Source organism: Podarcis raffonei, chromosome 9 (assembly GCF_027172205.1).
Source record: "Podarcis raffonei isolate rPodRaf1 chromosome 9, rPodRaf1.pri, whole genome shotgun sequence".
In the NCBI taxonomy this organism is placed as follows: Eukaryota; Metazoa; Chordata; class Lepidosauria; order Squamata; family Lacertidae; genus Podarcis; species Podarcis raffonei.
In genome coordinates, this window is record NC_070610.1 from 5,640,946 (window position 1) to 5,783,404 (window position 142,459).

General features: G+C 44.5%; 4 protein-coding genes, 2 long non-coding RNA genes and 1 other non-coding gene across 15 annotated transcripts in view; 3 read left to right on the forward strand and 4 right to left on the reverse strand.

Moving 5' to 3' along the window:
- Nucleotides 1–1,811: 1,811 nt before the first annotated feature.
- CPZ (carboxypeptidase Z) lies at nucleotides 1,812–32,473 on the reverse strand. The gene is made up of 11 exons (XM_053402707.1): nucleotides 32,151–32,473; nucleotides 21,671–21,700; nucleotides 20,823–21,197; nucleotides 19,435–19,644; nucleotides 18,031–18,227; nucleotides 16,851–17,012; nucleotides 16,042–16,200; nucleotides 11,290–11,425; nucleotides 6,925–7,064; nucleotides 3,409–3,508; nucleotides 1,812–2,365 (listed from the first exon to the last, which is right to left on the reverse strand). Exons 1-11 carry the CDS (start codon nucleotides 32,233–32,235, stop codon nucleotides 2,001–2,003), a joined length of 1,959 nt encoding a protein of 652 aa, XP_053258682.1. The 5' UTR covers nucleotides 32,236–32,473; the 3' UTR covers nucleotides 1,812–2,000.
- A 1,937-nt stretch (nucleotides 32,474–34,410) lies between these two features.
- Nucleotides 34,411–56,610, reverse strand: TRMT44 (tRNA methyltransferase 44 homolog). Of its 4 annotated transcripts, XM_053402334.1 has the most exons (11): nucleotides 56,205–56,610; nucleotides 54,269–54,386; nucleotides 51,607–51,826; nucleotides 50,877–50,945; nucleotides 50,104–50,211; nucleotides 48,981–49,052; nucleotides 47,420–47,520; nucleotides 45,443–45,626; nucleotides 43,733–44,117; nucleotides 37,768–37,884; nucleotides 34,411–34,806 (listed from the first exon to the last, which is right to left on the reverse strand). In XM_053402334.1, exons 1-11 carry the CDS (start codon nucleotides 56,548–56,550, stop codon nucleotides 34,553–34,555), a joined length of 1,974 nt encoding a protein of 657 aa, XP_053258309.1. In that variant the 5' UTR covers nucleotides 56,551–56,610; the 3' UTR covers nucleotides 34,411–34,552. The 4 variants fall into 4 exon arrangements, with proteins under 4 accessions (XP_053258309.1, XP_053258310.1, XP_053258311.1 ...); XM_053402335.1 differs by lacking the exon at nucleotides 50,877–50,945; XM_053402336.1 differs by lacking the exon at nucleotides 54,269–54,386 and having other exon boundaries at nucleotides 56,205–56,281.
- LOC128420650 (uncharacterized) lies at nucleotides 54,394–55,997 on the reverse strand. The gene is made up of 2 exons (XR_008332072.1): nucleotides 55,504–55,997; nucleotides 54,394–55,254 (listed from the first exon to the last, which is right to left on the reverse strand). It is a non-coding gene; the product is annotated as an uncharacterized LOC128420650 (long non-coding RNA).
- Nucleotides 56,611–56,718: 108 nt separating the features above from the next.
- On the forward strand, nucleotides 56,719–81,842 carry ACOX3 (acyl-CoA oxidase 3, pristanoyl). Of its 6 annotated transcripts, none has more exons than XM_053402328.1 (18): nucleotides 56,719–57,028; nucleotides 58,328–58,502; nucleotides 59,483–59,716; nucleotides 62,863–62,937; nucleotides 64,892–64,981; nucleotides 65,667–65,810; nucleotides 66,737–66,825; nucleotides 68,792–68,888; nucleotides 69,147–69,329; nucleotides 70,037–70,159; nucleotides 71,982–72,102; nucleotides 72,225–72,347; nucleotides 73,693–73,806; nucleotides 74,667–74,782; nucleotides 76,660–76,834; nucleotides 77,648–77,715; nucleotides 79,025–79,111; nucleotides 81,667–81,842. In XM_053402328.1, exons 1-18 carry the CDS (start codon nucleotides 56,820–56,822, stop codon nucleotides 81,784–81,786), a joined length of 2,343 nt encoding a protein of 780 aa, XP_053258303.1. In that variant the 5' UTR covers nucleotides 56,719–56,819; the 3' UTR covers nucleotides 81,787–81,842. The 6 variants fall into 6 exon arrangements, with proteins under 6 accessions (XP_053258303.1, XP_053258308.1, XP_053258305.1 ...); XM_053402330.1 differs by having other exon boundaries at nucleotides 56,837–56,946; XM_053402332.1 differs by lacking the exon at nucleotides 56,719–57,028 and adding an exon at nucleotides 57,229–57,320.
- Nucleotides 81,843–89,654: 7,812 nt separating this feature from the next.
- LOC128421557 (U6 spliceosomal RNA) lies at nucleotides 89,655–89,761 on the forward strand. Its single transcript, XR_008332342.1, has one exon. It is a non-coding gene; the product is annotated as a U6 spliceosomal RNA (small nuclear RNA).
- Nucleotides 89,762–99,537: 9,776 nt separating this feature from the next.
- HTRA3 (HtrA serine peptidase 3) lies at nucleotides 99,538–126,577 on the reverse strand. The gene is made up of 9 exons (XM_053403278.1): nucleotides 126,169–126,577; nucleotides 118,522–118,621; nucleotides 116,037–116,259; nucleotides 114,114–114,308; nucleotides 112,125–112,157; nucleotides 111,049–111,163; nucleotides 105,327–105,375; nucleotides 100,996–101,091; nucleotides 99,538–100,137 (listed from the first exon to the last, which is right to left on the reverse strand). The coding sequence occupies exons 1-9, from the start codon at nucleotides 126,575–126,577 to the stop codon at nucleotides 99,972–99,974; spliced, it is 1,386 nt and encodes a 461-aa protein (XP_053259253.1). The 3' UTR covers nucleotides 99,538–99,971.
- A 15,580-nt stretch (nucleotides 126,578–142,157) lies between these two features.
- Nucleotides 142,158–142,459, forward strand: part of LOC128421055 (uncharacterized) — a 2,764-nt gene continuing 2,462 nt past the window's right edge. Inside the window, exon 1 of the long non-coding RNA XR_008332214.1 lies at nucleotides 142,158–142,459. This exon is cut by the window's right edge and continues 274 nt beyond it. This is a non-coding gene — a long non-coding RNA (uncharacterized LOC128421055).

The window sequence follows — 142,459 nt, forward strand, 5'->3', positions numbered from 1 at the left end:
TATATGCTGCAATTCGGGAACCTAAACTTATTTTTATTTTAGAAATGGTTAATAGAACTGAACAGAAATGCAAAGAAAATCCCTTTCTTGTTGGGAGGTGGCAGCGGGGGTGGAAGAGAGAGGCTTTTGAGCTTACAGCTAGAGCCGTTACAAGCATGCAAGTCAGTCATTCCCAGAACCTTCCAGGTAAGTGCATACAGAATCTCTGCCTTTATGCTAATTTCATCCAACATTATATAGTAAAAAAAACCTCCCTTGGTAATAACATCTGCATTTGGCAACACCATTATACCATTATTTGCACGTGAAACCCTATTATGATTTTCCTGTTGCTGCTCTCCCTGTTTGCCTCCCAGAAAAATCCCAACTTAATCTATTCAAGATGGGCAGCTTGCTTTGCCTGGGAGTGTTGGAGCAGGAGGGGGCAACCCCCATCTTCTCATGGCCTTTGGCTTTCCTGGAGTGCCTCCTTCTGGCCCCTTCAGGCCACATGTTGGGGCCACATGGACCTGCTCCCTTCCTTCTAGCTGACCTGTCTGCTTCAATGCCTGAGAAAACCCCGTCCATATGTGCTCACATCAGCTTTCTTGCAACCTGAAGAGGCTCAAATGTTTCTGCGCATTTTCTCACTCGGCCAGAGAGAGGTGTGCGCAAGTTTGCATTGCATTTATCTATTATATGGTTTTATTTTCAGGAAGCTGGCTTGTATGTCATCCAGATGTCCTTTCTCAAGCTAGCACTCTTTCATCAGGGGATTTGCATTTCCTGAGCATTCAAAACAGCAATGTTTAGTGAGAGGGAAATCCCCCTCCATATACCCCCCCCCCATATTTGCATCTTAATTGCTTCCCTCAGGACGCATGATGACAAGGTCAGGAGCGAACACAAATACACCTTGTCCTATCCAGAACACAAATAGTTAAACGATACTGAGCTGAAATCATGGTCTGGCCTGGCTCCTTCCTGTATCTATCTGGGATCCTTATTCCCAATATTTGCTTCCCTGTCCTTGTGGGATGTGCTCTGACACAAACTGCTGGGCGGCTGGTGGGTCTCAAAAACTACCAGAAACACTTTCCTCAGTAGTTCCATCTGAATTAAATAACAAGAGGAGGAGACAATGGCATCAAAATTGAAGCTTCAGAAAACCCAGGATGGAGAAACCATTCATAAGCGCTCTTTGGGCTCGGTCAGTCAACCAGCTACAAACACACCTAACAGTTGCCTCATCCATCCCACATTTTACCAGCTTCTTCACAAGAATATCACTGGGGACTTCTCTGAAATCAAGATACACTACATCCACAGCATTCCCCTGATCCACCAAGCTTGTAACTCTATCAAAAAAGAAATGAGATTCATCTAGCATGACTTGGTTTTGAGAAACGCCTGCTGGATCTTCGTTTCAGCAAGAGCATGATGTCCTTTTCAGTCTGAAAGAATCCGGCTACCCCATTTAAGTCATTGCCGGCTTAAATGAGGATCTCTTCTTTCATACTTTTCAAAAGCCTACATGAAAACCAATGTAGACGTTAAGTGATATTTTTTAAGAAACCATTTCAGATGGGGAAATTAATGTACCAAGTTGAGTAGAAGTAATGTGTATAGAAGAAAAGGCTTTTCCAATTTTTCCTAAAGGGTGTTTGCACTCGCAGTAATGAATGTGTTAAGACATGTATGAAAATGCATTAAAGGATCAGAAAGATTTCTCTTCAGGTACTTTAGGGTCCTAATAAATAATAAATCTGATGATTAACAACAATGGCACAAGGGAAGCACAGTACTAGGGAATATTAACCGCTACATCCAGCTTTAAGAGCATACTAATTTTAATATTTTCTTTGTATTTTGAAGTAAAGAAAATGCAGGGATGGGGAAAGCAAGGCAATGTTATATTCACAATGGAATCAGATTCAAATACTTCTGTTATCATCAAAAGTAGAGCTGGAAATGCAATTTACTGCTAGTGTGCTCAGATGAAGAGTGCAACATAGAACAGTTTAGTGATGTTTAAGCAGCCACAAAGGTTTGTGTTGATCAAGAGAGCTGAAGTAAGACCACCACCAGGGTTTTTCTCTCGGCTGGACAGACTGCCCTCCATCATCTCTTGGTTCTGGTTGGGCATGTTGAGCATGAGGGTCAAAGTGTTCCAGTGGGTCATAATGCTCATATGCTGTGCCCATGGCCCCATGGCCAATTCGAGGGGGCTTACTAAGGAGGGGTCGCAAGACAAAGTCCACCCGTCCAGCCTTGGTCATCTTGGCAGGCAAAGTCACTTTCTTCAGGACTTTACTGTAGCCACGAGCTTGAGCACTGACAACGTATGTACCAGGAGGCAGCAGTCTCCAGTAGTCTCCGCCGGCAGCTAAAGGAAACAAATATCTTGTTTTAAATTTTCAAACATTATAGAATGATACTTCCACACATGCATATTCATTGGTCTATTTCAGTAGTATAGGATTTACTGAAAGTGAGATGCTCTGGAGATGGTATAAAGTAGTCGTAGACTAGGACGGAGGGGACTAAGCTTTAAGCCCCCACTCTGGTTCTTCCTGCCTAAGTGCAGAATCTTATATTTGTCCCTGTTGAAATTCCTATCTCAGTTCTAGTTTGAAACCATGCTCATTTAACTTTCCTGTCACTATTAAACCTTTATAGTAGTTTGAGACCAAGACTGGAGAACCACAGGCATGGATGCTTCTTTCCATGTTATTCTCACACAGCCCTGGGGAACATGTGGCCCCAAAATGTTGTTGCCCTACAATCAGGGGCAGCCCATCCTACTTTGCCACCCCAAAGTTTCACCCCCCACACAGATTCCACTGCCTGAAGTGACTACAATTTCCATCGGCCCTAGTCAGCATGGCCAATGGTCAGAGCTGATGGGAACTGCAATCCTGCATCTGGAGAGCATCACATTGCCTTTTCCCTTGTTTTGATCTTTCCTTTGATACAGTGGCACCTCAGTTTAAGAACAGCCCTGTTTACGAACTATATGGTTTGTGAACTCCACAAAACCAGAAGTAGTGTCCCGGTTTGCGAACTTTACCTCGGTCTAAGAATGGAAGCTGAACGGTGGAAGAGCACCGGTGGTGGGAGGCTTCATTAGGGAAAGCACGCCTCAGTTTAAGAACGGTTTTGGTTTAAGAACGGACTTCCAGAACGGATTAAGTTCGTAAACCGAGGAACCACTGTTTTTGATAGTTTAATTTATTAGTTACAATTAATGTCCAAGTTGTTTTATTACTTTTGGATTTTGTAAATTGACTTGAAGGTAAAGAAGTTGTTGCATAAGTGAATCAATAAAATATTACTGTATTCGAAGTGAAAAAAGAATATTGTGATATTCAGAGGAACCCCACCTCCCACTTTCAGGCCTTAATTTGCTTCTCCATCCAACTCTGTTACCTGCAAGTGTATCATGACGGATGCCTTTGACCGAAATTCGGGCATTCTTTATTGGGTTTCCAAATTTGTCAGATACAATTCCTTTTATTCCACGATGAGCCTACAAAGAAAGAGACAGCAATTTTAACAGGTGGTAATAAAGTCGCTTATTGTATCTATTCCTCACTAGCACCATTAAAATCTGAATGTGTAGTGAGAGTTTAATGGCATTTTACCTCTGTGGTTGTTTGTGGTTTTTATTTTATGATTTTAATTGTATGGTGTGAAACAGGGTTGTGTTCTCATCCCAACTCTCTTAGCATATTCTTCTCCCTGCTGCTCTCTTTCACCTTCAGCTCAACTGAAGACAGTGTGGACTTTCATTTGAGGAGCGATGGGGGTCTGTTCAAACAGTCATGACCCACACCAAGACAAAAGTCCTTATCCAAGAGGTCTTGTTTGCAAATGACACAGCCTTGACAGCGCTCTCTGAGGAAGCTCTACAGAGACTCATCAATCATTTCCCCAAGTCTTTGGGGAGTTCAGCCTTACCACCAGCTTGGCAATGACCAACATCCTGGGTCAGGACATCGCCAGCACCCCACACATCAGCACTGTTGACCGCACACGGTAGACAATTTTGTCTACATAGGCTCCATCATAACCAACAGCTGGACAAGCATATTGGCAAGGCAGCTACGGTAATGGCTCACCTCTCCAAAAGGGTATGGGAGAATGTGATGCCTATATCCAATAACAAGATGAAGGTCAACCAGGCTTGTGTGTTGAGCATGCTGCTTTATGTAGGCAACTTTCAACTGTTAGGAGTGACATCTCAGCACCTTCCACATGCACAGTGTCTAGAAGATTTTGGGCATTACATGGCAGGACAGTCTTAAAGATGTGCTCTCTTGAGGCCACATTCCCCGTATGTTCACCCTTCTGTCTCAGCGACGTCTACACTGGCCTGGTCATATCCACAGAATAGAAGATGATAGGATCCCCAAGGATGTGATCTGCAGGGAGCTAGCTTCAGGCACCAGGCCCATTGGCAAACCAACTCTGTGTTACTCCTGCCCAGAAGCCTATGTCCCCACTTGTGGAAGGATGCGTGGATCCAGAATTGGCCTCTACAGTCACTTACGGACTCATTGTTAAAACCATGTTTATGGAACACAATCTTACTTGGCTACGGGGATCGCCAAAGAAGAAGGCAGAGATGTCTGCAAACGTGACATGAAGGTTGGCAACATCACCCCCACCATGTGGGAATCCCTTGCAGACAACCACAGTGCCTAGAGACAGACACTCATGTTGTACAGTGACCAGAGGAGGAATGACCTCTGGGAGGCGTGAAGAAATGCCATCATGCACCTGTAGCAACACTTCTGGATGTTTCATCTGCTCCAGCTGCAACAAAACATGTCTCTCCCACACTGGTGTCTGCAGCCACAGCAGGCACTCTAGAGTGACTTTGTCAGGCCTGCAGAGGAATGTATATTCAACCCAGGACTGAGTAAAACCAACTGATCAGCCCCATCAACCTTGTTTGAAACTACAAATAAAGTTGCTGCTTGGGCCTGGGCTGTTGTGTATTCCAATCATGCCCATGTTTCCCCATCTTCTTGACATGAAGTACCGTAGATGTGAAGACAGAAAAGTGCAGGACAGAATTAACTGACTTTTCATCAGGTTTTGATGATGGGTGCAACTTCTTCAATGTTACAAATTCATTAGTTATTCATCCTCCCCCAATCTTCCATGGTTTTATGAAAAATTGTGTACTTAAAAAAAATAGTAACTGTGTTTGGATGTTATCTTCAAAATATTTTGAGTATGAAACATTTGTGTAAATAGCCTGTAAATAGCTCATGTTTCTAATTTTTACTTAGCTATAAAGTTAATTGCTGCTTATTGAACAAAGAAGAGATGTTGGTGAGTAAGGCTTTTCCCTGAGGGGTTGCCACAGAGCAGAGAGTCGATTTCCATCTATTGCTGTGAGATCCATCGATCTACATTTCTGTTTTGGGTGAAACTTTATGAGATGGCACAATACCATCCATTGAACTTGAAAAAGGTGGTTGAGCCCAGGAATGTTTAGGATTGATTATCATGTGAAGATTTATCTACCATGCACAGAGTGGCCCTTTTTGCGATGATTGGGGAGCGGGGGCAGAATGAGGCAAAAGTTTTGACTGAGAGGACCCGCGGTTGTTCAGGAAATTTCCTTGGTTTAATACTTCCCTGCATGCTATATTCAGGGCTCATCACAGCAGTGGCGAAGCTGCATGCTCCGCAACTGGGGGTGGAGAGCAGATGGGGGCATGGCTAGCGCCCCCGGGGGCATGACGCACATCCCAGGGGCGAGGCACGCTGCCCACGAGGGCGTGACGCATGTTCTGGGGGCATGGTGCCAGGCGCATGGGTGTGTGTGGTGTGTGTCCGGGGGCCCCGCTGCAACGGCACCCTACCGGAATAGTGGTGCCGGGGTCGGTCCGCTCCCTCCGCACTCCCGTTCCTCCGCCAGTGCTTCCCAGACTTTGCTGGGTGAGGTCAGTGTTTTGTTACAATGCCTATGGCTAAACACAATCAAAGTGACTTGACTCAGTCATCTCTGTTAGGGGCTCATTTATTCGCAGGCCCTTTTGTCTCGAGTGAGTCCCATTTGGATTCTCTAAAGCAGATCAGCTGTAAAATAAAAATAAATTTATGGGTCTGGACTGGACTTTGTATTGAAAGATGATACTGCAAATAAAACAGGGAGGCTTAATGAGGAGTAACTTAATGCCCGTGAAGGGAAACGGGCATATTCCTAACTACTTTAAATCCCTATTATGACCAGGCTCCTCAGAACAATACACAACAGATACCTGCTAATGACCTGGAAAGGGATGTCTTGTTGCTCCTAATTTTGCAGCCACTTATTGTTCTGGTAGATTTGCCAGGCCACTGATCTAAGAGAGCATTTACTTGAAAAATATAAGCTGCAGCCTCCCCAATAAGGGTTTCAAGAAGGTCTGTTCTGAAGTGCCCTGCAGAAAAATGACTGTAAAAATGATATTTGAATTCAGTGCTTTTCTTCTAGAAAAAAGAGGCCTGTACTGCATACCCTTTTCAGCACACCCAGAAAAAAACACTGTCTGCACTACACATTAGAATCATAGAACTGTAGAGCTGAGCTGCTTCTCCACACTTCTCTGATGGGGGCTCATGGCGCTGCCCCTTGGATTCCATTACCTGAGGCAGCTGCCTCAGTCTGCCTCATGGACAGGCCGGCCCTGCCCAGGATGAACAGAATGAAAAATGAGCACACGTAACTGGCTTGACAGCAGGAATTTGGACACTGCTTGCCCTCGGTCTTCAGCTATAATCTCAAATAAGGGAGGAAGTTACATCAGAGTTATCTGTGGGCTGCTACTTGCAGCCCATTTGTGGAAAAGGCAGCTGGGTCCCTTGAGTCAAATCGAGTCACAAACCGTCCTTGGTGAGTAGCTCAGTAAAAGGAAGGAGAAAGAAAGAAGTCACAAGAAACTCTACCATTTCTATGAACTTCAGAAGAGCTTCTTTGTTTTGCTGCCAGAGTGAATACAGTTCTTCTTCCAGGGGAAACTTCTCACAGCCAAGCTCCACCGTAACTTCGAAGCAGTTTGTGTGAAGGTAATTAAAATCTGCCATTCCTTGAAAAGAGGAAGATTGGAAGGTTCATCAGTGACGGTATTTGATGGGGGCATTTTGATACGACACTAAAGCAACTTGGAGCCTCCCAGGGTTTAGTTCTATAATAATAATAATAATAATAATTTATTATTTATACCCCGCCCATCTGGCTGGGTTTCCCCTGCCACTCTGGGCGGCTTCCAACTGAATATTAAAAACAATACAGCATTAGACATTAAAAACTTGCCTAAACAGGGCCGCCTCTTTTAAAAGTAAAATAGTTGTTTATTGCCTTGACATCTGCTGGGAGGGCGTTCCACAGGGCAGGCGCCACCACCGAGAAGGCCCTCTGCCTGGTTCCCTGTAACCTCACTTCTCGCAGTGTTGGGCCTCAGTGTCTGGGCAGAACGATGGGGGTGGAGACGCTCCTTCAGATATACTGGACCGAGACTGTTTAGGGCTTTAAAGGTCAGCACCAACACTTTGAATTGTGCTCGGAAACATACTGGGAGCCAATGAAGATCTTTCAGGACCAGTGTTATATGGTCTTGGTGGCCGGTCCCAGTCACCAGTCTAGCTGCCGCATTGTGTGAATGTGGAACAGAAAACGGGAGATTATTTTTGGAACAGAATCACATTCTAATCAATGTAGATTCACATAGTCATGTGAAAAATGAATATGACTTAAGTAGGGATTTAGAGTTCCACTCTGGAAAATTTGGGAGGAATTATGGCCATCTGCCATGGACGCTTTAGTTGAGATTCCTCCATTGCATGGGGTTGGACTAGATGATCCTTGGGGTCCCTTCCAACTCTAACATTCTATACCTCTGTGAGTTCATACTGTTCTGCCAAAACTCTGGAATGGATTTGTATCATCTGGAATGGATCCCACAATCCACTGTGGTTATCTGGAATGGATCCCACAATCCACTGTGGTTATCTGGAATGGATCCCACAATCCACTGTGGTTATCTGGAATGGATCCCACAATCCACTGTGGTTATCTCTGTGCCAAGTGGGTAGCAGTCTCCCCGCTTCCTGGTACACAGGAGGTCTCACTGAGGGTGGGGGGGACACCACTTCCAGGCTCCACTAGGACTTCTTCAGTCCATTCCAAATGCCCAGTTCCCTATTCAGATAGTCATGGCTCAACATGGGAGGTGGGTCCAGTGTAGCTTGAAATCGCCTGGTTCACTCACACTTTTCTCTTGTCTCATTAGCCGTTCTGGAAACAGATGCCTGAAGAACAACGATTCCTCAGAAACCTTCCCATTCACCCACAGTATCAGCCAGAGAAAGAGCCTATTGTCTGGCTCCTGTCCCTGGCAAAGCATTTCCCCTACGTTCTCCCCTTAGGGATGCCATGCTACGTTTTTGTTAGGGTGAAATGCTGGAGTAGTCAGTCTTCAGTGTTCGGCTCCCTCATCAAGATTAGAGCTCTTAGGAGGTGCACTTTGTCTCTAGTGCACATGCAGATAAATATCTGTGCGTGAAAAATACAGCACAGCCTGCCATTTCTGCCTGACTGTTTTTAAGGAAAGGGCTGGTGTTGTGATGTTCTTGTTGTTATTATCTGTATGTTTTACTATATCTTTTATATGTGTGTGTGTGTTTATATGTCTGTGTGTTTAATCAGTGCTTTGTTTTCTAGAAAAATAGGTGCCAGTACTCACTATGAAGCTGTTACAGTAAGCGTCACTTTTTAACAACAACAACAAGGTGCCAGTACTGTGTACCCTCAAGTACCCCCTGAAAAAAGCACTGTTTTAAATACTAATCAGTGTTTAATTGCTTTTAATTTTATTTTTTTCTATGCTTTTAGCTGTTTCTGTTTTATCCATAAGCCACCTTGGATCTTTTTATAGAAAAGAGGCAGGATATAAACATTGTTGTTGTTGTTGTTGTTTCACACTGTACAGTTGCTAAGATATTTTGAACTATCTATAACAGATTGTGGGGCAATTATGTGTCCACAGCATTTCCCTGCTTCCAGTGAATCACACTTTTGGCTCTAAATTCAGCAGAGGACAGATTACTGCAAAACAAGCGAACAAAGCAGGTAGTGATTGTCTTGTCAACTGTGTGAAGTACGTAATTCTTGGTAAGATAAAAACACATCACCGTTTCCATCTGTGAAATGCTGGCAGATATATCATTCTCTCCCTTTTAATACATTTGGTTTGATGGATCAAAAATAAGGCAAGCCTACATTAGAGCCAGGGACACGGGTGGTGCTGTGGGTTAAACCACTGAGCCTCTTGGGCTTGCCGATCAGAAGGTCGGCAGTTCGAATCCCCATGACGGGGTGAGCTCCCGTTGCTCAGTCCCTGCTCCTGCCAACCTAGCAGTTCGAAAGCACGACAAAGTGCAAGTAGATAAATAGGTACCGCTCCGGCAGGAAGGTAAACGGCATTTCTGTGCGCTGCTCTGGTTCGCCAGACAAACGCCGGCTGCGGACAAACGCCGGCTCCCTCAGCCTATAGAGCGAGATGAGTGCGCAACCCCAGAGCCAGTCACGACTGGACCTAATAGTCAGGGTTCCCTTTACCCTTTACATTAGAGCCAATGTGGTGTAGAAGTTAGAGTATTAGACTAGGACTTGGGAGACTAGTCCTTAGGACTAATCTATACTGCTGAGCTATAACATTATAAATGCAGTATAAAATGCGACACCAGGGGGCGCTGTACAGCAGCCAATGGAAAATTCCATTGACAGGTGTAGCTTTTTTTCTTAGCGTGTTTTTTTTTAATCAGTGTTGATCCAGCCTTAGATTCAAATCCCCACATGAGGCTCGCTGGGTAACCTGGGCCAGTCGCTTCCTCTCAGCCTAACCTACCTCACAGGGTTCTTGTTGTGGGGATTAAATGAGGAGCAGGAGAGCCACTTTGAGCTCCTTGGATGGGAAAGTGGGATAGAAATGTAATAAATAACAAACCAGCACACTTAGCCAAAGTTTCTCTTTCTCAACTCGCAATAGCTTCATTGACATACTACGATGACAGTGACCCATGGAGTTCTAAGAATTGCCATAATATGTGAAAATATTGTGTGGTTTGTCCATCTTAAGAGTCTATTTCATAGAATATTAGAATTGGAAAGGATCCAAGCGTGATCTAGTCCAACCCCTTGCAATGCAGGAATATCAGCTAAAGCCTTCCAACCTATAAAAACCTCCGAGGGTGGAGAGTCCAGCGCCTTTTGTGAGAGTCTGTTTCACTGCTGAACAGTTCTTACTGTCAGAAAGTTCTTCCTGATGTTTAGACGGAATCTCCTTTCTTGTAACCATTGATTCAGATCCTACCCTCTGGAACAGGAGAAAGCAAGCATGCTCCCTTTTCCATGTGACAGCCCTTTAGATATCTGAAGGTGGCTATCGTATCTCCTCTCAGTCTCCCCTTCTCCAGGCTAAACATACCCAGCTCCTTCAAGCGCTCCTTGTAAGGCTTAGTTGCCAGAGTCTTGATCATCTTGGTTGCCCTCCTCTGTACACATTCCAGCTTGTCAATATCCTTCTTAAATTGTGGTGCCCAGAACTGGACACAGTATTCCCAGGTGTGGTCTGACCAAAGCAGAATAGAGTGGGACCATGACTTCCCTTGATTTGGACACTATGCTTCTGTTGATGCAGCCTAGAATAGCATTAGCTTTTCTTGCTGCTGCATCACACTGTTAAGCTTGTGGTCCACTAAGACCCCCTAGGTCCTTTTCACATGTACAACTAGTAAGCCAGGTGTCCCCCATCTTAGATTTGTGCACCTGGTTCTTCCTGCCTAAGCGCAGACCCTTACATTTGTCCCTATTGAAATCCACTTTGTTAGCTTGTACCCAATTCTCCAATCTATCAAAGTCATTTTGAATTATGATTCTGTCTTCTGTGGCATTAGCTACCCCTCCCAGTTTGGTGTCACCTACAAATTTGATAAGCATCCCCTCAATTCCTTCTTCCAATCATTTATAAAGATGTTGAACAACAACAGGCCCAGGACAGAACCCTGTGGCACCCCACTTGTCACTTTCTTCCAGGATTACGCAGAACCATTAATGAACACTCTTTGGGTTCAGTCAGTCAACCAGCTACAAATCCACATAACAGCTTCCTCGTTCAACCCATATTTTACCAGCTTCCTCCTGAGACTATTATGGAGGACCTTGTCAAAAGCCTTACTGAAATTTCCTTCGAGAATTTAAGATTAGAAACTTCAGACTTCTTGCAGAGTTATCAAATTGCTAAAGAGATGTACCTCCTGCAAAGCTGTACCACTCAGCACCATTTATGATGCCTCCTCGCTTCACAAAATTTCCACCACAACGCATTTCTGACTTGTCCGAGATGCCAGGGTGTGCATCTGCGTAGGCTTTAGACAGCAATTTGAACATCTAAAAAAACAAGAGAGAGTTAAATTATTTTTATTTACTCCAAATGCTGTTTGCCTTCCAGTTGTTGAAACACACACGTTGCAAGCCCATGTCCATTAAATTCCTGATGTTACCACTTGCATTTGGATATTTCAAACAGGTTGTGACCTGCGCAGCAGCCCACCAGTACTGGGATATTATGGGAAACACCCCCAGCCTATTCTAGTTAAATGGGCTGAAAATGTTTGGCATAACATTTTGGCTGGCTTGCTTGTTTCTTTATTTAAATTAAGACAGAGTTTGATTGTTGGTGGGGAAACCCTCAAAGCCATTTACAAAAAGATAAAAAAAGAAAAACAAGAAAATTTTACAGTTTCTGATCCTGTATAATTTCCTATTATGTTACTTTCTGTTGCTCTTCTTCTTCTTCTTTTAATGAATGAAAAAAAGAGAGGAAGCAGTCTAGTTTTGAACCCGATGAGATTCGTTTGTAGGTGCAACAAAGGAACCTTGATTGTCAGTCTCTCTCCTGGATCCTTGTCTGTTCTGTGTGAAGTTTTTGTTGCTATTTTAATTTTACATCAGCAGAGTGAGGATTCTTGGTCATTAATTTTTTTTATTACCGTATTGTCATTAATAAGGATTCCACATCTGTGTCCAACCACCACTTAGAATTTGTGTGTTTTAAACTGCAGCACAATTTCTAACTGCAAATGCTTCGGGTTGTTATGCTTATTTTCATTAGTCGCCTAATAAAAATATATTCTCTAGGCAACGAGCAGTGATGGTATAAAACAAAGTTTAAAAATCTCTCTTATATGTTTCCAAAGGTGTTAAATGCTCAGCATTTCTTTGAATAGATCTGGCAAGCGAAGTCACAAATGTCCATTCCAGGGCACCTCTGTTCTCTTGGCATAAATTAAAAGGGCTTATTTCAGCCCTGGTTTGATGTCAGTTGTACTAGACTGCAGATATTCTGCTAACAGCCTTTGAAAAACCTTAAGAGAAAGGCACTCAGCTGTGCATTTGCCTAGCTAAAATATTCTGGTGGTGAAGTGTCTGGAGGAGAGAAACCAGCAAATGCTATGGAGGCACAAAGAAGCACATGTGCCGTGGAGATTAAGAGGGGGAGACAGCAAGGCCCAAGGACTTGTGACCGGGCAGCGGCAGAGGGGCTGCAGCTGAGGCGCAGCTTCTGGATGGAGGGCAGACAGGCTGCAGCAGCAAGAAGAGGCAAGTCTCCCTTGGTGAAGCACATTTCACTCCGAGTTCTAGGTTAACTAATAGCAGGAACCACAGACAAAACAGGCTGCGGGCCGTTGACTAAGACGCATTAAGCTTCTCCTTGTTTATATTTTGAGGTCCACGTCACATAGAACCCAGAAGTGGCAGCAGTAAAGATGGTGTCGGGTGCTTTGCCTGGAGCCAAACTAAAACCTTGTCAACAGTTTTTGCCTTTGCACAACAACCTGAAGCAGGTGGCTCACACTCTCTTTGTTGTTGCTTCTGGGCAGTGTGTGAAGCAGCTGTGGATAAGGAACAAGGGTAGATTTTTGTGGGCTCCAAAAGCCAAGGCTGACAATGGGCAAGAAGCGGATCCTGAGGGTTCCCATCTTACTTCTTTGTGGGTCACAAATGCCTTCAGAGCTCCAGTACATCTCTAACATTCAGAGCTATCTGGTGAGACTCTCACCCTTTTTGGGTTGGGGGTTTTGCTTTCTTAGTGACTGGGGCCCCCACCCAATGTATCTCCCGTCGCACCTTTATCCCCTGTTGGGCTGAGGGACACTGTGTCCTTAGCTCTCCCCTCAATACCCCTTCTTGCCTGACTAGCTCCCCTTTCAGTTGGATACCCAACACTGCAGGGTATCAGAGAATGCCTACCAGACTGCTCCATGCACTGAATGAGGCTATCAGGTCTTCATCTATGCCAGGACTCGCTAGAACTGGCAAAGCTGCCTCTGAGAAAGACAGCGTGCATTTTCCACCTGACTGAATGACTACAGCACAATCCAACACATCTGGGGTTAGGCAGCAGGACATTCAGGTTAGGTGAATCCAGTCTTGCATTGGCTCCAGCACTTGATCAAACTGTGGGAGCCCTTGACTCTACCATCAGGTGCACCAGCAGAGCCTGGTCCAAACTGACTAAATTGCAGATCATGCTTCAGAATATTTATGGGAAATTATTTTTCCTGTATCTATTGAAATATTGAAATACTTTATTGCCACTTGTATACAGTGAGATTACACGAGCACCCCCCACTCAGCTCTCTTAGTCTTAATTCCCCTCATTTACTGACGCACACCCACCAAACCCGAAAGTCAGTTGCCCTGTTGTTATCTTTTCATTCAGCAGCCTAAGAGCCCATGGATAGAAGCTGTTCTTTACCCTGTTGGTGTGACAAATCATGCTTTTATATCTTCTGCCCGAGGGCAGGAGATCAAGAAAGTGCCGGCCAGGGTGTGAATCATCCATGAGAATTTTCCTCACTCTCCTGAGGCAACGTTCTTCCGCTATTTCATCCAGCGGATTCACGGGACAGCCCATAATATCTTGTGCTGTATTCACCACCCTCTGTAGGCACTTCCTATCCGCTGATGTCAAACCAGCGTACCACACCTACATCTACATACCTATTGTGAGATCTGCTGGAGTCAATCAATCAGATTCTGTGTTAGGAAAGAAGAACTAACTTTCCAAACAATGAGTTGTGCATCTGGACCCTTGTCTAGGACAGGGAAAATGTGTTTCTGCAGAAAAGCTAGCATTTGTAGCTTTAGAGACAGAAAGATTTGTGCTTGTGTTCTCAAGAACTGCAAGTCCCTGGGTTCCTTGTGCACAGCAGGAGAGGGTTGCAGCCGCTGGAAGGGACAAAGCACCCATAATAACCAGGGACAGTGATAGCCTGTGATGCTGGTAGGAATCACAGGCTCAAAATCTATGTGAGTAAATGTGTCGTTCACACGGCATACCACTGTTTCTGGGACTGGCTATACATATCAGTCAAGGAGTCAGAAATGCAAGGAAGTTAAATAAGGGGAGCTAAACGACACCAACAATCCTCTAGCCTTTCCCCAGAAAAACAAGCCATTTTGCAGTCTGACTCGGGCAATACACTAACTAGGGAAGTTGATGAATAAGATGATTTCAGTGTCGAGACTGTCTTTGGCAAATGATGAAGACAATGGGCTGCAAGCATCACGTGACTCCAGTCTAATGCTTTCAAAAGACAGGTAATAGCACCATTAGCATCACCACATTGAAAAGGCTCACAAGAAACAAGAGAGAATAGAGCTGTACTGTCTGTCTGTCTGTCTGTCTGTCTGTTTGTTTGTTTGTTTGTTTGTTTTGGCAAAGATCCAGCCTTGCGAATAGTGTAAAGGGCCACTCATTAAAAACTGCACGTGCTCGACCAGAACCCCAGAGTGCATAAGGCTGCAATGCCATGCTGACTTAGGGGGAAGTAAGCACCACTGAACAAAGTCAGCCTAATCTCTAATGCATAGGATTGCTCTGTGAGTCACTTAGCTATTTTGTCTATCAAGTATATATTTGCCAGAAGAAATTGACCTTTGGGAGATAATTCATGATTTTGCAATGAAAAAAGACCATAAAAATAAAACTTTGAAGGGAATGGCATGCTTTATAAAATGTTTGCAGCCTTGTGAATCCATTAAGGGAGGTATTCAAAACATTGGTGGTATAATTCCTTTACTGAGACCAACACAAAAGTTACAAAAATAACCCAAAAAAAGCAAAATAATAGTAAAGAAAAAAGGTGTGTGTTTTGGGGATTAGTAGACAAACACTAGCATTGCCCATGGTGCAATTTCAGAAATGTTAGAAATGTCATTTCAGAATTTGGAGAAACACTTTTCTTCCATGACTCATGAGATTGAATGTATAGGATAAGATTATGATATATGTGTGGGAAGAGACCCATATTCCAAGTCTATACTGGCCTTCCCAAAATGATGCCTGGGCCCCTGAGAATCCACACAAAATATCTTGGGCTCCATCTTATAGACATCTTACCTGCTTGGTGTGGTGAATCCAGATATATAATACTACATGTACGATTGCCTTAAAAGGGGTGGGGAGCATTTTATGAGATAAAAGTGAATTATTTCTCTTGTAATTCAGCGATTTAAGGCAATAAAATGCACAAGAGGAAAATGAGAAGTGTGCATTTTAAAGTTCTTCAGAGGGTAATAGCTCACTCTAATCTTAGATGGAAGGAGATCCCATAGGCTTCTAAATAAAGATGCTTAACCCCAAAGAAAGTGAGTAAAAGGGCTTCTTCTGACAGACTAAATAAAAATGACATTACTGCCCCCTTCTGTTGCCTTTTAATTTTACTCAGAGCTGCTCTTTCAATGTTTCCTGCTGATCCTGGGGACTAAGACTTTGCGTTCCTGGGACAATGGATTCAGCCATTTTCTTCTTAAATACAATGACTCTTGTTCTAAACTGCAATGGATGTGCGTGGTGAGCCATTTAAATGCAAGCAATTGCTGTTTGTAGAACTATCACACTTTTCTTGTCAGGCAATTCTTAGCAAATTTTTGGTCAGCCATTTTGCAAATTCACACAGGTTCGCATTACTCCGAATGGGTCTGTCATGCAATATTACCTTTTCATCGGGGGTGGGGGAAAACATTTTCTCTTCCAGGGGGTGTACAGAGTAATCGTAAGGGTAGGAAACAACCAGATCCCCTCCATGGAGACTGGCAGACAGGACAAATGGGATAGATTTGATCCACTTCATCACAGCTTTCGTCTCAGGGGCGACCTGAAGAACATTTTAAAGTGATCACATTAAGATGCATTTAATATGGCCTCATTGAGATCTTATGAATGGAAAACACAGCCTGAAGATTACCGCTGTAACATTTTAATGAAAATGCTCTGTGTAAAGAAGGATATCACCGTAGCTCATGAAATTAAGAACTGAGGTCATTTTGACACGCATTACTGAAATAAGGCAGACTATGCACCAAAGGGTATTTTAGCCCCGACAATCTAAGGATATTTTAAATGTGCAATTAGATACTATGTTAGGGGACACGGGTGGTGCTGTGGTCTAAACCACTGAGCCTAGGGCTTGCTGATCAGAAGGTCGGGGGTTTGAATCCCTGCGACGGGGTGAGCTCCTCTTCCTGGGTCCCTGCTCCTGCCCACCTAGCAGTTCAAAAGCACGTCAAAGTGCAAGTAAACAGCGTTTCCGTGCGCTGCTCTGGTTCGCCAGAAGGGGCTTAGTCCTGCTGGCCACATGACCCGGAAGCTGTACGCCGGCTCCCTCAACCAATAAAGCGAGATGAGTGCCACTACCGTAGAGTCCTCCGCAACTGGACCTAACAGTTGGGGTACCTTTACCTTTTTAGATACTATGTTAATGGCCTATAAAACAGAGCACGTTTCATAAACTTTTGCAATCCATACCTTACCCCACCAGTAAGACAGTGGAACTGGGAGGTGGTCAGTACGAGCACCTCGGATCCTTGATAGCCTGTAAGCTTCAGACGTCAAATCTGGGAAGTTCCTGTTAAGATCCAGATTCTGCGCTGTTTGTCTCCCATTTGTCCATCCATTGTAGCCAGCCCCCTGGTCAAGCAGTGAACAAAAGGATAAGCTCCACAACTCTGGTGCTACTTTGAGATGGTGCACTGAAGCACCAGAGAAAATCCAGAAGAGCCACAACAGCAACTAACATGTAATCTAAACAAATTAGTCACAGCTAGAAGTGGGCATGCTTGGCCTGAAAATGAAGTAGGAAACTCAAGTGGTCAGTTCAGATATTGGGGTGTCTGAGGGGGCCTCCTGCCTGCTCTACTTTGCCCTGGTCACTAAGGGGAGGAATTTTACCTTAGGGGGAAGCAGAGGGGAGGAGATGGGTGATGGCAATTCCAAAAGTATCTCCTTTGATTCATCTTCCTGCACATTATTATTATTATTATTATTATTATTATTATTATTATTATTATTTATTTGTACCCTGCCCATCTGGCTGGGTTTCCCCAGCCACTCTGGGCGGCTTCCATAGAAACCAAAAAACACTAAAATGTCACACATTAAAAACTTCCCTGAACAGGGCTGCCTTAAGATGTCTTCTGAATGTCAGGTAGTTGTTTATCGTTTTGACATCTGATGGGAGGGCGTTCCACAGGGCGGGCGCCAATACCGAGAAGGCCCTCTGCCTGGTTCCCTGTAGCTTTGCTTCTCGCAATGAGGGAACCGCCAGAAGGTCTTTGAAAACTGGAGAAGACACAACATATTAACGTTGCAGGATCTCCTTCTCTGGGATTATGGGGGGGGGGAGAACTGTAGCTTGGGTGCTACAGCCTTACAGAGCTGAAGAAACTGCTGACCACAAACTCCTGACCAAGAGGCAGAAGGATCTACACATCAGCCCCACCCCACCCCGAAATAAATTGTTCTGGATGACTTAGGTAAAAAATGCAAATCACACACTATTGCCAAAGAAAAGCAAAAGAGGTTTTTTAGTTTTTTAAATATTGTTTTGTGAATTCATTGTTAAGACGCCTTGGGCACTATTTTTTTAGCACTATATTTTTTTCAAAACAAAACAAAAGTTCTGCCCGATCCCCTGCTAGGTATTGACCTCTTCTGCTGCGAGTTCATATCCATCTGGATTCATGGAAGGAAGGAGATGAATTCGAGTGTTGTTGATCAGCGTCTGGATTCTGGAATTCCCAGTAAGGTATTCAGAGCACAAATACTGGGCAAGGTAGATCAGTAATTCTTTGCCCACAACTTCATTTCCATGCATGTTGCCGATGTATTTAAACTCTGGCTTAACTGTGAAGAGATGAACCAGGATATGTTTTATCTGGCTTTCAAGATGACTTTCAAGAAACAGACCATGAGACTTGGCTCAGTGGTCACTGTGGTTTGTGTTGCCCTCATCAAGGTGTCTGTCACAAACTGCCAAAGTAAGAACCACTGGGAGACATTTGATCTCTCCCTGCCCCAGACTGGCCTTTTCTGTGGGAATCTTCAGGGATGCAGGAGAGGATATATTGTCTGATTATATCCTTTTCCAACTTGTGTTAACAAGTTCACAATTTAGCAGAGTAACATTCCCCTTTTTAAACTTGCAGCGGATACGTTTGCTCAGTCTCGCTAAAGCCTCTATAATAACTGTTCTGGTATTTTCCCCTTATTCCCTCATAAAGGATAAGACATGACAGTCTTCTATAAAAGAATAAAAAGGTTTACTCACACATTCTGTTCACAATCGGATCCCAGAAGGCAAACTTAACTTCGAAAAGTAACATATACTTGGAAACTATTCCATAAGGAGACAGTCCCTTTGTCCTCTCTTGGCTGGAAGCCAAGAGGGCATCTTCGGCTAAGCAGATGTTGCTTCTTCAATGCATGTAGTGAAAGAGAGAGAGATGGCTGCCCTGCCCTGTGCTTTTCTCATTACCTGCACAGGTGAGGCCACACCCACCTCTAGTCCCATGCAGAGGAAGTCTGTCCCAGCCCAGAAGGAAACAGGAAGTTTACCTGCTGGCTGGACAAACATCCCTCCCCATGTGTAAACATGTTCACTCTAGGAAGGTTGTACTTGACTGCTCTTGTCTTTCACATCCCACATTTTCATTCCTCGAGGTGAGAGGCACAGGCGTGCCACCACCAAAGAGTTCTTTCCTGGGGTGGGCAGGCTCTGTTTCAGACAGAGAAGGGGAAGCCCCGGTGCTCGCAACCCACACTAAGCCACTGCTGGAGGGTGGAAACAGGATCTGGTATAAACATGCAATAAGTCAATAGTTCAATTATGGTTATTTGACATGCTCATTCTATAAATATTACAGTAATTGCACACTGCTATTACCAAACAGCAAAATAAATACATTTAATTTAGTCATTATTCACTGGTGCAGGTCTCAATCCCTAGTGTAGTTAACAGTAAGGAACAGGAGTATTCTTTCCAGTTTGCCATGGTTCAAGCAACGCCAATACTCTGAACAAATTTCATATACCTCTAGTGTCCATTACTCACGCAATTCATGGTGTCCAGGACTTGTAGAAAACTCAATCACAAAGAGGTCTTTCCCTTCAAAGCTGCGGCCGATACTGTACAACTTAGCAATGTGGGAACATCTGGATGCTACCTTTTTCAACTCTCTCACCATTTGTGAGTACGAGTGGTGGGTGAACTGAATGAAAGTAGGAACCTCACTGGGAGCATCTTCCACAAATTCAGTTTCCCCTGCAATGCAAGAAAATTGATGTAGCTGCGTTTGCTCACTAATTTTTATGCCCATGTAGAAGATTATCCCAACTTCTGAGGACATAACACAATTGGGACAAATGTAATTCAAAGAAATGAAAAGATATGTGTAAATCAAACATGATACCCAATTGTAAGTAGGTAGTTAATATTCTATTTTAGGATCACACTTACCCCATGTTAAGTCATCCTGTTCCCTGGGTTGCAGGCAGACTGGTCCCTAAGGAAAATATGTCTCTGAGAACTATGTCCAGGAGACCTTATTCTCCATCATGCTCTGTTTGTGAACGTCTCAGAGGCATTTGGAATATTATAAAACAAGTCTTGTAGCATCTTAAAGACTAACAAGTTTGTTGTGGCATAAGATTTTGTGGACTACAAAAAAGTGATCTGAGCCTGCAGAGTTTCACAAATTTTAACAAAACACCAAAGCAAAAAACAATTTGTCAAGCCTAATAACCAAAATGAAAATAATCTGAGCATATACAGTTTTACATTTTAAGCTCACTTCCACTTAATTCATCATAGTTTTTGCTCACTTCCTGCCTTGGATCAATCACCAGCTCTCAGGCTAGCCTACCCCACATGGCTGTTGTGAAGTATGAAGGAAGAATAAAATGGTTGCAAAAGAGATCTTCATGCCTGAAGACATAAAATATTGGTTCCTTTAGCTAGAGTGATACCTCTTTGTATCACATGTTTTTCTGCTCCCTCCTGATCAAATGATTGTAACTCCAAGACATCAACTAATCTTAATCTGACCCTTTTGGCATTAAAATCACATTGAGATTTAACCAATCTGTGTGCAGGATATGTTAAATCATCAGTTTATTGATCACTTTCTACGCAATTGCCTCAAAGTGATGTACAATAAAAACCTTTGTCCCAACTGGACACCAAATACTTTATTTCATTCAGCAACCAATATTCAATTGTAACAAAATGAGTAACTCAGTTGACCTCTAGTCCAAGTCCCTAATACGTTGGAATTATATTGGTAGGAATTATTCTGTAGGCTACAGACATAAATACTTCGGATTGTGGCCAGGGCCTTTAGTCCTTTTATTTACAAGGACATGCCAAATTTCTAGGCCTGCTGACTGGATCTGATCGTCGCAGCCTAATATACAACATGCAGACATGGCTTTGGTTCTTACCTCGCAGCTTTGCTAATGGATCAAAGCATCCTTCTACTTCATCGACAAAAAAGCGATCGCAGTCTAAGAAATATGGCCATGCCATGTCAATCGCATCAAAGGCAGGAAGGCAATTTTTCCTCAGAGCTTCACAAACTTTACGACAAGGCTTAACAATTTTCCCCTCTTCACATTTTGGGGCCATAATGGAGCAGCCTAGAATCCTTAGATCAGGATTGCATTCTCCCTGCAGCAAGTTATGGAGCACACTCATCAAGATATATTCGGAGCTGTATTCAATCACTCCTCTGGACTTCTGATCCAGCAAATTAGGGAAAATTGTTTTTGAATAGGACACATCATTGCAGGATCCCAAGCTGATGTCCACGCATGTTGCTGTAAGAAATCAGGAAATAAGTAAACAAATGTTTCTTGTTAAGTATTCTACCTAAAACAATCTAATATTAAACAGCACTGTCCTTGAATTTATTAATTAGTGGCTTGTCTGGAAACTCTTCACAGGACTGTTTAGGGCTTTATACATGTTGGCACATGGAATTGGGCCCAGAAGCAAACTGGCATCCAGGACAGCTGTTTTAAAACAAGGGTTCCATGAGCACTATTATTATTATTATTATTATTATTCAGGAAGGCAAATAGAGATATGGCAAAGTACCCCCTATGTTAAATATGAAGAGGTTCATAGATATGTTGGCCAAGTTCCTACATGGGGTGAAGTAGTAGCATTAATTACTCTGAGTGAAATATGGACATTTTTGTCTCTCTTTGTGTGAGAAAATCTGGGAAGATTTTTCAGTATTTGCACATTAGATTTAAATTCAAAAAAGGAACAAAAACAGATATCTTACCTTTATTTTCTGATGGGGTTTGACACTGAGCTGGAAAACAAAGGTGGAGGGTGGGGGGGACAGGTTGTAATGAAATAAATAAAAACGTGACTGCTTCAAATTGCAGCATATTAGATATATTACACATTGAAACCATTTTTACACAATGAAACCATCTACCTACCCAAAAATATTAAATGTATAACTTCTGCTTTGAGAGTGAGTCCAGTGATTGGATGCCAAATCTGAATGTTCATGAAAATGCAGAAACAACTTATGGTCTGTAACTAGCTCAGGAAGAACCCTCATCATCACTTTGTGTAACTTTACATACCGTATTAAAGATTCAATATTGTAGGTTAAATCTGCACTTTAGTCACTAGGTGGCAATACAGACAGCAGCAGTGAGAGTTAAAACATTTCCAAAACTCATTCTCGGATCTCATCATTAGGACTTGAGGCATAGAAAGTCCAGGGAAGGGGAGGGAATGTAGGTTGATGAACCAAAAAACACATACAGTGGTACCTTGGGTTAAGTACTTAATTCGTTCCGGAGGTCCGTTCTTAACCTGAAACTGTTCTTAACCTGAAGCATCACTTTAGCTAATGGGGCCTCCTGCTGCCGCTGCGCCGCCGGAGCACAATTTCTGTTCTCATCCTGAAGCAAAGTTCTTAACCCGAGGTACTATTTCTGGGTTAGCGGAGTCTGTAACCTGAAGCGTATGTAACCCGAGGTACCATTGTAATAGACATAGATCTTTAAAGGAGCCTTTGCAACCTGCAGTTTACAAAACTGCTAGAGGCTGTGCTCACATTGCTTACCAGCACCACAAAAAAACCCCTCCCTGGCCAACCCCTTCCCTTTACACCTCCCCCAATCTATGGAGGTTGCCAGAATTTTTGTTAGGGGCAGGCAGGACTTGGGGGGGGGGGGACTTTGGTTAGAGGGGACAGAACCAATGTGATTGGTCAGTTACTTAAGTATTTCTATTGTTTTACTTGATCTAGGGGGGCAGCTGCTCCCCCCCCCCGCTACCCATGCCCCAATTCCTTCTCCTTACAGATCACCCAAACCCTGACCCATCCTTCACAGATGCCAAAGCCATGCCCAGATAATTCGAAGCGCAATAAGACCTGGACCAGCAGTTGGTAGCTCCAGTAGGGTTGCCAAGTAAAAACCAGTACACCCTGAAAGTTGTTGAGGTTTCAGGAAGACCTCAACATTGTTGAGCTTCATTTTAAGAAACCACCGAAATTGTTGTTGAGCTTTTCTTTACAAAAACGATAAAAACACGATTTTCCGATGGACTTGCCTAAGATCCAGGATAAAGCACCACCTTTGGGAAATGCTCCCCCCCCCAACCCATTCTTTGTAAGCCAGGCTCCTTGGAGTACAGAAAGTACATTACAGAGAATTTATTGGCATATAACTCTCATTTTGCTTTGTATTTATGTACTTAAGCCCAGATTGTGGCCTTATAAATATATATTGAATTTATTCCTTGTTGGCCAAGTTGTTGATATTTGTCATGTTTTAATTTACAGTGGTACCTCGGGTTAAGAACTTAATTTGTTCCGGAGGTCCATTCTTAACCTGAAACTATTCTTAACCTGAAGACCACATTAGCTAATGGGGCCTCCCACTGCCGCTGGAGCACGATTTCTGTTCTTATCCTGAAGAAAAAGTCCTTGAGCCGAGGTACTATTTCTGGGTTAGTGGAGTCTGTAGACTGAAGCGTCTGTAACATGAGGTACCACTGTACTGACATGGTGTGCATTTTGTACATTTGTATTTCCTATGTTCTGTATTTTGATGCTTTTAATGTTAGCTGTTAAGTCGCTTCGGGCACAGTTCATTATGGAAAAGTGGCATTAAAGTAAACTCAATCAATTAAGAGTTGGCGGCTACAGCAGTAGCCTTTCTCCTGCAGCTAGCAGAGCCACAGGAAGGCTTGCAAAGGCCACTCTCCACTGATAGGGCCTCCCCTTTTCTACCCCACCTGCTTCTGTTTGCCCCTCCCCCTCCCCTTACAGCCCTGCCCATAACAGGTGGGGCAGACCAGGAGAAGAAGAAGAGTTTGGATTTGATATCCCGCTTTATCACTACCTGAAGGAGTCTCAAAGCGGCTAACATTCTCCTTTCCCTTCCTCCCCCACAACAAACACTCTGTGAGGTGAGTGAGGCTGAGAGACTTCAGAGAAGTGTGACTGGCCCAGGGTCACCCAGCAGCTGCAGGTGGAGGAGCGGAGACGCGAACCTGGTTCACCAGATTACGAGTCTATCGCTCTTAACCACTACACCACACCAGGGCTCTGCTGCCTTCCCTCAGCCTCCAGCACTGCTGTGGCCTTAGTGGCAGGGTAGGTGAGAGAGTGTCAGTGGAGCAGGATGGTCCTGGCCATTCCTCTGCAGCTCGCCTGGGCTGCTTGCTCGCCTCCCTGCCTGCTGTTCTGCAAATCATGTTGCACTTTGCATGGCCACCAGCTTTTGCCCTGCTGAGTATGTTATCTTGATATTGGGGTTTTAGTGTGAAATTGTGGCCTTACTTGTTGCAGGCCTCTGTGAGTGATGCATACTAGGGATAAGGGATGCGGGTGTTGCTGTGGTCTAAGCCTCTTGGGCTTGCCGATCAGAAGGTCGGCGGTTCGAATCCCTGCGACGGGGTGAGCTCCTGTTGTTCTTTTCCCAGCTTCTGCCAACCTAGCAGTTTGAAAGCACACCAGTGCAAGTAGATAAATAGGTACCACTGCGGCGGGAAGGTAAACAGTGTTTCCATGCACTCTGGTTTCCATCACGGTGTTCCGTTGTGCCAGAAGTGGTTTAATCATGTTAACCACATGACCAAGAAAGCTGTCTGTGGAAAAACATCAGCTCCCTCAGCCTGAAAAGTGAGATGAATGCTGCACCCCATAGTTGCCTTTGACTGGACTTAACCGTCCAGGAGTCCTTTGCCTTGCCTTACCTTAGTAGAGATATGTTCTGAGTGTGCCCCAAATAACACGGCAAATTGGAGTGATTCTGGCAGGTTTTCATGTGCCCAAATGGAATTAACAAGGCTTTTCAAGGCCCCTCTGTGGCCTTGTTTCCCCTCAAAGAAGTTAGATGTGCAGCCTTCCCCCTGCCCCCGCTTTGCTTTTTCTTTTCTTAGAAATGAAACCAGACTGATTGGGGAAACGCCCAGCACTCTAGAGGGGGTGGAGAGGTAGAAGGGATCAACAGACGTTTAATTATTTCCCCAGTGCACTGCAATCACAGTGTTTGCGGGGAAAGATGTTGAAGTAAATAAACAGTTGTTCTTCAGTTGGGTTGTCATTCTTGTACACAATCCATTTGGCTATGAAAAACAAGCAGCTAGAGTTGACTTCCTTCCCAATCATTCTTCCTCCTACCAAACAATTAAACATCATTTCTTTCTTTTTCTCTTCTTCACAAAGGGTACTTTCAGAAAGGACTGAAAAGCATGATTTCCCTATTTTTTATTTCCATAGAGATAGATAGATAGATAGATAGATAGATAGATAGATAGATATAGATAGATGATAGATGATAGATGATAGATAGATAGATAGATAGATAGAGATAGAGATAGATAGGTAGATAGATGATAGATGATAGATAGATAGATAGATGATAGATAGATAGATAGATGATAGATAGATAGAGATAGAGATAGATAGGTAGATAGATGATAGATAGATAGATAGATAGATAGAGATAGAGATAGATAGGTAGATAGATGATAGATGATAGATAGATAGATGATAGATAGATAGATGATAGATAGATAGATAGATGATAGATAGATAGATAGATGATAGATATAGATAGATAGATGATAGATGATAGATAGATGATAGATAGATGATAGATAGATGATAGATATAGATAGATAGATGATAGATAGATAGATAGATAGATAGATAGATAGATGATGATAGATAGATGATAGATAGATAGATAGATAGATAGATAGATAGATGATAGATAGATGATAGATAGATAGATAGATGATGATAGATAGATGATAGATGATAGATAGATAGATAGATATAGATAGATAGATAGATAGATAGATAGATAGATAGATAGATGATAGATAGATGATAGATAGATGATAGATAGATAGATAGATAGATGATAGATAGATAGATAGATAGATATAGATAGATAGATAGATAGATAGATAGATGATAGATAGATGATAGATAGATAGATAGATAGATAGATAGATGATAGATAGATGATAGATAGATAGATAGATAGATAGATAGATAGATAGATAGATAGATGATAGATAGATAGATAGATGATAGATAGATAGATGATAGATAGATATAAAATCACCTAGCAAAAAAAGTCCCTGGACCTTTTGTAGGAACTTCGTTGAGTTTCCTACCCAGGACTGCCACCTCCATCTCCCCAGTTTTCAAACTGATTTTGCCCATAACAAACTGAGGGAGAGAACTTGATTGCCAATTTAGGGTGGGAAAACAAAAGTGTGAGCTTGTAGGAGAACTGCTGTGTCTATTTTCTTTCTGAAATCTGGCAGTCTTCATCCCCTCAGAAGAGGGGGCCTTGTCTTCAGTTTTAAATTGTTTTTGGTTTGCAACTAATTCAGAAAAAAGTAGAGACTTTGGGCAGTACCCAACTAAGCAGTTATGCTGGTGCAACAACATTTAGCTGCACAATGTATTTTCCCTGTCCTCTTCTTGTGCCAAATTTTGTCCAGGGGTTCTCCCAACCTTCTGGAGCAGATTTTTTTGTGGGGGGAGTGCAGGGAGTGGGGAAGTTACATTGCACAGCTAAACGTTATTGCACAAGCATAACTATTCACTTGGATACAGCCCTAAAGATTCCCTAAGCAAAAAACCCCCTGAATGGATCTGTCTGAAATCAAGCAGGTTTAAACCACTGCTTTGACTGCAAATTTCATCCACTTATGTGAAATGGGGGGATTAATAGCAAGTTTTATATCTCCCATTATAGTCAATGGGAGTGAAACAGCTTCAAATTTAACATATCAGAGTTGGACCCAAATACTGAATCAAAATGATACAGCATAGATTCAAAACGGGTGGAGCTGTTTCAAAACACAGCAGATACAAGGCAGATATTGTGGTCGCTGCACACATTTAAAAAATGGGATGTACATTCCAATGCTGCATAGCTAAATAGTTTCTCCAGCTTTGTATTTCTGGAATTTACCCTGTAAGGAATGATGGATGGATGACAAATAAACCAACAGAAATTATCTCTGCACATGGAAGGAAACTTTCTCTAAAACATAACCCTAGGTTAAACTTAACCAATCTAACGTTCCAATATGATTTGTAGCGTATCCCAGATTGCTAAAGAGATTGCAGGATATGTGGTACATACCTCCACCTTTGGTGGGAGTGCCCCCTGGTTTAATTATTTTGGTTGGCAGTTTTCAAAGAAATTGAATTTACTGTACAGTGGTACCTCAGGTTAAGAACTTAATTCATTCTGGAGGTCCGTTCTTAACCTGAAACTGTTCTTTTTTAAAAAAAATAATATTTATTGACAGTTTAAAGACTATAAAAGAAAGAAAAAGAATTCAACGAAACAATACAATACAAAAACAAAAACACTACATTACACTAACACTAAAACATTAAATTAACAACACAAAACAAACACAATTTAAAACACATCCAAAAATTTCAGTATCTTATCTTTCATTCACTTGTTTCCACGACCTCCTCAAACCTCCCTTTTTGTATTCCACTTCAATTAACTGTTTCAGCAATTCCTTTCCATCTTCCTCTGTTTTCTGTCCTGTAATTTATCTTAACTTATTCTAACCTTATTTTTTCCCTTTAATACATTAAAGATCTATTTGTGCTTAATTCCTTATAACATTTCTGCTAAAGCTTAACCTGAAACTGTTCTTAAACTGAGGTACCATTTTAGCTAATGGGGCCTCCCACTGCCGCCGTGCCGCCACCGCGCAATTTCTGTTCTCATCCTGAAGCAAAGTTCTTAACCCGAGGTACTATTTCTGGGTTAGCGGAGTCTGTAACTTGAAGTGTCTGTAACCTGAAGCATCTGTAACCCGAGGTACCACTGTATTCAGTTTGCCCCACAGCTTTCCCTTTTGCCTTTGTTTGAAGGTAGTAATAATGACATGAAATCTAACAAACTTTAAATTCTGCAAGCCTTTCTATAGCCCAAAAATAGAAAACGTTATATGGCCTCTGTATTTCCTCATGACTAAATAATGTTTGGAACTTTGCTTTTCTAGAAAAGATAACTTAGCATTGAGGGCTATTAATGGCACTGCAAAACTGGTCTCTTTTCATTCTGTATGGGAGTAATTCATCTTTTATGCAAATACCTATCAGTTGCATCAAATGTTACCTGCTGCTTCCCTGGACTTATGGAGCATGTGGTCCTTAAAAAAGGACTGACATTATTATTATATTATTGTTATTGTTATTACTATTACTATTATTATTTGTAACTTTCATGTACCCTTTACATATGCACTATTGACCTGAATCCAATATCCTGTGTTTGTGATCCAGAGTTCTCTTTTGTTTTGTTTTTTATCAGCTTGCTTATACAAAAATCCAATAAAAATATTAAAAAATAAAATAAAATAGAAATGATGAATGGACATAATGCACAATGGTAAGTGCTACTGCTGGATAGAAAGGAAAAATAAACAAAGAAAAGGAGGCAGGTTTTCCAACTTCCTCTCCTTTTCCCCTGACGGGGCCTCACCATGCCTGGCAACATGACTGGAGCCTGTGTCTGCCACTGAGCTGACCCAGCGCTTAGAAGTAGAGATGGGGCTCTTCTAACTGCTCCTGCAAGCTACAGCTGGGGCCTTGGCTACCCCAAGTTAGTTGTGGAGAGCTCTGGCCATGGCTGCCACCCTCCTCTTCTCTCTGACAGTAGCAGCCCCAGGTAGCCAGATGACCCACATGTAATGGGGGGAAGCAGGGCTGGCCAGGGCCATCCTGCCCCTTGGCATTTTGCTTGGGATGCCCTGCCTCCTCCTCTTCCTCCTCTGCAAGCATGCCATAGCACCACCACTGTCTCCTCCACAGCTGTGCTATGCCACCACCAGCAGCAGCAGTGGCAGGTCATACCGGTGCCAGAGGAGCCAGCGTGGGTGGGGTGCACTCACAGCAGAAGAAGAGGCAGCACACCACAGTCCTCAGACCCACATTTGCTGTCTGAAGAGCCCACCTCATGTTGCCTCATGAGTGGTTGGGCCAACTCTGGGTAGGTTGCTCCTGGGCCTTAAAATAGCAACTCAGTTTACAGAGATATATGGAGACAGCTACGAATAAACTGGGGATGCTATGGATATGTGTGTAGGTCTTTTGTCTTAAGGGATGGAGGTACCACCAAAATTTAAATTCCAGTTTTTAATTTTGAAATTTGCACCCATATATACATTAGCATTAGGGACGCGGGTGGCGCTGTGGGTAAAAGCCTCAGCGCCTAGGGCTTGCCGATCGAAAAGTCGGCGGTTCGAATCCCCGCTGCGGGGTGCGCTCCCGCTGCTCGGTCCCAGCGCCTGCCAACCTAGCAGTTCGAAAGCACCCCCGGGTGCAAGTAGATAAATAGGGACCGCTTACTGGCGGGAAGGTAAACGCCGTTTCCGTGTGCTGCGCTGGCTCACCAGATACAGCTTTGTCATGCTGGCCACGTGACCCGGAAGTGTCTCCGGACAGCGCTGGCCCCCGGCCTCTTGAGTGAGATGGGCGCACAACCCCAGAGTCTGTCAAGACTGGCCCGTACGGGCAGGGGTACCTTTACCTTTACCTTATACATTAGCATGTATGTTTTATGCAAATTTGTTTCCTCTTTTTGGTGATGTTTATCCTCCTTGTGGGACACAGGTGGTACTGTGGGTTAAACCACAGAGCCTTGGGCTTGCCGATCGGAAGGTTGGCGGTTCGAATCCCCACGCCGGGGTGAGTTCCCATTACTCGGTCCCTGCTCCTGCCAACCTAGCAGTTTGAAAGCATGTCAAAGTGCAAGTAGATAAATAGGTATTGCTCCAGCGGGAAGGGAAACGGCATTTCCGTGCGCTGCTCTGGTTCACCAGAAGCGGCTTAGTCATGCTGGCTACATGAACCGGAAAAACTGTCTGTGGACAAACGTCAGCTCCCTCAGCCAGTAAAGCAAGATGAGTGCCACAATCCCAGAGTCGTTCACGACTGGACTTAACTGTCGGGGTTCTTTACCTTTACCTTTATCCTCCTTGCGGCAGTGCATAAGTGGCCACTCTAGGTCATTGGCTGGCTGGATGAATGAGAGAGAGAAAATCCATCTAGACAAATGCCCTTGCTTAGTAGGACCTCTAGATCTGTCAGTGCAGATGCAATTTGCTTTGGCTTGCTCCACTGCTGTAGAGTTGCACTCCTCTTGAAGAATCAGGTGTGCAGCTAGGTAGTGTTCCTGGACCCAGGTTTACTCCTGAATGCTCAGGGAGCTGCTATGGCAAGGACTGCCTTTGCCCAGCCCAGCTGAGACTGGTACACCAGCTTCAGCAATTTGTCCATGGTCACACATAACTGAGTCATATCAAAGAGTACTATAATGCTCTTCATTTGGAGCTACCTTTGAAGAGTGTCCAGAAACTTCAGCTGGTTGCAAAATGCTGCAGTCAGACTTTTGACTGATTCCAGATACTAGGAACATGTGACTTCTTTGCTAGATCTTCATGACCTGCTAGTCAGTTTGTAGGTCCACTTCAAAGTGCTGGTGACTTAGGACTAGGATACTTGAAGGACCATCTCCTACCTTAGGAACCTGCTCATTCCCCAACGTCACCAGGACAGGCCCTGTTTCATGTCAAGCTGACCTTGCAGAAACAAGGCTGGCCTGAGACTTTTTGGCGCCTGAGGTGAACCACAAGGGAAGAAGGGGTGAGTGAAGATTTACATCAGGAACATGGGGGAGGAGTAAAGATCTACATCGGGAACAGGATGGGGGATCAAATCAACCTTATCCAACAGTTGTGGGAATCAAAGGCCATGGGGGGGGTAGGGGTGGGCAGAGAAGAGGCCTGCACTGAATCCTGCTGGATGGACGCAGAGCCCAGGAGAACCCAGCAGGCAGCCCCCCATCATTTTCTCCCTAGGGGTAGGAGACCAGCAGCACCTCCTATTTCCCCAAGAGGCCGCTGTAGAGGCAGCATTGGGGGGGGGGGCTGCCGAGGAGGGAGGTATCTGACCTCCAATGAATGTGCTGTAGCCATTGCTACCACTGTGACGGCAGTAGTGGGCGATGCATTCCTTGGACGTCTGATCTTTGCCCCTGTGGGTCCTGCCGCCTGAGGCAGTCACCTCACCTTGCCTTATGGATGGACCACCCCGGCCCTAGAGAGACAAGTGGCCACTGTGAGCAGGAGCACCTTTTTCCAGGTTAGACTGCCATGCCAACCACAGCCCTACCAGGATACGGTAGGCATAGAGCTGCCTTTGAAAACAGTGAAGAAACTCCACTGAGTTTATATGATGGCTGAAAGACTGCTAGCTGAATCTGAGCTGTCTGAGCACATCATATTGTTTTGCCATCTTCACCAGCTCCCAGTCAATTTTTGGCTCCAAGTCAAGGTGCTGGTTTACAGAGCTTGATGCTTGATAAGATGCCCATCCTTGCACCAAGCTCCTCTCCTGACTCTTGCTAGGAAGCCAACCCTCCCCACTGGCTCAGATTGCCCAAGGAGGCCAGTTCGGGGTTGGAGCAGGTTCCTTGGCTCTGAAAGACCCATGGGATGCCACGAAAATATGCCACGAGGGACCCTGCTGCCTGCGCTGCTGGCCCAAGCCTATCAGCATTAAATGTCAAGGCTGGGATCAGTTCCCTGGCTGTGTTCTAGGGGCAGGTTGTGGAACTGGGTACAATGAAGGAAATCAGTTCCCTCCCCCAAAACCTTTTGAGCAGCCACAAATGCTTCCGAATATTTATAATAATAAACAGAAAGAATGGAGGTGAGTATCATACAGTAGGAAAAAGAAGGATCTTACAGAGGTCGCCAACCTGGTTCTGAAAACCTGGTTCTTGGAGGCAGCGAGGAGGAGATGAGAAGATGAGCAGAGCCCCCCCCCCTTTTAGCCCCCTCTTTCTGCTTCCTCCAACCGGGAGCTAAAGCCCCCTTATGGCTTCCCAGGGCCCGATGGAGCGCGCAGCAGACGGAGGCACCGGGGAATGAAACTTACTGGTTTTAAGGAGCCCTTTCCTCCTTATCTCTTTTGAAGGGGGCCAAGCTCAAAGTTAAATGCACAGGAGACCAAAAGCGCGCGCACAAAATTACTGGCGAGGGACCGTCCCCTTTGATTAGGGAGTCTGGCCAAGACTCTGTTCCTGGAAAGAGGAAATCTCACGTCTCTCCGCATCCTGCAGGGACGGTGCGATCCTGCTCTGCTCTGCAGGAGGAAGCCCTTGAGCCGGCGCTTCAATGGCAAAAGCGGCTCCCCCTCTCCCGAAGCGCCGCTTTGTGGCTGATCGCCTTACCTTGAGCCCCCTGGCCGGGCTGGCAGGCGGGGGCGGCGGGGTGCAGGGCCCCCACGAGGGCGCCCACGAGCAGAGGGAGCCACATGCCGGGGCCCTTCGCGCGTGGCCGACGCCGTGATGTGGCAGCACCGGCCAGCGGCTCCTCCACGTCGATGGAGCCACACGCGCGCGCTGCTCTCTGGCCAGCCGCGAAGGGACCGAGCGCGCTGCAAATGCGCGCTCGCGTATTATGGGATATACGGCGCGGGGATCGGGTTACAGCGGCTGGTATTCCTGGGTGGAAAAACAGATTTATAGGAGCCTCGGGCTGGGAAGGGAAATAGGGAGGAAGCGGGGGGTGGGGGGCTCCTTTTTCTCCGCCAGGCGCGCACATCCTGCCAGATCTGGCCGCTCCAGGGACGGCCCCCCCCTCCTCCTCCCTGAGCGAGCAAGACCCCAGCAGCACGTTTGCTGCTGCAGCTGCTAGTGCACCGATGCTTCAAAGCCAGCCCCCACCCCCACCCCCGACTCGCACGTGGGTCAAGACCCGGGGTCAAGGCATCTTTCGGCCAGCCTCCCCCAACTCTTCGCTTAGCGCTCAAGTCGTGGAAAGGTAGAAGGCAAGGCGGCAACAGCGCACCTGTTCAGGGATCCAGCCAAGCCAACCTGGAACAGAAGCTCTGTTCCGGCGACCTTGTTTAAGGATACCAGCCCCAAACTAGAGGGCTTCATTGCTATTTAGCAGGGTGGGGGCGGAAGGGGTCCTGGAATGTAGAAGGGAACAAAGGTGGCTTTTCCCTCTCCTGGAATATCCTCAAATGGCATGGCTTTATTGGGGAGGGGGGTACATTGGTGCACATTTCTCTCATGCCCATTCTGAGGTTCTTTTTACTAAGTTTTGACACATTCAGTTTCTGCAGCATCCAACTGTTCTGCGTGGACAGGCGGTCCAGGTGACAGACCATTGAGCCTCAGGAGCTCTTTAGGGGAAATGGCACAGGCAGGCTTGCCCCTTTTTCTCTCTTAAAAGCTCTAGCCTCCAACCAGCCTCTTTCCTTTCTCCACACAAGAAGTCAGTCAGTCACAGAGCTGTGGGGGAGCTGCTTTTCTGGGACCAGATGATCTCCATGAGTCACAGGAAGTTAAATATTGCCCCACTCAGCATTCTTTGCTCATGCCCCTTCCTGGGAAGTTAGAACTGCCAAAAGGAAAACTGGTCAAGTTCTGAATGTGATATTTTCAGGAAGAGTAACGCCAAACAGAACAGGCTAGAGCAGGCATAGGCAAACTCAGCCCTCCAGATGTTTTGGAACTACAACTCCCATCATCCCTGACCACTGGTCCTGTTAGCTAGGGATGATGGGAGTTGTGTCCCAAAACATCTGGAGGGCCGAGTTTGCCTATGCCTGGGCTAGAGTCTACCCCCCCAAGACCTGAATGAAGCTTCAGTTTATCAGCATTTGTTTGTTGTAGAAACACACCCTACTTTTATGTTAGGGACTTCAAGGTTCTGTAACATGGCTCCCCACAAGCAGTGTAAAACAACAGACACAAACAGTAAAAGTTTTATTTATTTGTTAAGGAAGTAGACTAAGATTCAGGTCTCCTGAAATCTTATTAGTGTGAGGTTTAAAATTGCCAAAGTATAGTGCTGACCCCAAGCCCCCTTCCCCATTTTGTCAGTTTATTAAAAAGGTTCCCCACCCCCCAGCTACTTTAATGTGCAAACCCACAGCGGGTAGGTGTGTCATGGGTGAATATGGTCCTCTGCCCAAAACAGCTTAGCTCACCGTGTTTAAATGGAAATCAGGGCAGGATAACAAAGGGGCGCATATGTATATGTCCAAAAGGAAATTACAGGACGGAGCTCAGGAAAGCTCAGACCTGCGCCTCCCTAGCACTGACACGTCTTCAGAGCTTATATATCAAAACTCTTCTCCCCTTCCTCTTTCACAGAAACAAAAATGATTAATTCTGTGTTCTTTGCATTACACCAAACATGTAAAAGAATATGTGCCTGGATGTGTTTGAGACAGCACAAAAACAACTGACAGCGCAAAGTCATACAGTGACACTTGCCCATCAGATATGTAATTTCAGAGGCAGATTTGGCTCAAGGTTGTTCTGAGATATGACTGAAACAAAATGAACACTATAAACTATAACCTGTGAGTTATTCAGAGAATTCAGAAGACTATCAAGGTTGAAATTCAACAGACCAATGGGCTTTCGTATTGTTAGGAAAGCACATCGACCACCCAACCACGGATCCCGCCAAGAAGAGATTTAGAAACCTTTATTCTCTTACCACAGAGAGGAGTCTCAGAGAAGAGCAGGCATAAAGTGGAACAAAACATAAATGTCACCACTGTACAATCAATGTACATGAAATTCAATCAGAAATCCATCCAAATAGCATAAGTTTAACTCCCAAATCCTCCAAATCCTTTATCGTTTGTCACTGTTTTCAGAGATGGCTTCAACTCCTCGCTACCGTGAGCATAACAACAGAGTTCAGAAGACAACGGACAGCCCTGAGGATGGTGGATGTGAAACCAACACAGGCGCGTTTTGATTGCTTTAGAAGGAAGTCTTTGCTTAAGCTGCTTGACAGGCTTGTTTTTCCTTGGTGGTTTCCATTCTCTCCAATCACGAATATGAACTTTCCCATTTAGAACTGAAATTAAAGGGTGGGAAGGAAAAGGAGAAACACACAGACCCAAATATTAACAAAGGGTTACAAGAATTAGTGCCAGAATAAGAACCACAAGAAATTTGGGTGAGTAAATTTAAACACGACAAATATGCATGTGAGATTTGCGAGTCTCTGAGGTGCCACAACCCTTAGCTTAGCTGGGGGAGAAGCAAAAAGGGCATCATTTGGCTTGGCAATACACGGGAATGAGGCCGGCGTGTAAAATCTAAATATATATTTGGATGGAAAAAAACATCTGCAAGCATATGAATGGTAATATAGAAGAACTCAAATGGGTTACAGGTACCAACAATCTGCTAATAAAAGATCAGGGGAAAGAAAAATCCAAAAAAAATTAAAATCAAAGAATTTGTGCCTTCAACATGAACTCAATTCTGTAATGCATCTCAAGCTGAATTCAAATGCTCAGCTTTTGTTTTTTTTAAAAATGAGCTAGGTAAAACTTCCCTTGTGCATGATCATACTTAACATAAACTGCTCGGTGGTACAGAATGTTTTGCATGCCAAAAGGCCACAAGTTCAATCCCTTTTATCTCCAGGTAGGGCTGGAAAATATGCCTGTTTGAAATCCTGGAGAGTCTATCCTTGTGTCCATGTGGTGCTTGCAGTGCTCTTAATTCACCATTACCCAGTTTCAGCCCGCACATAAGAAAGTATAAGCTATATACAGTGGTACCTCGGGTTAAGTACTTAATTTGTTCCGGGGGTCCGTTCTTAACCTGAAACTGTTCTTAACCTGAAGCACCACTTTAGCTAATGGGGCCTCCTGCTGCCACCGCGCCGCCAGAGCACGATTTCTATTCTCATCCTGAAGCAAAGTTCTTAACCTATTTCTGGGTTAGCAGAGTCTGTAACCTGAAGCGACTGTAACCTGAAGCGTATGTAAACCAAGGTACCACTGTAAAGGGAATGTTCCAGTGAGCTGGTAATTCTGTTATTCCACATTAAGAGGAAGGAGGCAGGGGGAAATCCTGGAACACTCTGCCTTTCCAATCAGAAAACAGAACTAAACTGGGAGTTGCTATCTCTCAGGATGAGTGACAGACAGGCCCCTCTAATCTATCGAGAAATTATTGTAAATAGAATACTCTCCTGCATTATCAGGAGATGTTAATTGCTACTAAAAATACTTTACTTTTCTAAACTTTTTTTAAAAAAAAATAAAAGAGAGAAAGAGAATACAATGCATCCTAAAATATTTTTACTATATATTTTCTAGCTAATTTGTGAGATGCCTTGGAGGGGAAGTAAACAAGTACTTAATGAAGTACAGTATTACAATTTAAAAAGGCAAATTTGATATTACTTACATACTGATGCATCAAATTAGAAAAATATTTTCTGCTAGGCATCAGCACTGAAAAAGCATATTATCTCCACAAAGAACACCCATCCTGTACCATAAAGACTTATCTTCTCAAGTTGTATCTTGACTAAATTACTGCGGCCTGCCTGGATCTGTTGAGCTAAGTTTCCAAGGTAGATTTACTTCATTCCTGCCATGATCCACAATCCTCTCCCATGAGCTTGTGAAGGTATAATTATCAACAACAAAGTGTTGGTGCTAACCTTTAAAGCCCAAAACGGCCTCCGCCCAGTATACCTGAAGGAGCGTCTCCACCCCCATCGTTCTGCCAGGACAATGAGGTCCAGCTCCGAGGGCCTTCTGGCAGTTCCCTCACTGCGAGAAGCCAAGTTACAGGAACCTGGCAGAGGGCCTTCTCAGTGGTGGCACCTGCCCTGTGGAACACCCTCACATCACATGCCAAGGAAATAAACATCTGACTTTTAGAAGACATCTGAAGGCAGCCCTGTTTAGGGACATTTTTAATGTTTGATGGTTTATCATGTTTTTAATATTCTGTTGAGAGCCGCCCAGAGTGGCTGGGGAAACCCAGCCAGATGGGCAGGGTATAAATAATAAAATTATTATTAAGTCATGGCTAGAGAGGAGCAGATATGATGTGGAACCAAGACCAAGCTTACAGCTTCAGGACTCCTAGGAAGCTTACACTCCTGTTCAGCGGCATAGCTAGCCACTTGGGCACCTGAGGCAAGGCGCCCGCAGGGCAGGGCATGCCAGAATCCCGGTGCCTGAGCCCCGTTCCACTCTGGCGCCCTGCAGGCCCACGTTGCTTTTTTGAGTAGCGTGGAGCTACAGGCGCCCGAGCCACCGCGTCACTCCCAGAAGGCACGCATGGCTCGGGGGCAGTAAGTGCCACCCGCCGTGGTGTGGCACCCAGTCCCCCCCAGCTACGCCTCTGCTCTTGTTTGAATCCAATACCCAACATGCTTGTGACAGAGGTGAAGCAGTCCTTAGACTAAGATCATTCATCTGCTCTGGTCAGACCTCACCTGGAGTACTGTGTCCAGTTCTGGGCACCACAGTTCAAGAAGGACACTGAGAAACTGGAACGTGTCCAGAGGAGGGCAACCAAAATGGTCAAAGGCCTGGAAATGATGCCTTATGAGGAACGGCTAAGGGAGCTGGGCATGTTTAGCCTGGAGAAGAGGAGGTGAAGGGGTGATATGATAGCCATGTTCAAATATATAAAAGGATGTCACATAGAGGAGGGAGAAAGGTTGTTTTCTGCTGCTCCAGAGAAGCGGACACGGAGCAATGGATCCAAACTGCAGGAAAGAAGATTCCACCTAAACATTAGGAAGAACTTCCTGACAGTAAGAGCTGTTCGACAGTGGAATTTGCTGCCAAGGAGTGTGGTGGAGTCTCCTTCTTTGGAGGTCTTTAAGCAGAGGCTTGACAACCATATGTCAGGAGTGCTCTGATGGTGTTTCCTGCTTGGCAGGGGGTTGGACTCGATGGCCCTTGTGGTCTCTTCCAAATCTATGATTCTATGATCTTCCACATACTTAAACCAACATATAAGAGACTACCAGTCACTGAACAAACCTTGTCCTTACCTTCAAACACTTGATGATTGTTTCTAAGTAAGGTCTGGAGGCCTCCATATTCATTCTTCAGTCTTTTTAAAGTGTCCTTGTCCAAATGTTCTGCAATTTCACTCAGGGGGAGACTCTCTGCAGAAAACAATATATTGATGTAAAGTAATTGCTAACCCTCAGCACTATTTTCAGTTCTGAGCTTCTGAGAACAGCAGGCCACTACGCTTAAGAGTGCTATGGAAAATACCCTTGTCTATGTAGGCAAATAGAACAAATTACACCCTGTGCCTCCAGTCTGCATGCTTCATTTTGCTGTAACAGGCACTAAAGGAAGATGCTCTCACTGGCCATGTGTGCACCAGCATATTTAGCTATTACTTGTAAGCAATAAGTTGCTCTTTTAAGAGGTCAGTTGTTCCTCAGACAGAAGGTTTGTGCACTCAGAATTGGAGGTTGTACATCCAGGAACTACCGTAAGTTATCATCCTGTATAAGACAAGAGCTCTGACCAACACAGAGCAATGTAGCTACTATTGCCATTTGAAGGAATCTACTTTCTGTAATTTTCATACGTGCATATTATAATTTTGATGGTTACAGAACTTCCAAATTCATGTGCCTAAGCTGCTACAATGTATATCAACATTAAACAACCCACTTCTTTCTATACAACTGTTTGTGGACCACTGTGCTTATTGTGCAAGTGATGACGGGATGCTGAGCTTTGACAAAAAAAAAGGGTATTCAAAACTCCCTGTGCAGTATAATAACACTGTCTGTGGCCTCATCTTGCATACAGAAAGTGGTATATGGAGAAAAGAGATATAGCTGGTGGTGAAGCATCAAACATATCCCTGTGAATGCATCCTGTCTAAGGTTTCAATGAAAATGCTTCACTTCAGGATGGAATGTGTGTTGCATTGGTAAAGTTGATGTGCACAGCGAGAACGGTTGCAACATGTTGCCCAGTTATATAATGTCAATACAGTGATGGTGATTAAGAGGTTTTACTACAGTGGTGCCCCGCAAGACGAAATTAATTCGTTCCACGAGTTTTTTCTTCTTGCGAGTTTTTTGTCTTGCGAAGCACGGTTTCCCATAGGAATGCATTGAAAATCAATTAATGCGTTCCTATGGAGACCGCCTTCAGACCAGGTCCGGGGACAGTCTGTCCCCGGACCTCTTCTGAAGGCAGGCCGGGGGAGAACGGCAAGCTCCGGGGACAGAGGTGAAGGGGCAGCGCTCCTTCGCCTCTTTCCTCGAACCTCTTCTGTAGGCAGGCGGGGGGAGAACGGCTTTTCTTCCCGCCAGCCTTCAGAAGGCTGTTCTGAAGGCGGGCGGCTGGGAGGGAATCCCTTGGACCCCCGCCGGACTTCAAAAGAGCTTCGAGAAGTCCGGCGGGGGTCCAAGGGATTCCCTCCCAGCCCGCTCCGCTCCGCTGAAGTTTAGAGGGAGCCTGTGGGGGAAAACTCAAAAAAAAATTCGTTTTGCGAGAAAGGCCCATAGGAAAATTTGTCTTGCGAAGCGGCTAAAAAATCAGAAAACCCTTTCGTCTTGCGCGTTTTTCATTTAGCGAGGCATTTGTCTTGCGGGGTACCACTGTATTTTGTCACCTGGAAGTGTTATTCAGCACAACTTTTGAAAGTGACAAAGCATCTTCTGAGTACCACCTAAAGCCTTTAAAGAGTTGCTGTGAACATTTTGCTAAGCATTTCCCAGATAAATTCGCTCACACCCATGATGACCTTGACACTATGGTTATGATAAGAGTCACAGGCAGACAGGACCAACATTCTATCTAGCAGTGTTCTTGAAGCCCTGTCACCTGTTTGCTGGATCCCTGCCCACCTTGTCTGGTTAAATCAGTAAAATCAAGAGTGGAAGTTTGGACTTTGGTTTTGGGGCTTTAAGATGGTGCTTGTGAAGCCACTCCTAAAAAAAGGCTAAATTCAGATCTTGTGGCATTGGTCACTAACTTGCCATTCTTCAGCAAGGTATTGGTGTAGGTTTTGACTTTGTAACACCATAAACTTTTCATGCTGCTGATTATTTTGATCAGCTTGAGGCCCACGTCTGACAGAGAAATGGCCTTGACTGCTGTGGTGGATGACTTATGTCATAGAATGGATGCAAGGAGAGGGCAAAGAAAAGAAGAGTTAGTTCTTCTAGACCCTTTGGAGACTTTCAAGACCATCAGTCATGGTATCCTTCTGGATTGTCTATTATCGTTGGGCTTAGAGGGCTTACAGTGGTTCTGGTCATTTCTGGATGGGTGCTGCCAGATGGTAATAGTGCTGAGGGAATCTTGGCTCTGCCCTGTGACCTTTGGCTTACAAGGCAATGGAGGACTTCCTTGAAATTTGTTCTACAGGGTATGTAGTATTATGTATGCAAGTATTATGAGAAACATGTCAAGAACAAAGAGGTAAAACTAACAAATTGGTTTTATATTAATCTACCATTAAACTTACCATGTGACCAATTTGGTATTATAGGAAACCTACGACCATCAACTGAATGCCAAGTGAGCTGGCAGAGGCATTAGCAGCCAGCAGCTATTCTGTTTAGCTTATTGCAGTCTCTGGAAGCAGAGCCTGGAGTGCTGTCTCATGGTGAACGTAGGACCAAGAGACATGGATGGCGAAGGAGCTGCTGAAGTGATGGGCAACACCTGTGCCATGTTTGTCTTCCTGCCTAGGAATGTGCAAAGGTACACCTGCAGCAAGTGCAAGTTGGTTGCAACTTGAGGCCCAACTATCCACATGAGGAATTTCTCACTAGACCAGAGTGGAACAGAGACGTAGGCGGGGTGCCCCTAGGGGAGGAAGAAGATCACTCAATGGGGGAGTCAACTCTCTGGAGGAGCCTGACACACAGAAGCAGAACTGTCAGGAGCCATGCTGTGTCACTGGAGCTGCAAAATTGATTGCATGCCCTTACCTCGGTCACTGATTCTGGGCCAGAGGAGCAAGAACAGAAGTTGCAGACCACCGAAAACAGGTGGCTGTGGAAGGTACAGTGCACAGAACAATTCTTGCCACACCCCAGAGGAGGAAGAGACGTGGGGTTTTGGTAAGTGACTCACTACTGAGAGGGACAGAGGCAGCAGTGTAAGGAGTCAACAGGATGTCCTGGGAGGCGTGCTGTCTTCCAGGTGCAAAGATTCACAATGGGACAGAAAAGTTGCCAAGTTTTATAAAGCCTTCTGACTGCAACGCCTTCCTTCTGATTCACGTGGGTACAAGTGCCAGACAAGTGCCAGACAGAGCCTTTGACACATGGCAAGGGACTATGAAACTCTGGGCAGGAAGCTGAAGGGCCTTGGGACACAGGTGGTTTTTTCATCCTTCCTGTTGAAGATCATGGCCCAGGGAGAGAGAGGAAAATACTACTTCAAATATCTCAAGGGCTGTCACGTGGAAGATGGAAGGAGCTTATTTTCTCCTGCTTTGAAGCCTAGGACCCAACCAATGGATTCAAGTTACAAGAAAAATGGTTCTGAATAACATGCAGAAGAGCTTTCTGAAAGTAAGAGCTGCTCAGCTCGGGAAATTGGCCTCCCTTGGGAAATTGTGGACTCTCCTTCCTTGGAGGTTTTTAAGCAGAGGTTGGATGGTCATCTGTCATGGATACTTTAGTTGAGATTCCTGCATGGCAGGGAGTGGACTAGATGGCCCTCGACGTCCCTTTCAACTCTACAGTTCTCTGATTCTACAAATGTGGTAAAGCAGCAATAGTCAACATAAAAAGGCTTTTGGGTAGAACAGACAGAAACTTAATGAAAAACTCATGTCTCCTAGCTGTCATGAATGTATTAAAGGATGTCGTGGTAAATTTACAACATCTCTTAACAATTTACACAATAAATCTGAAAAGGGAGAATCTACAAGTATTGGTGTTCTTGGGAGGTTATGGTCTTCTATAGGAGACAAGGGAACAAGTTAGAGGATTCTCTGGCCAAGGGGCGAAGCTGAGCAGATGGGAAACAGACTTAAGGGCAAATGAGAAACACATTTCCATTTGGAACATGGTAACATTTGTTTTCAACTGAAATAAATGGGGCCTATTGGATTAATTTCTCTATTGGTTTTAAAAAGAATGCACCCTCGACTCTGTTGTTTGCTCATACTGAATTACAACCCAGTGTTCAGAATCCCTTCTTCTCCTGCTTACTCAGGAGAAGAAGGGAGACCCAGAGGTGCCATCTTCCTCCTTTTTTGTTGATACTTGATCCGCCAGCCCTCAGGGCTGCTGTCTGGCTCTTGCTACACTTCCCCTTTAGAAGCTGAGGACTGAAGGAAGAGATGTTGCTAAAGAGAGGAGAAACTGAGATCTACCATCCTTTCCCATCACTGCAGGGAAAGTGGGGATCTCACTGCTGGTAACCATGTTGGTGTTTATAAAGCAGAGAAAGCAGGAGAATACACATCAAACTTCTTGGGGGATATCACTCGTAACACTTCTCACTGCTTTTTTGGCATCCGTGTTCTCTAGTTGTTGAGGAGAGCAATGGTGCCTCCAAGACAAACTGATGGCCGCTTGTGTGAAGAACAGCATGGGATCTGGCCAAGTGTCAGACTGTGGTTTCTGCAACCAAGCAGTCCTTTTACCTCTCTTCTGCTGGAAGCCGAGAGAAAAGAATAGTAACACTTTAGTTCAGCACCAGTTGCTTTCCTGCTCTGAGGGAGAAAGGGCAAAACTGAGTGTGGGGAGCCAAGAACTTCAGGGCTGCGGTGCAATAAAATGATCGTCTGAGTCCCTATAAATGTGTCTTTCTCTCAGAAAAGCAAAAGCTCAGTATAATTCAAACGATGTGATATGAATGATGCTAGAGCCCTGCTGCTCCTAACCAAGCAGGGCTGCTCCTGAAGGTGATGGACACCCCTCCATGGTGATGTTCTTGCTAGAGGATACAGCCTGCCAACCAAGGAGTGGTATATGCCGGGACTAAAGGCTTCTTTATCTTGGAACCACTAGGTAACTATAGTTAAAGTTGCATCCTAAGTGGGTAATCTATAGTGTGAACAGACCATTGAATCTGAACTGGACTAACAGAAAATTAGGTCAGGTGTAAGAGGGGAAGTCAGAGCACAGGAGCACAAGGCTTGTCCACACAGCATCAAACCATTATTTTTTGGTTACATCTCAACCAACTGAGGCAAGGTCTCCAAAAACTTTCTCTCTGCTGTATGCTCACATTTATTCAGTACAAAAGCAAGAAGTTGAAAACAGACAAAACAAAGCCTTGGACGGAGTACTATTTATTGCTGAGCTTCCCAGGGATGAATCCTAAAATCTGTTTATGATACTTGGCTAAGTCCTAGAATATAAGAGGAAGAACTGCTTATGAGCATGTGAATAATGCATTTCACACACTGCAAAGAATTACAACTTATCCACCCACATACATTTAAAATCAAGAATCCAGGTTCACCACCAGACATATTACTCAGGCACGGCCCCCAGCCCCTCCTTCTGGAAATGAAGCATGACCCCATCTCCTCTACTAGAATTATACACATTTATCATCTACAAAAATCCACTCTTGGTTTTTCCCCTATCTCCAAGAAATACCCTCTCCCCAAAACATTAGCAATTCTACCATTATTTGGGTGCCCCCAAGGAAGGCTATGGCCCAAGAGAAGCCTAGAAATCTCTTGTTAATAAAGGGCTGTATCTAAAGAATAATTTCCTTCCAGGCATGCTGTCTGTGTCAAGCCTTTACTGTGCCATTATAATACAATGTATTTTTATGACTTGCTGGATGTCAACTTTTTCCATTCCAGAAACTCCATAATATTTGAGTTGTTAGAAAACAATGGGTGCCTGCAATTTACAGTTCTGTCTGATGATGAATTCAGCATGATTTCCCAGAATGCTTTCTAACATCCTTCCGATGAGGTTTGTGAATTCAAATATAATAGACAATTTCAATTTATAGGAAACTTCCATTTTAAAATAATATATGAAGCAAAAATCTCACCTCCTCGATTCCACGTGTTGGACATTTCAAGCGGACTCCCTTTGGTTTCCTTTAACAGTAATTTTGCTACCTTCAAAACCACTTTGTCTACCAAATCATGGGGGAGAGTAGTACAGTTTCTCACTTGTTCTTTTCCCCTGGGCAGAAATCCAGATATTAGGACTTTCCCCACATCTGTCTTTTGGGATACTTTTGTATCTGCTGCTGGGCAGATGGTGACGTCGCTTGCAGCTGGGAGGCTGTCATGTTGATGAAATCCATCTGTTTGATGATCTGGTGCTACCATGAAGTTTGACTGGCGCCGACTGATATACTGTGCTCGCTGTTCATCAAGTACAGCACCCTGCGTTGCTAGATATGTTCTAGACGTCCCAATTAGGCATACCTAAGAGCAGCAGAATTAATGCTATTTAGACACAAAACACAAAATTATATGCTCTGAACAAAGAGACCCTCCCACTCAAGCAGCTTGCCTCAATTTTATTGTATTATAGGGCCATAAGGCAACACTCTCCTCCAAACAACAACCAATGTATTATCCTCCCACATTAAATCTGGATCAGACAGGGTTCAGCACATCAGATATGAATGCAAAGCAGAGCATGATCCTCTTGTTTAAAGTGACTATAGCTTCGGGGATGGGGAAAACTCAGCAGAATCACCAGCCAAACTTGGCTAGACAGTTGCTTCAGCCTCCACTCCCGCAATCCCAGAATAAGGAACTATGCAATCAGAACTTCACCACTCCTCGGGATACTAGCCCAACCTGTCTTAATATTCAGTCTTTGGTTGTGGAAGACCCAGAGGGGAAAAGGACCACCAAGAGTGAACAGCCTCCCTCCTAACCTTGTAATAACTTGTAATAACTTGATCGTTTTAAGTTGCATTTCTGATGTGCCTGCAGTGTGGTGCATTGTTCAGTGGGGAATTAGATGACATGAAAGCCCCATCTGTGATGTCTGTTTTACAATAGTTGATTTGAGCTTACAAGGTTCAAGACAACATACTGTGCTATGGGCTGGCATTTTGATGCCAACTTCATGTGGATGCAATAGAAAACGTTTATAGATAAGCAATACCTATATCACTAAGAAAACTTGTCTACAGACAGGTGTTTATGGTGGGACTGGTGCTCCTCACGCATGCAAGTGTTATGCAGGGTCCACATGGTTGATTCTTATTAATAATTACTGCATTTATATCCTGCCCTACCTCTCAAAGGAGTGCAGGGCAGCAAACAAGAAGTGATTAAAAACACACAACATAATAACATACTTTAAATGTCCAATTAGTCTGGATAATTTCAGTGTCCTGTATTTAACTTAAGTTCATCTTGAAACCAGTGAGATTCTGTGCTCTCAACTGTTCTGTATGAGAGAGTTGCTAAAATGCATTGCACTGATAGGACTGCTACAGCTCTACAATCTAGGTTTATTAAGATGATGCCAGTTTTTAGCTCTTTGGCCATGCAGCCTTCCTTAACCAAACACTTTCCTGCCTTACTTTGTTATTTCAAGGGAAATCCAACCCATCGGGATTATTAGACCTTTACTGGGAGAAGTGCAAATACGGGGGGGGGGGGGAGGAAGAGCTTTCCATCACTACTTTCAAGACCACCGATCCAGCCAGGCTACAGCAAGATATTCTCTTAAAACCCAAGGCTATATGAAGCAATTAAAATGGATTAAGAACAATGCATGTGGAAGTTACCCTTTTCGTTGAAGGAATTCTAAGGCAATCTTCTTCCACACGAAAGCCACATACAAATCCCACTTCCATAACAAAATCAAGATACTCTCTATACTGGGTCTTCTTACTTTGCCTTCGGTTGTACTTTCCATAGAAATCAAAGAAGCAGCAAGGCAACAGAAAATAGCGGCAAGAATAGGAAGACCTGCAATAAGGGAAATCTATTGAAAATACATCTGCAAATACTTATGCAAAATCTACAAACTGTTGCACCTCCTGGATTTGACAGAAGTGTCACAGTTTAGGGTTTATGAAGATCAGACTGATCTCCTATTTCCCCTTTCACTCTGCCATGCAGTCTAAGGTCAGAGCAGGCTTCCTCAACCTCGGCCCTCCAGATGTTTCGGGACTACAATCCCCATCATCCCTGACCACTGGTCCTGCTAGCTAGGGATCATGGGAGTTGTAGGCCAAAAACATCTGGAGGGCCGAGGTTGAGGAAGCCTGGGTCAGAGCATTTCCCTGGCAAGCTGGACTATAGAAGAGCCAAGGCTGCCTTGACTTCCTGGAATCTGGCTTCCAGCTAAAAGAACACCAGATTCCCGAAAGCTTTTTATTCTATTCCATCTCGAGCTCCAATTTCCCTTGCAGTTGTAGACTGCTAATGGGATCGTTTAAATATTTTTTTCTTGACTCATTTTTTATAATAATCAGTAAGATATAGATATTCTTTTAAGTAGAATGTTGTATTCTTTCATGGCCCACAGCCAATACAGAAATAAAACTGAATTGAGTTGATATACCTCATCTAAATGGATTACTGCCCCCTGGTGGCTGTTCACACTACTATCCGTCACCAAAATTCTGCTCCCCATCACCACCAACCTCAACCTATTATTCTTCTGTTTTCAGATGGTTTTAGCTCATCTAAATATTGCATTTTACACTGGTTTAACCTGCCCTGGGAACTTATGGTGAAGAGGAAGTAAGAATTTAAATATATTTTTTTAAAAAATTATCCTGTCTTTTTCTCTGGCAGGGACTAACGGCAGCTTACAGATAAAACAGAAATAGCTAAAAACGTCATTTAAAACAATTAAACATTAATAGAACATACAGAGATCATTACCATTAACAACCCACCCACTGGCAGTTCCACATCAATCCCTTAGCAACCGCTTCAGTTTGCTTCTCTGCCCTTCCAAGGCTGTCCCATTCCACCAATAGCCACATTCTCACGGCGTTTGGTGTGCAGCAAATGTGGAGGAACCTTTCAGGCATCCAGGGCCCTTGAAGCAAACTCAGACCTCTGTTGCTCTTTTCTCTGGATTATGTTCTAAATTAGGCTTCCTCAACCTCGGCCTGCCAGATGTTTTTGGCCTACAACTCCCATGATCCCTAGCTAGCAGGACCAGTGGTCAAGAATGATGGGAATTGTGGTCTCAAAACATCTGGAGGGCAGAGGTTGAAGAAGCCTGTTCTAAAGAAACCCAACTTTCCTAGGCTTCAGAGGAGTTTCTTTCACCCAAAGTTCATTTCTGCAACTTTTGCGTTTACTGAAGCTTTTGTTGCCATTCTCACTGGCGTCATTACTTCAGCTCAGATCCTCTCCCCAAAAACCGTATTTTGTGGTGTCTGTTGTTGTTTTTGACATACATTGGTACCTCGGGTTAGGTACTTAATTCGTTCCGGAGGTCCGTTCTTAACCTGAAACTGTTCTTAAACTGAAGCACCACTTTAGCTAATGGGGCCTCCTGCTGCCACCGGAGCACGATTTCTGTTCTCATCCTGATATTTCTGGGTTAGCGGAGTCTGTAACCAGAAGCATATGTAACCCGAGGTACCGCTGTAGTTGATTTTTATACTATCCTTATTCTGTTTTTATTTGTTCCATGTACCATGGCAGAAAGGCGATTAGTAGATATATCATTCCATACTGGTTCTTCATCCTAAGATAAGAGCGTCCACTTTGTTTTTAAAAGCACTGAGGTTTGGTACCTGGCTGCAATTACAGGTATCCATGGTGTCAGCTCATCAGAATGATTTCCAATCAGCCAGTCAACATCTGGATACAGATTGTCTGGACTAACTGTATTTTCCTAAAAGGAAACAAAACAATGTCTTTTACACAGTATGTCACATAAAGTAAACAAAACTGGTAGAAGTGTTTTACTACTGAAATCCATTATCATTCACATCAGATTTACAGTTTGATTACATTTCCAAAATAGCTTGAGTTAGTGATGTTGTGCAGTTTGAGAATGATTCACCATTTGATTTACTCATCTCTCTGGGCTTCCCATCGGCTTCTCAGAGGCCATGGTGAGAACACAATAGTGGACTGGGTAGGAGCCTCTGTTCTGACCCAGGAGATCTCCTTGCATTCTTATGTTTCTTATATGTTTCAAAGCCTACATTTATACTACTCTTATTTTCACATTTAAAAAAACAATTCAAATGTATTTAAGCTTATTCTTTTAAAACAAGAGGGAAGTTGAAAACGGAAGGTTATTTTACCTTCTGAGAAATTCTAACAGAAGTTTTGGTAGTAAACCTTTAAGACTCAAAATCTCTTTTGAGAACTCTAGGTTGTAGCCCATAGGGTTTTTCATATCATCCATTCCTACTAAATAGAAAATCTGGATTTCTTCCTGATCACTTCGGCAAAGGGTCTTCACTTCAGTGCCACCTCACACCTGAGGCGAAAAGATTGTTTAATACACCCCCTTTCTCTGTATCCATTGCAGCTTATACTATGAGCAAGATGCTTTTATGCAATGGGTCATAGCGAATTCCAAAGGCTATTAAAAATGAAATAAAATGCAACCTTTCCCCTAAACCACCTTAATATGTTATGTATTATCTCATAATGTATAGGTCACTTACTGTGTGGTATTCTCTCTCACATTGATGGGGAAAGTTGAGACAGTGAGAGAGAGAAGGAATCAACAATCCAAATTAAAGTGAATGCGGGATTAATTTGTTTTTTTACTTCTTCATTGTACAAAGTTTCTACCTCACTCTTCTTTAAAAAGAAACTAGGACAGCTTACAACATAAAACACTGCAACAACAAAAGCTCAGTTGCAAATGATACAGGTAATACGAAGAGTCCTTATGACGTATATGAACATCAGGTCTCTGTGGAAACCCTACAAATAATCAGCCTAAGACTTCTCTGCCTCCTCTTAACTACTCTTATTCCGTTTGAGAGATCAAAATATAAGTATCCAGTGTTAACAACAGAACCAACTGGGGGGGGGGTGGAGAAGGGAAGCTGATATAATGTTTTCTCTGCACAATCTTGTGCACAAATACAGACTTACAAAATGGGCTAGGCTACATTTTGATATGCTTTACATAAAGTTGTGGGTCTTTTGCTCTTCTGCTGCAATCCTACATCCATTTTCCTGGAATAAACCTCACTGAACTCAATGAAACTTACTTCCTCGTAATCATGCACAGGACTGTACTGGAAGTGAGCTTGTTTACAAAAGGCAGTTCTGAGTAAGATGCAGTTTATAAAGATGCAATCCAGAAAGCCCATGTTTCAACAATACCTCCAAGTGTGTCTGTGGGCCGTACATGTCCCATATTTTTCTTCTTCTGACATCAATTCCTTTGCCTGGATGCTGAAAGATTCCATGTATGAATTATCAGTTAAACTGTACCTTACTTTTTAGATACTCCTTCCAAAAACGATACAAACAGTGAACAGAATGCCACCATACATCCTGAAATCAGCATAAATTCTACTAGTATTTGTTCAATTTATATCCCATGCTTCCTCCTAAAGGAGTCCAGGGCAGCACATTACAAATTGTAATGAAAATAGGGGACTCTCACAGGACTGATGCCTGATTGTAAAACCATATTTTTACCTTACCCCTCATCCCAATGTATTGCCTGATTCTACTTCATCAGAGCTAAGACAAGTTTTTATACAGTATTTATGTGAGTCCTACAACAAAATGTTGCAGTTCATTGTCTCCTGTTAACAGGAATGCCCCTATTAAAGCCCCTTCGAGAATACTATTCACTGTTAGAGGCTGAAGCAGTGATTATACATATCTGGGAGCTGGTTTTCTGCCAGAAGGTTTCCAAAACCTTAAAATAAATCATAACACAAAAATAGACACATCCATTTAAAAATAAACAGATCCACATCCCCTATGGCCTTAGCCAGCAGCCAAAGGCCCATTTAAAGGCTGCGAGCCTTCAATCCCAAATAGAATACCATTCAAGCCACAACCATCAGCAGGCAAGGAGCAGCTGCAGAGAACCTGCTTTTCCCCACCTTACCAGGAAAACCGTTCTGCTCCAACTGCCCATTGTCCTGAGATTGCAGAAGTGAGAGAAAATATACTCTGGGCAGGCAGGCATAGGACTAAGGGACATAGAAACCCAGTAGTATTTCAGTTTATATAGCAGAATGCATGAGTAACAGCAGACACCTTCTGTTTCAACCTTTAAATGCCTACTGAAAACTTGTCTATGCTGCTGGGTTGTTGCAGACATTGAGGCAAAATCTTTCTATAATAGTTAGTTGTAGTCTTGAGTTTTAAATTTTTGTGTGCTTTTATTGTATTATAAAAAATATTGAAGTTATTCACAATAACGAGGTAGCAGCATATAAATGTTTTATAAAGAAATAAAATAAGTTGACAACTTCAAATTATTTACCCCCTCGTTGTTTAAAATGTGAACCAGGAGACCATTTCCGCAGCCAAGATCCACAAAAGACTGTTTCTTGGACAATCCTCTCTCAGCTCTCTCATCTTCCCAAAGGATCTAAGAAAAAGACAAAACCCGATTTTTAAAAAACCACTGGTGGCAAAAACAGCATTAAAGAAAACTATAAAAAGGTTTGTTGGTTTACAGAAATCATGATGATTTACTAATGGTGTTTGCAATAGGAATACGTGGCTACATTCTATTTTGACAAGAAAGATAAAGAAATGTCCATCTACATTCTTTAAGAATGTAGTTCTTAAATGGAGTTAATCAGAAACTCCATTAACCGCCACATAAGTGGGGAGTTGCCTGTACGAAGAATACCTCTTAAAGGAAAAGTACACAACTCAGTGTGCAAAAAAGAAAAAAAAGCAAACACACAAGAAGACAAATGTTTAGCTCTTACTGCTTTGTCTTCTTGTGTGTCAATGCATTTTCTTCTCTTTGTGCACTGAGTTTTGTACTTTTCCTTTTCATAGATATAACATACACATGATAAATCAAATATTTTAAAACCCAAAGCCATCATCTCTCATTATCAGTCATCCCTTGGAAATGCATTTCCAAGCTGAGACTTTTATATCAGCTGTGCATTTTAAAGTCAAATTCACATTTCCATTTGTTAAAATTCCATCCTGTCTTTTACAAGCACTATGTGAAATCTTTTTCTTTAAAAAAAAGATAAATCTCCATTTTTAGAGATATTTCGTACCACCACGCACCAGCAGGTATGATGCTATAGCAACATCTTCATATACAAATTTTTCTGGATCTGTTACTTCAGGCCATACCTGCAGGTAAACAAGCAAAAATGACAATTCATTTAACTGTGAATATTCAGAATTGTACACACACATACAAAAAAACCACACATATCTACACATAGTAGATAGTAGTATCCCTCTATGGTGATCACTCGTAGCCGAGAAAGATTGTCTTCCATGAATATGGTCTTAACGGTGTGTCCCTAAGTGACTGTGGAGGCCAATTCTGGATCCACAGATCCTTCCACAGTGGGGACATAGGTTTCTGGGCAGGGAATATACACACATACACAGTCCACAGAAAACTCACCAGAATGGTGGGCCTTTCTAGAAAGTGCCCCATTTTTTTTAGATTCCACTGTAGGTCCACAGAGCCAGTTGTACGAATAAGAAGACTGGAATTGAGCAACGGCAGTTTGCCTCTTTGGCAAGGTTGGAGCATTTTGAGGGAGGGATGTTTTGGAGGAAAGCTGTCTTGAAAATCCCTAAAGGCAAGGCTTTTTGCTCATCACTGTGCCATATTACAAATACTAACATTCCCCACCATACAAATATCTAGATATGGAGTGAAAGATTCCAATGAAGTTTCTTTAGCATGGATTCAGATTTGAAATACAAACACTGTCACATACATTTTAATTAAAAAAATTGAATAGCAGAAAGTTTATCTGGTCGTTCTGCTCTTTACCTTTACAATGTCTTTGTACTTTTCCTTTAGATCTTGATAAATTTTGCTGTATCTAGCAACAGAAATGAGAGAGAGTGTGTTCTTAAATTCACGTTTTGTGGTCTCTGTGGACCATTTAGCAAGTTTTGGCAGCAGTTCACTTCCAAGCCATGTTGTTTTAGGGCACAGAATTCCATCTGAAATGTAGTTTTCTGGAGGTGATGTAAACATTGAAATAGACCTTCAACGTTAAAAAAAGAAAAAAAGAAATCAGAGCTGCTCAGTAATAAAATGCTTTAAATCATCTGTGGTTCAGTGTGTCTGACTATGAATTTATCAGGTATCAAAAATAGGAAGCTACCTCTGAGGAATGGCTCTTGCATGTTTATGGTATGGATGCATGATTTTAACTCTGTCAGCTAAACCTTTCTTTCCAGGAAATGGGGAAAGAAATGACGGATAAAATAGGTTTTGAGATGACTTGAGGGCCTAGCACACTACCTAATTAGCCTTGTCTTACTCAATTTTGTATGTGCCCATTCCTATCAGAAGACAAGGCAGAAAAATGACAGACAAGCCAAGCTGGACTTATGCCACCTATTTTTCTTAGTTTATATACAAATATATATACCCTGCTCTCGCACTGCAGACACAATGCTTTTAGAAACACCCACAAAATCCATTAAACAAATCAATACAATCATAAAACCTTGAAGATCAAAGGCAAGAAAAGTAGATAAACCTCAAAACCTACAGGGGACTGGTCTCTTAAAAACTACTCGGTCTGACATGGCCAAAACACCTGCTGGAAAAATGTTTGACCACAAGTCTGGAAGAAGGGAGGTCAACCAAATTTCCTGGAAAAGGGAATTCCAGTTTGGGAATAGCCATAGAGAATACGATCTCTGGCATCCCAAGCAATCAAGCCTTTACTTTCCTGGGAATGTGAAGAACAGCCTCCCCTTTAGACCCTGAAGGGTCAGACTCGTATCGGAAAGAAATGGTCCTTTAGGTACCATGGGCCCAAACCACTTAGGGATTTAAAAGGTGGCCAGAGGTTATGTTTCCATGGACTTCCCCATGCAAAACACATTGCAACAAAACCAATCTGCAATCCTGGAAATTCCCCAGGTGCCAGGCACATTTTGCAACTGCCGAGGATCCAATTATGACCATGTGGAGATCTCTGGATGCCAGACTGGCAACTGATGTCTCCTTCTGGCTGGCCCCTCCAGTTTTCTTAAGCAGGTAAGGGGAGCTTATTTACTGCATTTATCTCCCACCTTTTTCTCCAAGGAGTACACAGTTCACCCTCCTCAGTTAATCCCTACGAAAACCCTGTGAGGTAGGTTAAGAGGCTGTGCCTGGCCCAAGGTCACCCTATGAGATTTACGACTGAGTGGGGATTTGAACCCCAATCTCCCTGGTCCTAGTCCAACACTCTAACCACTACACCACACTGGCTTCCTAGAGTACTTCTGCTATGGGGCATCTCTATAAATTAGGCAGGCAAACCACTTGGAGATTATTTTCTTTAAAATATAAAGTGGTATAGAAATGAAAATAATAATCATAATAGCAATATATTTCATTTTTTAAAAAATATGTTCCGTTATGGCGACCATAACTTAGGTTTAAGGTACCATTTGGTGATTAGCTTACATATCTGAGTTTCTATCACGGGTCAGAATGGGCCATCTCGAGATCTCAAAAGGCCTCATTAGATCTTGCATGACCTCCCCAGAGCTGGGTAAGCAAGACAGATTACTTAAAAAGCTTTTTCTGTGCCAGATTTTCCTGCCCAAAATGGGTTTTTAAACCCACCACCTTGCTTACTGGATCTCATGGGAGCCTTCCAGAGGCCTCAAACATCCTTTCCAGAACCTAGTAATGTAGGAAGTAACGCAGGAGTGGTTCCGGGGGGTCTTCTGGACTTTGCAAAGTTTTGCCTTTGCAGGCAAACCCTTGGAATGTAACTCCTATGCAAGCTGTGGGCTTACTATATTACTGTTTTGCATACTAGGATTAAATGGTGTTTATTTTCCACAAGTAATATGCTGTGCTCTGCCCTTAATACCATGACAGCAGGAGACAATTTTGGTATAAATAAATTTTATTGTAGCACCGTGCAGAAGTTTGGAGCACTCTTTCTCTAGGATTGGGAGTATTCATGATTTTGCTTGCCTTAATTTGGGCCTCCATACTTTTGAGGCTGCAGTCCTATGTGTACAACTGGGAAACACTCCATATATCAGGGTAAGTCTGAGTAAACATACAGAGATAGGACCGCTTTTTAAATTTCATATATAGGCTAAATAGTAAAAATTATATACAGGTGGCAATTATTTTCTGCGCGCTTAAGTGATGCGTGACTGCTGACACATACGCTGTTTTCAGCCCCAGAAGAGGTAGACCTGCAGTTGAACCCACACATAAATGGGGAGTTGCCTGTATGCCACCTCAGTTATAAATGCTTTTTATGCTACCAAAGTAGTGAAATAGGTTTAGGTGTGTCAGGAAGCAGTCAACTGCTTATATTTCAATGTGTAAGTTGGGTGTGCATGATTTTTATTTAATAGTTTCATAAATTTCCAAAAATGTTATACTCTAGCCACCACGCACACCGTAATAATTCCACATGACAAATACATTCCAAAGAGTGAAAAATCTTCTCAGCACCCACCATTCATTGTCTTGTGTATGCAGAAGTCGAACTTGATAAATATTGCTCTTCTTGATCTTGTATTTCCCATCATGGGTTTGTACCAATGGCAAAAAAGTTACGGTCCCATTAAATATATCTGTAAATATTTCACAACAGTAGGTTTTATTTACCTTTGGGAAACAGAGTAGTGTTTCAGACTTACGTAGCATACATCATATTGCTGCAACCTTTACAATAACATTGTAAGCAGGTCAGCATTATATTGCATCATATTGCAGCATTATATTGCATCATATTGCTGCAACCTTTACAATAACATTGTAAGCAGGCCAACACCCTATTGTGGATGGCTGTGGAGCCTCTTGCCATTTGATGCTCAAGCCCTTTCCTAGCAAGGCCCAATGCTTAATTTCCCACCTGCGCTGAACACAGAAATACACAGTGCTGCTAGTTAGCGGAGCCACACTGACACAAGGAAGCCATTGCCTATACAGTGGTAACTCTGGTTACATATTCGTTCCGGAGGTGCATTCTTAACCTGAAGCACCACTTTAGCTAATGGGGCCTCCCGCTGCCGCCATGCAATTTCTGTTCTCATCCTGAAGCAAAGTTCTTAACCTGAGGTACTATTTCTGGGTTAGCGGAGTCTGTAACCTGAAGCGTATGTAACCTGAGGTACCACTGTAGTAATAAGGTGTCTCTGCCCACCAAGATCAAGCACATAGCTGATTTTTGAATTCACTGACTTTCTCTCTTTCTCTTTCTCTCCCTCCCTCTCTCCCTCTCTCTCTCTCTGTGTGTGTGTGTGTGTGTGTGTGATATATATATCCAATACTTTTCATTTTTGATGTTCTGAATGTTTTCTCTTTGCTTTGGGCCACTTTGGACAAAGCTAGGGCTCACCGAAACTTCTGCTTGCCACATTGCTTCCACCCGCCCCAAGAAACCCGCTTTTTACCGCTGAATCAGAGCAAACGTCAACTAGATTTTCCGCGGATGGACGACTGCTCCCAATTCAGAAGAGTTTGGATTTGATATCCCGCCTTTCACTCCCCTTCAGGAGTCTCAAAGCGGCTAACATTCTCCTTTCCCTTCCTCCCCCACAACAAACACTCTGTGAGGTGAGTGGGGCTGAGAGACTTCCAAGAAGTGTGACTGGCCCAAGGTCACCCAGCAGCTGCATGTGGAGGAGCGGAGACACGAACCCGGTTCCCCAGATTACGAGACTACCGCTCTTAACCACTACACCACACTGGCTCTCAATTCAGCAGCAAAGAGCAATTTTCCTGGGGGAAGCGGTGGGCCAAACGGGAAACTGCTCAGACCTGTGCTTTCCATGCATGGGCCAAGTGGAACTGTGGACAAGCCCTTAGCGTTCTCCATTTGCCCCGCACAGAGTGGCTCCTGTATACCTGAAGGAGCGTCTCCACCCCCATCATTCAGCCCGGACACTGAGGTCCAGCTCCAAAGAGGGCCTTCTGGCAGTTCCCTCGCTGCGAGAAGTGAGGTTACAGGGAACCAGACAGAGGGCCTTCTCGGTGGTGGCGCCCACCCTGTGGAAGACCCTCTCAGCAGATGTCAAGGCAATAAACAACTATTTTACTTTTAAAAGACAACTGAAGGCGGCCCTGTTTAGGGAAGTTTTTAATGTCTGATGCTGTATTGTTTTTAATATTCGGTTGGAAGCTGCCCAGAGTAGCTGGGGAAACAAAGCCAGATGAGCGGGGTATAAATAACAAATTATTATTATTTGCCTTCCATGGCGGAAAACCTGATTGCCTTCTGCTGCCATTCACCGCTAAATTTCGCGGCGGGGCAGGACATACAAGCAAAGCTCCTCAACCCACCTGCCCGCCCAAGGTCCGAGCTCGCTCTGGGGAGCCCCAGCCGGCGCGAGGCAGGGCCGAGACGGCCGCCCCGATCCCTCCTCCTCCTCCTCCCGCCCGGAAGTCACCTTTGACGACCATCTCCCTGGCGGGCGCGGGAGGGCAAGCCTTGGGCACGAGCGTCCGGAGCACCACCTCCAGCTCCTCCTCGGCGGGGCCGGCGAGGCCCAGGCCTTCGAAGTCCTCGCGGCAGCAGCGGCAGAAAGCCTCGCACGCGGCCTCCAGCGCCCGCCTGCCGGGGCTCCCCTCCCCGCCTGCCCCGGGCCGAGCGGCCCGCCAAGCCCCGTCCTGCCGGGCGCCGCACAGCCGCTTGTTGGCCACCTGGGGCTTCTCCAGCCACACGCCCACCGCCGCCCAGAAGCCCCCCGGGAGCAGCGCCGAGCCCCGCAGGGCGACCTCCGCCAGCAGCTCCATGGCGGCCGGCGCGGGCTGACGACGTCACATCCGGGCAAGGAGCTGTCCCCGCCCGCTCTTCCGCTCCCTCTCACCCAGAGAGCTATGAAAAAGGTCAAGAGCGGCGCGCTTTCCTTGCTTACGGGGATATTCCGGGAGGAGTCGCTTGCAAGAACAACAAGGAGAGATAAGAAACCTCTTCCCCTTGGCACCATTTGGAGGAAGTCAACATAGCATGAGGGGGGAGTTGGAAGGGACCGCCAAAGGTCATCTAGCCCAACCCCCGGGCAATGCAGGAATCTGAACCAAAGCATCCACGGCAGGTGGCCATCCAACAAACAGGGGGCAAGGCAGGATTTCCATGTAACTTTCACGGCGGCTGCCAAGCTCTCACCGCGGAAGAAAAGGCAGCCGCAGGTGCGGAAGTCCCGCGCGCGTGGCAGCGCGATTCTCCGTGCTGCAAACCGCCCTGGGATCTTGGGGTGAGAGGCGGCGTCTCGTAAGTTCAAACACGAATTGAGACCCATCAGAGGCGACGAAGAGCCCAGGCGCGCCGCAGGAAGCCCGTTCCTTCCGGGGCTGGCTTGGATGCGCGCCCCGGGGCCTCGTCGCCCTGCCTCGGGGCTCCGCGGGAGGCGGCGCTGGCGCTTCTGCGCGCGTCCTATGAGAGGGTGGCGCGTGTCTCTGCGCGGGGCGGGGCGGAGCGCGGAGCGAAGTCTGTCGCCGTCGGGGAAGGTGCGCAGCGCGGCGACCTCGCGTTTCCCGCGACCGTGGAGAGACGGTGGGTGCGGGTGCGTCAAGCCCCGGGGGAGTCGGCAGGGGCCTCCCACCTCTTTCCCCAAACGGCTGTTTGGCGGCGCGTCCCGCCTTCTTCTCCCCCCCCCCCAAGCCTCTCGCTCACTTGCGCGACACGCCGCAAGACCCCCTTGGGGACCCTTGTCGCGAGTGGGAAGGCGGAGGGGCGCAAACGCGTCGCTGGGAAAGGAGCCCCGACTGGCTGCTGCGCCGGTGCTCCGCGGGGTCTGGGGGCCGCCCTGCGCGCCTTGGCCGGGGAAGCGCCCTTGGGAGCTGCTTGCCAGCGAACCTGTCCGATTGCGCAGTCCGTGGAAGTGGGACTCGGGCGCTGCCTTGCATAACTAGCGATTACCTGCTTATGAAAGCAATGGCATGAGAGGCAGTGGACGTGTCAACAGGCCCATAAACCAGCTGCTCCTTCTTGTATCTAAGCACCCCTTGTAGCTTTCTTTGTGCAGGGTCGAAGTTTATTTACATTGACCAAAGACAGTTCCCGTATCCAGTCAGAGAGAGAAAAGGGAAAGTTTTTAGCAGCAGCAACCTCTCTTTGAAAGGTAAAGGGACCCCTGACCATTAGGTCCAGTCGTGACCGACTCTGGGGTTGCGGAGCTCATCTCGCTTTATTGGCCGAGGGAGCCGGCGTCCAGCTTCCGGGTCCTGTGGCCAGCATGACTAAGCTGCTTCTGGCGAACCAGAGCAGCGCACGGAAACGCCGTTTACCTTCCCGCGTCTATTTGCACTTTGACGTGTTTTCAAACTGCTAGGTTGGCAGGAGCTGGGACCAAGCAATGAGAGCTCACCCCATCGCGGGGATTCGAACCGCCAACCTTCTGATCAGCAAGTCCTAGGCTCTGTGGTTTAACCCACAGCACCAGGAGCTGTTAATGTACACTTAGAGGATGGTCTACCCTGGCTCTGTTATCCTCTGTACAAGTAATTTTTGAAGGATTTCTTCTTTTTTGAAAAGGCATTTGTTTTGAATGATTTTTGGGTTTGCTTACAGAACATTGCATGTTAGGATGGCATCTATCAGTGATCGGGAAAAGGAAAGCTCTTGGAACACTTTGGTGCTCCCTCACCTACCCAGTGGACCACTGGATGCCTACCGGAAGAAAGCATCCTTCAACTGGAAAGAGATGGCACTCTTCGTAGAGGAAGAAGATCTCCTCCGTTTTAAAGTAAGGCTTAGAATAATATTTCTTTAAAAACGATGTTGCAAATTAAACACAATCTGCCATAACCCCCCTTAAAGTATCCAATATGTACCATTAAATTCTGGTTCCTGTGAGGCCTGTCTGGCCAAGGGATTCACATGGCCAGGGACCTTTTCTTAGGTCAAGAGAGCCATGATCCTTGATAAACAGGGATTTGAGGTGTTTTTGTTTTTGTCAGTGTAAATGACCGTCCAGTAAGTTACTTTACATTTTGATAGGACTGTGCATGATGTTCATGCTTAAAGGGTTTTCCATCTAGGATTGGGTAAAAACAATATTCTCAAAAATATTGGAAGAGAGCCAGTGTGGTGTAGTGGTTAAGAGCGGTGGACTCGTAATCTGGTGAACCAGGTTCGCGTCTCCGCTCCTCCACTTGCAGCTGCTGGGTGACCTTGGGCCAGTCACACTTCTCTGAAGTCTCTCAGCCTCACTCACCTCACAGAGTGTTTGTTGTGGGGGAGGAAGGGAAAGGAGAATGTTAGCCGCTTTGAGACTCCTTCGGGTAGTGATAAAGCGGGATATCAAATCCAAACTCCTCCTTTTCTTCTTCTTTTGAGGAGGGGATAGATTTCTTTTGTATTGTGTTTTTGATCTGGAGGAAAACCACACAATTATATTAGTATAAAATTGAAATATGCACTTCTTTATCATATCCAAACTTCTACTGCTTTTAGTGCAGTACATGAAATGCAATATCTATAATAATGATTCAAAGAGCTTTTAATCAGTGAGGCAACAATTGGGTGTGAACTTATGTAATATTGCTTTTAAGATGGTTGACATTTATTAAGTTTTAAACGGCTTCCTGATTGTCGTTGTCCTTGTACATTTCTTATGGCATAGGGAAATGACTAAATGTGTTAATATATAAAATATGAATACTTCAGTTCAATGATAAATTCAAATCTGACGTTCAACTATTCTGATGTGTTTCTTCCATGAAGAACAGAATATTCTCAGCTCTTGAAAATGACCCTCTCTTTGCTCGTCACACTGGAGAAGAATTACCTCTTGAGAAATACCGTGAACTAACCTTCCTCCGCTGTAGGAAACTCTTTGAATATGATTTTCTACGGCTAGAAGACATAATTGAGAAACCATTAAAAGTTGTAGCGCTGATTACTTGCCTGGGGATGTATGACTGGTCTCTAGGAGCCAAATATTTGCTAAATTCCCAGGTATGTACAATGCAGGTGTAAGCTCTTTTATAGATTTCCTTAAAGACTCGAGCCTACTAGCAAAGCATTCCATTTTTATTTTGGATAAATATTTTTGGAGATTGCATCTGAGCTGCTCTATGTACACTTTTGATTTAGAGGCTATAGTGGCTTGACACTTTTTTCACGTGGTAATTGTAGTGAAAACTTCATTGCTTGAACATACACCCTCCACAATAGTCTATTGATATTTGTTTTTAATTTGTTTTTGCTTTTAAATTGCTTTTCACTTATTATTATTTCACTTATTATTACAGTCATACCTCTAGTTGCGTTCGCTTCATGTTGTGGATTTTGGGGTTGCGAACGTGGCAAACCCGGAAGTGTATACACAACGTTCTGTGCGCTTCGCACATGCGCAGAAGCGCTCTATTGCACTCCGCACTTGCGCAGAAGCGCCGCTCTAGTTGCGGACTTTTTGGGGTGCGAATGGCACCCTGAAACGGATCATGTCCGCAACTAGAGGTACCACTGTATCATTATTAGTAGTATTGAATTTATATACCACCCTATATCTGGAGGTCCCAGGGTGGTTTTAGGATGTTATTCTTGTTGGAAAACTAGCCGCCTCGGGAGAGGCTGGCCTTTCTCCCCACTCCCGGAGCTTGTTTACTGGTGATCTTCCTCTGGCTGGCATCCCAGACAGACCAGGGAGATCTTGATAGGTGACATCTCCCAGTGGGGAAGATGCACACCCCCTTCTCCCCTTTCACAGGGGAAAGAAGAATAGTCAGAAAGTCCTTTTGCATCTTGTTTATTTCTGACTGTACAACTGTACAGAAAACATATCCGATCAGTTCAAACTTCTCCAAGTAAGTGACTTAGACTTCCTTTACAAACGCAACAGGAAGGTCTCATATTACACACTGAACAAAGCCTTGTGTATCCCGTGAACTGCCTGGAAGATTCTTTCCCAGACTAGCCACATCATGTGATGTAAACAAGCTGCCAGTTTGCAGCTGTGATGTACTCATATTGTAACAATTCTTTGGTTTTACGGTATATTTTTATATGGTTGTAAACCATTGTGATATGTTTTTATGATACAGTGGTATATAAATATTTTTATAAATAAATAAATTTATAAAACTGGTATCAGAATTATAAACTATTATCTCATCATGTCATCTAATCATCTAACTGTGAGAAATGATTAAACTACTGTTTCTCTACTTTTATTTAAACCATTTCCCTGTGTTGATACAGAGCTTGATCAGATTCTGATTGAAGCTAACAGAATTGCACTGTCTCCTTTGGGTTTAAGCTAAGGTGGTTTTTGTCATGGAGAGAGCAAAGCAGACAGTCTACAAAACCTCCTAGTCGCTTACAGCAGTGATCTGAGCTGGCCAAGAAACCTTTAGGGTTAAGAAGCACCTAATGGTGTAAAGAGTTATGTAGAATCTTCCTAAAGTTCTCCCTTTTGGACAGACACGGATGGTGCCACACAGGCAGAATTCCCGCCTGACATTCCATTACTGTTTTTATTATCATTTTCTTGTTGCCTAAAAGCAGGGCATTTTTTCCGGGGGAACTTACAGGAACACTGTTCTGGCACCTCTCAGGTGGGCGCCATTGCCATTCTAAGAGAACGAGGGAGGTGTTCATGGTGAGTTCCGGCATCTCTTTTTCTAGGAAAATAGCACTGCCTGAAAGGTCTCCAAGCAACTTACTTTAAAAAAAAAAAAAAATGCTTAGGTCTGGCAGATGTTTGGGCTTCTCTAAACCCATTTAAACAAGTAGTATCATTATTCTGACACCAGTGGGCAGCAGTGCCTTGAACACAAAAGTCCTGATGAATAGGAAGAACAAACTCTCCCCAGCTTCCCATTAGGAAGAGGAGGAGGCAGGATGGGAAGACCTGAAACATGGTATGTCTCCTGGTATGCCCCACAGAGGACTTTACGGTCTTCAAACAAAAACATCTTGGATGTCCCGGGCCACAGGGAGGTTAGGCTGGCCTCAACCAGAGCCAGGGCTTTTGGGCTGTAGCCCTGAGCTGGTGGAACGCTCTGTCACAAGAGACTAGGGCCCTGCGGGACTTGACATCTTTCCGCAGGGCCTGCAAGACAGAGCTGTTCCACCAGGCCTTTGGCCAAGGCACAGCCTGACCCCCTCCTTTGGCAATCCTCACAGAACTCTAGCCCAATGGTTGCCATTAATTTGATTTGAACTAATTTTATAACGAATTAATTTTAGAATGCTGTATTATTTTACTGTTGTTAGCTGCTCTGAGCCCGGCTTTGGCTGGGGAGGACGGGATATAAATACAATATTATTTTTATTGTTATTATCATCATCATCATCATCATCATCATCATCATCATGGCAGTGGAAGGATTTACCTCTATATCCTCACTAGATCTTTACCAGAGCCTTTGCGTGTCAAAGGTTGAAAACGAACACATTCCATGTTTGATTTTATTGTGATTGTCAAACTTACTCAACAGTTCAATTCAGCCTCATCACCCTTTTGGGATCAATGGATGTGTCCTGGGGACATATTTTATTGGCTCCTGCCCTTCTTTTCATGTTGGGTGTGTGATCACATGCATCCTGGGTGTGGCCAACACATCTTTTTGGGATGGAGTGGTTCTGGTCATCTTGAAAGAGACAGTGATACGGCCACTCCTTGAAAAAAATCACCCTGGGCCCATTGCCTTGTGACGACTACTGCCCAGTTACAAATACCCCCTTTTTGGAAAGTTGATTGAGAGGGTTGTGGGATGGTGGCAAGTGCTCTAGGATGAAGCCTGTTCTCTTCACTGGCCTTGAGAAGATATTGTACTATTGCTTAATAATCCAGAGATCAAGGAATCCTTCATTTTTATTTTCATTATTTCACTTTGCAGCTGAAACCAGGAGGAAAATTATTTTCTTGTAATAAAGTTGTGTTTCCTGATGCAGAATAGCGTAAAATATCACAGAATAGCATTTTCTCCTAGGAAGGGAGCAACTTAACACTTGACTTGTGGTTTGAGCTGTGAGCAGTGATGCTTTGCTATCTCAAATCTTTATTGAACATGTCATTTTGACCCCTTTCTCTACTTTAACAAAAAGATTTTTACTATTTATCATTTACATCAGCTAATTGTCTTTAATGTTTACAGGTGTTCAAAAGTGCAATTGAGAGTTCTGGCTCTAAAAGACATGAAGAATTTATTAAAGATAATGCAAATATGAAGGTACTCTTTAAACTGCCTAAATTGATCTTTGCTTAAAATATATATATACTGCCACTAATTTTGAGTTAATGGTGTTTCTAAAAACAAGATTATTAACTACGTATTCTAGTGAAGCAATATCTGCCAATCTCTTGTAAAATAGTATCTCATATGGAGTTACTTCATTTTGATTTACTAGTGCTTCTCTGTTACTATTAGAAAACCATAATTAAAGTTTCTTACAGTGGAAGTGATGAATTATCTGGATCAGTTTGCTTATTCATCATTTATGAAACTATTGCAGGATCATCAGCACCAATATCTAATACAAAAGTTATAAGGCAATAGTTCAAGATGTGCCTCACAGCATCAAATCAGCAGAGTGCAGTCCTTCAGCACAAAGCCACAAACATACCTGTCCTTGCTTCTGTTAAGGGTGATGCGGGTAGAAGCAGGATTCCACATGCGTATCCTAAGATGTATACATCAATTCTGTGTGTGTGACTCCTATTCCCACAACCAAACAGTTTTCAAAAGGTGTAAACTTAGCCAAGGGATGAAGAGCCTGTTGCCATGTAGATGTTGTTGAACTCCAGTTCCCATTAGTACCTGCCAGTGCGACAAGCAGTCAGGGATTATGGGAGTTGTAGTCTGGCAACATGTACAGGGCCGCAGAATCCCCACCCTGGCATAAAAAAAATGTTCAGAAAGGGAAGTAGTGCTTCTCTGAACAGTGGGATTTGAGAAAGCTGATCCTCCTTCTAAAGGACCCTATTCACACTCCTTTGGATAAAGCAAAGAGTTTTCTTTTAACTTATTGAGGAAACTTTTTCATTTTGTGTTTCTTCACTGTTAATACATTGACTAAGCTTTGGATCAGGCATAGGCAAACTCGGCCCTCCTGATGTTTTGGGACTACAATTCCCATCACCCCTGAGCACTGGTCCTGTTAGCTAGGGATGATGGGAATTGTAGTCCCAAAAACATATGGAGGACCGAGTTTGCCTATGCCTGCTTTGGATTTTGCTTGTTGCTGTGGTGACCTGGTGTTAACATTTACCTTTTGACTTGATCCTAAACGTTTACACCTGTGAATTGTAATATAAACACTGAGCTCAGATGGGTGGGAGGAGAGGGAAAGGGGGAACTGCCCTGAGATTTGCAGATGAAGGGCGGTATCCAAATTTAATAAATGGCTAAAAAATGATAAATACAGTACATTTCAGGGCTCGCTTTAGAGGTGCTGCAGCCTCACAATAGCCATGCGTGGCCACCTGTCCCTAACCCAACATCGTATGGTGCCAGGTGTGGGACAAGCACAGCCGTGGCTTCAAAGGAAAAATCAGGAGGCAGACGACAATCCAGATAATTCATTTGCGTTACGATGCTGCCCTGCTGCCCGCTGCTTCCAGGCAGGATCAGTTCCAATCAGGAACTCTTGACAGTAGCTGTAATCCTTGCTGAAAGAAGGATGCTGGCATTGCACTGGGTGCCAAATTTAAACAGCATCCTAATGCAAGCCCTGCAGCTTCCAGAAGGGATCAAAACTTCAGTTGAGAGCTCCTGAGTGGAACTGATCACGCCTGGAAGCATTTGGTATACATTTCTGCAGAGATCAGATCCACCTGACAGGAGCTTGAAAGATGGGCACACCGCACACCCGACACACACACACCTGTCAAATGCAGCCTGCAGAGGGTTGGCCCCTTCTTGTCCTAGCCTGCCAGAGGAGATGTCCTTTCCCAAAGGGCAGCCGCTGGTCAGTGGGTGACCTCTACCCGGCTGCAGGGCAGTGTGCACACCCTGAATCATTTAAGGACTAGACTTTGAAGCTCACAGAAGAACATCTTTAAGTTTGTAAGCTGGAGCTCCAGGACAGCTCTTTTACAACAGAGATCCCCCATTGCCCTAATGTTTACGCTACCCCGGTTTGAATCATACAAGTTCTTACTCAGTTTGTGTCTTTTGTCTCCAGAACTTTGGATGTTTTGCTCTGACTGAATTAAGCCATGGCAGCAATACCAAGAACATGCGGACTACTGCTAGATATGACCCGACTACGCAAGTTAGTAGCAGTGCCCTGTAAAGTTCTCTAATATTCTTCACTTAATTTTTTATTAAAATAGGACATTGTACTTCTGGACCCAGGTATTCTAATCTTTTCTATACAGTGGACCTGCAACTCATATGTAACCTATTTATATGATCACAAACGTAGGCTCAGGTCCAATGAATGAATGAATGGGGCATGGGAGAATTCCAAACTGGAAAGAGCTTTTTTTAGTCCTTTGCCTTGCTGGCTAGGCTCTGAGAAGATGGTACAAGGGCCCTGAGATGCTCCCAGAGCCCTTGTGCAGTAAGCAGGGCGGAGGGCAAGGCCTGATCCAGACAGGCCACTGTATTGGGACCTGCCATGGAAGAGCCCTACCCTACAGCCTCGCTTTGCTGCTGGTAAATAGTTTGGAAAAGAGCTCCATGACTGTGGTGCAGTGGTAAAAAGAAAAATGCCTCCTAAAATGTATGTATTGTTTACTCCTGTGAAACTATTTTCCGTTGCGTTTCTGTCCTGCTCACTGAGGCTGCAGTCCCGTGCCCATTTAGTTCAGAGAAAGCCCTGCTGAACGCCAAGTAGACATGGGTTGTGCTGCGATAGCACAGAACAGAGGATGTCAATAGATTCATCCAATTTCAGAGAAGATATACAGTGTGATTAGAATTTTCTCCCCATCCCCCTCTTATCAACTATGTAGGAATTCATTATTCACTCACCGGATTTTGAAGCAGCCAAGTTCTGGGTTGGCAACATGGGGAAGAATGCAACTCATGCAGTTGTCTACGCACAGCTATATACTCCGGATGGCCAGTGCCATGGATTGCATTCCTTTGTCGTACAGGTGAGAATGAATTCATCTAAATCTAGAATATTGGAATAAGCCAAGAGCTTTTTCATTAACCTGGATCATTTGTGGCATTTGCCTATTACTATTTCCCAGTTGTAAGCACTTTTTGTGGAACAGTCACTTGCTAGCCTGGAAATTGCATAACATCACTCTGGTGTCTCTAAAGGTGTGGGGGGCCCTTAACATATGTCCCTCTTCAGGCAAACATCTTTCTACTGGGTATGAAAGGCTTGCAAGTGCCCTTGCCCTGCTTTGGCCAAACAGAAAGTAATGTACAACCCAGTGAAAACTAGATCCACCGGGGCTTGAATTTGCTCTCAGCATTGCTCCCTTAGTGTGCGTTTGGACAGTAAGTTCAGAGACACTGCAGCTGTAGATGAGCACATCTCTGTGCTGCTGAGTCCTGTGTTACTTTAGACCCATGAAGATGGGGAGCATCATGTGCCCTTGTAGCAGATTAAAAAATATTGCTCTGAAGGACACCTGACAGTGCAATCGTACAATGAGCTGTGTACTGAGAGACATCGTGAGCCCCATAGAAGCGCCTGTGGGAAATGTGAAGTTTGTTGTGTATTGGGTTTTAGGTGGGTTCTCCCCACCCTAGTGCTGCATGGTTCCCAGTTACACTTATTTATGTGAGAGAAAGTGAAGGGGTCTACTTAGACACCCCTCTGGTGAGTACATTTTCCCCCAGCCTCCGATAACCCCAGGGGAGGAGAAGTATCTTCACTTCTCAGCTTAGGTCTTGTCCCAGGGAACTATGTGAGAGCCCTTTAGATCATAGCTATATAATCCAACCAGTTGCATGCATTGAAACAGATGTGCACATTTTTCTAATTAATTGTATAGAGTTCTTAACCGGAACAAAAGGGTGGCTCAATGACTTCTTGTAAATGTTTTAATGGAGGTATTTGTTACAGATCCGAGATCCGAAAACACTTCTTCCCATGCCAGGGGTGTTGGTTGGTGATATAGGTAGAAAACTTGGGCAGAATGGATTAGATAATGGGTAAGTTGGAACAAAAAAATCTGAACTTCAAAGTAATGTTGCAAATGTTACAAGTCACTTCTGCAGCCCTCGAGAACAGAAATCCTAGCATGTGCATCGCACAGTGAAAGGACCTTCAGGTTGATCTGTCCCAGTCTGAGATGGTTCACGCACATTGCCACATCATTGTGCACCATTACATGAAAGAGTGGAGAGAAGCTTTGGAATCTCACAGTCATCTCTGCTCCCTCTCAAGGAATGATTGCAAAACCCAAACATTTTTTCAAAGTCAACTAAAAGATAGTCTAAAGAGCAGAAATGTTCCAAATTGGAGAGTGGTACAAATAATTCAGGATGTGGGTGGCGCTGTGGTCTAAACCACAGAGCCTAGAGCTTGCCAATCAGAAGGTCGGCGGTTCGAATCCCTGCAACGGGGTGAGCTCCTGTTGCTCGGTCCCTGCTCCTGCCCACCTAGCAGTTCGGAAGCACGTCAAAGTGCAAGTAGATAAATAGGTACCGCTCTGGCAGGAAGGGAAACGGTGTTTCTGTGCGCTGCTCTGGTTCGCCAGAAGTGGCTTAGTCATGGGAGCCACATGACCCAGAAGCTGTATGCCGGCTCCCTCAGCCAGTAAAGCGAGATGAGCGCCGCAACCCCAGAGTCGTCTGCGACTGGACCTAACAGTCGGGGTCCCTTTACCTTTACCTTTTACAATTAATTAAGTAATGCAGTTTCATTATATTGTATTTGAAGGAATAATACCACAAAGCAGAAACAATTCTAGGATCAAACACTTTGGCTAGTAGAAAAGCTAAGGGCTGTGCAAACCCATTCATATGCCAAAAAGTATGGAGATTGTAAGTAGCCCACCTTAACTTCCACACCACTTGAGCAGTAAAGATGTTCTGCAGACTCTCTCCTTCTTGCCTATGGCTTAGACTCTCTGCAGTCAGGTGCTCCCTTGGCCTGTCAGCAAATGCTCTGCCTCTGCAGGTTGGGTGGACAAATGTCTGAAGTGCACAGTTCCTGCATGTGCTTACAAGCCCACCAAGCAAAACTATCCATACATGTTATTAAACTACTGCATAGTGGTTTAGTGGCACAGGACTACAGCTGTATCACAAGCACAAAGCAAAGGCTAAAGCGCGAGCAGAATGCATAACACAAGCACACTGCAGATTAACAGATTGCATATGCACAGCCTATTACTGACAAACATTTAACAGGTGTTCTAGAAAACCCTCATTTTATAGGTTGGAAGCACTGAGTTGAAGAGTCTGGTCCCAAGGATGGCCGGCAAAGCTTCAAAACAAATGCAAATCAGATTGAGCGAGGAAGTGAACCAAGACACCGACTGTGGATTATTTGTGGAATTTACATTCTAGAAAATACGCGTTGCTCACTGTCACTTCCTTGTGTTACACTCACGCGCATATGCACACACACAAACCCATCACCTGCCAAGAGAGAGTTGAATTGTGCTGCACATAGTTTTCCTGATCGCTTCCTTTAAAATGATTCAACTAGTAAGTTGTAGCAGTGGTTACAGCTGTTAATGGGGAACAGTCCCCTCCTGCAATGTTTTCATATTTTCCCCTGAGCCTTCACATCTCCAGGGAGGCCTATAACCAGAACTGAAATGTAAGAATGATAGAGTTAAGTCACATAGAGCCAACGCTGTGCCTCCACATGTTGAACTCCTGTAACCCCAGCCACATGGCCAGTGGTCAGGGATGATGGGACTGTAGTGCAACAGGACCGTTGACTGCAACCGAAAGTGCCCCATGCAGCGTGATCCTGCTCAGGAATCCCCCTGCAGCTGTTATTCTGAAAGGAGAAGCAGACACACTAAATGCATTCATGCATTTAACATCATGTCTGCTCTTGGTTCTGTGAAACTAATAACTGTCTCTGTATTCAGCATTTGATTTATACAGCTCATCGGATGTGCAGGTGTTATCTCTTAATTCATTCTTTTTGGATTGGCAGCTTTGCAATGTTTCACAATGTCAGGATACCCAAAAGGAACTTGCTGAACCAAACCGGAGATGTCACAGCTGAGGGAGCGTATGCAAGTGCCTTCAAGGTATGAATTGTGCTTAACTAACTTCCGTGTGCTTAATGCAAAACTTAATTGCTCTTAACTAAGGATTCCTTTTATTGCCTAATCCGTTTAGTTCTTCCTCACATGCTCTCCAGAGTTTATCGCAGTATAATTAAGAACATAAACACAATATTATACTTTGAATGTTAACACTTGGTGTACTTGGGGAGAATTTTCTGGGTACAAAATGTTCAGCCAAATTCTTAAAGCCTTTCCGCTTATCCTATCTTATTTCTCCAGGATCGCAAGCAGCGTTTAGGAGTTTCTCTTGGTGCTTTGTCCAATGGAAGAGTTATGATTATATCCATGTCTGTGGTCAATTTAAAGCTCGCCATATCAATAGCAATTCGCTTCTCAGCTACCCGGCGCCAATTTGGACCAACAGATGATGAAGAAATACCTGTTCTTGAATACCAAATGCAGGTGAAAATCTAGAGTGCTCTGTAAAAGCCCGAAGTGCTAGATTTTGCACCCAGTGAGACTCTTAATTAAACATAAGTCTTAGACATAGGTCAGTGGGTCCTCCTTTAACATATAACACCTTAAAAACAAGCATCCTTCATGAACAAGGATAACTGTTTTGTTGGAACTGGATGGTGGCTCCTTGTTAAATGAGGAGGGATGCTTTTGTTTTGCTATTTGGAGTTTTAAAAACCCTGGCTCAGAAAAATCCAAAGTAGTGCTTGGGGAGGAGGGCTGCAGGGGCAGAATAAAGCAGGATTGTAATTTTTTTTACATGCCACCGATTTGACTGGGTTGTGCCAGCCACTCTGGGTGGCTTCCAGCAAATTATAAAACCGCAGTAAAACATCACACATTAAAAACTTCCCTAAACCGGGCTACCGTCAGATGTCTTCTAAAAGTCAGATGATTGTTTATTTCCTTGACATCTGGTGGGAGGGTGTTCCGCAGGGCAGGCGCCACTACCAAGAAGGCCCTTTGCCTGGTTCCCTGTAACCTCACTTCTTGCAATGAGGGAACCACCAGAAGGCCCTCAGAGTGATCAATCACTGAAAGAAGGTTAAGCAAATTACCACTTTTACAAAGGGGACAAAAATGTCTCCTCTGTGTGTTTTAAAAGAATGTGTATCTCTCAGTTTTTCCTCATGCAAATTTCATTTTTGTTTCAGCAATGGCGCTTGCTGCCGTATTTAGCAGCCACCTATGTCTTAGACCATTTCTCCAAAATGCTGTTCATAAACTCCATGGAATTCCACATAGGTCTCCTCATGAAGGACAAAAGTCCACAGCAGGTAAGGTTTTGTCAGTAATTCTTCGTTATAAGCCATTGCGTGGGTAATGAGTTGGTCCATCATTGGACTGGCAGGATGCAAGCATCCCGCTGTCTGAAGAGTGTACCTATTCTGCTCACCAGAGGGTCCTAAATGCTTCGCAGCCCAGAACATGGCAACTTGCACCCCAATTTCATGATAGGAAAACAGTAACTGTATTGCCAGCTGTGGGAAAATGCACAGCACTGTTACCTTTCTGAATATGAGCAAAACAGCCAGTTCTGTATGCACAACAGATTTCACAAATATAGCCTACTGTTTCTTCAGTGCCGTCTTTTTATATAAAGTTTTTTTATTAATGTGAAATCAAAAGTACAGTTAATAAAGTACATAATCAAAGTTACACAACATAGGAGCAGTACAAAGGTGGTATTTTCCAAATAAATAGTGAGAAGATAATGCAGTAAAGAAGAACACATCATGAAAGCCAAATTTTATTTTTCATTTGGGGAAGAGCATCTTGTAACATCTGAATTACATTTTAATTAACTGTGAAACAGGGTTTTTTTTGTTTATCTTTAAACATTTTAAGTTGTTCTTAATGATACATTTAATATTCTTGTAAACTGCGTAGAGGTTTTACCGTATTATAGTCAAGCGGTATCTAGATTTTGTTAAATAAAAGAAATAGTTAAAACCCGTTAGTCTTGGTTTACCTCAACTGAATCTCCTCCTCTTTTACATTCCTTCTATTCTTCCCTGATACATCTTTCATTTATTCTTTAAAACACATCACTTGTAAGCATGAAGGAGGGGCACTGTTGTTGCTAGGGTTTTAATTTCTTTTAACTGCATCAATAAATTTAATAGTACAGTAATTTTACAGTTGAGCCCTTTTGGGGGGAGGGAGGTGTTGCATGTTTTAAACACACAGACACTGAGCTGTATTCTCTAAAGAGCAGGAAATTGCTAGTACGTTTGTTGGTAATCCTGCTTGTGCAGTTTCCCACAGTTGTTGGCAGTGCTTTTTTTCCAGTGGCGTAGCGTGGGTTGTCAGCACCCGGGGCAAGGCAAGTAATTTGCGCCCCCTAGAGTGAGTGAGCCAGGTAGGGGCAGACAGCTGCGAGTGCGCCCCCCCAGATGTTGCGCCCGGTGCGGCCAGCCCTCCCTGCACCCCCCACGCTACGCCACTGTTTTTTTCCTAAAAAAATGTTTAGGGGTACTCTCATTTTCCTACTCATGTTGAAATACTCCCCCTCAATGAGGCCAAACTTAGATTCACAAAATGTTTAGGGGTATGTGTACCCCCAAGTCCCCCGCCCCCCAGAAAAAAGCACTGGTTGTTGGTTACCCAGAAGCCTGCACAAAGAGGCTTAGAGTTGAGCATTTACGTCAGGGGTCGGCAGCCTAAGGCCCATGGACCGCACGCGGCCCACAGGGGTTGTTTAACTGGCCCACGAGCCAAACTGAGTCGCTCGCTTAGCGAGTCCCCGCGTGCTGCGCTAAACCAGCATGGGGTGGGGACTTCCTTCCACATTCCTGGAAATTGTGTCTGCACATGCGCAGACGCCGGAAATCACGTCTGTGCAGATGCCGAAAATCGCGGGTACGTGTGCATGCACACGATCCGGCCCACAGAGGGATCTCCGCTGGAGTGAACCAGCCCAGGCAAGGTAAACCTTGTCAACCCCTGATTTACGTCCTTGGCCTCTGGTTTGGCCTGTCATAGCTGCTCTGCTCTGTGCTGAAGTTGATGGTTCCTCAGGCCTAGGAGGGCGCAGAAGGTTAATGCAGCATGTTGGCTATTGTGTTCTATATTCATTGTTCGCTCTGGTTCTACAAGGCGGAACTCGGGCGTGAAATCCATGCTTTATCTACTTCGGGGAAACCGCTGGCCTCCTGGCTGACTCAACAAGGAACTCAGGAATGCAGAGAAGCTTGTGGAGGACATGGCTATCTGGCCAGTAAGTGAACTTGATGGATAATTGTTTCCCATAATTGTCAGTAAGTGGTTTTATAAAAATTTAAATCACAAGCACAGCTCACTGATACAAACTCCCTACGTGTTAACTGTTCTTTCCAAAAGTGAATCGGCTGGGTGATATCCGTAACGACAACGACCCAAATTGCACCTATGAAGGAGACAATAATGTCCTGCTACAGCAAACTAGCAACTACTTACTGGGCTGGATGAACGCCAAACACCAAGGTTAGTATGTAGAACTTGGATGTTGCACTGACTCAGAAGCCCACCAAGGGGGTACGGGGTAAAACTGCCAGCAGATGCAGTTGTGTGTTTGCAAAGTTGAACTACTGCATTCCTATCAGTGTTTCTGTTGAAATGGTGGTCAGCACTCAAGCACCCTGTTTTTAACTATTCTTAGTACTGTTTTGGGTCACAATGACCTTACTTGAACTCTTAATTTGAGTTTGTTGGACTCTGTAGATACAAATGTTAGTGTCTTTGACGGTTTTAATTTTAGAGATGAGAGAAACCTCCCAATCAGAAACTGAAATATTTCCAAAAAAGCAAAGGTGACCATCTTGCGGCGTAAGCAAAAATCCAGAAGTCCAAAAGTTAAAAGCTAGGCTTTGTTTTCTCAAAGAGTGTGTGTAACCTGCTATCAGTAGTACCTGGTGTGGGCTTAACTCAGCCTGTGGTCTCTTTTTGGAACAAGCTTGGTTTTTCCTCCTCTCACTGTTTTGCATAACAGTTTGCCATATTTTTTGTGATCTTTTTGCTTGATTCTGATAAAGGCATTACCCAACTGTGGGCTTTGCGGTTTCGATGTATTTCAGATGTTTCTCATGGAATCTGGTTCAAGATCTAGCTTGGACCCCATCCTTGTTCCTTCTGGCAGGTTTCAGACTTTCACTGAGGGTGACCTGTAACTTTGCTGCCTCACAACTAAGCATGCATCTCAGAATAGGCACATCCTGTAGAAAGCATGATTTTTAACATACAATGGTGTGGGTACTTAATTAGCACCCATAATATTCTGTGGTTTGGGAACCTGGGTCAACTATTCTTGAACTTATCCCAAGCAGAATAAAAACAAGGTACTCAGGGTGAAACAGTAGTCTGTGCTCCCTGGTGTCCTCAAACAACAGAACAGCAGTCTAATTGTCATGTGAGAATACCAGGGAGGGCTGACTACTGTTTCACGCTGAGTACCTTGTTTTAATTCTGCTTAGGGTGAGTTCAAGAAGAGTTGACTCAAGTTCCTAAACCAATTAACTTAAAACGTAATTTGAATGTGATGCAATTAGGCTAAGGAGTGCACAGTTGTGCATCGTGCAAAGTACAGGTTAATAGAGGTTGTTTTTAAGGCTTCCAACTTAGAAATAAAAGGGCCGTGTCTCAGAAGCATAGATGTGTTAAAGAGTTGGCTTGGTTGAAGTTGGAGAAATGGGGGAAACAGCTTAATCGGATTAGCCAGGCTGAATGCACTGATGAGCAGATTTTTGACTTCCATTGACTTTCAAAGCCATTAGTGCGTAGACATTAACACACTTTGACTTGGTATTTAGTTTTCGTATCATTGGCATTTCAGACAAAGGTCCTATTGCTTCACCTTTGGGATCGGTAGATTTTTTGGAAGACTGTGATCATATTCTCTGCCAGAAGTTCACAGTGTCAAATGTTCAAGATTGCATGGATTCTTCCGGTAACTGTTCAAATTGCATCTCTTGTCATGTGCTTATAATTTTGAGTGTGGCCCCTTTCCCCTACAAACCATTGGCTATTCTTCCTTTCGGGGCTTGCGGTTAAGTCCTTGTGCATTCTCTCTTCCCTTTAATTCACACACCAGCCCCCTGGGGTTGTTATGGCAAGTACCAGTTTAGAGGGTGGGTTGCTAGAGGAGGAAGGTTGTCCCATCTTGGAGACAGTAGAATGGGAGGGAACGTCTTGACATAATAAATTTTAAGTTCTTGTAGAGATTGACTGAGCTTTTGATGACTGAAGCTTTATGCCATATGTTACAGTGGAAACGAAAACTTTGTGAGGAGAGAATGGGCTCGATGCATGGGAACAAGAGAGCATGTAAATCAACAGGGAAAAGGGGAACTGTGGGCGGATGATGCCTGGGAAAGACGTTCAGTACAGACGATGAACATGAGAGTAGAGAGGATACTGCTATGGAGATGAAGGAGGATACAGTCTTACATAGGAAAAATGGGGCTTTGAAGTGCTCGTGAATTAGTTCACTAGCCTTAAATAGAAGTATCAAAAATGAAAGCAAGTCTATCCTCTATTAGTTGGTATAATGCCAAATTATTTCTTCTGTCTTTATATGAATAGCAAATTGTTGGGGTGGAGCAGAGGAAGGACAGCTAAGTTTCAGCAGCAAAATACTTAATTTTGTGGATGCTTTTCAACCTTATTTCTGCAAAACGCAGGCTGTGCATTACAGAAACTCAGATTCTGATGCAAACTATCAGCATTATTTACCACCTGCTTTATAAGGATTTTTTATTATTGTTATCTTGAATGGAAACATTAAACTTTTGACCTTTCTTTTTTCAGTACCTCTGAGAGGATACAAGTGGCTGGTTTGTTACTTGCTCCAAGAGAGTTTCCAGAAGCTGAGAAACCAAGAAAAATGTGGTTGCAGTGAATTTGAGGCAAGGAACAACAGTCAGGTAAACACATTGTATGATTTTATGTTGCGGAGCAATTTCATGCACGGGGCTATTTTAATGGATGTTGCCCTTTTCCGCTGCCTTTCCCCTACACATATACACTATACATTGCACACTTCCTTTCACAAAAATATGAAAAGTAAAGCACCTAGGACCTCAAACTCAGCTGGAGCCTAAAGTTCATGCTTTGTTGTGCAGCAACTAAGTTAAAAAGAATAAACCCTGCCGTCAGGCTTACAGCCAAATAACCTCCTGCATGCATTTTTTACTTTAAAAGAAATAACTAGTGAGATTAACACCAAGTGGTGGAAAATGTGATCTAGACATCAGGAGATTTCTTGTGTAATGAGCCACAACCTTCTTTCTCCCAAATGCTGGGCTGAAACCTTATGGAATGTGTCCAGGGCACCCCAAGTCCTGCATTAAGTTTTGTGTCCAGGCAATAACAGTTCCTTCCCTCTCTATGACAACGATAATAATTCAGTTCCATGCCCACTATGCTGTTGCCTTTCCTAAGAGCTCATCCAAACTTGAGGCAGAAAGATTACAATGAATATGGGAACAGGGATGGAGTTAGGGCTTTGCAAGGGTGCACCATCTCAGAGCCCAGTAAGTGAGGGACTGGGCTTTGGGAAGGAGGCACAGGGCTCTGAGAAGGTCCTAAGGTCCTCCTGCCTTTTTCCCAAAGCCTAGTTAGCACTTCCCAGCTTTGGGAAGGAGATGGGAGGGCTCTAGGACCCTGCCAGAGCCCTGTGCCTCCTTTCCCAAACCCAGTACCTCACTTAGCCATCTTTGGGAAGGCAGTGCAGGGGCTGGGGAGGGGGCACCAAATTTTGGCCTCGCACATCGTGCTACAGTACTCAAGTCTGCCACTGGTGGGAAACGAGTATGACAAAAGCCTTTGGAAGAGAGTCAAAGGTAGAGAAGAGGTGCTGCGGACGGTTATGAGTGAGTGTGGATCAGGGTTGCCTAGTATCGTTGCTCCATCCAGAAGATAACAGAGAAGGGGCAGCGCATGAGAAAATAGCAGGAGCAGAAAAAATCGGCAAAGTCAGTCCAGTGTTTGGACTTCCTCCAGAGATGCCCAGCAGCTCCAGCGCATGAATGGGCATGTCAAATAGTGGGGGTGAGGAACGGATACTAGCGAAAAAAGGGGAAAGTGGGTCATGGTGGCAGACCAATCCAAATTAAGGGTTCATGAAGCTAGAGGCTGGAAATGGATGTTTCTAAAGAGCTGGAGGGACCAATATTATCACTTGGTTATGATGGTTCATCCTAGTTTAATATTTGCCAAGGTACCTACAGTGTATTAAATACAGCAGAGAGTCTCACGGTGCTGTTACTCATTAAGGTACCACAGGGCTTCCTTGTTTGCTGTAACAGACTAACACCATGTGACGTACCCCTGGGGGCAGGATCTCGTGCCCTTCCCAACCAGAACTCCAGAGACAGTGGCCTCGTTGTCAGGCCCAACCACTGTAAGGAAGCTCCGGGGGAGGAACAAGAGAATTGCAGATAACGGATTAGTGATGAAAGTTGCAAGACATGATGCCCAACCTTGCCTCATATTACAGAAGTCTCACGATCCGTCTTGCATACCTGTCCCCCTGAAATCGCATGAGAGATGTTCAGCTGGGGTGCAGTCGTGTTGAGTTCTATATATGCCACCAGCATTCCTTCACACAGTTGCTTCAGAGTACAATCTGCATCACTTTTATGCAGCACAGATTGCCCTGAAGGATACAGAGAGGATAATAAGAATGGGCCTTTCAACTTATTTTTGGGTGCCTTTTACTTAACTATTGCTTTTGAACAGTTAGTAATCTTTGCCTGGATTTGTAGCTATGGTTGAATTTTTCTTTCTTTCTTTTTTCAAGGTGTACTATTGTCGTTCTTTAGCTATAGCTTTTATTGAGCACACTGTTTTGCAAAGATATCATGACTACGTCCACAGTTCCAACACACCAGCTAGCCTCCAGCCGGTACTGAAGAATATATGTTCACTGTATGGATTATGGTCTTTAAATAAGCACATGGCAGTGCTCTACCAAGGTGAGATCAACATTCTGCCTACATGGTAAAATTTAGAATCTGCAAACACTTCAAGGCTATTACAAATTTACTACTGCATTTAAGTAAGTAGGTTCAGGCACCCAGTGTAGTTTCTGCACCAAGGAAGCAGTAAATGTGTTATACAGTCTTACAGCTCTAGTCTTTTAGCCCCAGGCCTCTTCTACTGCACAGCTCAGGGGAGCTGTGTTTTAAGATACAATACTGAATTTCCTAAACCTCTTCTTCTGACATCCAGCCTCTTACAAAACTTGCCTTAAGCTGTGGAGTGCAATCTTCTTAAAGGCAAAACTAGCAAGGTCACTAAAGGCCCCATCTGCACTGCATATCTGAAGCAGTACCATAACATTTTAAACAGCCATGGCTTCCCTCAAAGCATCCTGGGAACTGTAGTTTGTTAAGTGTGTTGAGAGTTGTTAGGAAACCCCCATTCCCCTCACACAGCTACAGTTCCCAGAGTTCCCTGGGAAGAGGATTTGTTTGTTAAACCATTATGAAAATTGTAGCTCAGTGAGGAGAATAGGAACTCGAAGGTAGAAAACAAAGTTTTTGCCTCAACTCTGTCTGTTCCTCCCAGGACTGTCGCTGACCACGACCAGCTCAGCTTTGGCACTGGGCAGTATTCTTCCCTTTCCAGAGAGCCACAGTGAGGCACTTGGACACCAGATTCCAAGTCCTCTTCCCATTCATCCACTGCTCACTTTCAGATAACATTCTTCATACCCCACAGATCTAGCAGATTTTTTGATCCAATATGAGTCCTTTAGCTTCATTATCATGATAAATATCTTTCAGGTGGCTACGTTTCAGGTGCAAATGCTGGCAGATTTGTGCAAGATGCAATTCTAGAACTGTGTTCAAAGGTATGTTCCCGATTGGTTTAAATATTATGCTGAGTAACCTGTAGACTAAGAGTAATGCTTTTATTTGGAAGTTGGCATCCTGGCTGGCAAGAGCATACAGTGGTGCCCCGCAAGACGAATGCCTCGCTAAACGAAAAACCCGCAAGACGAAAGGGTTTTCCGATTTTTAGCGGGTTCACAAGACGAATTTCCCTATGGGCTTGCTTCGCAAGACGAAAGCCCATAGGGAAATCTCCGGGGACAAGCTGCGAATGTCTGCCCCGGGCAAGGGGCGCTCTGCTTAAGAGCGCCCCTTGTGCGGGGCAGCAGGCTGCTATCCGCAGCTTGGAGAGCCCTGGGGGGAAGTCCTGCAGGGCTCCCCAAGCTGCGGATGTCTGCCCCGCGCGAGGGGCGCTCTGAAGCAGAGTGCCCCTCGTGCGGGGCAGCAGGCTGCTATCCTCAGCCTAGGCAGCCCTGGGGAACTCTTCTGAAGGCTGGCAGCGGGAGAAGGGCTTTTCTTCCCCCCGCCAGCCTTCAGAAGGCTGTTCTGAAGGCTAGCGGTGGGGAGAAAAGTCCTTCTCCCCCCGCCAGCCTTCAGAAGAGGTCCGGGGACAGACTGTCCCCGGACCTGGTCTGAAGGCGGTCTCCATAGGAACGCATTAATTGATTTTTAATGCATTCCTATGGGAAACCGTGCTTCGCAAGACGAAAAACTCGCAAGAAGAAAAAACTTGCGGAACGAATTAATTTCGTCTTGCGAGGCACCACTGTACTCCTGTCCTGGGTCCAGGGGCAGCAGGAGCCCCGGACTCTGAGCTTCCTTTAAACAAGAAGTGCAAGTCTCTAGCCTTTAGATTAAAAGCTATGAAGTAAAATGTGTGGGCATCATTCAAAGCAATTGGTTTGCAAGGTATATGAGCCTACTCTTGCCTTTCATTGTTGTTAGCTTATGAGTGAAGTCAGAGCTGTGATTGATGAACACTACAGAGAAATTCGAGGCATACAGGCCCAAGTGAAGAACCCAAAATGCTTCAAAATGACCTGGGACACCCTTCTTAGTGTTTGTGTTTGTTTTTTAGGAAACCCCCAAAATAGTTGAGCTTCTTTTACACTTGATTCCTGCATTGCAGGGGGTTGGGCGCGATGACCCATGAGGTTCTACGAAAATGACAATTGGAGAAGATTATGGAGCTTTCCATATTAGAAATCTGAAACTGCTGGCTGTTAGTGGCTTGCCAAAATAGTTATGCTACAGCTCTGTAGTTTATTGCTTGTTGTAGAAACCTAATCAGAATACCCAGTTTCTAGTCTAACTTTTTTTCCTGCACAGCTGAAGCAAGAGGCTGTGGCTTTGGTAGATGTGATTGCTCCTCCGGACTTCATTCTCAACTCGCCAATCGGCAGGGCTGATGGAGAGGTAAACAAGTCTTTTTGCAAAGCTCTGACTCAGGTTTACTGTGCCTCTTTTTGAATTTTGTGTTTTCAATATTTGTGCTCTGTTGTGTCACAGCTAGAAACTGTGTGTGTTTGGGAGTGGCAGAGAGGGAAGACCCACAGTCTAGCAGCATGAATATATGTTGCATTCTTCTGATGCTGGAAGTAAATCCACCTCAAACCGCACATTCCAGCCTTTCTGATCCTTGAGTTTGAGGCACCTCTGCTTGGGGAAGGTAACCGTTTTAGAAGAGGTGTCCAGGAAACCGTTCCACCAGGCCAAAGTAAATGAAGTAACTTAACAAACTGAAGAACTTGGACTGTAAGCACAGGCTACAGAGGAAACCATTTGATGTGCTCACCAGCTCTTTGATAATCTCGGAACCTGACTGCATTGTTCAGAGTCTGCAGCTCAATTCAATTTAGCCATAATGTTCTTTTGAAATGATTTATCTGTTTATTTATTCTAAACATTGGACTTCTCCTGATGCCTTGATACCTAGCACAAGCTGTGGTGGCATCACCATTCCCTCTTTTTTATCTAGCTTTTGGGGGTTTTAAAGAGAGAGGCAGAAATATGAACAGAAAATAATATAGTGCAACTGACTTTCGGGGTTGGTGTGTTGTGCGACAAGCACACAGAGTACCATGAGATTGTGTGTTTGGAGGGGGAGGCTCGGTTAATTTCATTGTCCACAGGTTGTACATTGACAATAAAGGTATTATTATTATGATGATTATGAAGTTGAGAAACCCTGAGAAAGAGAGTGAGGGAAGGCAGAGCTCTTTTCCTTTTATTTGCTGCATAGAAAGGAGAATTTTAGCAGGAATTTTAGCCTCTGCTGAACGGCACCTGCCAGAATTCTCTATTGTGTTGGGTCACCCTAGAAAAGTTGTTGTTGTTGTTTAGTCGTGTCCGACTCTTCGTGACCCCATGGACCAGAGCACGCCAGGCACTCCTGTCTTCCACTGCCTCCCGCAGTTTGGTCAGACTCATGTTTGTAGCTTCGAGAACACTGTCCCACCATCTCATCCTCCGTCGTCCCCTTCTCCTTGTGCCCTCCATCTTTCCCAACATCAGGGTCTTTTCCAGGGAGTCTTCTCTTCTCATGAGGTGGCCAAAGTATTGGAGCCTCAGCTTCACGATCTGTCCTTCCAGTGAGCACTCAGGGCTGATTTCCTTCAGAATGGAGAGGTTTGATCTTCTTGCAGTCCATGGGACTCTCAAGAGTCTCCTCCAGCACCAGAATTCAAAAGCATCAATTCTTCGGCGATCAGCCTTCTTTTGGTCCAGCTCTCACTTCCATACATCACTACTGGGAAAACCATGGCTTTAACTATACGGACCTTTGTTGGCAAGGTGACGTCTCTACTTCTCAAGATGCTGTCTAGGCCTGTCATTGCCCTTCTCCCAAGGAGCAGGCGTCTTTTAATTTCGTGACTGCTGTCACCATCTGCAGTGATCATGGAGCCCAAGAAAGTAAAATCTCTCACTGCCTCCATTTCTTCCCCTTCTATTTGCCAGGAGGTGATGGGACCAGTGGCCATAATCTTCGTTTTTTTGATGTTGAGCTTCAGACCATATTTTGCGCTCTCCTCTTTCACCCTCATTAAAAGGTTCTTTAATTCCTCCTCACTTTCTGCCATCAAGGTTGTGTCATCTGCATATCTGAGGTTGTTGATATTTCTTCCGGCAATCTTAATTCCAGCTTGGGATTCATCCAGCCCAGCCTTTCGCATGATGTATTCTGCATATAAATTAAATAAGCAGGGAGATAAAATACAGCCTTGTCGTACTCCTTTCCCAATTTTGAACCAATCAGTTGTTCCATATCCAGTTCTAACTGTAGCTTCTTGTCCCACATAGAGATTTCTCAGGAGACAGATGAGGTGATCAGGCACTCCCATTTCTTTAAGAACTTGCCATAGTTTGCTGTGGTCGACACAGTCAAAGGCTTTTGCATAGTCAATGAAGCAGAAGTAGATGTCTTTCTAGAACTCTCTAGCTTTCTCCATAATCCAGCGCATGTTTGCAATTTGGTCTCTGGTTCCTCTGCCCCTTCGAAATCCAGCTTGCACTTCTGGGAGTTCTCGGTCCACATACTGCTTAAGCCTGCCTTGAAGAATTTTAAGCATAACCTTGCTAGCGTGTGAAATGAGTGCAATTGTGCGGTAGTTGGAGCATTCTTTGGCACTGCCCTTCTTTGGGATTGGGATGTAGACTGATCTTCTCCAATCCTCTGGCCACTGCTGAGTTTTCCAAACTTGCTGGCATATTGAGTGTAGCACCTTCACAGCATCATCGTTTAAAATTTTAAATAGTTCAGCTGGAATATCATCACTTCCACTCGCCTTGTTATTAGCAGTGCTTTCTAACGCCCTAGAAAAGAGATATGGGCAAATGTAAAGATACAGAGAAAGTATTAAATGAAGGTCTCATTGTGCCTCCTTGAGATCAAGGTGACACCACTGCAAAGACTGAACATTTTGGAAATGAATGCTTTTGCTGAAACCATTTCTGTTTTTCTCCCCCTCCAGCTGTATAAAAACCTGTGGAGCACCGTTCTTCAAGGCAATAAGGTGTTGGAGAGGCCATCCTGGTGGTCAGAATTTTGTACTAATAAACCTGTTGTTGGTAGGCTAAGATCAAGAATGTAAATGTAAATTGGAGAGGCCCAGCAAGGGTGTGGATAATTAATCGTAATCTGAAATTATTAGATAAAGGATCATGTTGAAGAAGGTAATTTTTGTGAAGGAAAGGCCTTTGACAGTGCAGCCCAGTTTACACCTTTCTCACTTGCGTCAGTCGGTCAGGACTTGCGGAAATGAAGTCACTTTAAAATGGGCTGCTACTCAGAGCCTGAAGTGGCCATGATAGTTGAAGTCTGAATTCCAGGTGTGGAAATAGCTATAACAAATTGAAGGGAAATTATACCTTTGCAAAGTCAGCACTGTGCTCTGTTCATGTAAACTTATGTAGTTCCCTTAGAGTTCCTGCAGAGGCCACGAGAGGCACTGGGCATGCACAATTTCGCCCAAAGACCTAAAACAAGTTCACTCTCCTGGAATACAGAGCAGATAAGGACTTTCTAACTGTAGTCAAATGTTTTTAGTTTCTTGTTTAATTCATGGTCCAATTGAAGTTAATGAAAATGTTGAACTTTATATCACCTTACCAACAGTCTGCATTTTATCCGCACTTTTTAATTTTAAGTGTAAGTTGGTGTCAGAAAATCCTAGTTTAGTATCTGTGAAAGGTAAACATAATATATGTTATACCTGCTACATATTTTGGGGAAAATGTTTTGTGCTGACAAGATACAGCAAATGTTAACAATGATGAATAAAATAGTTTTATTTTATATGCATTTTTTAAAATCCATAAAATTAGTGAACATTTCTGCTTTAGTTTTCTGCTACACTATTGGTTCCCTTTAAAAGGATAAACATGCTGAAAATAAAAAAGCAGTTTGAAGTACAATCTTGAATGCTGAGTGCAGAAACCTCAGCCTCTCGCAAGGATCTTTTCTGTTCACACTGTTCAGAAGACCGTTGTTGTACAAGGTAAAGTCAGCGTGTTATTTCACAAGATGACTTTGATAGATGTCAGAGAGAATGGCTTTAACCTTACCTCTTCCTGACCTCTAGTTTTTATGTGCAGAGAAGGCACACAAGAGCATTCAGTCATCTGAATGCTTTTCTGCAGCTTGAGTCCACAAACACATTGACCATCTCAAGGAAAAACAAGTCACAAATTCTCACTGCACACTCTGAAACCAAATATTGCGTGGAACGCTTTTATTATTTATCCCTATGCCTACTACCTCCATTACCTGATAAGCAACACTTGGATATATAGCCCTACCAACAACCAGCACTGGGATATACTTCTGCAGTTTTGCAAAAGGAGGAGGGAGAAAGGTTGTTTTCTGCTGCTCCAGAGAAGCGGACACGGAGCAATGGATCCAAACTACAAGAAAGAAGATTCCACCTAAACATTAGGAAGAACTTCCTGACAGTAAGAGCTGTTTGACAGTGGAATTTGCTGCCAAGGAGTGTGGTGGAGTCTCCTTCTTTGGAGGTCTTTAAGCAGAGGCTTGACAACCATATGTCAGGAGTGCTCTGATGGTGTTTCCTGCTTGGCAGGGGGTTGGACTCGATAGCCCTTGTGGTCTCTTCCAACTTTATGATTCTATGATTTCTATGAAAAGCTTATCTGCTTCTTCTTTTCACAAATCACTTTTGATGACAAGCACCTTTTACAAATCTGGAAACAGAGCCAGAGGTTTTACTGATTACCTGCAAAATGTACCGTATTTTTCGCTTTGTAAGACGCACCAGACCACAAGACGCACCTAATTTTTGGAGGAGGAAAACAAGAAAAAAAAGTATTCTGAATCTCAGAAGCCAGAACAGCAAGAGGGATCACTGCACAGTGAAAGCAGCAATCCCTCTTGCTGTTCTGGCTTCTGGATAGCTTCGCGGCCTGAATTCACTCCATAAGACGCACACACATTTCCCCTTACTTTTTAGGAGGGAAAAAGTGAGTCTTATAGAGCAAAAAATAGGGTACTTTAACAGAATTGTGGCCTATTATCCAAGTGGACTTGCCACCTCTAGGTTTTACTTACTGCAGGTTCATACATGGAAGTCACATTTATTTCCTGTAGGATCATGTACATCAGCACGCAGTTCGAGCATAACCATCACACAGTGCTCTACCTGTTTTGTTTCCACTATGCTCTAGTTCTTGTCTTTAAAGAATGCAAACATAGGGACACGAAGAACCAATCGAGTTTTAGGTTTCTTTCTATAGGAAACCTGAGAAAATGGGTTCCTCAGTTTTATTTCCTGGGGTTTACTGTTTTCATAAGCGTTTTAGGTAAAATTGTGTGAGTGGTGTGTGTGTGTGGGAGAGAGAGAGATAGAGAGAGAGAGAGAATAGAATGAATGGAAATTGTGGTGTAACCCTTGGTTTAGCACCCAGGACCAGGTTCAAGTGTATAGGGGATATTCTGACTAACAACCACACTAATCTCTGTATCAACTGGAGATTGAAAATATAAGGTGCAGTACACAAATAGATTTTAGTCCAGAATGTTCCACCTTCTCCCAAGATGCTGCTATGCCAAAGGAAGTCTGTGCCCTTAGGCTTTACTGACAGTTAGTTTGGGGATGCAAGCAATGGCAGCAGAATTTGAGAGCCACGCAATAAGGAATTCCAAGCAGCAGGTGGCAGCAGAGAGGCTGCAGCCCCAACTGGGGAGCCTCCAGTAGGTGGCAGCAGAGGGCGGTTTCTGTGGCTCTGGAGCTGAAGGCAGTAAGAATGGCTAAACCGAGTCTAGGGTAGTGCTAAGCTTCCCCTCCTAGGTCAATTTCAACTGGTAGTTTTTCAGCCAAAGAAGCTCAGCATTCCCCTCTAGTGGAAGCATTCTTCTACAGGAGACCAGTTCAGACCTTCAAGCTTCTCTTCTTCACAAGCAGAAAATGCCCTGTCTCCCTGAACGGATCTGTGGTCCTGCTCTCCAGAGGGCACTTATCTTCAGGTCAAACCAACATCAGCGGCTTGACAAGGAGCTGCAAGTGGCCCAGGCAACCTTCGCTTTGCTAACCATTACAAAAAAATAATGGTGTGCAACTCTGTCCAATGTGCAAACAAACATGGCGTGCCGGGTTCAGACACTATGTTTTCTCTACGCTGTCTCCTTGTTGGAGAGCAGTATTCTCTACAGCTTTGCATTCTGCCCTCAGTTGAACATTTGACGTCTTGGCAAACTAGACACTGAAGCCTTTAGTGTTATTGTCCAAATTCTAATAGGTGCGTAACAAACAGCCGAAGCACATTTGGAGAGTTGATGTGGCTTCCATGTGTAAAGACACACACACACACCATGTGTGGCTTGGAATAATTCCCCCCTGTGCCTTAAAAGGGGCCTGGATTTATTAATTAAATCACTCTATATCCCAGGGGTCAGCAAACTTTTTTTGCAGGGGGCCAGTCCACTGTTCCTCAGACCTTGGGGGGGGCCGGACTACATTTTGGGGGGGGGGAATAGATATCCCCCCCCCCACGACTCTCCCCTCCCTTCTCCACAGCACCAGACGAGCCCCAGTGGCTGCTTCCCTGTGCCTTGCGAGCGGCAGGGGCTGGCAGCAGCGGAGGGACGATAAATGGTGTGAAAGGGCTGGCTACAGAGAGGGGCTGCTTAAAATGGCGTTCGGCCGACCGCGGCTCAACGAAGCCCAGCCCCCTTCCTCCTCTAGGCAGGGCGGGGAGAAGCCAGGAGGAGGGAGGGAGGAGGCGCCGCCGCAGTGGGGAGGGGGGAATGGCGCAGCCTGAACTATCAGAATCCCCACGCCAATTCACATAGCGATTCCCAGACTGTCCATGGGTCAGATCCAGAAGGCAATTGGGCCAGATCTGGCCCCCGGGCCATAGTTTGCCAACCCATGCTATAGCCCATCCTTCCTCCAGAAGGTGCCCAGGGCGGTGAAATGTGCTCCTTTGACTCACCTTTAGCAGCAGGTTCAGGGCAGACAAAAGGAAAATACTTCATTGTTAAAGAGGAATTTGCTGCCCAAAGATGTGATGGGCACTAGGCGAGATGTTCTAAAAATAGAAACACTTCCTTTTATATCAGGGTGGGGTGTATTTTGAGCAGTTGAAATGATAGTTGTTACAATAAAGATTATATCATCATCATCATCATCATATGTTAAGCATATGTTAGAGTTGGTGGAGATCCAGTAACGTGTTATTAGAATGTTATATCTCAATAGCTGGACATAAAATTCCTATTAAAAATGTTTAATATGGAATAAAACTCATAGAATTTGGATGAAACCGTTTTACTGGATGTGTGAGACATCTTGTCAGTGATTAATGGTTTTGAGGAAACTATGGCAGCTCAAGGGACTTCACTGTAGAGTCTGTGCAGCATAATCTATTGTACATCTAATGTAATGAATACCTTATGGTTTAGGTTAAGCAAACATACTTTTAAACGCACAAGGGTTGAGAGTGATGATACCAGTACTTTGGCTACCTGTTGCCCTGATACTTTTCTATGGTATCTGTAGGGAATAACCCAGGCTATAGAACTTTAGGAAGTTCTTAATGCACCTTGCCTTGCAAATCTTCTGGCTGGATCTATGATTTCTTACTGGCTCACCAGAAATCTCATCTCGAGCCAAACCATTGTGTGCAACAGCTGCCCTATCTGGACCCTCTAGCTTGGGGTGAGAGAGTTGTGCTAGACTTCACATATCCACATGGGGCTAGGCAGATCCAATGTGTGAATTGGCTTTGCTGGCAATAGCAGGGCTTAATTTATACCAGGGGCCATATTTGAATGGAGCAAGAGCTGAACCGCCAGTAATATGGGCTCCACCTACTGACTCACTCCCACCCAAGCCAAAACAAAGGCAAAGCTCTTTAATCCCCTTTTCTACAGTGGGAACAAGGGCTTTGGCAGAGCTGCTCTCCATATGGGCTTCAGCTGCTCAGGGCCTGGGAACCAATGGGAGCTTTTCTTTCAAGACTAACTGCTAATAATCACCAGGATCACAGCAAAGGATTCAGTCGTTTACTGTGGAACTCCCTGCCTATTGATATCAAGCAGGCACTTTCACTCTGTTATTTTCAGCACTGGCTAAAAACACACTTGCTTAGCAGTGCTCATATGAATTTTAATCTGTTTGAGTATTTTAATTTTTTTGTATGTTTTAAAGTATTGTATTTTCTTGTTTCCTTGTTTTAACTTTTTGTAAACCGCTTTGAAGTTGTTGTGGGTTTTTTTACACTCAAGCGGTGTATAAATTTAGTGAATAAACAAACAAACATTTTAAAAACCTATCCTGCTTCCAAGGAATAGATTTAGTGTCATGTATAGTTTGGCCCTTTCTGAGGCAGGTAATGTGGGTTGAATTATTTCTGGCGGCCTTCATTGTTGCTGTTTACTCTGGAGGAGGGAGTTGCAGGTTAACAGCCCTTTGCCTGGCTCACTTGTATGATAAAAAGCAGCTGATTTGCTAATTTTGGGATCAAGGAGCTCGCTGGCAGCCGGCTGGCAAGCCTCAGGGGTGGGGCAGAACTGTTACCTGCAAGTCTAAGCTATTATTTTCTGATAAATATTTGCCATGCCTCACTTAAAGCCAGATTTAATATGATATAAGAGATCTGTCAGCAGATCTATCAAATGGTGTTCTCTTTTTAAAGAAGCAGCCACAGGAGGGGGTTGCATTGGAGCTGTTGCACACCCCAGAGCGACTATTAGCTGCGGCAGATGAAACAAGATGGCACAATATGTTTGTATTTGTGAACTGCCCTGTGACCTTTGGAGGAAGGGCTGTAGAATAATAATAATAATAATAATAATAATAATAATAATAATAATAATAATATTCTCCCGAAAGCTCTTGGGAGCAACATTTGCACATGATGGAAACTGTTTACAAAGAAAGAAAGAAACCAAAACCTTCATCCTGCAACACTGGAAGTCAGATCCAAACCATGCATGTTCTTTGTCATTAGTAAGTTGGCCCTTGAAGTGGAATGATAACATATTTATGAAAGACAACTTCTGCTACCATAGTGGCGGCCAGCAAATAAACTGAGGCAAGTGAGCATGTAAAGTTTTGCTGAGCTGAGCTGGTATCCCCTTGGTGGAAATTGAATGCAACTGAGAAAGAAAGTGGTCAGTGCTGAGCATATATTTTTTTTAAAGCATTATTTATTTAATGTATACTTATGACACCCACTTTTGTACCGTACACATTTACAGTCTCTATGACGACAACCTGTGCTTTAATCATGATAAAAGATCAGGCACAAATGGAAGTCATCATCTCTGTCCTGAGAAGACAAGGCCAATGAATCTGGTGCTAGACCTACTTTAAAGAGATGCTAAAGATCTTGTTTCTCTCCCCCCCACACCAAGCTGCCACTAATATGGTTAGAAGGGTCTGTCAGTTTTCAATTAGTCGTGTTCTCTTGGAGACAAACTAGACATGACGCAGAAGGACTGGGATCAGGATCTCCACCGGGTGCTTTTGTTTGTTTTTTGAAACTTTGGTGCAGCTGTTTGGGGTTAGGAACATAGGAAGCTGCCCTGAACTGAGTCACACCCTTGGTTCATCTGGCTCATTGCTGTCTCCAGTGACTGGCAGCTCTCCAAGGCTTCATGCAGGAGTCTTTCGCAGCTGCTGAGGTCCTCTCACAAATTCCACAAAAACAAATTGGAGATGAGCTTTCAGTATCTCCAAATCTGGGTGAGTTGTGTACCAACTGAAAAAATGAAATAACCAAATGAAAAACAACAAAGCCAGCGGTCCTGATGGGATACCTGCCAAAGTCTTCAAAGTGGGTGGAATTGAACTAACAGAACAACTTCACAAGCTCATCGGGGGGAAATGGGAGACAGAGGAGATCCCAGCAGACTTTAGGGATGCCAAAATTATCAATCTCTTTAAAAAAGGTGATAGAACGGATTGCGGAAACTATTGCGGCATCTCTTTATTAGCTGTGGCTGGCAAAATCCTTGCAAGGATCTTAGCACACTGTCTCCTAACAATATTTGAGGCTTCCTGAATCCCAAAATGGTTTTCGACCTTCTAGGGGGACAGTGGACATGATTTTCACTGCTCACAGCTTCAAGAAAATTTCAGAGAGCAAAACCAACTGCTGCACATGGCATTTATTGACTTGGCTAAGGCCTTCGACGCTGTAAATCATAATGCCCTGTGGACTTTCCTGAAAATCAGCTGTCCAGATAAATGTGTGAACATCCTTCGGTTCCTCCATGATAATATGACAGCAACAATTGCAGATAACAATGGCTCTCAAAGTAAACCATTCACTATGGGATCAGGTGTTAAACAGGGTTGTGTTATCGCCCCAACTCTATTTATTATTTTCATCCCCATGATCCTACACTTTGTCAAAGGGAAACTCCCCACCGGAGTAGAAATCATATATAGAACAGATGGAAAGCCCTTTAATCTGTGTAGGCTGAAAGCAAAGAGTAAGGTTACCATAACTTCCATCATAGAGCTTCAATATGTTGATGACAACATAGTGTGTGCACACTCAGAGGATGACCTCCAAACCATCCTAAATATCTGCAGAAGCTTACGAAAAGCTTGGCCTATTGCCCAACTTCCAAAAAACTAAAGTGCTGTAGCAACAAGCACAAAACAATCCCTCTACAGCACCACAAATCAAACTCAATGGTGTAGCGTTGGAAAGTGTCAATCACTTCTCCTACCTGGGCAGTTATCTTTCAACAAGGGTCAACACTAATGCCAAAATCCAACATCGCCTAGCTCTGCGAGTGCAGCTTTCTCCCAATTGAAGTGCAGAGTGTTTGAGGACCGGGACATTTGCAGGGAAAGCAAAATGCTTGTTTACAAAGCTATTGTACTTACCAACCTTACTGTATGCTTGTGAAACATGGACCACTTATAAACACCATCTCCAACTCCTCAAAAGATTCCATCAACGGTGTCTCTGAAAAAAATTATATATCGTGCTCACTTCGGCAGCACATATACTAAAATTGGAACGATACAGAGAAGATTAGCATGGCCCCTGCGCAAGGATGACACGCAAATTCGTGAAGCGTTCCATATTTTTACAATAAAAATGATGGTCTGAAATGAAAAGGAAAAGAAAAAAGAAAAAAATTACACATCACTTGGGAAGACAGGCAAACCAATGCCAGTGTACTGGAAGAAGCAAAGATCACCAGTGTCAAAGTAATGATTCTTCAACATCAACTTCATTGGACTGGTCATATTGTTCGAAGGTCTGATTATCATCTTCCAAAGCAGGTACTCTATTCTGAACTTAAAAATGGAAAGCGTAATGCTGGTGGTCAACAAAAGAGGTTTAAAGACTCTCTCAAGGCAAATCTAAAAGAAAACGTAGTATAAACACTGACAATTAGGAAACACTGGCCTGCGAGCACTCCAATTGGAGAACAGCCTTTCCAAAGTTGTCATTGACTTTGAAGAAGCACAAACTCAGGACGAAAGGGAGAAACGTGCTAAGAGGAAGGCACGCTTGCCAACCACTCACCTGATCAACTCCTGCCCGGTAACCAATGTCCCCACTGTAGAAGGATGTGTGGATCCAGAATTGGCCTCCACAGTCACTTACCGACTCACTGCTAAAACCATATTTATGGAAGACAATCTTACTTGGCTACGAGGGATCGCCAAAGAAGAAGAAGAAGAAGAAGAAGAGGAGATCCTGAGGATTTAACCTGGAACCTTCTGCATGCAAAACAGTTGCTCTACTACCAAGCCTGACCTAAATTGTTTGGATGAGCAGGACTGAGGATAAAGGTATCTGCCTCTTCCTTCCTTCATCATTTCCCCAAACTAAATCCCCACCAACACCAGAAGCTACTGTCTCCCCACCCCCAACTCACATGGGAAACTGACAGCAGAGGTTTGGGGGCAGTTTAGAAGGCAGAAATAACCAAGGATGAAAAGGGTCAATGGCCCCGCTCTCCCAGAACTGCTGCCTCTGTCAGATTAGGAGCCCTGTGTTTAAAGGGGGGTGGATTAAGGACCCAGCTCCATTAAGAACCAGTGAGAAGCCCTCCTGAATCTAGCTCAGCCTCCTGTTCCCACGTTGACCAGCCACATGCCAAGAGGAAGCCTGCAAGCGGGCCATGAGCGCAAGAGTGCTCCCTTCACAACTCTCAACTAGTAAACAGAACATATGGGCAGAACATTGCCATCATGGCTGGTACCTTTAATTCTGCAGGGGAAAGTGGCTGTTGTGAAAAGAGGATCAAAATAGCTTCCATGTGAGATGAGTTGGGTCCTGTGGTGCATTCTTGTTTCTTCCCTTTGCTGAATGTGCCTCAAAGAACATGGTGCCAACCTGCTAAGTGAGGTCCGTATTTCTTGGAAATATGGCTGTCGAATCCAGATAAGGCAGTTAAGGTGAATTGTAGTCAGACAATAGTGTGTGTGCCTGTTTAGACTTAAGGATCCAAGTTGTCATGTTATCAAGCCACTGAATCTTGGAGTACTATTGCAAAACACTGGAACATCGGATTAAATCTTGGATGCAGATGCTGGGACTCATTTTCAGTTTATTGGCTCTCATCCAACCCATGATTGCCTCCGGGAACTGATTCATCACAGACAGAGATTCATCTGGATGAGGTGATAGAGAGAGCTGGAGCTGGGTGCCATCAGCATATTTATGACACCGAATTGCAAACTCTTTGATGACCACTGCAGCTAACGGCTCTTCATAAATGTTAAATAGCCTTGGTGAAAAGATGGAGCCCTGTGGGACCCCACAGAATAACTGCTCTGGGGCTGATCAGAATTAACTTTAAGTTACTTTCTGGAAATGGCCCCCAGATAGGAGTGAAATCACCATATTTCTGTGGTTTCACTCCCAACCCACAGAGCTGCTCCAGGAGAATAGCATGACCAATTGTATCAAAGTAGCTGAGGGCTCAAGAAGAACTGACAGGGTTGTCCTCTGGTCTCTCTCCTATCCACCACAACAACCAAAGCTGTATCAATGCCAGAACCAGGCCTAATAGTCAAAGGACACTGAAGTCCAGCGCCGAGGGCCTTCTCGCGGTTCCCTCACTACGAGAAGCCAAGTTAGAGGGAACCAGGCAGAGGGCCTTCTAGGTAGCAGCGCCCGCCCTGTGGAACACCCTCCCACCAGATGTCAAAGAGAAGAACAACTACCAGACTTTTAGAAGACATCTGAAGGCAGCCCTGTTTAGGGAAGCTTTTAATGTTTAACAGACCACTGTATTTTAATATTTTGTTGGAAGCCACCCAGAGTGGCTGGGGAAGCTCAGCCAGATGGGCGGGGTATAAATAAATTATGATGGTGATGATGGTGATGATGATGATGGAATGGGTGAAGATAATCAGTTCAATCCAAGGGTGCCTGGAGTTGGGTGGCCACAGTCCTCTTGAGTAGCATACTTGAGGTACTGGTGGCTGGATGGTAGTTATTTAAATCCTCAGAATCCAGGGAGGACCTCTTAAGGACAGGATGCCTCACTGCCTCTTCCACGATGCCAGGCTCTTTGGACCCATTCTGTCAGCCCCCTGGGCTTCATCAACTTGAAGTTGGTCATGCTCCTGCAAGTAACCTGACTCCCATTTTTATCAGCGATTCATATTTTCACCTGCCATAGCTACATATCATAGATTAATCTAATGCTTACCAAGCCAGATCCTTATCATGTTGGGTGGGGCTTCCAACCTGTCGGTCACCTAACAACACAGTAACATAAAATAAACGTATAAGCACCCTGCAAGCCACTGCTAAAGCAAAGCTTCAGCAGGCTTGAATGTAAAACCCTTCCAGATATATGGAAAGCCCTGCTAAAATGTCTGTGAGAAGTGGGTTGTTTGAGCCTGGTTTTTAACGCAACCCCCTTTCTGAACCTGGGAGGAGTTTGCTTGGAAGTTGCCAAACTGAGCAGGACTTAACCTGATGAGTAGGGTTGGGAACAGATACGGACAGCCAACACAGGATTTATCCCTCCCCTCCTACTCATTAGGTGGGACTTCATTAGGTGGGCGTAATTTGGGGAAAATAGCCGTGAATTATCTTTGCAATTTGGCATGTATGGCAGACCAAGACTGGCATGTCAACTGGAAGTTCCCCCAACCCGATCCAAACATAAAAACAGAATTATCTTTTGCACTAATAGTATATTCTTTGAGTCTAAACTTTTGCCTGTTGCTATGTCCTCCTGAGAGAAGTGTAATTTGGCCCCTTGGTGCTCTATAATTGTAAGCTAAAATCCCCAAAATTTGTTGGTTGGGTAGTCATGTACAACTCGAGGTTTTTCTCTCATAGTATTTTTCCTACAAAACTATTTTTTGCCAGCAGGTTGTAGCAACTCAGTTCAGCTATTTTCCCATTATTCTCTAGTAACCATAGAAATGTAGGAATTGCCAAGACATTGTTTTGAAACAACTGAAGGATGAGGCAGTTGCTAGTCAGCGCTGTGGCACCTTCTGACTTCATTCTTAACTCATTCAATGGCAGGCTGAGAAGGAAGCAAGGAACATTTTCTTCCTTTGACTGGTTTTGTACTTAAGTCATTAGACTACTGGTTATTTGCTTCCAGTAAATGTTAATCTGGGGGCCAAGGAGACACCCTGATCTTATGTATGACTTGTTTGACCTGTCACATTCTAAGTTGGCTTTACACATGTGGCACCAAGTCAGAATCGGCTTTCTAATGGAGAGGGCCCAAATGTGTAGAAGCATGTGTGTGTGTGAATTATCCTTTTTAAATACCATCCTTCCCTGGCATCCCATTGATCTTGTCATATTCTCCCACTAGTGTCCTCGCTCTCCTGATGCCTATCCAGGCTGAGGCAACAGAGACTCTTACTTGAGAGTAAGGAAGAGGCCTTTATTGAAGCGAAGAAGACTTGCAGACAGGAATAGGCGATGAATCACAGTAGCTGTTAGGCTCAGAATTGATGCAGGAAATGTGAGGGTTAGAAGCAGTGATCCAACCTCTTCATCAGCACCCAAACTTTTAGTTTGTACACCGCCTTGCTATATTGCTATACACAAGGCAGTTTGCAAGCTGAAGAAGCTACAATATATACAGCAAAGACCATGCATCATATAATAACCCAATCCCATGCAAATAAGACGCAATAAAAGATATGACTTAAAATAAACAACTTGAATCAAATAATCAATAACCTTAGAATATTATAATGCACAAAATATCAGCAAATAATAATGAAAGGAGGCAAAGAGCTCAGATTTGCATGGAAACTGCAGAATGGTCCCAACGGGCTGGCACTCCCACCTGCTGAGCATTTACTCACAAGTTCTGTGTGCCTTGTGAGATGGCTGAGTGTGCAAATGCTCACTGCATTGGGGAAGATGCACTTATCCCCAGTGACGGGAGGGGCAACCAGGCTGTGCCCTTCCCTTTTCTGGTTCCTCAGCCCCCAGCATTGGTCTGACAGCCTCCCTGGAGTCTGTTCCTGTGCTCCTTTCCCTAGGAGAGAGTCCTGCATCCTGAGCCAAGGCAGCCATCTCCTTGGAAGGGGGATTACCGGGCCTCCTCTCGTCTGTTGCCCAGTCTTAGCCCGCCCTGCAATGCCACCCTTCTGTTCCTCCTCCTCTGCCAGCCTGCCAACACCTCGGGACTCACTGACACTAGCAAAATGTTTGGGTGTCCTGTTCTTGGGCCAACTATATGCAATCCAGCTCAGAAGCAGAGGACACCATTGTCCCCCACTTCTGGACCATCCTTGCCCACCTCCTGCAGCTCAGAGGACATCCCTCTTTACCACCTCTAGGAGCCAGTGGCTGCAAAACAGAACCACAGCCCTTTGAATAACAAACAGCTCCTCAAAGGGACCAGGCCTAACAGGAGGTATCAGGCTGACGAGCTTTCACAGGACTGCAGAGAGTTGTTGCCAACGTGGGAGCTCTCCAGGGTTCTCTGTAATCTTTCACTTGGCCCAGACTGAACTTCTGGACTTATCTTATTTGGTTCCTGTTCTTCAAGACCTAACCAGTATGCTGAACCAGTGAGTTCCCTGTACTCTATACCTGACCCCCACAACCCATGGGACCCCTAACTCAAGAGAAGACAGGGAACAGGACCAAGGAACTCCTCTGTGGCACCATTGGTGAAACTGGACCTGCATCACAAGAGGGTCCCTGATCCAGAAGCAGCACTTGCACAAGAGCCCCCTTTTTGTGATGAACCCACTTTGTTCCAGAATTCTGGGTAAATATTGCACAGCACCCCCTCCCTTGTTTTAGTAGTCAAATATACTATCTAGCAGGTTGTGCAGAACCGGTTAAACTGAAAGAAAACCACTCTTGCTTGATAACCCCATCTATAGGATCATTGTATTGCACTCATTCTTACGGAACTGCCTCTTTTATGCATACATGAAGTCTCACAAATTTTTATGTTAACTTTAAGAAGATTCATATCAAGTTTCCACTAAAGTTTTCTCATTAACTATGCTGGGACTCTGATCAAATTCTGAGTAATGTGATGGGCTTGTGATACCTCTTTCTGGGAATAACAGAATAAGCTAGCTAATGAAGCTCTCATGCTTTCATTCTCTTGACCTAAACTTGACCGAAACAAGTTACTGCTGCCAGAGTTTTTCCTCAGACAAAGCCCAGACTTGGTGATAAGCCTATTTTTTTTGTCTTTGGCGCAGACACAGAAAGAGTAACTGAGTGCTTACTTTGTTATTTATTTTAAATCAATTGAATATCTTGCTTTAAACAAAGCCTCAAGTACTTAACTGTCCAAAAGTAAGGCTTCAAAATGAGTTGTAAGAAAAGGTGGAGGGAAACCATTTATTATTGTTACACTATATTTATACGGCTGCCCAATAAAATATGTGTGCTAACTAGCTTACAATAGCAGTATCAGAACATAACTTAAAAGCTCCAAGAGCTCCTTATTTGGTTAGCAAGTTTTCTCAATTATTTTCCCTGAAACACTTTTCAGACCTTTTTTCAGGGAAGAAAGAATTCATCTCTTTTTCGTGACATCTGTCAAGACATTTGTAGGATCACCATTAGGGTAAAGGTGATACATTTAAAATTAGCTGGGCAGATAGCAGCAGCAAATGCGAAGGGTACTGCAGAGGAAAGACTGTGAGTTTAAGGAACCTGGTGGCAGGATTTCAGAGGTTTCAAATCTGTAATGGGCAACAAACTGAACATGTGCAAATCATGCAACACTTCTATTTCTAAAAAGAAGTTGCTCACTTTTAGCTGTTGTTCTCCCAGTGTTTACTCTCCTGTCCTATATTTGAAAGTGAATGCATGCACACCCAAAGCAGGCCATAGTCATTTAGCTGCCCGGGGCCATCAAGATGAATGGACCATACTACATGCCCAGAGCAAGATTTAAAGGAGCATTTTGTTTCAGATCAGTAAGTAGAGCAAGTATAATGCACAAAATTGTACCAGAGATAAATATGTGGGGCCAGAGATAAGTATTTGCTAAAGACTATCCATTACGGGTGGCACTGTGGGTTAAACCACAGAGCCTGGGGCTTGCTGATCAGAAGGTCGGCGGTTCGAATCCCCGCAACAGGGTGAGCTCCCATTGCTCGGTCCCTGCTCCTGCCAGGGAAGGTAAACGGCATTTCTGTGCGCTGCTCTGGTTCACCAGAAGCAGCTTAGTCATGCTGGCCACATGACCCGGAAGCTGTATGCCGGCTCCCTTGGCCAGTAAAGCGAGATGAGCACCGCAACCCCAGAGTTGGCCACGACTGAGCCTAATGGTTAGGGCTCCCTTTACCTTTACCTTCTTATCCATTACGGTACAGGCAACCAGTGGCAGAGCAAGCCAATTGTACTCCTGGGTCGGCGCACGTGCCCTGCGCCCAGGGGCGGGGCCAGCTGCCCGTGGGGCGGAGCGAGCTGGGGCAGGAGTGCCTCCTCCCACTCAGCCACACTACAGCTGAGAGGGAGCCGGTGGGCGGACCTTTTGGGGCAGCTCGGAGCCTGCAGGCACTCAAGCCACCGTGTCACTCCCAGGAGAGACATGTGTTTTGGGTGCACTGCAGGCCCTGTGGCGAGTGCCACCCTGCATTTTGTCACCCCCCAGTGGGGGCACCTGGGGTGGGCCGCACCTACCGCACCCCCCTTCCTCCATCCCTGAAGGCAACTCCCCACTTGCGATCCTGGCTACCACACGCACCGGCAGGACACGTGTAAGTCTGCCCTGCCCCACCCACTTGTGATGCTGAAAACAGTGCGCATGTGCCACTTCTTGTGATAAATCCTACAGCAGCTCAGTTTTCGGGCACAATGCAAAGTGCAGGCTATGATCTATAAAGCCCTACATGGCTTAGCTCCAAGCTAGGTGAAGGACTTCATGCCCTCATAGGACCCTGCTGGGCCTCTGAGATCTTCAAGGGAGGCCCTTCTCTCAGTCCCGCCACCCTCACTAGCCTGCTTGGTGGGGACGTGGGAGAGGGAGGGCCTTCTCAGTGGTGGCTCCATGGTTTGGACCTCCCTCCCTAGAGAAACCAAACTGGCTCCCTTCTTGCTGTCCTTCCTCAGGCAGGTGGACTTTCCTGTTGCAACAGGCTTTGGGCCAGTTAGCCCTGGTGATCGTTCAATGTCTACTGACTGGGTTGTTGTTTTTTCCCCTCCCCAAAATGACCCCTGAATTTTTGAATTTGATTGATATTGATGCTGCATTTTATGTTGCGTTTTATGCTGTTTTATAGTTGCATTTTAATCAATGTTTTATATATGCTGTTAGCCGCCTTGAGCCTGGTTTTTAAACCGGGAAGGGTGGGGTATAAAATAATTTTATTATTATTATTATTAATTATTGGGGAACTCACTACTTTTTAATGAAAATGCTGGTGCCCTGCTGTTTTTATTGCAATTATTTGTATGGTTTTAAGATTTTATATATGGGACAGAACGTTTTTTATGTATGCTACATCAGCAGCAAGAATACTCATCGCAAAGTATTGGAAGACGCAAGATTTACCCACTCTGGAAGAATGGCAGATGAAACTGATTGACTGTATGGGATTGGCAGAAATGACTGGCAGAATCCGTGACCAGGGAGAAGAGTCGGCAGAAGAAGATTGGAAAAAATTTAAGGACTACTTACAGAAATATTGTAAAATTAAGGAATGTTGAATGATGTTGGATTGAAATTGAGTGGTTTCTAGCTGTAATGATATAAAGGAATATGAAAAAAAGGTTTGGATAGAAAACAAGGTGGTATTATAAGCTGTAATGCTTTAAGTTAAGGATTTGCTGAACAAATAATTTGAAATGGAATACAAGAAGGGGAGGTATGAGGAGGTCAGAGAAATATGTTATTGAAAAGTATGTATTATGAACTATATGTCTTTTTTAATCTTTTTGTTTGTTTTTGTTTGCATAAAAAATTGAAAACTTTAATAAATATCTTATAAAAAAAATAAGATTTTATATATGTACATCATTCTAATTCTATCAATGTTGAATTGTTTTTAATGATTGTTTTTTCCTGTGTTTTTAAGCAGTTCTTATTTTTATCAGGAAGCCGCCTAGAGCCATGTCAGGTAGAAAGGTGGAGTATAATAATAATGATGATAATAATAATAAATAAACTAATAAATATGCAACCTGATTCTCTGTTGAGGTGTGTAGCAAGCTCAGGAGGAATGTGGGGGTGCTGCCACTAACCCCCAGAATCAGTTAAGGCTGCTGCCTCCGCCTGAGTGTGGTTCAGCCAGTCTGCGCACACAAATGCAGGATCCCTCTAGTCCAGCAGTAGGCAACCTAAGGCCCGTGGGCCAGATCCGGCTCAATCGCCTTCTCAGTCTGGCCCACGGACGGTCCAGGAATCAGCGTGTTTTTACATGAGTAGAATGTGTGCTTTTATTTAAAATGCATCTCTGGGTTATTTGTGGGGCCTGCCTGGTGTTTTTACATGAGTAGAATGCGCCCTTTTATTTAAAATGCATCTCTGGGTTATCTGTGGAGCATAGGAATTCGTTCATTTTTTCCCCCTTCAAAATATAGCCCGGCCCACTACATGGTCCGAGGGACGGTGGACCAGGCCGTGGCTGAAAAAGGTTGCTGAATAGCTTTGTGGCCTCCAGCCTTCTGGCAGGCTGGCCAGCAGTTTTGTGCATTAGATGGAGGATGTGACAAGGTCCTTTCCACTTAGTTCCCTCTCAGTAGAGCCTAAATAATTACTAATAAAATGAATCTCTTCCTCTCTTTGGGGGTTGGATTGGATACATCCCTTCCAGCTCTACAATTCTATTATTTATTTTTTATTATTATTACTATTATTATTTATTAAATCTGTATACTGCCCTTCATCCAAAGATCACAGGGCAGTTCACGACATAAAAGTACAGGATGAGAACACAAAAATAAGAAAATAAGATCCAAAACAAAAACAAACCAATAACCTCCCTTTCCACAAACACATTTAGAAAGACAGAGACTGTTAATTTGCCAAAGGCCTGGTTAAGGAGAAACATTTTTGCTGGTGCCTAAATTTCTATGAGTCTAATATTTTTCTTGGGGAAATGTTCACATAACATTTTGCTGCGCAACAGACACTTAGTGAACAGTAGTGACAGATGTGCATCCTTCTTTTCACCCTTCCCTCTAGTAAATCCAGAAGAGATACTATATAGAATTATTTATTAGTTTGTTGAATAAATATCCTGCCCTTCGTCCCAAAGGACACCAGCTCCAGCTAACATTACAAGTACTATACTCCTCTTTGGCAATGGCTTAAGCTTAAACGTGAGTGATATAGCCCTAGTTGTCATAGTACAGCACTTCTATTGAGGGCTCAGGTGGGCTGTTGTATAGTGCTTCTGTTCAAAGCAATAGTACTAGGAAATAATAGCTAAACAGAATTAAAGAGAAAACTTTTCAGTTGTGTAAACTTTAATCTTTGTACAGTAGAACATACAGTACTTGTCATAAGTATACAATTTGTACAATAATGCTTTCTTAATACAATGAAAAAAAATCATTTTAAAAACCCTGAAAAATTGTGCACTTTCTCAAAGTTTTAGCTTTGTTTTGCACATTGTTTTGCTTTTATATCAGGCAATAATTCTATAAGAATCATTTTTCTACATTTCACTGCTTTCATATACAACAGTCGTACACTATATGAAATTCAATATGCAGGACTACCAAAAGGAACTTTTCTTGAAGTAGTGAGGTTGTTGACTGTCAGGTACAGCCCCGGCTCAGGCAGTTATGTCAATCATTGTAAAGGAGGTATCTGATGTTCCAGAATAAATGAGTTTAATTGTGTTGCAATGATCTTCCTCAGTTTGTTTTACATAAGCACTTCAGGTTCTATGTTAAACAACAAGTCATCGTTTCCCCTTCTAACTTCAAGTAGTAGAGGTGATTCATTCATTACTGCATCTTGCAGGTCAGCAGAAGTCTCCAATGGACGCCCATTCACCTTAACAATGATATCTCCATCCTTAATCCCACCTCTGTGATGGCAAAAGAGAAACAGTAATAAGCTAAAGTCCATCCTTTATTTTTTTTTAAAAAACCCACAAACAAATTTATTTATTAAAACATTTTGACCTCCCCTAAACATTCCCAAGAGGGACGTGGGTGGCGCTGTGGTTTAAACCACAGAGCCTAGGGCTTGCCGATCAGAAGGTCGGCGGTTCGAATCCCTGCGACAGGGTGAGCTCCCGTTTCTCGGTCCCTGCTCCTGCCAACCTAGCAGTTCAAAAGCACGTCAAAGTGCAAGTAGATAAATAGGTACCACTCTGGCAGGAAGGTAAGCGGTGTTTACGTGCGCTGCTCTGGTTCGCCAGAAGCAGCTTAGTCATGCTGGCCACATGACCCGGAAGCTGTACACCGGCTCTCTCGGCCAATAAAGAGAGATGAGCGCTGCAACCCCAGAGTCGTCTGCGACTGGACCTAATGGTCAGGGGTACCTTTACCTTTATCTTAAACACTCCCAAAGCATCTTACAATGAATTGTTATTGTTATTGTTATTTACAACCCACCCTGTATCCTAAGGTCCCAGGGTGGGTTACAGCATTAAAAACAATATTAGAACAAAAAACAAAAATAAGCACAGATATTACAGACTTCTCCTACATGATTTGAAATCTAATACAGCTGAGACTTTAAGAAAAATACTTAAAAATGAAATACCACTGGATATACAACTCCAGAAAAGGAAAGTAGGACTCTCATTACAAGTTTTTTTAGTCGGTTAAAAAATAAAAATCAGTCAACAAAAGTTGAACCTTGAATCTAATTGTGCCTCTGAGTTTATGCTGGATTTAGCATGTTTTAAGCAACTGCTTCTGGATTGTGACCAATATACCTCTGAGATGGAGAATTTGGAACAACTTCATGCACATAAATTCCACTACTGACATCTGGAAAATCTGGATCATCGAGCTTAAGTTCTTCCACTAGTCTATAAAAAAAGAAAAGAAGCACAAATATTACCAAAATTGAATCATTGTATTACTATTACTATTGCTGCTGCAGCTTTTGAAGAATTCAGAATTTCTACCTCCATGAATTAACATTTTAAAACAACTTTGCAGTATTGTGTTAAATGGAAGTTAGTAGGGCAAGTGAAACTTGTAAGACACAGGCTGTTTATGTGGCCTCTTGGTGAGAGGCAAGGTGGATGAGCAGTTTTCCTGAAAAACGGTTGTAACATTCAGCTTCTGGGAACAGATGTAGTACCCCAGGGGGAGGGAAACTCATGGAGGAAGGGGCAGGTGGGCTGTGCTGCACAGCTCCTCTGGTTCTTTGGAAGGAAGGGTTGAGAAAAGCTTACTGGGTGTCTGGAAGATTAGGAGCACTATTTCTTCTCAAAGTGGGAGAGGATGAGCCCACCCCTCCCCACTCCCATCTCTGGATATTTTGGGTTGTATCCAACAAAGCTGCCCCATTAGTGCAAGAACTTCCAGCTGAGCAATGGGACTTTCTCTCCTCTGATGCTCAAATCTGCATCATAGGGTTGGGGGAAGTTCTCTGAACAGATATGGGGGCTGGGGGACTATGCATGGGGAGAGGAGAGGGAGAGGAAGTCCTGGAGTGCAGGCCAACTTTGTTGACTATAAACCTCTGGGGTTGAGGAAAGTGAGCCTTTCTCTGCTGCCATTAAAGCAAACTGGGTGGACAATAAAATGACAGTTATTCGTGTTTTGTATCAGAATGAGGCCACCAGCCATGACGCTTCCAGGCATGTGCTGCTCAAGTGACTCCCACTGTGTAGCCTGTGCAGCATCAACTTGTGTGCAGAGAGGTAAAGCTACTTCAGCATTAATAAGAGGCTGCTGCCTAAGCCATCCTTCGTAGAATGTATTTTTCACTCTGCCCACCCACATAAACAAGGAACGGGGGCCCTTTCTTGCTGCCTGGCAGAGGAAGGGCAGTGAGGCGAGAGGATTGCAGAGAAATCAGGGTGGCACCCAGAGGTCACCTTGCCAAGGGACCCCTCAGACTTGGCAGTGCTGCTGGCTGGCATTCCTTTTTGGAGTCTGCCGAAATAAGCTGTTTCTCATCAGCTGCTGGGCCTTGAGGGGCCTGTGAAGAGCCCAGGAGTCTCAGGAAATTGGGAAACATCCTAACAGGGTCTTCGGGGAGTTCGAAGGATTCTGCTGCTGCCAGTGCCACCCTGCAGCTGCATAAGAACTTCTTGCCAATTTTGTTTAATTTAAAAAAATTGTGTTCTGCTTCTCTTAGCAACCCAAAGTTATCCCCAAAGCCTCCACACCACAATGGAAGATCACAGCTTCCTTGTGGAGGAATTTCTGCAAGCCCCTTTTATCACAGTACACATCTCACACGTAATCTTGCCTGAGAAACTATCAGCTGAACCCAATTCTCTGTTCCAATATGTTGTCTCCCAACAGTTTTTTATATTTTGTTTTACAAAATGCAGTTGCAGAGACTGTGATCTAAAATGGACTATGAGCCCACAGTTCTTTTCTGCCAAAAAACCACTCCCCTTCCAGCTGGTTCTGCCCTGAGACAAGCAGCTTTTGGGGTGTGTACTATTGTTTTGTTTTTAATCAGGAAAACCTGAGTGGTCAAGGATTAAGAAGTCCCTTATCCTCTGTGCTTATCTTCCACTTTAGATGGCACCCTTAATTTTGTAAAAGGAAAAATACTGGGGGCAAACTACATGTCATGTGAACTTTGGTCCTTAGTCATTATAAACTCAAGCGTGTCTCTAATAAAACATAAAATCACAGCCTAGCTACACACACCCATGCACACGTGTAAGGCATCCACATGCATAAGCTGCCTTCTGCAGAGACTGTGGATGTGCATCTACACCCTCGTTCAAGTAGTCGAAGGTTATTGTCTGTGGTGAGGTGCTTTGCCTCAGGCGAGCTTCTTGTGGCTACCCCCTTCAACAAGGCAATAGCAGCTTCTCCTCTTCATGACTGAGATGGGAGACAGCTGCTGCTGCTGCAGTCTGTAGGATGTGATCCATGAGAAGCAGTCAAGTACAACATTCCTTGAAATGCTAGAGAAGACATAAAAGGGAATGTGTGGTCCAGCTAGTCAAAACTCCCTGTTCCTCCTGGCTGAAGCATCCAGCCAGATGACACCAAACTGGGAGGGGTGGCTAACACCCCAGAGGACAGGATCACACTTCAAAACGACCTTGACAGATTAGAGAACTGGGCCAAAACAAACAAGATGAATTTTAACAGGGAGAAATGTAAAGTATTGCACTTGGGCAAAAAAATGAGAGGCACAAATACAAGATGGGTGACACCTGGCTTGAGAGCACTACATGTGAAAAGGATCTAGGAGTCTTGGTTGACCACAAACTTGACATGAGCCAACAGTGTGACGCGGCAGCTAAAAAAGCCAATGCAATTCTGGGCTGCATCAATAGGAGTATAGCATTAAGATCAAGGGAAGTAATAGTGCCACTGTATTCTGCTCTGGTCAGACCTCACCTGGAGTACTGTGTCCAGTTCTGGGCACCACAGTTCAAGAAGGACACTGACAAACTGGAACGTGTCCAGAGGAGGGCAACCAAAATGGTCAAAGGCCTGGAAACGATGCCTTATGAGGAACGGCTAATGGAGCTGGGCATGTTTAGCCTGGAGAAGAGGAGGTTAAGGGGTGATATGATAGCCATGTTCAAATATATAAAAGGATGTCACATAGAGGAGGGAGAAAGGTTGTTTTCTGCTGCTCCAGAGAAGCGGACACGGAGCAATGGATCCAAACTACAAGAAAGAAGATTCCACCTAAACATTAGGAAGAACTTCCTGACAGTAAGAGCTGTTTGACAGTGGAATTTGCTGCCAAGGAGTGTGGTGGAGTCTCCTTCTTTGGAGGTCTTTAAGCAGAGGCTTGACAACCATATGTCAGGAGTGCTCTGATGGTGTTTCCTGCTTGGCAGGGGGTTGGACTCGATGGCCCTTGTGGTCTCTTCCAACTCTATGATTCTATGATTCCTTCTTTTTGCATGTGATAGAAGGTGGGCATGACCTAACCTGTCCAGGTAACAAAGGGACGAGTCACGCAGCACACCTCCCTCTTTTTGACTTCCTTCTTCGTTTGAACAGCTTTTAGCTAGGACTGCTTTGATAGCTCTCAGCTAGCAGAAGCACTGGGTTTATTCCCCCATATGGGGGAATAACTAAGTCTGCCTTTGTAACTAAGTCTGTCTTCAGGAATCCAACTGTGAACTGATGTAAGTAAACTTCTTTTATTGACTTTGAATAAGATTGTGGCGTCTTTATACTTTTAAGAGGGATTTAAAGGAACTTACCAGGAACGTACAATTCAATCTGAGGCAGACTGAATTGTATAATAGTGAGAAGCTCACACGAGCCTGCAACCAGCTATCTGCTGTGCACGTAAAAGGGGGAATGTAACTGCTAAGTAAAGGAACTTGCTAGCGCCAGTTAGGAAGGATATTAATAAACAATATATCCTCTCCTGTCACCCTGAACATTCCCACACAGATGTTCCTCACTGCTTGCCAAAATGAGCAGTTAGGCAGAGCAGAGAGGAGCAGCTGCGGTCCATGCTTGCTCTGCTCTCTCCCAAGAGGCTGTGGCACCTCCTTACCACCTTCATCACTTGCACCCTCAGATGTACAGGAGATGAACTTTACCTGTCCTCTCTCTCTGGACAGATGTGAGGATGAGACCTGTGGTCCAATCCCCACTGCTGCCAGCATCTCCCAGTACCTGGTACTGCTGCTGCTGCTCACTCCCCTCTCCTGCCTGTCTACTTGGGCTGTCAGTTGGTGCCACAACACAACAGCAGGCTTTCCTATTCTGGGCAGTAGCTGCAAAAGAGAGGCTATGCGTGCCAGCAGGGGTGCAGTGCCACTGAGGGAAGGAGGGCAGCTGCCCAGATGCTCCTCTTCCTACACAGCAGGTCAGGAGGTAGCGCCAATGAGCCTTCCTGAGGCATTATGGCATTGGTCGTTGCCTGAAAATGCTGACCCCAGATGCCTGCAATGCTTCTTTTTGATGTGAATGAGAATGCTCATCTGGTCTACCAGTTGTTACACGTGATTCTCAGCCCCTGGCAACGACTGGATTTGGGCCCAGGGTTACAATTCTGCACATGGGAGATGGGCTTATTTCAACTGGAATTATATACATGAATGCAGCTCTGGGTGTTCTGTAATTCAGTACACCAAGAGAGACTTACGCAGGTGTTATTGTCAGCATCCTTATTCCAATGAACCTTTTTTTCATATCTGGAATAAAAATGAAAGCCTAGTTAGCTTTTTTAAAACGTTCCAAAGCACAAAGTAACATAAAACCCTACTGAATTACATAAAAACTTCTACGTGGCATATAAAATAACCAAAGTTTGTGCCATAGGCCATCTCTTTAAGACCGTTGGGTTTCTCAGCAACATATTGTAAATTTTATTTATTTTTTAAAGTATTTCTATGCTGCTGTATAATGAAATAAAAGAACAGTGTACACCGTCAAAACATTAAAACCAATGCAGATAATCATTAAAATGCCCGGCTACTGTATTTTTTGCTCCATAAGATGCACCTGACCATAAGACACATCTAGTTTTTAGAAGGGGAATGCAAGGAAAAAAATATTTTTAAAGGGAGCGCTGAGCAGAGCCTGTATGCATCCCAGGCTCTGCTCATCGCTCCCTTTCACGAGCCGCGTGGAGCATGTATGCGGCGCTTGCAGGCTTTCCCCTAGTAGGGAGAAGGGCAGCCCTCACTGACGGGCTCCCCTTCTCCCTCCTCAGGGAAAAAGCCCCCAAGAGCCGCACGCATGCTTCACATGGCTAGTGAAAGGGAGTGCGGCTCTTGGGGGCTTTTCCGGGAGGTGGGGGAAGGGACTGAGGGGCTGCCCTCTGTCCCTTCCCCCACCTCCCACAAAAGCCAGCAAGAGCCGTGCACTCTTTAAAGGGAGCACGGCTCCTGCGGGCTTTTCTACGAGAAGGGACTGACACAGCCAGTCAGTCCCTTCTCCCTCCTCGGGAATAGCCCCCAAGAGCCGCGCAGAGCATGTGTGCGGCTCTTTTCCCACCTGCCTCCCACCTGCATTCGCTCCGTAAGACGCACACACATTTCCCCTTGCTGTTTAGGAGGGGGAAAGTGTGTCATATGGAGCAAAAAATACGGTAATTAAAAAAAAGTTTAAAAGGAAACAGCTGCCATGCCCTGTCAACATAAGAAGGTCTTCACAGAAATGTCCCCAATGGCCAGGGTTGGCTCAGCTCAAGTGCCAGCCCTTCCAGGGCTCAGGTGTGCTACATAATGGGGCTGAGAAAAAGACCTAGGGCTGGCATTTCCTCCCTCAGGCAGCATCTTAAGGGCTCTGCACCTCTCTTCCCTGGCCATAAAGGAAGGAGGGCAGAGAAGTCCACGTTTGTGTGCATGTAAGTGTGGCAGCACAAACCAATCTCCCCAGGCAGCAGTTCAAGCCAATTCATAACATCAGGTTGTTAGGAAAGCTTACGGAAAGGCCAGACAATCTGCCAAGTTTCTAAACTATGTGGCAGCTTCCTATTTTTAGACCTTACGACTTACAAAGTTTATATACATGATCTATTTCGCCTAAGGTAAAACCTGTCTCCAAAGTGCTTTCTTGAAAGGGCAAGCAGTTCTATATCTGCAGCAGTTCTCAAACCTTTATTTCTCTGTATGACCTCAGAGCAGGGAAGGTGCCCTGTCCCCAACACAAGGGGATGACTGACAGTGAGGCTTTGTTTAAACTTTGTTTTAAAAACAGCCACGGGGCCCTGCAAATTAGGCGGGGAGCACAGTGCTGAGAGGAGTGTCAATACTCTCCACCATTTTCTGGTACAAGAACCCTCTCTGGCTGCTACTTCCCCCACCAGGAAACCTGTGACATGGCTGACAGGCTTTACACTGAGAAAAGGGCCTCCTGTTCCCTGGTGCCATTTGGGGGACTCACAGCTCTGTTTAAAGAGAGACTGAAATGGACGGAAGAGCAAATGTATATTTGGTTTGGCCCTAAAACGAGGGCTGTTTCCATGTGGAGGTGTTTTCTCACACAATGGGTACCTCAGGTCCGAATTTTCCACGTGCACATTGGTGCAAGGGTTCCACACCAAAAAGCAGATTTAATTTTCTGCCTTTTGATTCCTAAGCCAATGTTTCCCATTCACACTAGTGGGTGGGCGTTGAGAGGATATATGCATGTGCTGAGTGCTTGTCCTCTCCTGACAAAAAGTACTTGCCCACCCTCCATTCCCATTTTGTCAAACTGGGCATACAGACAGGTGCATCTTTCCTAAAATGAATGCACTTAAACACACACACACACACACACACACATCCAGTGTGCAAGAGTGAACATTACCAATGTACGGTATTTCATAACGGACAAGGTGAAGGGTTGTGAATGGGGGTGGGAGGCAGAATTCTCATTCTCTCTCCCCACCCCCCTTTTGTCTGCCTGCTTCCCTCCCTCCTTTCCCTGGCATGGAAACGACAGCTTTCTAAATAACTCATGACGCATATAACTCAAGCATTTTGCGAATATTTAACACCTGCCAACATCCAGTCCTCATATTCTCTCCCCTGAGACTCTGATGATTCAACACCATGCTGCTATTAAGCTTTTTACTAAGTTTAATAGTAAAAAGCTCAATAGCAGCACAAGAGGTATGGGGGATTGTGTCCATTAGGGAAAAAAAGGTAAAAGGCAAAGGACCCCTGGATGGTTAAGTCCAGTCAAAGGCAACTATGGGGTGAGGCACTCATCTCACTTTTCAGGTCGAGGGAGCCGGTGTTGGTCCACAGACAGCTTTCTGGGTCTTGTGGCCAGCATGATTAAACTGCTTCTGGTGCAACAGGACACCATGCCGGAAGCCAGAGCGCACGGAAATGCCGTTTACCTTCCTCCTGCAGCAGTACCTGTTTATCGACTTGCACTGGTGCGCTTTCGAACTGCTAGGTGGGCAGGAGCTGGGACAGAGCAACAGGAGCTCACCTCATTGCGGGGATTTGAACCGCTGACCTGATTGGCAAGCCCAAGAGACCACAGCACAACCTGCATCCCTGTACCCATTAGTATGGTAGGAGGAAAACTTTCAAGTTGCCTTCTAGGCATTTTTTTAATTGCAAGTCATTTTGAATGGGCACTTGTGCAAAAAAGCAGAGTAGAACATTGTAAATAAAATAAATAAAAAATAAGACTGGCGAGGCTCCTTCCTAATTCTATTGTATGTACTTCATATATACACTTATATATACACACCACCACCCAGCTGCAGAATTTCATTCACTTTAATGTCTGCAAAAGAACAAGGCTGAGTATTTTCCCAAAGAACCATCAGCTTTTACTGTTTCTAATTGGGCTTGGCTTTTGGGGGTGAGAATAGCCCCTATAGGTTCTTAAATAGGATTTATGTTTTCTAATGGGTTGGTTTCAGCGTGTGTGTACGTACGTACATGTACACACAGAGAGACATATGTGGTCGTAACCAAAACAGCTATTCTGTTAACACAGCAGACTTCTGCTTGCACAGCAGAACTTTTCACTCCTCTCTTCTCCCTGGCAGACTCCCCCATGCACCCTCAAAATCTGCTCCAGAAGGCTGGAGGACCTTCCGGGGCATATCTAGAGGTGGGCAGGGAGAGGAAGTCTTGGTGGCTGAGAAGGACTCTGCAAGTGCAGCACTGGATGCGACCCATAGTCATTAGTGGATAATCTTGCTCCCAATTACTTCCCATGTTGCTTCTAGAGTAAGCAGCAACAGGCTTTTAATCTATGAGTAAGTAGGAAAAAGGAAATGATGGATTCATGTTTCTGAAACAGTTAAAGCAGCAAGGATCAAAGATGGAGCTGGGTAATTAATAGAGGATATTTTGTGGTTTTCCAGTGTTAGGAGTCCAGAAAGGGATTTCTCTTAGCGATTTTTCATGCCCTTTTCCTGCAACAGCAGGGACTTCTATTATTAGTGGAGAATTACTCTGGTGACTTGTGCTTCAAATAATGATCTAACCAACCCTGCTTCCACTCTCGTAACTACAGCTGGATGAGGAAATGTATGTGCAAATAGATATTTTGCGACCTCTTCCGCCACTGATCCAACAGCTGGGGCCACGCGGAAGGGACAAACTGGATGCTGAGGTTGGGGGGGGCGGAGAATGGGAACTTGGTTATAACCATCTGTGCATTGTATTTTATATTTTATAATTATTAAAATGTGCCCCAGATAAGGACCATAATTACTTTTGCAGCTGGAGGCTGAGTTTTTCCAGAGTTGCTGGAAATAATATCAGAAATTACGTAACCATTAAAAATGCTTCAATTATGTTAAATGCCACACTTTGTATCTAATTCATACTCACGGGCAGATATTGAAATATGAGTAATAACAATTCCAAGAGCAATTAATACTGACATCTTTACGAGCCTCAACACACAGTTCTAGCACTTCATTGTCAATCCAACGTGAGAACTGAGTCGATTCAGTTCAGCGGCAGCAACACAGGAAAAGCAACAGCTTATTGTGCTGCGCCTGTTCTGTGGATAAGCAGCCCCCAGTGCTTTCTGTCTGGCAGCCTGGAGGAGCACTTGCTACTAAAAGCGTGTGAAGAAATGAAGGGGAGCGGTTTAGAAAGGAAGGAAATTAAGGCAGCCAGCTAGGACAGAATGCAGAAGAGTGATATGTAAGATGTGAAAGGAGCCCGGCTGCTTACTATGCCCTAAGCTGCACTAGTAATGTACTAGTCAATTTCACACATGGAAAAATAGTAATCATTGTAGGCTCAAAACAGAAGGAGGAAAAGTGAAGTCTGAAAGAGTGAGGGGAAGGGTCCAGTGGGACAGAAAACAGGATAGGGACCACTAGTGAGAAAGGAAGGGGACTCAGCTTCTTTTTCTTCGCATAGCAGAGGCTGAAGAGGGGAAGTAGCAGCACTCGTGGTCCCTAAATAGTGATGGTGCTCAGATGGACTATTAAACCATTTTAATGTCATTTGAGCTGCCAAACTGTTCTGCCAACAGATGATACAGCCATAACATAAAAGCGTATTTATATCAAATAGCACTTGCAATGGGATGCATGTGGAAAAGCACTTCGGCAGGAAAACCGAGGATCAGTTCCAGTCTCAAAACGATATATGATCTCGATAACACAATCGTGATAATATGCTATTATAATCATGCATATTGCAGTACATGCACAAACTCCCTGAGTGCAAACAGTTTCAGGAGTAGCACAATAACGTCATGCCAACATCCGTCTTATCCCTGCAGATATAAAAGACTTTGTTTAAGCATCTTTCATCTGAATAAGAGGCCTCCTTTAATTATTATTATTTAATAATGCTATAAACTATGCTTGGGGCAAACGCTTAGTTATAACTAAACGTTTGCTTTTCCTAAGAGGCTGTGTTCTAATGCGGCAATCCTAAACCTATTTACCTGGAAGTAAGCCCCACCGAGTTTGATAGGACTTGTTTTTAAGGCATGTGTAGGACTGTTACGTAAGAGTATTGTGCAGCCACATAATATCATCCTGAAGAACTGTTAAGGCGGCCTAGGGCATTTCTATCAAAAATAAACTTTTGGTTGCACTAAACCGGAAGTACAATATCTTTCCCTAGTCCAGTGATGGGGAACCTCAGGCTCAGGGCCCGTCCCTAGGCCATAGCACACCTTCCCCAGGCCCTTACCAGCCCTGCTTTGCACTCTCCTTGGGTGTTTTTGCCTGCATGGACCATGCCCCTGAACTCTGACCATGCTTCTTGCGTCCCTGGGAGGAGGGTGCAGAGGGGGGTGTGAGTGTCCATAGAAAATAGCCTACTGGGGGGGAAACGGCAAAATTCACATTTGTTGCTCTGCCCATTTTTGCCTCTGAAAAGGTTTCCCCACCCCCTGCTCTGGTCCAATCCCTGACAATTGCTTTCAAATTTTACCTTTACTTTCTTTGTCAGAATTCTCTGAGAGGAATCGAGCAATGCGATCGGAAGGAATAGCAAAGGAAATTCCTGCAGCAACCTTTAACGTATTGATGCCAATCACTTCTCCATCCTGTTGAAGTAAGATACCAACACATTTCATTTGTTATTTTAAAAGCTTTTGCCTTTAAAAAGAAGTGTATTCCTAACAGGCAGCTTGTGCTTTTATCACAATAGTAAATTAACAATAATCAGTGCTTTTTTCTGACACGGTACTCACTGCCACAGAGTACAACCTCCTTGGTCATTTTACCAAGGTAGAATTATAGAGTTGCAAGGGACCCTGAGGGTCATCTAGCCCAACCCCCTGCAATGCAGGAATCTTTTGGCCAACCTGGGGCTCCAATCCACAACCCTGACATTAAGAATCTCATGCTCTATGCTATCAGTGCCAGCACTTCATTTTTAACCCAAAAAAAGCTCTGATTGTATACGCTTGGCTTTTTGCAACTGTCATGTGTCGCCATGGCTTGTGATGCTGGACTGAGTCTTTGGCTTCTGCCTTGCCCAGTGGACCAGTGGGCTGGGCTTCCGCAGCATTTTTGGATGTCACAAAAGAGACCTAGGGCACCTACCGCAGCTCAGTGGTGGAGCCCAGGCTTTGCGTGCCCAGGGCTTCGTGTTCGGTCCCTGGTATCTCTGGTTAAGGAATCCTGCAGAGCAGGGCTGGAAAAGCCCTTTCTCTGCTTGAGAGCTTGGAATGTCGCTGCCATTCACAATAGACTTAAAGACTGTGGGAATTAGGTTAAATTAGAAAAGGAAACCAGGCTGGGTATCATCAATGCGTTGATAGACCTGTCCTTCTCTCACTCATGATAACCCAGTGAACTTCACGGTCAAGTGGAGACTAGAACCCTGGCCTCCCAGGTCTAGCACTCCAGACACTACATGAAACAACTCCTACGTTATTGGCCAAACTGAGACTATCAAGATGGCAATTTGGGTAACTGTCCCTTTTTGAAAAAAACTATTCAATCTGATAAATGAAAGCAGACAGATGCTTATCAAGCTCCTTGAAAGTAATCTGTCCTTACCAAGTTTACCAGAGGTCCTCCTGAGTTTCCGTACTGCAAAACAATATCAGAAAACGTTATGGCTACTTTCAGGAAGTGAACATCATATTTCAATGAAGCATACTTTATCAGGCAGCAATTCTGTATTTTCTGCCCCACAAAAGCTGCTGTGTGCACCTTAGACTCATTTTCTTCACAGGGAGGTCACTTCAGTGCTGCTAATGCAGCAGTTTGACTTCACCGCTAAAGGGTGCACTCCATTGTCTCTTGAGACAGACAGATACCAACAACAACAATATGCATGCACCATATGCAGACATAAAGACACACGTTCATTCCCTTGCACAAGTTGCAAGTTTCAGTAAGACGGCAGTTCAGCTAAAATTACTGGGACAGCTAGGAAAACACAAATGTGTGAGGCCAATCTTAGCGCTTTCTGCATCTGCATCTCTATAAGGCACCTCAGCTTTTTGCCTCACTGGAGAATGACAGACATGCCTGATGTGGGCGGACACAGAGTTGCCCTGCCACTCCCATCTTTCTCTGAGCTTACACTTGCCTGGCCTGTCGTGCATGGGCTGTGTGAGTCACTGGAAAGACCAGGAGTTGGTTGTCTACCACTTCCCAGGAACTTTATGGCTGAAGACCCCACCACATCCTAGATGAGGGAATGGCAGCTGAGCCCAACAGGGATGGTCAGGCAGCAGAGAAATGGAGCAACCATAATAATAATAATAATAATAATAATAATAATAATAATAATAATAATTTATTATTTATACCCCGCCCATCTGGCTGGGCCTCCCCAGCCACTCTGGGCGGCTTCCATAGAAACCAAAAATACAGTAAAATATCACACGTTAAAAACTTCCCTGAACAGGGCTGCCTTAAGATGTCTTCTGAATGTCAGGTAGTTGTTTATCGCTTTGACATCTGCTGGAAGGGCATTCCACAGGGCGGGCGCCACTACCGAGAAGGCCCTCTGCCTGGTTCCCTGTAGCTTTGCTTCTCGCAATGAGGGAACCGCCAGAAGGCCCTCGGCGCTGGACCTCAGCGTCCGGGCAGAATGATGGGGGTGGAGACGCTCCTTCAGGTATACTGGACCAGAGAAAATGAAGGTTCTCAAGCCATCAGTATAGCCAAAAAGACCCCCCACACCTCTGCACTACAGGGTCACAGCCTGATCTAAGATAGGTCGCAACAGCAGCGCTACCACCACACAAATAAGTGGTAAAAATTAAGTTATGGGATCACCAAGTGCATTTTGGGGTTAAAGGTGGGCCCCAGGTCTGAAAAGGTTAAGGGCTGTTGGTCTACAGCACCCCTTTCAGGGGCTCTGACAGAGTCTGAGATGCCACGCTGCTGCTGGGAGTGGTCAGGGTTAAGGTAGCCCTGCTGATCAGGAAATAGGACTAGAGTCCTCCTCCTGCAAAGAACATAAGTTGAAACATTAAAATAATGAGCCAATGCAAAACAATTTGCCAAGTTCTACAAGTTGCTTTTTCTTAAGAAACAAGGACAGAGGTTAAACAATGATTCATCAACACCAGAAAAATAGAAAACATTAATCAGCCTTTGTTATTTCATAAATACAGACCACTTTCACAGTTTCTTTGAAATACAGGCAGCTGGCATTTTAGGCATGTTCAATGTGCATGACTATGCACACAGGCATTGTTCCCAACCCGAAGCCACCCCAAAAGTTACAAAAATGTCACAAAAAGGGTAGAACTGGGTATTTGCAGGCTTTTTCAGTGGTGTTTCAAATATATGTGATTTCACTTCAACATGTCGTGCCTGGGAATGTAACCCCTGCGTAAATTGGGAGTTGCCTGTAGTCAAAAGATGTATTGAATGTACTGGACTGCTGTAAATTGGATAAACTGTAAACTGTGATATTACTGGAAAACCTTCCAATAGTATGTTCTTTCTCAGTAGCTGGACTGATTAAAAATCATCACCTCTGGTCCATAGATTTTGAGATTTCCTGAAATCAGAGGATTTACTTACATTGATGATAGCATCTGTCTGAACATAATCCATGTCAGAATCCTTCAAGCCAAGCTCTTTGCCATCGCGCTGGGCTGTACTGACAATCCCTGTTGTCACTGTGTTCTGCAAAGCAAAGGGACTCCCAATGGCCACAACAAATTCACCAGGCCTCAGATCCCCAGACAGGCCCATGGCGAGGAAAGGCAACTTTTTCTAGGAGATAAAGGCAGTGGTTGCATTTGAGCAGAGGAAAGCAAACCATAGCATTCCCAGAATTTTTTTTAGTAATGTATCAGAACTAGGGACAGGGTAGAACTATGAAGAACTATGAAGCTCAGACTTTGGACTAAGTCTGCACTACTCAAGGCAAGCTACTGGGTTCCCAGGAGCCAAGCCCCGTGGCCTTACGCTCTCCACCACCCATACTGTGTGACTGCCACAAGCTTTGCAGATCAATCTCTGCTTTTCAACTAATCCTGACATCTGACTGACAACGCTGTAAACTGACCCCAAGGACCAGGGCCTCAGGAACCACCAGGCCCCAGCTTAAGCTCACTGCAGAGAAGCCCCCATCTTGGCTAAGCTCGATCTCCTTTCACAGCAACTGTTGCTTTTGGAACTTGGCCTTATGCCCGCCTTGAACACTCCAAGATCTTGGGATGTATTGGTGCAGAAATGTTAGTAAAATTTACATACAGCCCCACAAGAAAATTGAATAAAGACCACCAGGACACCAACGTTCTGTTTTCAGTCCAATCCTCAACGTTTAAACTAGAGATGCCACTGAAAATAATAACTCTCAGGTTCATATTATGCATTGTGGCTGCTCCCTTCACATGCAAGATGAACATTATAACCCCCACCCCAGTTTCCCCATGGCTCAGATTTTAATCAAGCCAGGAAAGAACTCAATTGCACTCTCTTACTCACCATGAAGGTGGGGAGAAATCTCTCTCCTTCCTTCTCCACTACACCTGTACTCCTCCCTGCACTGCTCTGTTGATCCCAAAGACTGTTGGGGAATATTGTTTGCAGTGCTCCTGACATTTAAAAAGAGGCTTATGGGTGGGGTGAGCAGATGCCATTGTACTCCCAATCAGGGATGGGATGGGATGGGATAGGATGGGAATTAATTCCAACTGGTTTGGAATAATTTATGCTATTTACCAATATCTTTTGAAGTAAAGGGAGTTTCTCAGCTTTTTCCAAGCCGCTTCATGAAGTAATTGCAAGCGGTGGTGGTAAATCTATCATGAATTTAAATTTTACTTCTTTGTGTCTTTCATAATGAACAGCGCTATGAAAGAACTGGAGTTTAGAAATCATTCTGGGTTTCCCTTTTCCTCTTGCTTCCAACATCTTGTCAGGAAATACAGTCACTGTACCATCTATGATTTATGTTTTAGGCGTTTCGGAGTGCACATTCATCTACAAATCTGTTCTCAATCTAAATCGCTTGAAAGGAACTTGGCAAAATGTAAGAAATTTCCATTTGTGGAATGTTTCACTTGTGATGCATTTCATGCCTATTAAGATAAGATCCAAGAGGAGAAGCACCCTCTACCTCAATGCACTTTAACCCTGCTAAAATCACTACCTTCTTAGGGAAAAACTAGTTGTTACAGGAGACACAAACGCAGCTCTTTCCTGAGCAACTATTCTGATTTGTTTGCTGTCCTTGAACTGTTATCTCACACTTTTCCTGCCTTTCCCCATCACTCTCCTTCCTAACAAAAAGTGGGGGTGTTTTTTAAAAGTGGATTTGTTGCACCAGAGTACTTTAATCCACTTTATTCGTGAAAACCGTAATTTCAGGTATGTGACTGAATCCTTACCATAAAACAGTGAGAGTCTAAAGGAACTACGGAGCGTCAGCAGCCTCAGGTTTCAATGCAAAGAGCATTCGTCAAATATTGGGCACACTTCCTTTGCCCTACTTACCCGTGGATTAATCTTTATCGTCGCTATATCAGATTTCTTATCAATGTCTTTGATTGTTGCATCATATGTGTCTCCATTCTGCAGCTGGATTTTCAATCGTTGCCGCCCGGTGACTGTGGAGCTGCTTGACACCACGTGGGCATTGGTTACAATTAAACCTGCATCTGACACAATAAACCCAGATCCACTGGAAAGAGGAACATTCCGGCCAAACAGAGGATGCCTGAAAAAAATGCCACCTCTTAATCAATGAACCTCACCGAGAAAAAATAAGCCGGCCGCAACCGTGATCTGCACCCTTTTCCCAGAAACAAAAAGAGGGCAGTGCCTCTTCTCCAGAGAAATGGCTGGGATGACAGAGCTGCTAAAAGAGACACAAGAGACCCATAAAATGCTGTAGAAATCCCAGCACATGCCCCACAACAAGCATCCAGACACTATACTAGTGATGGTCCTTCACTACAGACAGCCTTCAGGAGTAACCCATCTTTAAGCATCTACCTGCAACAGCAGCTACAGCTTATATGTCCAAACAAAAGTCAGCCATAATCAGGTACCGTATTTTTCGCCCTATAGGGCGCACCGGCCCATAGGGCGCACCTAGGGGTTTTTTTTGGGGGGGGGAATAAAGAAAAAAAATTATTTCCCCCGCAGGCACAGGGCTGGGGCGGGAGAAGCCCGAGCTTCCCCCGACCCCAGCCCCCAGAACAGGCTGCTATCTGCAAGCCTAGGGAGCCCAGCGGGAACTCCCGCAAGCTCCCCAGGCTTACGGATAGCTTCCTGAAGCCTGGAGAGGGAGAGGGGTCAGTGCGCACCGACCCCTCTTGCTCTCCAGGCTTCAGCGAAAGCCTGCATTCACCCCATAGGACGCACACACATAGGACGCAAAAAATATGGTAGGACGCAAAAAATACGGTAATTCCCAATTCCTTTTTCTTCTCAGTTGCCCATATCCCAAGGCGAAACTACACATGATGTGGGAGATCTGTGATTTTACCTGATCCTGTTTTATTGTTATGTATTATATTTTGGGGGGGGGGGTGTTAATGCTTGTTTTACCAGCCACTTTATCTGAGTGAAGATCTCACAATGCCCTTTTACTTTTGTAAAAACACCTTCAAGGGGTTCCCAATTTGAATTGAGGGTAAAGTCTGGGGGTTGAGGTTGGTTAATTCCTCACCCCTGTACCCTCTCTGGTTAGTATTAGCTACTGAGAAGAAAACATGCAAGGTCAATAAGAAAATGAATGGTTTTCTTCCCTCCATGGCTAATGGCGACATTGGGGGGGGGGGCTGTTGAGTGACTTGCATTGGAGAACTGATTTGGAGGGGAAATGGGTTAAACAACCCTCAACTCTGTGGGATCGTCTGCCCGCTTTCAGGAAAATAAAAAGAAATTGGGTGATTCAGTCCCAAAACTCCTGTGTCACGTTGTGTTGTTTGGCCCTGCAGCTTAAGACAAATTCATGAGTACTGCGGAAGCAAAATGGCTGCCTGGAAGATTCCCAAGGAGAGGAGTCTGTGGACTCAAAAAGACTGTAGGATGACAGGATACAATTGCCAGGGTTGCTCTTGTGCCTCAGGCTCACTTAGTGTAATGAATTTTAATACCAATTATATCTAGGGTAAGCTCCTACCTGAGGAAATTGAGGTAGATTTTGAATCTTCTTTACAAAAATATCAGTGCTCTGACATCCGCATTTTAAAATGAGACACTTTTCTGCTATTCTCCCTTTTTGTAAATTTACCCTTAGGTTAAACAGTAAAAGCTCACAGTGAGTACAGTGAACGGTCCCCCATTTCCTCTGCCAACAGGTTTCCTGAGGTACAAGAGGCAGAGCTAAAGTCACCACAAGTAAGTTGATCTAATGGGCACTACAAACAGATGGTGGGTGATTAAATGCACCAAACCAGTAACCACCCAATACTGGAAAGATTTTCTATGGAAAATGCTCAGTTACTATTTATTGTGCAACTCCACCCATTGTTGTTGCCATCTACCCTTGCTGGTGAAATCCAGGCTTTCAGCATTCTGTTTGTCACCTGTGAGTCCATACTTGTGCACATTGTATACATATTTTATCTTGGAACCTTCTCCAGAAAACCCATGTTTCTTCATCCACTCCTTGGTTCTGCCTAGGCCACTTCTGCTGCGTGTCTGTGCCTCCAGCTCCACCCAATTGGCTAGCCGGGCCTGAGCATGCAGCACAATTTGTGTGTGTGTTGCTGACAGTATTCTGCTCTAAATCGGACATCCTGGACATGTGCAAAATCCACCTCAACAGAACGGTTGAATGAGCACAAAGTAAAGAGAAGGAAATCAAAAGAAATCTAGGAAATCTACCATAAGCCGGCCCCTGCCCCCAGCCGCCAGTAGTCGAATTCCCAATGATGGCAAAGTAGTGTTGCGCTTTCCTGTTGTCATCAAAACTAGGTATGTACTTGCACAGCATTTTTACTTTTAATCATAAATGCCAGCAGCTTACCTTAAGAAAAGTTCTATATGTACAACTGCTGGTGCAATCTTCTCCACCACATCTGCAATGAAGTTAAACTTATACCTTGGGCTGTTTGGCTGTTGATGATCTATACTAGCAAAGATAAAGGGAAGTGTTATTAAGAAATTAGAAATCAATAGGGATTTTGCTTATTTCTACGTAATAGGAATGTCTATTACGCCCCTGCCCCAGCCCCACCCCATTTTTGGGCCACTTCCAGATCTGTGGTGATGAGCGTGTGGGCAGTCAGCCATCAATCTGATGTGTGTAAAATGGTCACATCCTGTATTTTATTTTGTCTCAGCTCTTCAGAATCAAGCAAATAATAATTTTAATTTAAGGTGTGAAAAAACAAAATAACAATATAAATGTAAAAATATTTCCCCACCCCACCCCCCGGGAAGCTTTTTGGTTAGTTTCTCAGAGAAACAAAAATTGTCCCTGTATTTTGTTTGTTTGTCATTCTGCATGAGGACATCATCATTACAGGAAATGTGAAAAGTGTAATTAGAAATAAATAAGTTCCCAGAAGTACTTGGCGGGGGAGGAACATTATTTTCTTTAAAAATGCTATGTTTTTGTTTTGCTTCTCTACAGGAGCACATCAAATACTCCAACATTAGGAAGGAGTTTTAAGCTTTTTAAAAAAATATTGTTTATTCTGGACTAGTGGTTCATTTTTTTAACAGTTTAACATCTCATTTCCTCAGACGACATGAGTCATAATTATTATTTTATTCCATGCTGAACCTGTTGTGCTGAAAGTTGCTTTTAAAAAAAATATCTTCAAAGAAAATAAATGAAGGAAGCAGATTCTGAAGGGGATGGACAAATTCCATTGGCAACATTTCAAAAAGTTTTCTTCACTTGCCAGAGGTCAACTTTATAACTTTCAGCGCAAATTCGATTTTAGAAGGTGGATTTTAGAATTTATATTAACATTTAAATTTCTTATTTATTAATAAGTACAGCGGTACCTCAGGTTACATATGCTTCAGGTTACATACGCTTCAGGTTACAGACTCTGCTAACCCAGAAATATTGCTTCAGGTTAAGAACTTTGCTTCAGGATGAGAACAGAAATCGTGCTCCGGCAGCACGGCGGCAGCGGGAGGCCCCGTTAGCTAAAATGGTGCTTCAGGTTAAGAACAGTTTCAGGTTAAGAACGGACCTCTGGAACAAATTAAGTACTTAACCCGAGGTACCACTGTATATGCTGCCCCCTGCTTTGGGCTTTGACTCTCAGTGAGTATATACTTCACACTCCTATGTGTGCTTCCCCATCAGCTTTTAATTTCCCAACACCCATTTCCTTTCTATGCATATTTATTGTGATTCCAAATCCTCCATCAAAGTTATTCCTCATTAAACAAACAAAAAGGGCATTTTATACATTCAGCCACCCCTCATACTTCTACACCCTGCCAGGCACTCCAGAGAGGTTTAAAGTGCACGTGAACCACACAACTTTGATTTTCCCGGGTGTGTTTTTGTGCACGCATGAGCATTCAGATGAACTCTCAAGGTCTTGAGGCTTCCCGTCCACACTAGTGAGATGAGCTGCATTTATTTGCACCCTGTGGTGTTGTCCTCTCCCCTCAGTTGGTATTTCCCCACCCACCATAACTTCTGGAAACCTGAGGTCAATTGTGGGCATATTTGTTTAACTGTGCACACAGCCAATTCTTTTCCATTTTTGAAATACAAGTTTTCCATTATACCAGACTTGCACAAAGGACCACCTATCCCCATATGAACTAATCCAGACCTGGCGAAAATCATTTGAGGCCCTTCTTCATGTGCCTCCAACACATGAGGCCCAGAGGGTGGCAACAAGGGAATGGGTCTTTTCTGCAGTGGCTCCCTGTTTGTGAAATGCTCTCCCCAGGGAGGTTCGTTGGCACCTTCACTACATATTTTTAGGCACCAGGCAAAAACAATCCTCAATGTTGTTGTTGGGTAGTGTTTCTGTTTCTGTTCTTCTTCTTCTTCTTCTTCTTCTTCTTCTTCTTCTTCTTCTTCTTGTATGTATTTTGTGTTTTCATTTTGGAGGCATCATTTGGTCTACCCGTTCACATCCAGAGGTACCACTGTAAGCCTATCATTTGCTCTTAACCATGTTCCATCTTCAGTGTACCAGTTTCTGGGCATCACAAATGGGGAGAATGTGGTTGCACTTAGGTCCCAAGAATATAAGAAGAGCCTGCTGGATTGAGCCAATGGCCCGTCTAGTCCAGCATCCTGTTTTTGCCATGACCAATCAGACACCCGAAAGCAGCACCTGAGCACAACAGCGCATTCCCCACCTGTGAGTGGGCTTCCCATCAGAATTTCAACCACCCTGTGATCCTGGGTTGAAAGGCAGCATATAAATTTATTTAATAATGATGACGACAATAAAAGTGTTGCGAGGTCTGCTGTGAGCATATTTGTTTACCTGTGTGGGTGGGCAATTTTTTTATTTAAAAAAATGTTTTTGAGATACAAGTTTTGTGATATAGCACACTTACACAAAACAGTGGGTTGGGTTTTTTTACATAAAATATGTGTTGCTCTCAACCCACCAGCTGAGGAATGTCGTGATATCCAACAAAACATCAGCACATAGGTTAAACCCCCTCCCTCACACACAATACTCTTCAGTATGTCCACAGCTGGGTAAAATGAAATTATATGTTGATTCCCCCCCCCCCCAAAAAAATCACATTATCTGTGGATCAGGGAAATCCAAATTAAATGGAGGGGAGTGTGAAAAACATGCACACACTGAATCCATTTTAAACTGCTGTGTGTATGCAGCCTAAGATAATGGCTTTTTTTCTCCCTTTGCCAAACTCCAAATATTGTGTTAAGAGTCTCTGTCTCTGCATTACTAAGAGGCTTTAATTTACAGGGTAAAACAGTTCTTCAAAAACAAAAAGATCACAGCCCATTGTGCACATGTTTTCATGACTCAGCCACAGAACTATGAAATGCTGTTTTTAAAATTTTCAAATGGTATGACTTGTACACACAGAAAACCAAAGTAAACATTTTGAAACTGTCTGAAACTTGCAGGAAACAACCGGAAAAGAAAATAATGTTATTGTTTGAGTGTTTGTATTTCTAGCAGATTATGCGGGTTTTCTGGGAAAAACTGAATGGAAAGTTTCCCCCCCAAAAAACTTTCTACTGTCTTAAAACCAAGGAGATCTGATTTAGCATGTTTGACATAAGTTGCTAAACAAAAACTTTAAAAAGTGTGTCATGTAAATTTTACATACTATCTGAAAATGTTACCCAATTGCCAAAAATAGTTCAACTGGAGTTTCTGATTCGAAGAAAAAAATCCCATCAGTTCCACTTACAGAGCAATCCTATACCCTAGCTACACCAGGATGCAGGATATGGGGGAAGGTAAGCAACTATTATGCCAAAAAAATAACTGCTGCCAAATCCTACTAAAATAGCATTTTAGAAGAGAAGGCATTGATTATTTAATTTCTATACTGCTTAATATGTTTAAAACATCTCTAAGCGGTGTACTAAAAGCTTAAAAAGCAACAGACAACTTAAATATTACAAAATTAGACCGTTACATATTAAAATGTTCCATTAATGCAAAGTGACTAATATATATAAATCAGTATCAATTCATCTTCCTTCTGACACACGCTCCCTCTCAATCTCCAAGTTCTCACCCAGGATCCAAACAAACTCTCTGCTCACCCACAAAAGTCTCATAACAAGAAGAGCTATGGAAACAACGGACATCATGTTTAGCAACTGGTTAAAGGTATACAGGTCGGAGCCAAACAGTACAAATTGAAAGCTTTTCGCAGATGACCTAGTACTGACACTACAGGAGCCAGAATCTAGTACTAAAAGAGTATTGGAACTGATTCAAGAATTTGGTCAAGTGGCAGGATTTAAGTTGAACAAGTTAAAAACTAAGGTTCTCGAGAAAAATCTAACACCGATTGAGAAAGAGAGGTTTCAGAAGGAGACAGGCTTAACATTGGTTAAGAAAGTAAAATACCTGGGGGTTAACATGACCGCTAAGAACTTAAATTTATTTAAAGATAATTATGAAAAATGTTGGTCAGAAGTGAAAAAGGATCTAGAAATATGGTCAAATTTGAAGCTTTCCTTGCTAGGCCGTATTATTGCTATAAAGATGAATGTATTGCCAAGAATGTTGTTTTTGTTTCAATCATTGCAAATTTTGGACAAAATGGACTGCTTCAAGAAGTGGCAGAGAGATATTTCTAGATTTGTCTGGCAGGGCAAGAAGCCCAGAATAAAATTTAAAATATTAACCGATGCAAAGGAAAGAGGTGGATTTGCCCTGCCAGACCTTAAACTTTATTATGAATCAGCAGCATTTTGCTGGCTGAAAGTATGGCTGCTTCTTGAGAACACAGACATTTTGGATTTAGAAGGTTTCAATAACGTTTTTGGGTGGCATGCATATCTGTGGTATGACAAGGTTAAAGCACATAAAGCATTTAAAAACCATATTGTCAGGAAAGCATTGTTTAATGTCTGGATAAGATATAAAGACTTACTTGAAAATAAAACCCCAAGGTGGTTATCACCGATGGAAGGGAAGGCTCAGAAAAAGCTCAATATGGAGGCCAAATGGCCGACATATTGGGAGATTTTGGAACAAGAAGGAGACAAATTGAAATTGCAGAGTTTTGAGAAACTAAAAGATAAAGTGCGAGATTGGCTTCATTACTATCAAATAAGGGAGGCTTACAATTTGGACAAGAAAATTGGCTTCCAGGTGGAAAAATCAAAATTGGAAACAGAACTGTTAGATCCCAAAACTAAGATACTATCAAGAATGTATAACTTGCTGTTGAAATGGAATACTCAGGATGAAACGGTAAAATCTGCTATGATAAAATGGGCACAAGATGTTGGACATAACATTATGTTTGCTGACTGGGAACAGTTGTGGACCACAGGTATGAAATTTACGGCATGTAATGCCTTAAGAGAGAATATTATGAAAATGATATACAGGTGGTACATGACACCAGTCAAGCTTGCAAAAATATATCATTTGCCCGATAATAAATGTTGGAAATGTAAAGAAAATGAAGGTACATTCTTTCACCTTTGGTGGACGTGCCCAAGGATTAAGGCTTTCTGGGAGATGATTTATAATGAAATGAAAAAGGTATTTAAATATACCTTCCTGAAGAAACCAGAGGCCTTTCTCCTGGGCATGGTCGGCCAACTGGTGTTAAAGAAGGATAGAACTTTCTTTATGTATGCTACAACGGCAGCAAGAATACTCATTGCAAAGAATTGGAAGACACAAGATTTACCCACCTTGGAAGAATGGCAGATGAAGGTGATAGACTATATGGAATTGGCGGAAATGACTGGCAGAATCCGAGACCAGGGAGAAGAGTCGGTGGAAGAAGATTGAAAGAAATTTAAAGACTATTTACAGAAACATTGTAAAATTAATGAATGTTAAAATGATGTCGGAATGAAACTAAGTGGTTTTAGCAGCAATGTTATAAAGGAGTATGTAAAAACGGATTGTTAACAGGTGAAAATGTAAAGCTATAATATATTAAGATAAAGAATTAAGATAAAAACAAAGAGGGAAAGGATTTGCTGAATTAACCATTTGAACTGGAATACAAAAAAGGGAGGTGTGAGGAGGTCAGGGAAATAAGTAAATGAAAGGCAAGACATGGAATGATGGATTTATTTTTAATTGCTTTTATTTTTTTGTATTTTGTATTTTCTGTTTCTTTTTTCTATTTCTTTTTTACTTTTGTAACTCTTTCTGAAATTCTAATAAATATCATTAAAAAAAAAAAAGGAAACAACGGACATCAACCTAGTCTCTAGGCTTGCTTCCCTAGTGCCCCTTGAAACACTGCCTGTGCCCACCAACGGGAATAGCCTTTCTCAACCATGGGCCCCCAGATGTTGTTGGACTACAACTCCCATCATTCCTAGCCAGCATGGCCGGTGGTCAGGGATGATGGGAGTTGTAGTTGAAGTGCAAGAACATTTGGGGACCCAAGGTTGAGAAAGGCGGATCTGGAGAGTGTGCTGGTGAAATTACCCACATGGATGGAGAGAGGTTGATGAAGGACACATCACAGCACCACCAAGTCATCAGCTCCAGTGACACAAGCACCCACTTCTTAAATGTTTTATCCTATCTCAAAATGGTGATAGTGTTGCTTGTTTTAATGTGACCCACTTTAGATCAGTCTGTGACCCACAGCGGGTCCCACAAGAACATGGAACTACAATTTGTGCCACTGCCAAGAGTTGTTCACGGCACGTCTTAGTTTGTTGTTGCAGCTTTGATTTAAAGCTACTGCCAGAGCTGGCCCAAGGCATTTGAAGCGAACCGCAAAGTGGGTTTGTCACCCTGCCAGGGAAGGAGTGAGTGATGATCTAGATCAGGAGTAAGTGAGGAATAAGGATCTGCATTAGGAACAAGAGTGGGAGGCGACCAGCAGCGCCTCCTATTTGCCAAAAGGTCACTGTAGAGGCGGCAGTGGGTGGGGGGCTGCCAAGGAGGTGCCAGATCCGGCCTCCGAGAAGTGTGCCACAACTGCCACTGGCATTCCTTGGAGGCCAGATCTGCTGCCCTTGTGGATCCTGCCACCCAAGCTGGTTGCCTCACTTTGCCTGGTGGGTGGGCCAGCCCTGAGTGCCCCAGTGTAACATGCGGTTTGACCCTAACTAGATTGTTTTTCTTTTCTTGTTTTAGACGCAGAGCCACCTCCTCTCCCAGCCCCTTTCCCACTGCATGCAGGTCAATGTGAAAATATAATCCTCTAAATGTATAACTTTTTGAAGATCGGAGGCTTACTGTTAGGCTTCGTTCGGCATGATGCACTAGGAAGGGAACTGAAAAGGGTTCAGCTGACAGAAGGAACCATGTCAGAACAAAACGTTCTTGAGATGCTGCCAGTAGCACATGCTCCCCCACCGGAGAGAGAAGTTAATGCAGTGCATTAAATCCTCATTTCCCTACTGAGCTGTTATTACATGGAGAGGTTGCTCCCAAATTGGTTCTGTTGCCACGTTGGCACGTGGCACAAATCAGTACGTTTTTTGTCTTTTAATGGAATAAAGCATTGCCTTCGCCAGAAGAATGCCCCGTCAGGAAGAGCGCACTGCCATAAAAAGCTTGCCTGCGGTGCTTGGCTCAACAAGAAAGCTGTGGCAACAAGACAGCTGAAGGCGAACGATGCAAGTTGTGCATTGCGTGCATACACACTCACTCGTCTTTCGCACTGCTATTCTCTCTGGTGGAACAGGTGTTGCAGGTTTCTGAAGCGCCACAGAAGCATACAAAACCTGTTCGGCAGGGCGGGGTGAGATCACAGCGACCACCAGGCTGGAGCAGTGACAGCTGTCAGGCCGCCTTCAAAGTCCTGCGTCTAAAGCTCCGACCCTCCTCCGTATTTCTCTCTCGCAGTAGAAAGCGGATCAGGAGCAGGACCCGGAGGGTCTGTGGCTCTCCGGGGGCTGGAGGAGAAGGCGGCCCCGGCAGCCCCCCGGCCACTAAGCGGCTGCTCTCCCTTCGGGCCAGAGGGCGGCGGGTTCTCCGCTTCGCCCTCGCTTCTGGGCGCGTGATTTCGCGGGGGTCCGCGCGGCTCTTACCGGCTCCGCAGGCGCCCTTCTGGACCTGCACGACGGGCGGCAGCCCCTGCTGCAGAGCCTGGCGCTCGGCGCTCTTGAGGCGGCACCCGTTGGCGTACGTCCTGCCGTCGCTGCCGCACACCGGCGCGCGGAGCTGGCACTGGCACACGCCGGGGCCCGGGCCCTGCCCCGCGGCCGGGAAGCGGCACTGGAGGTCGTCTCCGCACGGCGGGTCCTCGGCGCGGCCGCACGCCTCGCCCTCGCCCGCCGCGCACACCAAGCAGCAGTTGCAGCCGTCGGGCACGTAGCCGCTGGGGCAGCCGGGGCTCGGGCACCGCGACACGTCGCAGCGCGCCGGGCACCGCGCGCCCCAGCCGCGCCCCAGCAGCGCCGCCAGCAGCAGCAGCAGCAGCCGCGCCAGCGCCCTCATGGCCGGCAGCCCCGCGCCAGCCTCGCTCGCCGTCCCGGCGGCGCGCCCCACCAGCCAATCGGGCCGAGGGCGCCGCGCCAAGGGCGGGAAGGCGGTGCGCGCTGGAGCCCCCGGGAACCGCCGAGGCGAAGCACAAGCGGCAGCGAGCGAGGGGGCTTCGCCGGGCTGGCTGCTGCTGCTGCTGTCGAAGGAGGCGCGGAGCGAGCCGCGGAGGTGGTGGGAAGGACGCCCTCGAGGCTACGTGGGGACACTGAGGCGGCTCTTCCCCGCTAGCCGCTTGCCAAGGGGCGCAGCGCCAGCTGGAGGCTCAGAAAGGGGCGGCCGGCGCTGCGCGGGAAGGGTCGCCTGCTTTCGGAACACGGACTCGCCCCTCCCCGCCCTCCCAAGCCTGAGCGCCATCGGCTCCTCTTAGCAAACAGCCCCGGCTCCGCTTCCCGGGACAGCAGGCGAAGAACGCGGCCTCCACACAGTTGCAACTTGCAGTGCGTGGCGGGGTTTCCGTGCCGAGCAACTTTTCATCCAGATCAGTCCGAACGCGCTGCCGAGTAGGAGAAAAACGATGCAGAGAAAGAAAGGCACGGGGTGGAAGTACAAATTTGCAAAGGCCCGCGTGTGATAAAGAATAAGGCACCGCCGTCGATGAGATCGATACAAGGTGGCTGGAAATGGCGACGGCGAGAGAGCAGCAAGTTCTGCGGCTGTCTGCAAAAACCTACGACGGTCGGGTGTCTGCCACCACAACGTAAACAAGATTTTCAAATGTGTTCCCAATGTCTCATTGCCCGTTGTGGCAACTGCTGCCCTTGTTTCTGCTGTGCCTGAAGCACCAATGAACCTCCTCCTAACGATTCTTGCTATACTTTGCTGCCTTGCAGGAGACTTTTGCTTATTAGCTCCTCTTGAGCAGGTGGTCTCCCCAAGGCAGAATAGAAGGCTACTTCTCTTAACCTTATTCACTGCTGGTACAGTGGTACCTCAGGTTACATACGCTTCAGGTTACATACGCTTCAGGTTACAGACTCTGCTAACCCAGAAATAGTGCTTCAGGTTAAGTACTTTGCTTCAGGATGAGAACAGAAATCGTTCTCCAACGGCGCAGCAGGAGGCCCCATTAGTTAAAGTGGTGCTTCAGGTTAAGAACAGTTTCAGGTTAAGTACGGACCTCCGGAAGAAATTAAGTACTTAACCTGAGGTACCACTGTACTACAGTTCCTCGCTTCTGGGTTTTTTCTTCTCCACATTTTGGTGACAGAACAGCAGTGATTCTGTGTATCATGTGACTCACTAGCAATAAAGGATTATACTGGCCCTACTTAGAGTAGATCCATTGAAATTAATGGGCCTAAATTATTCATGTCCATTCATTTCAATGGGTCTGTTTTGAGGAGGGCTAGTATGGAATCAGAGGGACACGGGTGGCGCCAGTGGCGTAGCGTGGGGGGTGCAGGGGGGGCCGGCCGCACCGGGCACAACATCTGGGGGTTAGGGTTAGGAGGCGCAAATCCACGGGTTAGGGGGCGCAAATTACTTGCCTTGCCTCGGGTGCTGACAACCCACGCTACGCCACTGGGTGGAGCTGTGGGTTAAACCACAGAGCCTAGGACTTGCCGATCAGAAGGTCAGCGGTTCGAATCCCCGTGAGGGGGTGAGCTCCCATTGCTCAGTCCCAGCTCCTGCCAACCTAGCAGTTCGAAAGCACGTCAAAGTGCAAGTAGATAAATAGGTACCGCTCCAGTGGGAAGGTAAACGGCGTTTCCGTGCGCTGCTCTGGTTCGCCAGAAGCGGCTTAATCATGCTGGCCACATGGGACTTCCGGGTTAGCGCCATTGGGACTTCCGGGTTAGCGCCATCGGCGATGGCGGAGTTCCTCTGACCGAGAGGAACCCGCTCTGCGAAAACTGGGTCTTGCCGCCGCGGCGAAGGCGGAGACCCTTCAAAAATCCCAGGCGGAGGAAGCCTGGGAATGTGGGATTCGGCTGACACCTGGAGCGCCTCCCCTACTCGCAGGGAAACCCTTTTTCGGGGATCCGAAGCGACGTGGGGTGAACGGCGCGGTGTTTTGAATCGACCGCTACTTTTACAGAGTGAAGCCGCACAGCCGTTGCCGGAGAGCGCTGACTTTTTCCTGTGACAATTGGACTCTAAACAAGTACCCGTGAGTAGAACGGAAAATTGGATTAAGAAACATTTTAATTTGGCACTGAAGCGGGAAGGTTCTAAACAGGAAGTCCGCCTTCCGCTTTTGTAAATAGACTGAAGCAAAAATCGTGCAAGCTAAAGTCTGGAAAGTTGTATATAAAGGTCTAAATTTCCTTCAGTTTTAACCACCAAAACCCCTCTTGGAAGCAGGAGAAAAGAGGGGGAATTTTGATTGTTCAAGCCTGCAGGAGAGAGAGTAAAGAAAGATAAATTTCCGGACTTCCGGGGTGGCGCCATCGGTAATGGCTGCTTCCCTCTGACTCAGAGGGAACTGGCTCTACGGAAACTGGGTCTGTACTGCTACGGCGCAGCGGGGACCCTTCAAAAATCACAGGCGGGTGAAGCCTGTGACCGTGGGACTCAGCGGACACCGTTTGCGCCCCCCCAATTGCAAAAGGAGCTCGGCAACGGGCTCCGGAGCGGAGCGGGGGTGGCGTGGTGCTGTGAGCCAATTGCTTCTTCCGTGGAGTGAAGCCGCGAAGCTGTTACCGGAGAACGCTGCCTTTTTCCTGGGACAATTGGACTTTGAAAACAACTACCCGTGAGTAGGATTAAATTGGATTCAAAAGGGGAAAAAGCAGCTAATTTGGTACTGAGCGGGAAGGTACAACCAGGAAGTCTGCCTTCCTTTCATTGTAAATAGATCAAAGCAAAGAGACTCTAAAGCAGAAACATAGAAAGTCGCTTGGAAAAAAGAGCTAAATTTTAACATTTGGAAAGTGGTCCCCCCTTCGGATTGCAGGAGAGGAGGGGGAAAAGACTGAGCTGAATTTACCTGCAAAAAAAGAAGGGGAAAAGGAAGCTAAAATTTACTGTTTAAAACCTGGAACGGACTGCCTAGAGATAAGGAAGCCGCACAGTGGGAGCTTATTTCTGACAGCTAACTTTGCAAAAGGGATACAGTGTTTCTGGACTTCTCCTGACTTGAAAGAAACTGTTTAAGTGCATTGAGACTGTTGTTTTTAAAGTGAATTAGGGGACTTATAAAGATTATCTTTGTTCTTAAAAGTTGCAAGTTCTGGCTGTTACTGTGTCCCCCTAGAGGAAGCTGGACATTGTTACAATAACAACTGGCCTAGAGGAAAATTCCATTCTATTCTAAAACAATTGTTTAACTGTGGGAGCGACCTTGAATTTCCATGAGACTGTTATGGCAGATGGGAAAGGGAAGATAGAGCTGTCGCAGGAAAAAACTACTAGGTCTGGCAGACATTATCAGATAGACACTGCGCAGCCGCGAAGGGGCTCAACATCTGGAGCATCTGGAACATCAGGGGCCATACTCCCACAGGTCAAACCAAAAGTTATGTCGTCGGAAGAAGTTTTGGCACAGGCACTTGCAAAAATTAATGAATCTTTGGAAAGTTTAACTAAACAGGTGGCTGAGACAAACAAACAGGTAGCTGAGACAAATAAACAAGTTGCGGAAGCATCAAGCAAAATTGATTTAAATACTACAAGTATCAATATTTTGGGGCAGAAGGTGAATATTAATACAGAGACCATCGAAAAATTACTACAGGAATCTGCCTCGACTCGAAAGACAGCTGAGGAAGCAAAAGACATTGCAACTGCTACTCAAGAGAAGATTCCACCAGTATATAATTGGAGGACCATGATTTGACATTCTCTATGATTGAATTGAAAGATAGACAAAGAAATTTAAGAATCAGGGCTGTACCTGAACGGGAGGAAGATAACCTGGCTGATTTTCTTACACAGGAATTCATAGATTTTTGGCAACCGGACTTGCGGAAGGAAGAATTTAAGATAGTGAATGCATTTAGACTTGGAAGAAGACAAAGCAAGAACAAGGTGAGAGACTGTTTGATTATTTTTCGAACAAAAGAAGAGAGAGATAGAATTCTGAATCTGCACTATCAAAAGACTCTGGAAATTGACGAGTCAAGTGTGGTGATATTTAAGGACATTCCAAAACATCTTCTGGACTTAAGGTTCAAATACGGAGATCTAGCGGCCCTGTTGAAAAGAAACAGAATTCTTTTTAGGTGGAAATTTCCTCAAGGCCTGTCCTTTAAATACAAAGGAAGAAAGATAAAAATAAAATCAGTTGATGAAAAAGACAGGTTCTTGAAAGACCACGAGGAAGATCTACAGAAAGAAGTGGAATCTGAAGAAGAGCCAAAAGGCATATTAGACATCAAATCTATCTTTTGGACTGCACGGCCCAGAGAAAGTGACACTACCTACAGAACAAGAACAGACACTCAGAGCAGTTGGAGGTAAAGTGAAGTAGCCCCATCATGGCTCTGCAACTATTAAGTTGGAATTGTAACGGTTTGAACTCTCCTCGAAAGAGAAAGTGTGTTTCATTTATTAAAAAAAGAACAATTGGACTTGATTTGTTTACAAGAAACACATATAGCAAGGGCACATAGGAAGTTACTGATTAACAAAAGATTGGGACAGGAGTTTGTTTCATCTGACAAAGTTAAAAAAAGAGGAGTTGTGATTTATGCAAAGGAGAGACTATCACCGAAATTTATCTTTAAAGACGACCAAGGAAGATTTGTGGCAATTGAAATTCAAGTACAAGGAGAGAAATTTTTGATTGTAGGAATCTATGCACCGAATGAGGGAAAATCTGAATTTTATAAAAAGTTGCATGAGACTTTACTGGATTATTTGGATTACAATTTGATCTTGATGGGGGATATGAATGGAGTAGTATCTACAAATATGGACAAGGCACAAAGACAGGTAGTTACCAAGGATGGTAGATTACCGAAAACATTTTTTGAGATGACAGACAATATGGACTTAGTGGACATTTGGAGAGTAAAGAACCCCTTGGGAAGAGAGGGAACCTTCTTTTCTGAAGCCAAGATGACATGGACTAGAATTGACCAAATATGGATAACTAGAGGAATGGCACCAAAGATAAAGAAAGTAGAAATCTGCCCAAAAACCTGCTCCGACCATAACGCTGTAAGGATGGAGATGAAACAAATAACAACCAGATCCTTCAGATGGAGGATGAATGACACCTTATTTAGAGATGAAGAAGTGTATAAAAAGGCCCAAAAAACTTTGAGAGACTATTTTGAAATAAATATGAACACCAATGTAGAAAAAAGAGTAATCTGGGACGCAAGCAAAGCTGTTATGAGAGGGTTCCTGATTCAACAGAATGCAATAAAGAAGAGAAGTCAAAATGAGAAGAAAGATAAAATTTTGGAGAAAATAAAAGAAAGTGAGAAGAAATTGAGAGCAAAACCAAAGTCCCAGGAGATTTTGAGAGAAATAAAATTATATCAAGTACAATATATGGAAATAATGAATCAGGAAATAGAATGGAAAATCAAACAAATGAGACAAAAAACATTTGAATCAGCTAACAAATGTGGGAAACTGCTGGCCTGGCAAATGAAAAAAAGACAAAAATTAAATACTATTACAAACCTAGAAGTGGAAGGAAAGAATATACACAACCCAACTGAGATCAAAAATTGTTTTCAGAAGTACTTTAAACAACTATACACACAAGGGCCACAGAAAGAAACGGACATAGACCAATTTCTGAAGACAAATGGATTACAAAAAATCTCTCAAGAAAGTAAATTAATGCTGAACTACAAAATATCTGAACAGGAGGTAGAAGGTGCCATTCAAAACATGCAATTGGGTAAATCTCCAGGACCGGATGGGCTGACTTCTAGATACTATAGATCTTTGAAAGAGTGGTTATTGCAACCTTTGAAGGAAGTCTGCAATGAAATATTGGAAGGGGAAAGGGCACCAGAGTCGTGGAAAGAGGCGTATATTACACTCATACCGAAAACAGAGACTGAAAAGACTCAGCTTAAGAACTACCGCCCTATATCGTTACTTAATGTGGATTATAAAAAAGTATTGATGGAAGAGATCCATAAAGACCAAGCGTTGTTTTGACAGGGCAAGTGCAAATGCAGAAGACAATGGAGGAGGTTGCTGCTGAACCTCAAGTAACACAAATGGAGAGACCCGAGTCCCTGCAGGAACATAAGCCACTGTTCTTGAAGATTGAATCTGGAGTGGGCCAGGGGGGGTCTGGAATTGTGGGGGCTCTTAATTTTGGAGGGACTTTGAAACATGCTTTTAAATACTTTCTGGACTACACTGCTGACTGTGGGGAATGGGACTGTGGGGAATGGGCTGATCTGCTGAGGGGAGATGGAGATATTTTTGGGTTGGAGTCTCCCCGAGACCTACTCCTCAATGAGAAAGGAAAGAAACTAAGAAAGAGATCAACAAAAGACAAGGTAAAGTGCAGGTATAAACAAGAAGAAGATCTGCAGAAGGGACATGGAAAAGACTTAAGAGCCTCGGACATAAGATTACCAGGTTGATGGACCAGATGGAATGGACAGTAAGGACTGACATAACCCGAGACCAGGAAGAAGAGACGTTGGATGAAGATTGGAAGAAAGTTTCTAAAAATTTATTTTGGGAATTAGTGTAAAATTAACGAGTATTAGGGAAAATGTTGGAATGAAACTATTTGGCTTTAGTAGAAACGATATAAGGAGTTATGTATAAATAAGTATTAAATTTTAAGCTTTAAGGTATTTTATGGTAAGATAAGGTTAAAATAAATTAAGGTAAATTGAACGACAGAATATAGAGAAAGATGGAAAGGATTTGCTGAGTTAAGTAATAGGTTAGACTGTTAAGATAGATAAATTACCCAATAAAAATTGAGAAAGATGGAAAGAATTTGCTGAAACAAATAACTAAACTAGAACAGAAAAAGGGAGGTGTGAGGAGGTCGATGAAACAAGTAAATGAAAGATAAAGATATGGAATATTGGATGTGTGTTTTTTATTATTGTTGTATTGGTTTTTATGTTTTGTTTTTTTTTTAATGTATTGTAATGTATGTTTTGTTAAATTTTTTGTTGTTTTCTTCTTTTCTCTGTAATTTTTAAACTTCTAATAAATATCATTTAAAAAAAAATCATGCTGGCCACATGACCCGGAAGCTGTACGCCGGCTCCCTTGGCCAATAAAGTGAGATGAGCGCCACAACCCCAGAGTCGGCCACGACTGGACCTAATGGTCAGGGGTCCCTTTACCTTTAGTATTGGATACAACTCAATGGAATTATGTGTCAGACTGAAGTTGCTGTTAGGGAATCATCTTATTAAATGCAAACACAGATTCCTCACTCTGTGCATGCTCAAGCCATTTACCGTATTTTTCACACGATAGGACGCACCGGTCCATAGGACGCACCTAGATTTGGGGGGGGGGGAATAAAGGGGAAAAAATTTATTCCCCCCCCCGCCAGGCGCGGGGCTGGGGCGGGGGAAGCCCGAGCTTCCCCCTCCCCCAGAACGGGACCCAGAGCCATGCCGAAGCTGCGCGCAGCTTTGGCATCGCTCTGGGAGCTTGCGGGGCTGGGGGAGGAGGAAGCCCTCCGCCAGCCTCCAAACCATGTCGGGAGACAGCGGGATGGCGCGCTGCGCCTCTCCCGCTGTCCCCCGAGTTTGCGGGGCTGGCGACGGGGAGGAGCAGGCTTCTCCCCGTCGCCAGCCTTCTAGCCAAGTCGGGGGACAGCGGGAAGGGCGCGCTGCACCTCTCCCGCTGTCCCCCGAGTTTGCGGGTCTGGCGACGGGGAGGAGCAGGCTTCTCCCCGTCGCCAGCCTTCTAGCCAAGTCGGGGGACAGCGGGAAGGGCGCGCTGCGCCTCTCCCGCTGTCTCCCGAGTTTGCGGGGCTGGTGACGGGGAGGAGCAGGCTTCTCCCCGTCGCCAGCCTTCTAGCCAAGTCGGGGGACAGCGGGAAGGGCGCGCTGCGCCTCTCCCGCTGTCTCCCGAGTTTGCGGGGCTGGCGACGGGGAGGAGCAGGCTTCTCCCCGTCGCCAGCCTTCTAGCCAAGTCGGGGGACAGCGGGAAGGGCGCGCTGCACCTCTCCCGCTGTCCCCCGAGTTTGCGGGTCTGGCGACGGGGAGGAGCATGCTTCTCCCCGTCGCCAGCCTTCTAGCCAAGTCGGGGGACAGCGGGAAGGGCGCGCTGCGCCTCTCCCGCTGTCTCCCGAGTTTGCGGGGCTGGCGACGGGGAGGAGCAGGCTTCTCCCCGTCGCCAGCCTTCTAGCCAAGTCGGGGGACAGCGGGAAGGGCGCGCTGCACCTCTCCCGCTGTCCCCCGAGTTTGCGGGTCTGGCGACGGGGAGGAGCAGGCTTCTCCCCGTCGCCAGCCTTCTAGCCAAGTCGGGGGACAGCGGGAAGGGCGCGCTGCGCCTCTCCCGCTGTCTCCCGAGTTTGCGGGGCTGGCGACGGGGAGGAGCAGGCTTCTCCCCGTCGCCAGCCTTCTAGCCAAGTCGGGGGACAGCGGGAAGGGCGCGCTGCGCCTCTCCCGCTGTCTCCCGAGTTTGCGGGGCTGGTGACGGGGAGGAGCAGGCTTCTCCCCGTCGCCAGCCTTCTAGCCAAGTCGGGGGACAGCGGGAAGGGCGCGCTGCGCCTCTCCCGCTGTCCCCCGAGTTTGCGGGGCTGGCGACGGGGAGGAGCCGGCTTCTCCCCCCCCCCGCCAGCCTTCTAGCCAAGTCGGGGGACAGCGGGATGGCGGCGTTCCGCCTCCCCGCTGTCCCCCAAGCTTGTGGGGCTGGCGGTGGGGCTCTCCTGAAGCCTGGAGAGCTAGAGGGGTCAGTGCGCACCGACCCCTCTCGCTCTCCAGGCTTCAGCGAAAGCCTGCATTCGCACCATAGGATGCACACACATTTCCCCTTCATTTTTGGAGGGGGAAAAGTGCGTCCTATAGTGCGAAAAATACGGTACTTATGAGGCTCATAATTCTGAATCATGTCTTCGCCCTGCTCAACTTGAGGCTTAGGCTATGTCATGCTTTGATTGGGTTGATGGTGACTAGCACATTTTCTTGCTCAGGATGCCACTTGGCATATGCCTTGTCTTTACATCTTCTTTTAACAAAACAATTCTCCAGAAGATCTGGAGGACCATAAAAAGAATCCATGTTATTAATCAATTCATTCTTATGCATTTAGCCCCATCATAGTTTCAAACATAGTCATGTTTATTTAGGTGGGCAAATGGGGTCGCCCAAAAGTGCTGTGGACAGGGCCCCACAGACCCAAAAGCCACCAGTGCAAAAAATGAGCGTATATAATTGATTTTGCAGCTTTCCATTGTGCTGAGTCAAGTGGGCCTGACATCCTCAGGGATCACAGCAATTTCCATAATCTCTGCTGGCCAGATTGATGGTTCTGAGACTGACAGGATCTATGCCAAGGCAAGCATTAGTGAGATTAAACATGCCCTCGTTCTCTGGTGTTTCCCCACACTTCTGGTTCAGAGCTAGAGTGCAAAAGCAGGTTTGTGCTTTTGGTGAGGGAAGTACTGTCACCACAGACCTTTAGGAAATACTATACAAATGCAAGGTAAAGGTAAAGGGACCCCTGACCATTAGGTCCAGTCATGGCCAACTCTGGGGTTGCGGCGCTCATCTCGCTTTATTGGCCAAGGGAGCCGGCGTACAGCTTCCGGGTCATGTGGCCAGCATGACTAAGCCGCTTCTGGCGAACCAGAGCAGCACATGGAAATGCGGTTTACTTTCCCGCCGGAGTGGTACCTATTTATCTATTTGCACTTTTGGGGGTGCTTTCGAACTGCTAGGTTGGCAGGAGCAGGGACTGAGCAACGGGAGCTCACCCCATCATGGGGATTCGAACCGCTGACCTTCTGATCGGCAAATCCTAGGCTCTGTGGTTTAACCCACAGCACCACCCACTTCCCCTACAAATGCAAACCTGTTTCTAATTATTAGTCACTCCAACCCTCCCTTCTTTCCCAAGGGAATGCTAGTTTTGTGAGAGAGCTGAACATTCTCTCTTCCAAGGTGCATCTACCTGCAAGTTTATACCTAGAGGAGAGAAAATGTTACAGATATTACACCTCCTTTCCTTGTTGGTTTTTTTAATGAGGAAAGGCAGGAGACTTCAGCACAGAGCAGGCCCAGGACATTTTGCTGCCCTAGGAAACAAGCTGCCTCCAGTTCTTTTGATAGCTGTAGATCAGCCAGTTTTGCTTAAGCGAGCTCAAGAATTCCTTTGCAGCTTGCATTCTCCATATCACAAATGTCCTAGCATTTATTGATTTTGAGGGTTTACCCTAATCTATAAAACCACCACTCCCTCATAAAAAAGAAACAGTTTTCCATAACTGTTCAGCAGATTTACTAAAAGCAAATGATAGCATAGTGGCACATTTTAAAACTCAGTAATGCTGAATCCTTCAAGCGATCTCCAGCTTCCTGGATTCCTCCAGGCCTCCCAGGAATTCCTTTGTATACATTCTCCATATAAGAAATATCAAAAATTCTATTATTTATTAATTTCTAGGATTTGTCCTAAATTTATAACAATACTTAGCTGTTGGTTAATTCACACAGGTGAAATAAGGAGGGACAAGGGTTTTTTAGAGTCATGTTAGCATTTCCATTTTATATAGGAGAATGTGAAAAACTTTGTTTGCTAGAGATGAGATTCAAGGATGATGAGAATCTTCAGGGACTCAAAAATGCAGATACAGTGGACACTCAGGTGAGTTGCGAACGGGGCAAACCCATAAGTGTATACTTCCAAGAAGAGAGCTGGGAAGGCGTTTTGGATAGGCTAGGGAAAGCGCCTTGGCCTGGCACTCTGCACATGCTCAGAGGCACTCTTCTCGTTGGTTTTTATTTTTCCAAAGCTCTTTTTTCAGAGGAGGAAAAGCCCTGAGGAGAGCAACAGTGCCGGTGCGGCCTAGCTAAAAGCCTGAGGTGCGTTAAAGGGAAAGGAATTGAGGAGAAATCGCATCTGGGCAGGCAGGAGGTCCCTTGGGCCATCACTTAAAAAGGGGCATTGAAAGAAATGGATTTAATATGTAAGATTAAAAAATGAATGAGTATACTGTACAAACAAAAGAGGAATACTGTATTGTAATTGAATTTCTCAGTGGCCACAAAGAATGGGGTATTTAATGCAGCAGCACTTACGTTGTGCAATTCATTGCATTTTTATACTAGGGAGGTTTCTGTGCCTGATTTTAGATGCCATGTTAAAGAATGTTGTGACCGATTTTTATGTTCTGATATTTGCCTCTTTGTTTATCTTTAAATTTCGTCTCTTAGGTTGATTTTATTAAGTATGCTGCCTTGAGAAGGTTTTGTTGTTAAAAGGGCAACGTAGAAATTAACATAGAAACAAATAAAAACGTATCAGGTAAAATCTGTGCCCACAACCTGGCAGCCTTTAATCCTCCGGCTGCACGACCGTCCCAGGGAAGCAGAGTGTTCTTTCCTGCAGTGAAGGAGAGGAGCACCGTCCCCATGCGGTGGTGGCCCAAAGGCCCATAATAAATGTGCTAATGTGTACCCCTAGGAATCCTCGAGTGTGCTTCTAATAGAGAAGTTATTGCAGCCTATTATTTTATGAAACCGATGATTCTGCAAGTTGCCCCCCCCCCACTGGGGCAGAAATACAGTTCAAAAGCTAGAACATAAGTTGCTCCATGGTGCAAATGGCTACGCGTAAAACAGGTTCCCAACATGCATACTAACACAATGTAAGAGAAATCAGAACTTTAACAGCCAGCGGTGGGAAGCAGAACTGAATCAGCAGAAATTGCTAACGCTTATTGCACATGATGGACTCCTAACTCCCCTCGTCTGAGTTTTATTGGCGTAAACTCAGGAGATAAGCCATTTTCTGGTTTGCAAGACCACCAGTTGCTCCTTCTGTGGCCAGTGGTTGGGGCTGGGCTCATCTTCCACTTGCTGTGTGATCTTTTCCCAGAGGGACCAAACTGCCAAAAGACACTTAACCAGAGTTTCTTAGATTGGAAGCTGCCCTATACCAAGCCAAACCACTCATTTAAGAATACAGAGCTAGCGAACCCAAATGTCTGATTTGGTGTAAAGCCGCTTCTGAGCTCCCTGCTTATCTCGGCCCTTTATTCAGAAGGAATTGGACTGAAATCTTATTTTCAAGGGGAGGGCTGCTTTTCTGTGGCATGTTCTGCAGCGCAGTCCCCAGCATCCCCAGAGAGGAAAGAGAACGACATGGTCTGGCTCCGCCTGGCTGCAAGGACTTCAGCCCCATCTTTCCCACTCGCCCAAGGGCCCTCCTTTCCCTCCCTGGCAGCCTGCCTTTTGGCACCCGCAGCTTGAGAAGTTGCTGTGCCAGCCTTGCTCCTCTCTGACCGTTCTTCTGCCTAGAGGGTGCCTTTCTCCAGTGGGGGGTCCGCCATCCCCGGGATAAGGAACAGACTCTTGGGTCAGGCACAAAAGGGTCAGGCTGCTTGCGGTCTCTGGAAGCTTCTCGGAGCATGCCAATGCCTGACCTCCAGGCCTGAGGGGCCAGAGGCCGCTTAGGGGTGAATTCATGGCTGAAGGCCCCATACCCGTCACCCCACCCACTTGACACTTGCTCCCCGAAAGCCGCCTGAGGTGGTGCAGAAGCCCCCTGCCTGCCCTCTGAGGCTCTTTCACGTCTCCCTTGAGGTGCCCAAATGGGAGGCTTCTGAGGGGATGAGTTTGCTTCTATAATGGTGCCGGAAGATGCCATTATCGGGGATTATTTTACACACCTTTGATGCAACTGGGTACTACTGTTTAAACTTTCCCTTTTTCTTTTGTATTGTAGAAACAGACTTGTTTTATTGCCCCCCCCCAAAAGTGCTATTATTAAAACAAGATGTCTGAGTCCCTATTGGTTTTGGCTGTTTTTTGTTAAATTTCTTTTTCTTTTCGTTTTTTAAAAAAACATTTATTTCCATACAAACAAACAAAAACACACTAAATCTACATACCAAGAAAAAATAATAGAAACGTTGAAGAACAAAACATACAAAAAAATAAAATTACCTACACCCATGTGACTTCCTCTGGGTTTTTTCCTATAGAGATTTTGAGCATCTTTTAAAATTCCTCATGAATGCAACCCCCCAAATTTTTAACTCTTCCGCAGCCCCACCAAGAGTGCATCACAGTACCCTCCGCCTCCTTACATTTCCAACAAAGATTGGATTTTGACTTGTATATTTTGGCAAGCTTTGTGAAATTTATTTCCTTCACCGAGGGGAGGTTACAACAATATAAAAATGCAAACTTGAAATAAGTTAGAACAATTTTCAGTCGGAAGAATAGGGCAGGCCTTAAAATAGGTAGCATCCGGTTCCTCCAGCCTATCGGGAGAGGGACGTTCACCTGCAAAGAGGGACACCTGCTCTGGAGACCCTCTCTTGAAGGTAGAGGACCTCTCGCTCTGGCTGCCCTGCTAGCAGGGAGGGCATCAAGGAGCCATTCTGGGGGGGTTGCCCGGGGTGGAAGGCAAAGTCTTTGGTTCCACCAGTAGGCACAGAAAGCCTTGGAGCTGGGGGGCTTGTTTTGCTTCCCTTTGGAAGGAATGGAACTTCTTGCTGAGGTAGCCGCCCCCCCCTTACTGTCCTTTTGCATCCGGGGGGGGGGAGGATTTAAAAGGGGCTCCAAGCAAATTGACATTTCAGCCAATGAACCAATGAAGGCCGAGGAAGAGAAAGCAGTGGAGTGCTGTCCCCAAATGCCCCCAAATCTATGAGGGAATCGGTGGAGATGGAGAAAGCACACAGTGACCGGATCCTGAGTCTATGCAGCTAACGGAAGATGGATCCCAAACTCCTGCCCAGTTCATCATCTCCCATGGACCAGGTGAGTGTGACGCTGGGAAAATGGCCTTGTGGGCCAAAGTTAAACAGACCTCTGGGGAGGTTGACTTTGACCCACAAATTGGAGGATCCCAGTTTGGTTGCCTGGGGTTTGCAGCCATTGGTGTCACAATGGCGGGGTTCCAGTGTCCCTGGGGACGCCAGAGAACTCCAAGGCAGTTGCAGAGGGATAGAGATGTCTATCCAGATATACTCTCCGGCGTTCTTTAACAAGAAATTATCTTGTTGTATCACATAACAGTGCAGGACTTTGGCCTCTGCTACCTCAGCAGGCTCAGGCCTAGTTGGCATGTCCGTTTCCTTGACAACCTGACTAGTTGGGCCCTGCTCCACAGGCTGGATACAATATATCTGTTTCTGTGTGATGCTATAACTAGACGTTTCTTTTCCTGTTTTACAATCAAAACTTTTATGACCTAATTTTCCACATCTCCATGTCTTTGGCTCCTGCATAACTTATTTTATTGACTTTTCCCTCAGTAAACTCTGTATGGGTGTGTGCCTTCTCATGTGGGCTTTTTGATGAGGGGCTACTTCTCTTATCGGTTTCTGGGGTAATCTTTCCTTTGGTTTGCTGAAATTTATTCTTGTTTGCTTCCCAAGATCTCCCACCAATTTTTGGCTCATCAAATCTGTGGTCTCTGATTTCATTTATTTTATCGGCTAAACCAGCTGCTTCCTCTATTGTCCTGGGGTTCCTTTCTTTTATCAGGTACTTCAACTGGCCATTTATTGTGTCGTAAAATTGCTCCAAAGCAATCACTTCCCTAATCTTAGGTACCGTGTCTGCATTCTCTTGCTCTAACCATCTCATGAGGTAGGTTTTTATCTTTGCACCCAGCTGCACATAGGTTTCCTCCCTCACCTTTGTCACACTTCTAAATTTTTTCCTCAACTGCTCTGAGGTAATCCCAAAGCATGTGTATATTAACTGCTTGTACACCTCAAAATTTCAGGATTGTTCCTCAGTCATTTGAGCATATATTTCGGCTAGAGGACCACTTATTCTAGCTCTCAAGATCATCATTTTATCTTCCTCTCTCACTTGAAAATCATGACAGGCTCTCTCGAAGGATACTAGAAATGCTTCTGGGCTATCCTTATCTCTAAACTCAGGGAAGCATTTTATTTTTATTTTTTAAAGTTTTTTATTTATACAACAAGAAAAACACACACACACACACAAAAACACCCAAATACCAAATTACATACAAATTACAAAAATAACCATAGACACATAATTTTCTTAGCAAACAATAAAACATCTATTGGTCTTAACACTAAAGACCCAACCTCCCATCTATTCCATATTTCAAATTCATATTACTTATTGCCAATACACATTTTTTCATAATTAAACTTATTTTCCATAAATCTAATTTCTTATATCTACCTTGTAACTATTACTGAAGTTCCTCGAATGCTGCAACAGAATTTAAACTACTATATTTATTTTTCAGATATTCTTTGAAAACCTCCCATTTAGAAACAAATTCCTGTTTTGATTTATTCTTTATTCTTTCTGATAAACCATCTAATTTGGCATATTCTGTCTGCTTTTGGATCCAATCTTGTATAGAGGGGATTTCATTACTCTTCCATTTTGCTGCGATCAAAACTCTTGCTGCCGTCATCGCATATAAAAAGATACCCTTCCTCTCAAAAGAGGAAAGAGGAAAGGAAGTGTATTAAATCTATCTTCATTTGATTCTGCTCATCGGTGTTATTACTATTATTACGATTTTCTAAAACTGTTAATTCCAACCGTCTCATCTCTAACTGAAACCGCTGCTGTTCCCTTTCCTGCTCCGCCCTCACTTTTTTTTCCAATTCTTGCTCAGCCCTCAATTTTTCTTTTCCCAATTCTTGCTCAAGCCTAAATTTTTCTTGTTCAAGCCTATTTTTCTCAAGCTCTAATTTCAAGTTATATTCTTGTACTAATTTCCACTTTTCAAAATCCTCTGAGAACTGTGGAACCTCTACTTCAG

What these genes read in the sequence shown, in the direction of transcription:
- TRMT44 (XM_053402334.1), bottom strand. Translation starts at nt 56,550, where the DNA reads ATGGAGCTGCTGGCGGAGGTCGCCCTGCGGGGCTCGGCGCTGCTCCCG. An exon ending in CATACACAAGACAATGAATG is followed by an intron (nt 51,827 to 54,268) that starts GTGGGTGCTGAG and finishes TTAACGTTGAAG; the next exon opens with GTCTATTTCAATGTTTACAT. An exon ending in GAATTCCTTCAACGAAAAGG is followed by an intron (nt 44,118 to 45,442) that starts GTAACTTCCACA and finishes TGCTGCTCTTAG; the next exon opens with GTATGCCTAATTGGGACGTC.
- ACOX3 (XM_053402328.1), top strand. Translation starts at nt 56,820, where the DNA reads ATGCAGGAATCTGAACCAAAGCATCCACGGCAGGTGGCCATCCAACAA. An exon ending in AGGACAAAAGTCCACAGCAG is followed by an intron (nt 70,160 to 71,981) that starts GTAAGGTTTTGT and finishes TGGTTCTACAAG; the next exon opens with GCGGAACTCGGGCGTGAAAT. An exon ending in GATGAACGCCAAACACCAAG is followed by an intron (nt 72,348 to 73,692) that starts GTTAGTATGTAG and finishes TTGGCATTTCAG; the next exon opens with ACAAAGGTCCTATTGCTTCA.
- CPZ (XM_053402707.1), bottom strand. Translation starts at nt 32,235, where the DNA reads ATGTGGCTCCCTCTGCTCGTGGGCGCCCTCGTGGGGGCCCTGCACCCC. An exon ending in ATGAACTCGCAGCAGAAGAG is followed by an intron (nt 17,013 to 18,030) that starts GTCAATACCTAG and finishes CTGCTTGACCAG; the next exon opens with GGGGCTGGCTACAATGGATG. An exon ending in TTCTGAAGTTCATAGAAATG is followed by an intron (nt 3,509 to 6,924) that starts GTAGAGTTTCTT and finishes CTTTCTTTGTAG; the next exon opens with GCTCATCGTGGAATAAAAGG.
- HTRA3 (XM_053403278.1), bottom strand. Translation starts at nt 126,577, where the DNA reads ATGAGGGCGCTGGCGCGGCTGCTGCTGCTGCTGCTGGCGGCGCTGCTG. An exon ending in GAAGGGCGCCTGCGGAGCCG is followed by an intron (nt 118,622 to 126,168) that starts GTAAGAGCCGCG and finishes TTGCTAGTATAG; the next exon opens with ATCATCAACAGCCAAACAGC. An exon ending in TTCTGACAAAGAAAGTAAAG is followed by an intron (nt 105,376 to 111,048) that starts GTAAAATTTGAA and finishes TTTTTATTCCAG; the next exon opens with ATATGAAAAAAAGGTTCATT.